This window comes from Saccoglossus kowalevskii, chromosome 7 (assembly GCF_978046115.1).
Source record: "Saccoglossus kowalevskii chromosome 7, keSacKowa6.1, whole genome shotgun sequence".
NCBI classification, from domain to species: Eukaryota; Metazoa; Hemichordata; class Enteropneusta; family Harrimaniidae; genus Saccoglossus; species Saccoglossus kowalevskii.
In genome coordinates, this window is record NC_140647.1 from 35,175,473 (window position 1) to 35,300,368 (window position 124,896).

The window sequence follows — 124,896 nt, forward strand, 5'->3', positions numbered from 1 at the left end:
TATCTCACCGAGTCCTAATAAAATGGCGTCTGTTTTAACCTGAAGTCAACTCATCAGATAACTGACACCAATACCACTCAAGATCACCCACAAAAAACCTTTTAGACGAAAGAAGTCAATTTCTTTTATGAAAGGTCGGCATATGTACACAGCGCATGAGTTGGGAAATACATACCCTGTAGGTAGGAGAGAGTGGTGTATTGCCGAAAAATAGAGTGGACAATTGATGATAATAAAATTAGAATCATCTCTCTTGCCGCGTATTCTACTAAAAAGTATGAAACAAAATAAGCAGAATTTGTAGGCTTTAATCTCAAGTTCAACTTGATATATCATTGGATAATCATCACTAAATCACATCCTCATTTAATCCGAATGTGAGATTAAAGTAAAACGTAAAACGTGTTAATGAGAATCCATATCGAGGCAGACAGAGTCACTTATACAAATAGACAGGTGTATCCGCCGGAGGTGAAGTCGACTATTGCGCATCCGTCAAATGAGCGACCAACATTAAACTGAAGGCCTATTAATTACACTTTATTCATTCGAGAGCGATGCGTGGCTTTCCGTCCTAGTCGCTTCTATAAGATGGCGTACTCATACGATTCAACAGAGGGTCTAAACTTCTCCTACTATTATTATATCACTCATAACATAACATGGAATCGCATGAACGTAGCAGCGGCAGCAGTTACCAGCTCGTTGGCCATCATCGGTATAGTTGGTAATGCCTTGGTAGTCTACATAGTGTTTAAATACCGCGACATGCACACAGTTACCAACATGTATATTATGAATCTGGCGAAGACGGATATCTGTTTTTTGGTAGTATGCGCACTTCCTACTGCATCGCAACTGGTCAATGGTGGTGTCTGGAATTTCGGTGAATTTATGTGTCGTTTTACTGCCTATATCCAAAGTGTGAGTAACATTTGCTATGGTGTATTTTGCCACAAAAAAGTGATCGAGGAATTTGTGTATACTTTTAGAGAAAAATTCCCCGCGTCACTCGGCCTAGAGGTCGGTGACCATTGTGCGTTGCAATCAACAGGATGTTTATTTCTGTCAAAATCACGCAACGTACTTTAAGTATCCTTGCTATGACGCACACAACTGTACCATGCATTCCTAAGAGCTCTGTGCGCGCTGCTGTGGAACGCCGGTCGAGCCGGTAAAAATTCGAGAAAACAACACAAACTTAACTTAGAAGTAATCCCGAACAACCAAATTTATATATGTTACACGTGCAGGGCTAATCTTGTTACACTGTTCAGGGGAGTCTCAACAACCATCCCATCCCATTGTTTTCGCCGCGATGGTTGCCAGGCGGTGAAAATGCCCGGATGTCCGCCCCCAAGGATTCAAGAAAAAAAATATTTTCAGAAAACATGAATTTAATATTATATTGGACAAGGAATCAAATATGCGATTCCTGGTGATCGATCTGTAACAGTTCGTTTTGTCTCATCGACATATTCATGGCAAAGCATTTGCACGACACAAACATGCAAACACGTGACCAATCTGGTCGTTGCTATCACTATGTCAAAATGCCTAAAGTTATGGAGAGTATGTATGAAATATTAACAACCTGATTGTAGTACTATAAAGATATACTAAGTGTAGAACTAATGTTGACTGATTTTACTACAAACGAATTTTGTGCAATCGAAAATGTTCGTTTCTCTTACTCGAAAAAGAAGATACACGATTACATCGGAAATCAATCTCAGTGTAGCTACAGTAAATTTAATACGTTATAAACAATGAAATTCTGAAAAAAAATAATTTTGATTAACCTTAAGTTAACGAGGAACACAATTGTTTGAATAAAAAAATAATACATAATTGCCCAATACACGCCGTGTATACTAGTATATACCATTTATTTGTAGTATATTAGATAACAACTTACGAAGCTATCAGGATAATTTCTACGGTAACGCAAAAGTTATATCACTGATAAAAAAAATACATATTCTAATATCATATCAATCTGATAATAAATAAATTTAAATCTTACGTGAAACCCTTTGCTGGCAAATTGGCCAATAAAGAAGAACCTGCATATTAACAATGTTGTTTTGTTGTCATTTGCGTGTGTTTTAGGGCACAATTGGACGTCAGCCAATGTATTATATACAGAGTAGGGGTCTACACGTAATGTGTTTGTATTTAAAGGGCGATAGTCGTCGCGCCGGCCACGCGCGATAGTATGGGTCTCATATAAACAAAGATGGCGACTTTGACTGTTGCGCAAATCAACGAGTACAAGCTGAGACATTACCAAGCTTTAATTAGGTATTTTCAGGTGATTGGAAGGTGTCGAAGGAGTCACCGGTGGTAATCAGTGCAAGTCGCGTCCAGCTCAAAGCTCATACTAGTACTGTGATTTCAATTCGAAGAGCGCATTGGATTGTGGGAAAATCAATATTTATCAACACAAATGTCACACATGCGCAGCACGACGACCACCGCCCTTAAATCACCAAAAAAAATCGCAGATTCTACTGGGCATCCACAGCCACGCGGCTATATCTGATAACTGCTGCCATTCAAAACAAAACAACCTGCATCCTCAACCCACTGTCAAACGTTCAGTTTTAGCGTAACTTGACGTGAACTTCGGGTCCTGTTCATCCATTCATGTGCATGTATCCACAGTCACTCTACTAGGAGAGTGACTGTGGTGTATCGTAGAGTGATATTATATTAAAATGTTGAACCTAATTGACTATTTTATTTCCAGGTTACTGTACAAGCCACATGTGCGACTTTAACAATGATGGCACTTGATCGTTATTTCGTAATTTATAATCCACTGAAGGCTCGGGCTCGAAGAACAAAGAAAGCTGCATTGACCATAATAGCAATCATATGGCTCGGTTAGTACTGTGGAATACTTTATTTCCGCTGGAATTAATTTTCACTGAAAGGGCTTTTTGGGCGTTTTGTATGGAATTTATTTTCACTGATTTTTGATGAGTTTAATGTGAAATATAGAAAAAAAAGTATATTCGCTGGATTTTATTTTCACGGAATCATCCCTTCAGCGAAAATAGCGAAAATAAATTCCAAGCGAAAATAAAGTATTCTACAGTAATTGAATTAATTGTATTCATTAATATACTCTTTAGTATTAAATACATATTGTGTTTCGTAAACAGATATCGTCAAAGTAATGTTTGCTTACATTTCAGCCATGTGCGGTATGGGTTTCATGTGGTGTATACAACGTGTTTGTAACACTTTAAACTATGTTTGTTCTTTTTTCAGCTTCGTTTCTGATGCACATACCGATGGCCGTGTACACCGAAGTCATGATAGATCCGTACTTTTTAACACCAGCCTGCGTTCCCACAATGGCGATGCACGTCCCGATATTTGCAAAGTGCTATGATGTGTATGCAGTATTGGTCATGTACGCGATTCCACTTTACGTCATCACTATTTGTACAACGTGTATCATCAACAAAATCTGTAATGCGAAATTACCCGCTAAGCTTCAGAAATCGCGGAACGTTCGGCAGCGGGTAGAGAGCGATGCATCTGGCGAGTATTCGACACGCCGCGTTGTCACCGTCAAAACTGAAGACTCCATCGAGCAGAAATGGCGCATTACACTAATGGTCCTTATCGTTGTCATATTCTTCGTGGTGTGCTGGGGTCCTGTCCACGCTGTCACGCTTTATTACACTTTCGTCAGTCCTGAGTTGTACGACATGCAAACTATGATGCCACTCTCCGCTGTGGCATTGTGTCTGTCTTATTTGAATTCATGCGTCAACCCCTTCGTGTACGCGTTTGTTGGGAACAATTACCGAAGACACCTAGCTGAAATTGTCCGCTGTGCTGCATGTAAGAAGCGACACGCCAGAAAAAATCAGCGAAGCGCATTCGTTTTGACATCTCGCAGTTTGACTAAGACAATATTAATATAACAAACCATGCATGGCACAGTCCCCGTTAGTTATCATATTTAAGATATATAGTTTTGTTTATAGTAATGTAGTTGGAACATAAACATGTCAGATATAGATCCAGAAGATGATGCTTGATTATGATGATTTTTTAACATTAAAATGATTGACATTCAATCATCTTGTATCTGATCATGAAACGAGTACTTGTTCATATTGAGAGATATTGCTCTGGAACAGCATTAATTAAAACAAAATGGCCACCAAATCTGTACATCTATGACATGATGTATAATGAATATATACATTTTTTACATAATCAGTCAAAGTTTGCATTGTAATTGCCAATGGTCCAGGCATGTCTAAGATATAGGTCCGGACGCACGCACATAGGTCATTCCATAAGTCACCGTTTTCGCACTGTGTCCGAACGGGGTCTAATAATACGTACGTACTAATTGTACGTCGAAGAAATAGAAAGATAGACAACACGACATTGATCACAGTTGGTGTGAAATTTCTGTACACAAATAAACCTCACTGTGATGACCTCAATACTATCCAGCACCGCCTACGGACTAGTAAGGAAGAAACCCTTGGGAGGGGTACTCCCATAGTATACTGATATTCGTTGCTGTTTTGACCCCCATTTTCACGTTAGGGTGAATCTTTTTGTCTCCCAGTTTTAAGATTTTCAGCCTTTTCAGCAAAATTTAGGCTACGCCTTCAACGTCGATATTTTTGGGTCCAGTTTTGAACTGGCTGCGTAGCATTCCCACCCAAAATCCAAGTGAGCACATCCTGGGGAAAGAAATGCCCTATGCCAAATTTGTACGCACACCTAACTTCTAGTATTTAAGTGTGATACGGTGTAATAACAATTACCGAATGAACAACTACTACCGGGTCGTATGTCATTCGCGGTTTCCTATCGTTTCAGTGGCGGTATTATGTCGAGGTATCACCATCCCGTGATATATTGTTTTACCCTGTGTCAAAAATAACAAAATAACTCCAAATCTTTAAATACTTGCAAGTTTTAGTAGTATATTTCTTAGTGGTTTGGGGACAAAAATATCTTCTACAATACTAGGTTTGATGGTGATTATTTAGGTGAATTTTTACAGTTTTAATAAAAAAAAAGTTTAATATATGTTTTTCTAATTCATTGTTTATTTTATTTAGTTCGTTTGAAAATGACAAAATATATTTTTGAGAAAAATTTACTACTAAATTTCAAATAATAGTCGGACCTTTTAAAATTGACACTACGTTAATAGAAAATCATGTTTAAACTTATCTTGAAGTTTGTATCAGTGTTGGAAGCCCCTCAAAGATTAATTTATATTTGTGAATAATTATAAAAACATTAAAACAAAGCATCAAAAACAACATATTTGGTTAACGATATGAATTAGCTCAAATGATATACTAACAATAATGTAACTAACAATGTGATTAAAACCGTACACTTGCCGTATTTGCTACCACATCAGTTGTATACACAATATTGCGTCACTATAAACACATCCTCCAAGACTATGATAACATCACAGAGACTCTTTAAGTGATATTTATAATGTAAGTTTAGTAGACTTAGGTTGTCTAACTTTATACAATTATTTGGTTTACAGTACACAGGAAAATATAACACGACTTGTTTTTTTTTTCAGCTTCATCGATCAAATACCGGGCGATGTCTAGAAATTTGGCTTGACTAATTTAGCTGTTCATCATAACTTGCCTTCCGGCTAGAGAATTGTTCAACTTTCTTCCATTTTTTTGTCCTCAGCACATCGTTCGGGAGGTATTCCCCTCCCCTCCCCTCCCCTCTCACATACTTTTGGATTTTTTCTGCCGTGTAATTATTTCAGTGAATTTTACCTCCTTGCCCAGAAATTTCTATAGTGTTGCATTATATTAAATGCAGACATTCCCTCTCTCTCTCCTCCATTAATGCTGTAATTGTCCAGCAGTTTTAACCTTTGACCAATCTCTCATAAATTTAACAAATTAAAACACCATGACCTTCCTCTCAAAAATTCTTCCCCATACCATCATGAATTGCAAAAGTAAAAATGCCCCTCCGCCTCGAAAAATATACATTCTTTGAAACACCATCAGTATAATTACTACAGTTGATATAATAACCACACCTTTACACCTTTCAGTTTTTCTGCTAATTTAAATCTCTTTCTACTAGTATTCCATATATTCTTTCACTTATGTATCTATATATTTATCTATTTTAACTACTACATTGTACATATCCAGCCATTTAATTGGAATCTTTTCATGTCAATTTCCAATAGAGTAGTATGATTATCATTCGTTGCAGCTAAAGAGACGCACTTTACAAATTCAGCTTGATTCTAGATTTATGTGTTTTTGTTTTGTTTCTAACACATGACAGCAACTTATAGGTTTTATACTGTAGTTTAAGTTTTTCTTTTCTCTTACTTTCAAAACTGTTTAATACCTGGAACAGCTGCAATACTTACAGAAAAAAACAGGTAAAGCAGATATCAATACTAGCACTGCTGTACTTGTTATGACACATGTAATGATTAAACTTGTTTTATTCAATCCAGAAATTGATTGATAGGGTGTTCTGTATGTACTACAAACTCTTTCCATGTAAGCAATTAATGCGTCAATTGAAACAATTGTTTGATTGATTTATTATATATAAGTATATGCTTTAAAGCTTAGAAAGAATAATCAATGTGTTGAATTCCGTGAATTGATCGCTTTCTCTAGAATGAAAAATATCTGTTTTTCTTTGATTATAACAGAATGGTTTACAGAGAAAGCAGGACTTTGAATAAGAGAAGTACGAGTCAATGTTTCTTCACGATCTCTATAATAAAGTGTGCACTATTAGACACTGTGTCACTATATCCATATATAGCTTGGCAATTGAGTTGTAAAAGGAAGACTTCAGACTCATTCAAAAACTATTCCAAGTCTTTGATTGTCACATCTGCGGTTGTGTAGATATGCGTTCACACACAAAGATTAGTTGTATCGTCAATTATGTTTTTCTTCCAAAGATAATTCTACTATATATGATGTTTTATGATTATCTATGTTCTGCTCTGTCAATGTGGTTTATAGATATATTTCGACCTTTCATTAAAGCGGGAGTGTCGTCACCTGCGCACGCGTGGGAATTGAGTCCCAAGCGACGATAACAACACACGCTAAAACGCAAAAGTTATGGGTAGACGATTGTTTATAAACAATGACACGCTATGGTCATCTGACGCATGCGCAGGAGACGACTCCCCCGCTTTAATATGACGGTGTTGAAAAAACACTTATCATTCAGAGAGCTATACAGAAATGTAACATCAAGATCTAAAGGTATATTTTGTCAATATTTCACTGTAACATACCTCAATGATTGTACCAACTTCTTCTCTTAGATTAAAACCATCAGAATCATCCTTTTCAACAGGGAGACAAATGCCTCATTTCTTGAGTATTTCAAATGTTTTTCATGATAGTTTTCAGTTTATGAGTTTTATTTTTAGAAACATTAATGAATAATCCACCTGATATAAAGCTAAAATTAATAACTACTGGACATTTTTACTGAATTTGATGAAACACAACTGCCAGTTACGACAAGCATATATCAGAAGAATATTATCAACATGCTTTGAGTGTGTGGGAAACATTTTAATTTTAAAATGTGGGAGTATATGATCACGATTTGTGTAAAAAGAAAATGTATTCGAAGATGCAATTGTGCAGTTTCGTTAGATGCGCAAAAATCCATGCCATTATTTCACGTATTCTAGTGTGTCGTGGGATACTATGCTATGGTACACATCTAGTGTTGATACGTTTCAATAGTTGACCAAGCTGGGATCGAACCACGACTTTTGTATTGGCAGTCAGTCACGCGATACGCACGACACGACAATGCACCTGATGCACTGAATATCTCTACAACTGACAGCAATGCGGCGAAGTAGTGTGTGCATTATATTTCGCGTCATTTTGTCGAGTCATTAATCGCACCTCCTAGACGTGTTGTTTCAAGTATAACATCCCAGGGGCGTCGATCCATTCTGAAAAGTGAGGGGGACACTTTTGTGTCCGCGTAAGCGGCCAATGTCCGCGCTTGCGCGAACAGGGAGGTGTCTGAGAAGGGGGGACTGCCCTATGTTCCGACATCTCTATGTTCCGACACCCTTATGTTCCGACACACAGTATACTTGTGTCAAACTTAATCTGACTAGCCGTGCGTGACCTTTTACTACTATTCTATTCTATTCTTCGTTGTTCCATTGCATTGTTCTGATATTCCTCTTTATTCTGAAAATATTCCCATATGTTACACTCATAAATTACAGTTGGTATAATACACAATTTAAATACTTATCCTTATATCTGCCAAAACATGTATATCCCGTATTTATACTTTACTTTACAGATGTATTTGAAACTGCCTATTCGCTCCATTGTGCAATCGTCGATTTTGTATTTTACGTTTGTGTAAATTACCCAAACTTCTTTGCTACATATGTTTAATTTACTTATGTAAATCTTAGGTCAGGCAACGTCTCGCCATCTATTTGAATTCCATTTTTATGATCTATATGTAATTTCTTGGCAGTGTAATAGCGTTCTCTTAAATAAATAAATAAATAAATAAATAAATAAATAAATAAATAAATAAATAAATAAATAAATAAATAAATAAATAAATAAATAAATAAATAAATAAATAAATAAATAAATAAATAAATCAATAAATCAATAAATCAATAAATCAAATATTGAGAAAGCATAAAAAGACTTATTTTCAAATACATGAATATGTCATGACTAATTCATTTTATCATAGACAGGATTTGCCCAGGAAATGCCATTTGATGATTTTGAATAACGTATAATAAAGTTAATGAATTCATAATGTCAATAAGTAATGGATTATACAATGTGATATTCAACGTAATACTTGTACGCTACACCAATATAGCTTTAATTTGATATATAACATGATGGTGTTTGTCTGAGGTATTCCTATTTAATATGTGACAGGCTATTACATAATTATATCATTGTATAAGGTGATTCTATAAAATTCCCTTTTTATTTGACGCTGTGTATAATTTTTTAAAGCTAACATATTTACCCTGATTTTCGAGGGCAAAACGGCTCAGATTCCACAGCCAAAATTGACCAAATAAATTCCCATGTTTCTGTCTATTTTATGGCATGTAAATTTGACAGCCTTGTCTTATTTTTAATTTTACAGTCAGTATTCTGTAACTAGACTGATCGCGCTGAACAGAGAAAAAACCATGTTGCTTTGTTCTACCATGGGAAGGGGTATTTGTCCAATTTGACTTCTGACCACTAGCGTACATATTTCCATTGAAAATATGGCACATTCTGGCCGGCTCAGAATTTATTGGATGATCGTCAAACATAAAAGTACTAAACAATGTAATTTAGGTCTCCCCGAGTACAAGTTGTCAGGGGCCCACATGAAGACTGTCAGGTACATAGATTATTGTTGATCTGAACGTTTGGCAATAATTAAAAAAAAAATATTTTGCGTCTGAAGCTTGATAGGATACATTGCGTCTGAGAATATTGCCGACGATGATCACAAAAACACCTCCATGAAAGTCCATGGCCAGAAGAGTGGCAAGTATTATAATCCGGCATAGTTATTTTTTAATGTAAAGAAATGTAACATTATGTCAGAAAAGGTGAGCGTAGAATAATATTTGAAAAATAATGATATTTTTTCTTATAGCAAGAAGATAAAAACGCAGTGAAATGTCAAAAACGTTTCTAAAATTTCGTAGGTGTCAGAACCTATTAGCATCTTAACATAGGGTTGTCGGAATATAGGAATGTCGGAACATAGGGGTGTCGGAATATAGGAATGTCGGAACATAGGGGTGTCGGAATATAGGGATGTCGGAACATAGGGGTGTCGGAATATAGGTGTGTAACCCCGAGGAGGGATGTGTCCCCCTCAGAAGGTTGAAATTTTTGAAAAATGTAACCAAAGTCATGAAGTCATTTGGTGCATACTTGGGGATTTTCATTCTTGATCATTAAGAATACAGTATATTTTTACAGAACCAAAGGCCTTACACAAACGCAGGCTTTGATATAAGCCTATTATTGATATTTGGATAAGTCAGGAAAGTGGAGGGGACAGTTGATATTGTGTCCCCGCCCTTAAGAAAGTGGGGGGACGTGTCCCCCCATGATCGACGCCCCTGTAACATCCACACTTGCGGTCAGCATTTTGGACTTGTGCGATTAAATATACAAATTACCAATTGATTTTAATGAATTTGTATAAACAAATAATTCGGTCCAGAATTCATTACAAGATACATGTGGAACCAAATTGTAGTTTAATCCAGCCAGCCAGCCAGCCAGTGATTCTCACAAAATACTTCATAATACATCGCTACTTATAATATAAACTGAATTAACATTTGCAACAGTGTGGCGCCCTCTTTCAATAGAAAAAACTGTTCCTTTGTTTACAGATCCCTGTTGGTTGAAGAGTTAAGATCATTAGATGAGCCTAAACTAAACAAGAATTTTGTCAGCTATAATTTCTTTACAGCATTTTAGTTGATTATAATAAATATAGAAACAATCTAATAAACGAGCTGAGCTGGCAAATCATGATTGAATACAACATGTACTGTCAAATCTGTAATAGAAGCTGCGACTTCTATCAAAATGGTACAATACAAGAGAGGGAATGCGGCTTCTATTAGAGCATCTATACATATTAGAAATGGTGAATTTTTGGTTCTCAATTGTTTAAAAAAGAATGAGTGTGACATCTAATACAGACTTTACAGTAGTTCACTGTTTGTACACAAATCAAGCACCATTTCTGCAGATCATTGGTCCATTGTCCTATACATAATGAGTTACATGACACACATACACTTGTGACATGCAGAAAAAAACATAGTTGAACTCTGGTGACCTTGCCCTTTGTTATATAATATACCGGTAATTCCCTTTATCATAGTTTGTTTCAATATAAATATGCATTGTCATAATTAATTTTGAATACAAACAAGTTTTGGGGTTGAACCAACAGTGGGGAATCAGTCTACCGAATGTCCTTAAAAGATGTAAATATCTTACAAAAACATTGGTGCCTTATTTGTTTAATTATTTTAAGGGACATAATTTCCAGCTTTCTTCAAAGTAATTCAGATATTTTAGTATAAAAACAAATGTCTCATTGAAAAAAAAAAAGTGATGATTTAGATGTGAATAGATTCATAAAACATGCAAGATAACAGAAAATTTTAGCTGGCTTTAGTCCAAGTATTTTGTACAGGTGTCTGTCAAAAATTAATGATTCACTGAGACAAATATGAACTGCCTCATTGTGTGACTACTGTATTATATGAAAAGTAAAAAAAAAACACCCTTTATGAATAGCTATCATGTTGCAAGCTCTGCTTTGTATGCAAATCAATTTAAATAGTTAGTTGGTGTCCAGTGGAGGGAGAAGTCAACAGTACTGTTGCCTCCTGAGAATCTACATCTTCAAACAGTGCAATCTTTGAAGTGCGTTTTTAAACTAGTATTATAAAAACTCTATCATTCTGTTCTAATAGCTGAAACATATTCCTGCGAGTTTTCATTTGTCGAATGAACTGTTTGTCAAATACAGAATACATATATTTTAGAATAATTTTCTTTTTAAAATGTGGATGAAATGTTTTGCTTTTAATGTATTTTTTATGTATTGTTTTTGATTTGATAACTTTGAACTAAACAGATTTTCTATTAGCTTCAGATCTTGATCAAAGTTAGGCACCCAGTTCATAGGAGTGCTTATATTGATTTTCTGACATCTTGTTTTCTGTAAAGATTTTATTGGTAGGTTTGCAAATGTGCATCAGACTGTGCAATCTCTCCATGAGTTGGTTTTGAAACCCAGTATGGGATTCTGAGATACATTACCAAGGATATTATTACAAGATAAATCATTTGCTTCATTGAACACATACAACAATGCATATTTCCACTGAGATCAGTGACCTTTGATGTGTATCACCAGTGATCAGTCAAGTAGAAACAGTCAAAATATTTTATCAGATTTTCTCAATTTTTGCATGATATTTTCATACAGGACATCTGTTGTTCAAACTCATGGAAGACTTTATACTGATGAATAAGGTGACCAAGTTTGATAAAGTTTGGAATAGAATTAGTAAAGTTATTATGCACACAATAACAATTATTAACGACGACGACAACAACGACGACAACGCCGGACAAAATTATTCCCTTAATATACCTTTCCCTTCCATCTTTGATGGTACGGGCAAGGTAATAACCATCTAAAACACACCAAATTTACAGAATTACTTTAATGCTAATGGTCGGTTTGGGGTCTCTGATCTTAACTTATCAATATACATCAATATAAACTCAAAGTTGATGAGTGGCAAGAATTGCCTCAGAGCAGCAAATGAAAAGTTACAGTGAAATCTATTGAGATAACAATGAGAATTGCTAATCAGTATATGCCAATGAGATACACAATATGTAAAGATTTCAACTAAAACTAATCAAGTCAATAGACAACCATGCAAATTTTCATGGGTTTAACACATTAGCAGAACAGGAAAAAATTGGCTAATTATCATCCACTGATTTCCACTAAAAAAATAATCAGATCACATTATCCCAGAGTATGCATGTACAAAGTTTCATTGAAACCAAAAGAGTGGTTCTTGAGATACCAGTGGAAAACGGACACAGACATACAGATAGGGTGGCAGCTTTGCAGGCGAAAGTCAACCAGTTATTATGCAAAGTTCCTAATTAATATGCACACATTTGGATCAAATCTAATATACAAGGGCCATCGGTACAACAAATTTCATTTGATTTGGCGTGAATATTTTCGGGATATCAGTGTCACAAGCTTAGAACATACACACACACACATATACAAAGAAGCAAACATGCATGCACTCTCTTCCTTCCACTTTCGTGCTCTGCAATGTGTAAAATAAAAAGGGAAAAGCAATGCTTTCAAACAAATGATCAATTTAATAAAAATGTTCACAAGAAAATAACGCAACCCAAATGTAGTAGTTAAATAACATCAGTCATTTCCTCAAGACTGTTGAGCTGAATAAAATAAAAGTGAAATGTTTCTCATTAGTTTGAAACATTTGATGAACAATGATTATATGCAATGAAACAAAGCTCCTTAAGCTAGTATATAAGGTCATTAGGTTACCTAAGCTGGTAGATTTTATCAGGGTCCATTCAGCTATATGAAGTAATTCCATTTGATGGTTGGCAATAATAGATTGGTACATAGTAATGAAGCTCCTTAAGCTAGTATATAGAGTCATTAGGTTACCTAAGCTGGTAGATTTTATCAGGGTCCATTCAGCTATATGAAGTAATTCCATTTGATGTTTGGCAATAATAGATTGGTACATAGTAATGAAGCTCCTTAAGCTAGTATATGTATTGTAATAGGGCTCCCTCCCACCCACAAAAAGGCAGCTGTAATTCCATTTGATGGTTGTCAAAAATATTATACATTCTAACAAGGCCCCCTAAGCTAATTTAGACTGTGCCATAGCCTATTTTGCTGTAAAAACTCCAGTTTCGACCATCTGAAAATCCAACCACATTATTTACTTGACAGATTTCTGTAATTTATTGGTTTATATATTCCCAGAACTTTGTCTTAGATTTATTTCGTAGAACCTTAGGTTTTAATAAAAGCAAAAACTATTGAGTGACAGAATGTGGTGTTATGGACAGTAAAAAAAAAAATCAAAACACATAATATTAACTTAATTTATCTGTGTTTTACCAGCATTGCTAAATTATTCAGTCATTCAGTCAATATTTTCTTAGGCATGAGTTGACCTGCCGCTGTGCCCTTTGACCTGCCACTGTGCCCTTTGACCTGCCACTGTGCCCTTTGACCTGCTCTTGTATTTAAGTATGAGTATCATCCTAAGATAAAATTAGCATTGAAAAAGTTCTTACACAATAAACTGCAAGTCTTTTCCACATAACTAACTCACTTGTAATCTTTTTTGGGTTGAACTCGCAAGAGACTTTGTTTTGATGTTGCTTTTCTGACAACAAATGAAGCAATCTGTATATCACCCAACGTTTTTATAATCACTGATTTTTTTTTCAACCAAGATATCGATGTAATTTTGTATTTTAAAAACCCTGACTAAAAACATTCCTGAAATTGTGGAGTTGTTATGCTAATTACATTCAATTGTTGCCAATGACCATATAGATTGGAACAAGGTTCCTTAAGCATGTAGATATTATAATATGACCCCTCAAGCTTGTACACATTTTAACATGGCTGCTTATACATGAGAAATACATAAAACGAATTTCTCATGCTTAAAATCGACAGAAAGATGATTATTATATACTACGACCAGAGAGGAGAAATTCATATTGAAAATGTTTTCAGCACTGTATACATAAATACAACAGGGTTTTTATTGTGTTTGCACCATTTGTATGGGCGACGTTGAAACACACCAGCACATGTCAACAATCTCCTGAAAATTGTTTCTGTTCTGTCACAAATTTGCCAGCACACGAGGAATCCCTCTACTCAACAAACTTCCCTAAATGTCCAAGATGAAGAATTTTCAACTGTACATCACTGCCAACAGCTTGGTCCATTTTGACGATTCCATCCTGGCCGTCAATATTTATAAGAGTTCCGGTGGACTCTCTATCTTCTCCGAGTATAACTTTCACTTTGTCTTGTTTCGACGGCATGACTGGTTCTAAATGATCGCTGTGTACGTTTACAACTCGTCCTTCATCAGGAATGAAAACAGAACACATTCCACCCTATAACAAAGAATAAAAATAACTTATAACATTGACTTGGGTACATTTACTGTGTGGGTGCTATTAGACACATCTGAGGAAAATGCAATTATTTTTTCTGGATTGTAAAAATTTGACTCAAGTTTGGTCATAGACACATCCATTACTTACATGCATATGCGCTACTATCCAAGAAAATAAAGTCATCACTTAAATTAAATTATAATGAGGTGATAAAAATCATACCATCTTACTCATTGAACTAGTCCCAAGCAGTATACTTACAGAAATTCCTCTAATTACACCAATTTTATAAATGAGTGCGGAGTCTTCGTGTGTGGCCTTCACTTTGACTTCAATATGTATCGTTTGCCACTCTGACGAACCAGAATCTAGACTGGCACCCGGTGTTAAAGGATTGAAACCACCGGGTGAAGGTGCACCTGGTGTCATAGGATAACCACCTGGACTTGGTGTCAATTGATAACCGCCCGGTGATGGAGACTGTTGGTACGCTGGTGACGGCGTCGGCTGATATCCACCCGGACTGGGAGCTGGTTGATAGTTTGCCGGACTTGGTGTACCTGTATTAGAAGAAGTCAAGCATTGCTTTATGAACTCAGCTGTATGTGATAACTATATCAACCAATGAGACCACATATTATATACAAGTATTATGGTGGATATTGTTACAGAATGAAGATGGGGTAGTAAAATTAAAATCAGAAAAGTTGAGGTAACCAGGTATTCAATCTACAAGATACATATGCTTGCAGATATTGTACAAGTAAACTACATTTTACAAATGTTTTAGCAAATAGTGCATATTTAATTTAGTCTGTTTAACCTCACTGCATTCATGTCTACTAATTAATTTACAAATACTATTTCATTCATTGTGATTATAAACTTCCATCAAAAAATAACAACTCCAACTTTTGAAAAAAAAAATGAAAAGGCCATGAATACACTATATACTGTAAAACCATTTATTTTCACTGTCATTTAATTTCACTATTTTGATGTTTTGAGCATATTTACAGCGTTTTAATTTCACAAATTTGTCATGAGATTTAATTCAGCAGAATTTACTGAACAGCGAAAAAAAACAAAATTAAAACGCAGTGAATAATTAATGCATTTACAGTGATGAAAGGATGAAAGATTTAAATAAATGATACCTTGGTAACCGCCTGGTGATGGAGTACTACTGTGTTGATACGGAGAGTATGTATGATCACTACTACTGTACATTGTAGAACTACCTGGTGTGGCTGGAGTGTATGGACCATTACTAGGAGGCGTGTCTGCTGAGTAACCTGGAGTTGCAGGATTAGGCGTTCCACCATAAGCTGGTGATGGTGTAGGTTCATCAAATCGATAATCAAACTCATCAGTTCTAAATATAAAAGGTAGATAAGAGGTAACAAAATGAAGAGATTATTCTATTCCAGGCGTTGTTCACATACTTAAAAAACCAACTGTGTCACTGGAAGATGCTATATATTAAACTAAGCATTATTTATTGTTCAATATGGTTTTAATGCATGCATGTATGTAACATGTGAAATTACACAACGCTGACTTCTAGACTGATTTAAACAATGCTTTGTATGTAACATGTGAAATTACACAACGCTGACTTCTAGACTGATTTAAACAATGCTTTGTATGTAACATGTGAAATTACACAACGCTGACTTCTAGACTGATTTAAACAATGCTTTGTGAGAATTACACACAACTACCAAAAAGGTTTTTCAGTTGAATCATAGCAATACCTCCCCCAACATCTTTCATAACAGTCCAATCCAAGAGGGCGATTTTGTGTTAAACCCCCCCTTTTTAACCCATAATTTAAAAAAACATGCGCATGAGAATTACCGGTATAAATTTGAAAGAAATAGATAAAATATCCAAAGCCAAAATAAATAGTGATAATTTTCTGTGTGATTAAATATTTCTCCTTACATATATTTTTATCATCTTGTGTTTTATGTAATGCTATGTAATGATAAAATACAGTACTGACTTTATACACTAAGTATCCTACCTGGCAGGTGTATTTCGATTGGTAGGGTCCCACGCCCCAGTCTGTCCTGGAGTACGACTACCATCATGTAAGGGAGTCTGTGAACCGTAGTGAGGTGTTCGGCTACCTATAAAAGATATGATATTAGCAACCATTAGAAACCTATACATTCACAGCGTGTTGATAAAGTACACATATGAGTTGAACAGCAAAGCTTTATATTACCCCTGATAGAATCTGTGCTTTAATATCAAATAACTGATGAGTGCAAAGTACACAAATCTTAATATCAGTACTGAAGAGATGTGGTCTTTAAGGTTATTTTATTGGTCGCAAAGTTCATATTTATTTCATTGTGCTGTGATGCCATGTATGAATACCTTCACTGACTACTACATACCTCACATAGTAAATGCATTTACAGTGATTGACAGACACTAGAGTTAAAATTGGTACATTATGATCGGTTTACAAACTATATTCATGGTTGGAGACGTACAGACAGGTTGGTACAGATGTATACTCACCATCATGTAATGGCGTTTGTGATCCATACATGGGTGTACGTGAACCATACATGGGCGTCTGTCCTGGATGTAATGGTGTATGTCTATACGAGGTGGTACTACCTCGGCTAGTAGGTTGACTGCAAACATAAACACACACAGCTGGTTTATTAGTATGTTAAATCAGGTGTAATAATATTCGCTTCAACTATTTATGTGGAAATAAACCTGATAATATATATTCTAGGTGTATAATATCATAATGATGTCAGACAGCTGAATGAAGTAGCATGGTGGATACCTATTTGAATCACATGGGGTAGTACTGATTTTGGTTCTAATTTCACTGGAAACAGAGCAGCACTGATTTGTACTTACTTGACTGGATTTAACCTGTTTTTGTCAACAGAGATAGTCTTACAATTGGTATGTAGTTCAACACGGGCGGTAGACTCGGTGGCATCTTTTACAATGCCGATGTACCCTGTAAAATACAGTCAAATAAAGTTGAGAGGAATTGGAGAAAAAGATCAAATACAGAATAAAATAGATACAGGAAATATTTAATTTAATTAAGTTACAGTTTAAACAAGATTTAAAGGTTTAAAAAACTTGCCTTTGAAAGGACCTTCACGAATACGCACAGTTTGTCCAATAAGTTCCATGTCCCTCCTTCCTCTCCCTCGACCGCCGCCGCCTTGACCCCCTCCGCGACCACCTCCCCTTACACCACCGCTACCAGGATGTGCAGGACTGCCAATATGCGGAGACATGTATCCACTGACAGGGTCTATTTGTGCAGGCTGTAAAGTGTGAAAGTGAAAGTGAAAGTGCAAAAAGTCAGATCAAAATAGAGTAAGTAACTGATAAATCAGTAACCATGCAATGTGTCACCAGGTTAGTTCTCACCCTGGATCCTCCTGCGAGTACAATATGTCTAGTTCTGCATACAAAAATACCACCATTCTCAGTCATCAGCCTTGAATGTAGGAAAGCAAAGCTACGGTAGATGTGTTTCACTTCTCCCTGACGACCCTATATTTGGAATGAATTCATAAAAACACAAGTTATTGTCAATGACACAGTCCTCATTAAATTTAGCTGAACTAACATTTACGGCAAAAAAATTGTCTTTATAACGACTCTGATCAAAGTATGTCGAAACATGTCTGAGAAATGGATAAGAGCACAAGAAAATAACACCAGTTGGACATTTTGAATCAAATCATAAAGCAAAATATCATACCAAATTTCAAAGAAACTAGCCCAGGCATGCCTGAAAAATATCATATCATAACAATAAACTACCCTCAGTACCGTATAGGATTCTGTATTTGAGTCTATGCTTGATAGTGCGACATTTCAATTTGGTGCTATGGGTCATTCATTATTGTTATTTTGAAAGTGCACATAGTTTAGAGAAATCACGGACTTACAGAATGTGGTCCATCAATAACTTTCACAATATCTTTGACTTGTATATTGTTTTGTTCTGCATCTAATGCAACTGCATTCCTGGATTCTTTCTTCTGAGATACTGCTTGGTGTTTTACATTGTTTAACTGTATGAAATATACATAAGTGTCATTCATTAAACAAATATTACCAGTAGTTGTACTCAGAAATCTCACTGCATTCATTGGATAACACTACTGAATGCTAAAATTACTGCTAACACATTAATGAAACAGGAAATTCCTGCAATTTTGAAAAATTACTTCATCAGACTTAGATAGCCTGGAGGGACTACTCTGCAACCTAGTTTTTGGGTACTCCTCAATCGTATTTTGACCCAAATTCAAAATGACTGTCTGAGAAAGGCGTAACACTACAGGGAAATCACAGTCATCACTGCCAGAGTTGGGTGTAACACTACAGGGAAATCACAGTCATCACTGCCAGAGTTGGGTGTAACACTACAGGGAAATCACAGTCATCACTGCCAGAGTTGGGTGTAACACTACAGGGAAATCACAGTCATCACTGCCAGAGTTGGGTGTAACACTACAGGGAAATCACAGTCATCACTGCCAGAGTTGGGTGTAACACTACAGGGAAATCACAGTCATCACTGCCAGAGTTGGGTGTAACACTACAGGGAAATCACAGTCATCACTGCCAGAGTTGGGTGTAACACTACAGGGAAATCACAGTCATCACTGCCAGAGTTGGGTGTAACACTTCACGTTTAGACATGGACATCAACAATCCATCTAAGGTATGTTTAATAATAAAGTTTAATATATTGAAAATGCAATAATGATTCACTGGGTTTTAATTTCACTATTTTCGCTGATGAGTAAAAATCAACTAAATTAAATCTACATGAAAATGACAAATAACATTAAAACTTATTGTGTCCTTGACAAACTTGTGTAACTAAAATATGCTCAAAAAATCAAAATAGTAAAAATAAATGTCAGTGAAAATAAATGTACCGGTAGTAGTTGAGTTATAAATAGTGGAGAATACACATACCTTGCCGTGCATGTTTAGCACTTGGAATGATTCTCTTTCTAATCTAACTATAACACCCACTGTCTGTGGACTGCAAACAATATAACAAATATTAGAAATATTCAATTTGCATTACAAAACAATATCTTCTTTGTATTTGCATTTCTGAACTTGTTTAAAACTCTGTCACCTGATGACAAATGTACATGTTGACTGGTGGATTAAATGTTTTTGTGATCATACATTAAAACTCTGCTGCATACAGATATGTAACCAAAACTAATCAGTAAATTGTTTGCCTGCACTGATGAGAATCTTCTTTGTACAGTGTATCTCTTCATTTGTAAACATTCCATATACATGTACAAGCAATAGAATACCACTAATACGTAACATTCTAGAAGCCTTGTAACATACAGAACAAATCACTCATAGAATGATGTAAGCTTTTGATACCCTTAGTTTGGTTGAATGGAAAGTTTGCAATGGGTGTTTCCACCGTAGTATTGCATGAAAATTACTGCTCTTGGTTTAACCTAGTCCCATTTATAGTCGGCACTTTCCTCAAAAGATTGGGACACAAACAGCCAAATTTTTTTAGTGAAAACTGAAAATTCTCTCAAATTAAAGAATATATGAAAAAAGTGCAAACAAAATTGGTTGAGAAAATCTAGTGGTGAAAAGATTAAAGGTTGATGGTGGTCACATACAGCTGATGCTATCACCATCCTGTACAGTGATAAAATGTAAAACTATAAGACAGTTGTAAATATCTACTTACTCAAGTTGAACAAGGTCTCCCCATTCAAACTGTCCCAGTGAGTCTACACCAGAGGACATCTCAGTACACAACTGTAAATCCCTTGGTAGTACTTTAAGCTAAAAACATAATACATACATAAAACACATCTTTAACCTAAACAAACTAATTTGTAAACTCAGTATTGACCGATACCATGTGGTTAACATACATCACAGTTTAGTTAAGTAATATCAACCACCCACACTGGATAGAGGTGATTTGTACATATCTGGTGGCTGAAAATAAATATGAAATGACAGAGGAGTATTTGTTGTCAAAATAGATCCTATTTGAATTATCTAGTGTACAATTAGTACAATATTTGATTTTTATTCTAATGGAGCAGATACAGTAAATTGCTACAAGCAGGCAAAAAAGCTGGCAATGTCTTATTTTTAGTACAAGAAGAAAATGCACATAAACCAAAACTAGCATCTGGATCAAAACAGGATTTGACAATGGTGCATAGTGTTCAATATAAGTCCTATGTGATGTATACAACACATTTAAAATACATTAGTCGTTTACATAAAATATTAACACTGCCTGCGTAGTCTTATAAAATACATGTTTGACCATGTGCATTTCTCAGCCATTTATGGAAGCATATGCGCTACTAACAGAGCTAATAGAGTAAGTACATAATAGGGTGGAGAAAAGGAGAAAGTTACATACCTCATGCATTGTCAAATCAGAAAACAATATCACCATGTTATCTTCAACTCTGACAATCAAACCTGTGTCACCTTCATATCTTCCACCAATCACTTTCACATGGTCACCCATACGGAAATGTTTGCGTAATTCACGTGCCGGGAAATCGAGCGGCTCCTGTAATAGATACAAGATCATTCACCACATTGAACTAAACTTGATTGCCATTATTCGCACATAGATGAACAATCCATGTCTCAGACATTCAAAATTTCTTAATTCCTGTATGGTTGCTATGGACATGGTTGTGGTTGCTAGGGACCCCCTCCTAAAATAACATTTATGAATAATGAATGACATTACCTTAAATTATATGTTTTGGGTTGGGTTGGGTTAACAACATTACCGGTACTTGTACCATACTTGTATCATTCCCATGGATTTTTAAAGATCTGCTATCATTGTTATGGGTAGAATTTTGTAATACACCCAAAGACTCAATAACTGTAGGCTTCACAACTAGAAACTAAGCATGTATTCCCCAAGACAGGTATTTCCTTGGATTTCCAGGTCCATAATCTCAAGACTTCTTTCTAGGAATGTATTCTCTCAAACTTCCAGGCCTATATACCCTAAAACTTCTAGACAGGTATTCCCTCAGACTTCCAGGCCTGTATTCCCCCCTGATGTTAAGGCCTGTATTTTTCCTGAGGTTACGAGTGGTATTCCCCCTGAGGTTACGAGTGGTATTCCCCCTGAGGTTACGAGTGGTATTCCCCCTGAGGTTACGGGTGGTATTCCCCCTGATGTTAAGGCAGAAAAGAATAAATAGACAAGTTATCAAATCAGTCACCCTATATAGTAGTATAAACTCACCTTAAGATCTTCATGTTTTGGCATTATTGTTATTTTATCTCCGTCTACACCAATAATTTTACCCTGTAGATGTACCAACTCTCCTTCTATGACCTCTACGCTGTCACCAGGGGCCAAGTTGTGTAGTTGTTTCTCACTTTTTTTTGACTCAGGCACCACTATGATAAGCAGTCAAGGCATTAACAATCAAACACTGTTCTAACAACCCATGCCATTGGTCCATGCCAACAACCCATGCCATTGGTCCATGCCAACAACCCATGCCATTGGTCCATGCCAACAACCCATGCCATTGGTCCCACAAAACAACCCATGCCATTGGTCCATGCCAACAACCCATGCCATTGGTCCAACAAAACAGAGAAACTCTTTGTTATCTGTGACACCATCACATGTTACTGAACAATGTCATTCCTTTACATCAGTATTGAGAAATGTAGTCTTAAAGAGCGAGATTTGGTTTTCATCTACAATGAGATCATATTCTTTTATAAAAGTTTTCAGAAATGCAATCTCAGTTTTCACTTAGCAGGGGATAATAGACCTACAATGGGAGCAGCATTTACTAATAACGCATATTCATGAATTGAGTTGATAGAGGGCGCTGTAACCTTCCTGAGATCAACTCGCACAATGAATGGCTTTGATGCACCAGATAACACATAAAAGGATACATTCAACATCTAAATTTTCTGGCTGATCTTCAAATTTTTCCAATTCGGAAAGCGTTGGCTTAATGCCCTCGGCGATCTAATAAAGTAAAAATGGATAGTCGCACTATGAAAAAACATGGCTACAAAAATTATAGACACACATGACAATATCAGTAGATATATATATGTGGCGGCTCAGCTTTATTATATAGTACGCAAGGTAAAAGCACTCCTAGTAATGTGTAGCATATGTCAATTGTTTACTTTGAGACTATCAAGTGAACATCTTACAGTGTGCATGATAGCAGTATGGAGATCAGATTGACAATGCCTAGTAAAAGTCAATGTGATTAACATCATTGTTATATATTTTTTCTTTGTTTGTTGTAATAATTTAAAACAGCTAAAACGTCAATGAAAAACATTTTGCACTATGTGCATGTTTGCAGCCAGTGACGGGATCCTTTTTGTCATGATGCGGTCTGCGCCCAATGTAAACAAAGAATGGTGCTTGAATGTGACATCAATAACCTTGAATACATGCAATGTTGGTGAGCCTGTATAAGTGTAAACTTAAACTTTGAACTAGTGTAGATGCATTTTAGAATAAATTGATAAATTCTATTGTTTTTGATGCAAGATGTACAATACAAGATGACAGTTTACTCACTATTGCACTCATGGCAAATGTCTTGTAGAGAAATCCTCTCCTGCTGTATCTATTGCCTTCAAATATAAGGAAGTCACCATCGGTGGACACTTCACCACCAATTGCCCTGAAATACAACACATATGTAGGATTGCTCTTTAAAAGAGATCAACTTCATGACTTTTTGTTATTATCTTATTGTTAACCTATACATTCAGTGTAATTTTTCAAACTGATTCAAAAAAGAGGAGAAAAAGTGAGGGGATTCCAATATACAACTTCAACTGGAATATCTGAATATCCCTGTGAGCAGGATTTATACTACCAAAACCTCTATTCTGTGGCATATTTATATTTAATACAGTAAGGCTATATGCAGTACATATTAAAGTACCAGCCATACATGAATCAACACCACTGCATGCATCGATTGCTAACTAAATTCCATTTAGTACTGGTATGATTTCCCTTAGGAAAGCAGAGGAAATTCGTAGACTCTGAGCTTCAACAACAAGAACTCAATTAAGTGTGTTACCTTATGGCATCCACATCGAATAATTTCTGAGTTGGTTTTTTGTTTCTTTTTCTCTTTTCTTGGTTATCTGTAGCAGTTCTTGCAATGCCTCGCGGACGGCTGTAATCTACACGGGGTACAAGTTTTAGGGTCACTTGGTTCTGAGCAGGCTCGACATAGTCCACCTATAACGATACAGAAAAGCAGTGTTACATGATCTAACTCAAATAACTATTTCAACTTTGTGAATTTTTGGATTCAAACACAGAAAACTATTACAGCATTTTCCACAGCACCAACACTCACCAGCCAAATGCATAAATTACCATAATACTTTGTTTAGGAAACAACTCATGAATGATTCTTGCAAACATTAAGGAAAATTTATATATTACACAGTAATCCATGGCAACAAGCCATGGAAACAGAACAGGAAATCACCAGTAACAAAAAGAACAACTCCCATGTACATTTTAACTGCAAATAATGTTAATTATATCAATGTTAATTAGATACAAGAGTTTTAGACTGGGTCCATGTGTGCCATCAAACAGAACTGAATAAGTCGGGATCTGGCATAAGAATAAAAGTCCAAAAATCGTATCACCAAATTTCATAACTATATACAGTATAAGGTTTTTGAAGAACACTGTAACAAATAATAATTTCCTGTTGATGCACCAGAAATATCTATAGTTGCATCCTCACATACTGTATAATACCTCATATAAGCGCCACCCTAGATTAGGCGCCAGTACAATAGAAAAGGTGATAATTTTCACACCAATTAGGCGCCAGTCAAAGTTGAATGTTTGTGTAAAACCCATAATCCTTTAATTCACATTAATGCGTTTACATATAACCATAAATAAAATTCCCCATCTGGCCGACGTCCGCCTAACACTTTTTTCCCACAACACATGCACAAAACTAACAATACACCGTACAATCTCTTGAATAGGCGTCAGAGAAGAGTGAAATGCCTTACTTTGGTTCTAAAATAGGCGTTACAAAATGTTGAAAAATTACGGTCAATCAAAAAAAAACTGTTCACATGATAAAAAAAATACTCAGTATATTTAATGTAATATGCATTTATTTTTTTAATTTTCTTGGTAGCGAAAGTATATTCTAAAAGAAGTTTCAAATAAAAAAACACACGAATGCACTGCTTAGTAGCAAATGATCACGGTACGGTAGCGCAATCCGACCATGCTGCGGTTCACAAGTGAATAACTTACTTGTTTTCAAATTCAAGTGTTGAAATTGGTGATTATTATTCAGAGGTGATTATAGTAACGCACAAAAAATAAATCCGTTGAAATTTTATGAAATGCAAGTAAAATTCAACTTAGTTTCACCGTAAGCGAATGATTTCAGCCACATGTAAACGGCCGATACGATACGATATCCGCCATGTCTTTGTATGCACACGAGACTTGTTTATTAACCGGATAGATCAAGTCGCTAATTAACCAATCAAAATGCTGGATGGTGCCTACGTGTCTGAATTACCATAGCTCATTTAATATGTTAATGACAGTTCAGCGACCTCATGGTAAACGCAACGCGGAAGAGATTTACCGATAATGTAGTGCGATCTTTTGGCTTTGGTTTCCATGGGAAAACGGCATGATTTTTTTTTAAATTAAGAAATTATTTGTTTTGGAAAGATAAACTGAGCATTTGAAGAATAATTTAACATTGTTTACAATGATAACAGCTCATTGTCGAAACGAAGCTTACCCATTCACGTTACTCACGATAAAAATCATTCTCTTGAATAGGTGTCCAGAATTATTTAAATGTCCGAAAAAAGAAGCCGAAATATTTAAAAAAAAAAAACGCGATTTCTTGGTCTCATTTTATTTTAAAAACCAAACTGCCGTTTAACGGCCAAGGGCGAATTTACGGCAGAATCCGGTACATTGTATAGACAGGATTCCTCTGATTGTAAGGTAACGTTACCGTAGTTCTGAGTGTGTGAAAAAATTACTGACCTCAATTAAGCGCCATTTGCAACAAAGTTGCCAAAATGTGACCTCAAATTAGCGCCAGATAGAAATGAAAATCTATCAAAGTGGCGCTTATATGAGGTATTTTACGGTAGTTTGATTTTTTTGACCATACACGATTAAACACATACAGGAATAGTAATGCAACCTACCTGCGCCAGATCATCCTTAAATACGCCCCTCTTTAATCGAACCCAAGACTTTGGTTTTAAAGTTACAACTTCTTTCACAACTTTGAGAACATCTGGCATTTCTTTGATTGGTACCATCTGCTGGGTCCAGAGTCCAAGACGGAGATTACCGATTCCTTCGATAGCATGTTTCACATGGGTCTGCTTATATGATTCAACATAGATGTACCCTTTCAGTCCTTCAACAGCAATGACCGATTTAATCTGTAGCGGCTGCAAAACAAGCATAATAATTTTACAATAAATACAAAGACTAGCGGTTTAGATTAACTTTTCCAGCAAATTCACCAATCTATCATGGTTAAATACAGTTCAAAATGTTTTCAAAAAACAAGTCAACTTTCACAAAATAAATCTGCATCATTTTTTCCATATTTTTACAAAACTTTCGGTCATAACATGCAGCAAACGGCTGGGTAATTATGTTCATTTGGTCTAAGTCAACTGACAAGTTAAAAATGGATAAACATTTACAAACTATTGCATTTTTTATTTATCATCACACAGTTGACAAGAGAAGTCCATTTGCCTGAAAACTGTGGAAATGTTTTTGAATGGAAAAATCATTCCCAGATATTACAAATGCAGTTGGTGTTTCAAAATCCAGCGCATACACTTTTGCCAGAAGCTGATGTCGACTGACAGTTTAGACAGTTGAACAGGCAGTTCCAGAGTGTCTAAAGTCAAGTCATCACAGCATTGAGTGAATTGTACAAGAAAACTGGGCCAAGAAGATATTTGAAAAAAATCAAACTAAGCTTATTGACAAAAATGCCAGAAATAAAAACAGTATTCCAAATATTACCGTCCAAACATCACGATATTAACATAGATTTTGGGTTTGACATTACCGGTACTGCGGAATTGATGTGCAACCAAAACAGAGAATGAACACTAGGATGTTGGAACTGTCGCACCCATAGTTTTCTCTTGTAAACTTTGGGGCAACAGTCGCTTCCTGTCCCTTGTTGTGAGATTGTGTAAGTTTTTTAAAACTAGCGCCGAAGGCGCATATTAGTTTTTATGTTTATATAAGAGATTGCATACTTACCTTTGGTTAATGAAATTTTAATTTCATAAACAAATGGGATAATTGCCAATTATCATATATACTGGTTAAATAAAATCGAAATAACAGTGGATAGCTCCCGTAGGGGGCGTCCTTCCCCTGTCATCTGATTTGCATACTTCCAGATCTTTTTGACCACGATATTGATTCGTAGCTATTTATCTGGGGTGGTTTTGGGTGGGAAGGTAAGTATGCAATCTCTTATATAAACATAAAAACTAATATGCGCCTTCGGCGCTAGTTTTAAAAGTTTATTACAGAGTATTGCATACTAACCCCTTTGGTTAATGAAATTTTAATTTCATAAACAAATGGGACAGATTACCAGAGAATATCTCTTGGCAGATAAATACTACCCCACCTGATTATGGAATTGAAAAAATTCCATCCCCCTAACTGTATAACTCCCGCTAACTGAATAATTCTTGCAGTTGCGGGAAGTTACATGCCCTATTGTTTCGTTACAACTTGGCCTGTCACTAGGTAGCCTAACGAGTGTAGGCCCTGTGACTCGGCCGCTAGGTCTTTCAGGTAATAAGAGAGAAAAGTGTTGCTAGTTTTCCAGGACCCGGCTGCTAGCACCTGGGCTAAAGAAGCTCCGCTAGCAAATGCCAATGTATTACCTATGCCTCTTAAGTCATGCATCTTGGCAGTGACTTTGCCTGCCTCTGTGCTCAAATACTTATCACTATAAGCGTGGTAAACTGTCTCTTTTACCCATCTCGCTAACGTGAATTTCGACGCTGCTGAGCTTTGTTTACCTTTTTGGTAACAAACGAACATCGACCTTTGACCCCTTCTGACCCCGGAAGTACGTTTCTTATAATAAGCTAGCGCACGTACCGGACAAAGAATTCTGTCTTGTTTTTCATTGGAAATATTGCTCAGTGCCGGGATAACGATCGGAGTCGCCGTCTCGTGCAGTTTCTGATTTTTTCCTCTGAATTTTACTGATGTCATTAAAATCGCTTTATCGGGATAAAACACCGTAAAATTGTCTTCAAATGACAGAGCGTGTATTTCGCTAACTCGCCTCCCTGAAGCGAGTGCTAGCAGAAAAACAGTCTTTTTCGTCCAGTCCTGTAGTGACGCCAATTCCTTCGGTTCGTATGGGAATTGTCGTAGCGCTTCAAGGACTACTGACAAGCTCCATGCAGGTGCTTTGTACCTCTCAATGGGGCCCGCCTGTGTAATAAAGCCCTTGAACAGATCGGAGATTGTCGGGTCATCCGAAATGCTTTTGCCTAGGCTTAGTTTGAGTACAGAGTTGATCGCCGATTTATAGTTTTCTACTGTCCCCGGTTTCAACTTTTTTTCGTTGATCAAATAAGAAAAAAACTCCGCTACTTGGGGCAAAGAGGGATAGAGTGGATGTATATCCCCTGCAAGACACCAATTACGAAATTTTTCCCAGTGGTATTGATACAATCCATTTGAGGAATCCCTAAGCCCGGCCGTCGTTGTTTGCGACACTTGGCTTGAAAACCCTTGCGCAATTCTAAATTGCTGGATAGTTTCCACACGTGAAGTTGGTACAGCTCCGGGTTGGTTGGTGTATAACCGCCGGGTTGTGTCAACGTGATTTCTTGTGGCAGGCTTCTTGGATGGTCCGTTAGCAGAGACAGCAGTAACGGAAGCCAAGTCTGAGACGGCCAGTTCGGTGCCACTAGAATCATGTGCGAGTTCTCCGATTGTTCCAGTTTTTGTAACGTTCGGTGGATCAATGGAAATGGTGGGAATGCGTAACTGAACATTCCGCCCCACTCCATCTGAAGTGCGTCCCACGTCAGTGACTGTTTGTCTGGATAACGCGTCACAAAAACGGGACGTTTTTTGTTTTCCGGTGTTGCAAACAGATCTACCTGGGGTTCCCCCCACATGTCGAACACTAGGTTTACTGCCGTCTGTGACAGCTCCCATTCTGTGTCGTCGTAGGGTTTCCCCCGGGATAGCGAGTCCGCTACACCGTTTTGGACTCCCGGTATATGTTTGCACATCAGCTCGACTTTGTTTTGTGCACACCACTTTAGCACTGCTACAGCATGGTCGTTTAACGACTGTGATTTCGTTTCCCCTTCCTTGTTGAGGTAAGCTACTACAGTCTGAGTGTCGGATCTTATTAACACGGCCCGGTTTTTTACCGCTTTTTTGAAGGATTGCAGGGAGAACTGCACCGCTAGCATTTCCAGCCGGTTTATGTGAAATTTCCTTTGTTTTTCGTTCCACTGACCGTGTGCAATCCCGTCCATGCAGTGCCCTCCCCAGCCCGTCATGGATGCGTCCGTCACCAACGTTACTGTCGGTTTCGCCTTGTCCATGGGAATCCCCGCCGTGAGGTTCTTGAGGTTGCCCCACCAAGGAAGTGATTCCAGAAAGGCCGGTGTGAACAGTACCGGTTTTTCGTATTTTATCCAGTCCTTTGATAGTCGCATTTTTAACTGTGCGTCTAACACTAGGCGTTGGATCGGTCTGGACTGTAGTGCCGCTCTCGGTACTAAGCCCCTCATCGAAGTTAACATCCCCACTAGTCGCATTACCTGGCGTAGTGTGGCTTGTTTTTGTTTTAGAAATGATTGTATCATTTTTTGTACATTGTCGATTCTGTGCTGGGCTGGTCGGATCATGCCTTTCTCCGCATCCAGTTCCATGCCCAGAAAGACTATTTTTTGCGTCGGTATTAATTCTGATTTTTCCATATTTATCAGAAAACCTAGCTTTAGCAGTAGACTGACAGTCCGCTCGGTTGATTGACAAATCAGGTTCCGATTTTGACTTTTTATCAGCCAGTCGTCTAAGTAGGGGTTGACGTCTGCTGCGTTCTTGTGCAGTAACGCCACCACTGTGCGTAGAACTTTTGTAAACAGAAGTGGGGCTGACGTCAGGCCGAAAGGTAGGACGGTGTACTGATACGTTACACCGTTCACCACGAATCGTAACAAGCGCCTGCTTTCTGTGTGTATTGGTATGTGCAGGTAAGCGTCGGTCAAGTCGAGGGACGTCATCCAGTCCCCTTTTTGAATTGACGCTCTCACTAGTGCCGGAGTTAACATTTTGAACGTTTCTTTCTTCACAATTTTGTTCAACTCCTTTAAATCCAGCACCAGCCTGTACCCACCGTTGGATTTCTTGACGGGAAATAACCTCGAGATGAAAGAATTTTTCGGGTTTTGTACCCGCTGAATTACCTTTTTTTCGAGTAGTATTTCCACGCTTTCTTTCAGTATTGTTGACTGAGTAGAGCCCGGTTTCCCCGAAATACATGTTCTTTTTTCGCATTTCGGTTCTTTTATCAACGGTATTCGATACCCGTGTGTTATTATCGATATCACATACGGATCGTTTATCGTTTCTTTCCACCGGGGAATACATTTCTGCAGACGCAGTGCCACCGGCGTCGAGGGACTCACCAACCCTCGGTCGCGACTCACCAACCCTCGGTCGCTTGTGGCGGTATACATTGACATCGCCGATTTCTCCATTTCCCCCTGGAGTGAATGCGGCGTTATATCCCCGTTTAACGTCCTTCCCCCCCTTTTTTTCCAACCTGGAGGGGAGTAGGGACTCTGCCTTACGGGTTTCTGTTTTTTCACCGGTCGATGCGCCATTCGGCCGGTTGTTTGTTTATACGATCGCCCACCGACCTGAGGTGCGGCCGACCGTGTTTTTGTTGTGCACGATTGAGTTCCCGCCATCCTGGGCACTGAACAAAAACGCTTAATGCACGATGTTTTGCACGACTTGGTTCCCGCCGACCTGGGCACTGAACCGAATCGTTTAATGCAAGTGGTATATGTGTAAGGGGATCTGTGGTTTGATTTGTTTGACAAAAATACTCGGAGACTTGAGTAATATTTGACATGTTTAATCGCACCTTGTTTTGATACATTACCATATTTGCTGACGTATAGTCAGGAAGATTTTTTAGTGTTACCAGTCTGTTTCGAGAATTGTTTATTCTGTCGCTGCTGGTCTCCACTTTTTCCTTTTGCCTGATGCGGGTTTGCCTTTGCGTTTCCCTTGGGCTGACCCGTAGTAGCTTGGCTAACTGGCTTCGCCTTGGTCGCGATGCTCTGCTTGTTATTAGCGGCTTGCTTGGCTTTAAAGGCGCCTTCGATCATCACACGGTTAACTTTTGCCGCTGCTTTCTCATTCAACTTAGAATTCACAGCGCTGAGTTTTCCGTCGAATAATTTGGTCCCTCTGAAATCGATCGTCGCCAATTCGTTCTTGATTTCAGCGTTGGCGGCTGTCTTTAGCATAGCGGACCAAACTGCTGCACGGCGAGAGTGTTGAATAGTCGCTCGTAACTGGAGATGACTCTGTATTATGTCAGCGTCGACGACGTTAGTAGCGACCAACAGCGGCTGTAATGTGCTAAACAGTTCATCCTTGGTGATGTTGCCTGTTTTGAATTTCGCTAACTGAATTTGTGTAGTAGTAGTGAAAAATTCTCTATGGCTTAATGCAAGAGAAGTGTCCCAAACGTTGTTTTCCAATCTACATAGCGTTGACTGGGACAGGCAATACGGGATGTAAACTTGTGGTTTGCCGAGTGGATGTTTCGTTATACTTCCTTCGGCGACCATTTCCCGGACGCATGGCTCCAGTTCTGGTGGTTGTACGCCGAGAGGTCGTTCGTGCAGGCTGGGGTCGGTACCGACCGGTGTTTTCCACTCATCAACGGGCGGTATAACCTTTTGGTAGCGTCTGCTCCAATCGTCCCGGTTAGTCCCCAAGAAGTCGTCCTTGGTGGCTGTAGCGGTTTTCTCGGTAACTTCACGATCCCATTTGCCTCCTCCGATCACGCGTTGTGTTATAGCAGCGCCCTGTGTCAGTCGGGGAGACCATGGTAGCATTGCTGAAGTCGCAAAAGTGTCCTTTTTCGGCAGTGTAGACAAACCGATCGAGAAACGTGGGGCGTCCGCCATCGGTGGAATCGGTAGAGGTAAGATTTTCTTGACCATAACCGCACCTTTCGTGATAGCATCGGAGCGGATTTTGAATTCGGGGTCCTCCTTGTCGGTACCACTCGCTGTTGTGGTTTTCGACGAGCCGGCCTCCCCCGCGTTGCTTGTAGCATCTTCAGTAGAAAAAATCACGCCTGCCTCAGCCAGTGCGTCTTCAACATTTTCTCGCACCACTGTTGTGTAGGATTTTTTCTTTTCCGCCTGGAGAGCGCTGACACTCCATGCTTTTGGTGGTACCTCTTCGTCTACTGGGTTTTCCAAAACTGTAATTTTTCTGGTCAGTAGATCCACCTTGTTCTGTAAATGAGCTATAACACTTTGCTCATTGTCAGTCTCCTTTGGACGTTTTTGGCTGGGTTCGTCTGCCAATAGTTCGTCCTCAGCATTGGTAGGTACCGATGAAACCGAAGACTCCTCCAAATGACGTTTTTTGGATTTCATCTTTCCTGATTTTCCCGTTGACTTGCGTAGGCGGGAATCCCAGTTCCAAGTTTCTATCGGCCAGGAGAAGCAAACACCGCAGTTGATGTGCCCATTACATTTTCTTCCACATGGAATGCAAATACGGTGATCATCGTAAGTGAGCATCGATATATGGCACTCTTCACACTTTCGTCCGAAAGTGTTTGAATCCGAAGTGCTGGGATGAACGGTGTTCAACTCTCCGGTATCCATATTTTCCGCCATCTTGAAACTGAAGGCGGGCTTTTGAGTTTCGTTACTAAAACTACAATTTTTTACTCAAGGTGACTAAGTACGAAGTTCTTGATGTCCACAAGAGCTTCCTGACACACTAATAGTTCGGTGGCTGTGTTGATGGGTGGTAACAATGTATTTCCACCGCAAAAACAATGATATTTTGGCAAGCCCAAATTTCAACCGTGAATCAATCTCGTGGTTAAAAATGGAAGAATGCAAATCAGATGACAGGGGAAGGACGCCCCCTACGGGAGCTATCCACTGTTATTTCGATTTTATTTAACCAGTATATATGATAATTGGCAATTATCCCATTTGTTTATGAAATTAAAATTTCATTAACCAAAGGTAAGTATGCAATACTCTGCAATAAACGTTGCCACATTTTTTGTAAGTTTGTATGCTGTGCTCAACCTTGTGTGATAGTGACATCCCCCGTTTTCATGAATGGTCTCACCCATCATCGGTTGTTTACTTTTTGAACACTGTCATGTGATCATGGCGAACCTCGTAGAAAACAGTGCATGTAGAATCTGTACAAAGTTGTTATGAATGTGACTCGCGTGCAGCAATGGGCTGAGTATGCTTCAATGACCCCTAGATCAGAACTTAACGAGAGGGATGAACAGCGCAAGAATGGAGGAACGAACATCGCGAGGAGGAAGAAGCAGAAGAAACAGGGCGAGGAAGGAGGGACTTCAACAACACGAAGGACGGGAAGCAATGGAAACGCCGTGGGTAATAGTACATGATTTGTATTGTTTGCGACAAGTGCTTGTAAGAATTGAGTCGGACTTGGTTGTAATACAGCGCAACGTATGTAAAGTACGTGTGTAGGAAGTCTAGTGTGTGAAATCTTGCTGTTCTTGTGGTGCCGCATATTGTTGTTTTGCCTCGGAGTGATAGAAATCCCCCAGGAAATCGCAGTTTATGTGATCTGACGTGGAAAAGCAGCTAAAGACCGAACAGTGAACAGTGACTTGTGAGTTTATTATCTGTGTATCTGTGTATGCGCGCGAGAGATGTTAGTGTCTTGTTAGCTCAAATGTCAGTTTGTTGTTTCTTATTGCTTGCATTTAGACGTTGTACTAATATTTGGGATCACTTGTGTATGGTGGCAACAGTATTTGGGGAAATTTTACCCATTTGTGTTTGGTTGGATTTCTCCTAATATATTTCTGTGCCGCGCAGATTTCCTTATGCGTTTATCTATTCCACTTTTAGCCAGCTGACATTATACGTAGCAAGACTATGCGTTTGTGTGAGTGAGTGGCAACAGGTTGCACGCTATTCTAAATAGTGTGATTTTCTTTATTTATTCTGCAGAAGTTCATTCGAGTGTGGCAAGTTTACCAGTCTGAACATAGCCTATTTATGTGTACCTTGCCTACATTGATATTATTGAATATAGCCAATTTATTGTGTGTCTTTAGTGTGTATTTCCTATTATATTGTCACCTGTGTTGTGTACTCATAGCAGTGCAAGGCTTGTTGAAGTGCATTTATGGTGATATTGAACTTGGATAGTTCTTATATTGTTACATTATATTGCCAACATAGTTATTATTGACTGCTGCTATTATCTAGCTATGAGCTGAGTTTTGCTGTGCATTGTATACGTTTGTGTACTATTGTGTATGAAATTTTACACATTTTGTTGATATTTTGCCTTATTTATTAAATGCTCATGTTGACTTGTAACTGAGATTTTGTTGTTAGCCTATTGCTTCCTGTGCTGTCCTGTATCTGTTTTGTGTCATCACCTCAACCCATCAAAGCATTTTTGAATACCGACTCATGACACCACGAATCGCCCCTGAAAATAAAATTCTATCGTATACTCTCACCAGTGGAGTCCCAGAGCTAGCTGGCCCTACACCAACAGCAGAGGAAAGAAACAAGAGGTGTGACAGAACCATACAGAGTATATGTAAACTATAGAGAATGGCAAGAATTTGGAAATGGAAGGGACTGGTGGACATGGTGAAATGATTCACTTCAATACTTACTTCATCTTGAACTTGGTATGCAATAAACTTTCTCATTAATGTTACTGCTGTGGCTTTTTCCTCACCCATTTTACACTTCACCATCCACAAGTTAGGATCTCTGATATGAAAAACAGTATACCAATATATAAATTAAATACCAAATGACCACAGCATTATATTTCACACTGGTCATGGACAGAAAACACAAGTTTCTGTATCATTAGACTGAAGACATAGTAACAACTCCACAATATACAACACCTTTATGTTCCAAAACAATCACAGCACTGAAATGACTTAAGTTACATGTGTATGCTGGGACATATCTTGTCGCCTTTATGTCAGTTGAATAGTTGGTATTCTGATAAACATGATAACATTGTTGCATCTCCTGACTTTTTTTATGTGCAGGTGACAGGAATACAGTAGCTGACAGTAGATATAGTTTTACCGCATAAACTGTATTTCAAGCCTAGATGAAATGGCTATGTGACCAGTTTAGTACCATAACTGCATTATTTCAATTTTATGCACTATCCAAGTGGCAATCAGGAAAGTACAGCCAAACACTGTACAGTGCTTAACCATCATATACATTAGTGAAGAAATCTTAGTTTGTGGCTTTAGTATTTTCATTGAGTCTGTAGTACATCTACCCTGAGGTAGGATTGACAAGGAATCTCAGTTTGTGGCTTTGGTCTTTTCATTGAGTGTGTAGTACATCTACCCTGGGGTAGGATTGACAAGGAATCTCAGTTTGTGGCTTTGGTCTTTTCATTGAGTGTGTAGTACATCCACCCTGGGGTAGGATTGACAAGGAATCTCAGTTTGTGGCTTTGGTCTTTTCATTGAGTGTGTAGTACATCTACCCTGGGGTAGGATTGACAAGGAATCTCAGTTTGTGGCTTTGGTCTTTTCATTGAGTGTGTAGTACATGTAACCTGGGGTAGGATTAACGAAGCTACAATGACTATACTTACTTAACACCTGGTAAGAGTCCCTGTTGAGTGATGTCATCAGACATTTCATAGTTACTATCATAACGTCCACCAGAAGTTGTGTCAGCATATTTTCTCTTGTAGTATTCTTCAATTTCATCTTCTTTCTGTTCTCTGTTATAGATGAGGATTGGACGTAAAGAATGACAAGTAAAAAAGGTGCCTCTCAAATACAGAAACATCACTTAATATCACGCCTGTCAAATACGTCAATATAAATATAAACACAAAATGACTTGTATGAAATAGTAGTATCTTATTATTTCAATAAATTAATTACCGGTAAGCAAGTGGAGACGTATACATGTATAATAAGCAAATCAGTGAAAAAAATGACTGAGGTTTCATTAACTAGTCAACCAGCAACACTAGAGTATGTTTATATAAGAAAAGCAAGTGGAAGATCTAAGTAATGTCCATTACAAAGCATATAGTGTAAATGCATCACATAATAAAATGTTTTATTGAATAACAATGGCGTAATAGTACTATAACAAAGGATGATATATTTGGATATCTTACCGCCACATCTGATGTAATCGTCGAGCGCCATGACTATCACCTTCAACATCACCGGTTGTAGCATTTCTATCAATTAAATCTTGAAATCCTTCTTCAACTTCTTCTTCCTCAACAGCATCATCATAATCATCATCAACATCTGTAATGAAGAAAATTACTTATTTATATCTGCTCCATCCATCAACAAGACTGACTGAATGAATAGGTGAACCTGAAACACAGCCTAATTCTTATACAATGGAAAGATCCAGCTATGCTGTGATCATTTTTGAACAAATGCATATTCCAGTTCTATACTGCACTAAAAACTGCAAAACATGTGTGAAACTATGTCATAATAATGTTGAAAATATAAAGAACCAGTCTGTCGGCTGTGATAGCTCCACTGTTAGCAATGCACATTTGAATTAGAGAATTGAAAATATCATCCTGCGTTCTCCCCAGACTTCATCATGGCTAATTTGCATAATAATGCTTCTAATTTGCATAATTTTATTTATTTTACAATAACTGTGTTTGCCAACTTATCTGCAATTAATTAAAGATGAGATAGTATGATATATTTTATATCACTTAATCCATTGTATTTTATGTATGTATCAAGTGAAATAAAGTTTGAAATAGAACAGCAAAAAAAAAGCAATGGAAATATTTATGTCATAGTCAGTAAATATATTGTTATCCATAGAGGTAACTGGTTCGTCATTATTTTGTGTACAACAAGTCATAAACAAACAAGTACAGACAGTTTTAGTGCCCTTGTCACTGTCAGTTCATATGACATGGGGATAAACATTTTTTGGTTAAATTTGTAAAGTCTGCCAGATTGTGGGTTATCAAAATATGACTTAGAAATTAATAAATCAATGATTTTTTTTCTACAATGGCATTTCAAAACTAAATTTAGCATTTTTTCATTGGTCTATCTATACCACATACGTAACGCTACAATCACCCTAACATTGTCAGCTGACGGCATTGCGTTGAACGGGTATTCACCTCTGCTGTTGCTATCATTGGTCCCTGAAATTTTTTTTAGAATGTTTTGTTAATTAAAATGATTCATTGACGATTATCTTAGACATTACATCAAAATCGCCAACGAGGTATTTACAAGGTTTTTAAACATCACGGAAAAACATGCACTGGGGAACCTCAATCAAAATCCCCCTTGTAACGCAGCATGCATCAGTCGCGATGTCACAACATGCATGATACACTATGAATGAGGTACTTTGGTTTATTCTTTGTTTCTTCTCGCCTGCAGGTGAATAATTTTTACATTTTCTTTCCAATGAGACTTAATTTCACTTGTTTTTTTAAATTTTTGGCGATTAGTGTCACCGGCTATTGAGTAGTAAAAACTGCAAATAACTGCAGTGCAGCAAATCGATATAGATCTTCCTGGCGTACGGTGCGTTTGTGATTTGTGAAACTTGTTTTATCACATCGTTGGCGTTATGTGCAATGGGCAAATTATTACTACTCTATCTCGAGTATTGGTATTTGTTTTTGGATTGAGAGGTGCCGCACCCGTGAATGACTTGGTAACTTCTTGCAGACTTCCCTGTTTTTGTGTGGCTAACCTTTTGATCAATACATGTAATATGTTATCATTTTAAATTTGTGCCAGACGAGACTGACACTTGTAAACAAAGCAATAAGCATCGAGTGTACAAGCGTGACAGTACCATGACGCTTCAAAGGCCTAGGAAGAACACTGTCATCACAAAATGAACAAATCTAAGATTGGTCCATCTGAGTTAAGGTAGCGAGACTATTATTTGTGTTGAAAATTACGATTTCCACATTTATTTATTAATTGATGAAATGCACTATAAACTTTCATCTGACAAAGTCAACGTAACCTAGAATGCCATGTAAGTTAGTTAAAATGTAGATTTTCTGAAAGGAAGCAAGGCAGCTTCAGTAGTGTTTTCTAAAATCAACAACACAGGTTTAATTTGTGTGCCTATAAGTTTCAAAGATTAACTCAAGACAAAGCAATGTTAGGATGTGTTATTAGTAGCTATCTGACACACAATAGTTGTGTTCACGTTACATGAAGTACGGGCTAAGATTTAAGCTGATTTAGGCTTATCTAGCATATTTGCATTTCGGCTAGACCCAATTGCGTCCACACACAGGGAGGGCCAGTCGTTAGCACGGGCTAAGGGCTGCCATTAGTTGGTGACCTTTGGTAAGCCGCTATTTATGAACGAAAAATGGATGACACGCGCGAGGTTCTATTTCTGCTGCTGGCATGTTTCGTTCTAATTTTGAAGCGACGTGCACAGGAACGCGAGAGAAGACGGACCACTTATTTGGATGCACATAAACAGTATACAACGGGCGTAACAGAATACAGCGTTTTATTAATGCATGTCGTAGACAGCGAACCAAATTTATTTTGTCTACGATTGGAGCTGCTGTACGCTCTACTACTACAGTGACCCGATTAGTGTGGAAGTGAGCGCGGAGTAATGACTGGTGGAATAGTGTCGTTATACGAACATGGGACAATTTTCACACCCAAAGGTCGCCGCAAAGGGCGCTTAGCCCTGGGCTAAGCGTTCGCGCATACTTCGTTAGCCCGTGCTAAGGTCTAGACCGCGTCTTAAATTCGGTTCAGATTTAACCCGTACTTAGCATTCCTTAGCCCGTGCTAAGCGTTCACGCACGTTTTCTTAGCACGGGCTAAGGAATTTGACCTCTTAGCCCGTGCTAAGGAGCTGTGCGTGAACGCAACTAATGAGTGTTTCCAAACATTTGAGTGGTTTGTCTCCGCCCCTGTTTATTTCACAGATTAGTCATTTGCATATGAATGTGTCAGACACAAGGTCACACAGCCACTGAAAAAAATCATTGATTTTAGTGTTTTCATTTGCCGATTTTATCGAACTATAGCTATCCCATTCCATTATTTTTTTGGTTTCCAATAGCCTTACACATTTGGATGCCCCTACACATGTTAAAACAGACCTTGATCGGAAAAAAAATCGCTTCTGCAGATAAACAAGCTTGAAAATCTTTGCTGTGACTTCATCGACGTTTTCTAGGAGTTTATGTTTTTCAAAATACAAGGTCTTTAACAAAAAATAACGTATATTTATTGTCGTCGGATTAACACCAAATTTTCACAGCTTTAAGGTAACAATGAGAGGAACTTGAATGTGTCCAGACAAACTATTTCATGGATTATTTACCAATGTGTTGTGGTTTGAGTTAAGGTCAATGCGACTAAAACAGAAATTAAAATTCAGGACACTACTTTTCAAAACGCGTTGCTTGAATAAAACTGCCCAGACACATTCAATTTACCAGACTATTGAACAACTAGGAAAAGTGAAAACAAAACTTCTTATCACCAGCATAAATGCATAATTATTTTTTTTACAAAAAAAGTAATTTTTCACTTTTGATTGAGTAACGCAACGTAGAATGCCGATATGGGCATGGCAAACACACCTTTGAAAAGCTTGAAGTCTGGCGATTCTAAAAATATATACTTTTCTGGGTCTATTTGTAGTCGTTTGGTCCCAATTAGACGATGAAAACAAGTATGCAAATAATAGTCCCGCTACCTTAACTACATGTATAATAATATCAAAGCAATCAAACCTTTTCAACAAGTCAAAAATTTCACTGAAAATGACAAAAATATTCATCAAAATCAGAGATTTGAAGATATCATCACAAAATGAACAAATCTAAGTGAGCTCTACAGGAGGTACATATACAGCAAGTATCAAAGCATACAGAATTGTAGTTTTCAAGAAGGAGTTGAAAGAGTGGAAATTTGAAGTGGACAATGGACAATCATTCATACGATAAGCTCTGCTCTACAAAGTCAACAGCGAAGCTAAAAAAAATAGTAGTTTTTTAATGATTCAGTGTACAACGAATGGAAATTTTGGTTTATATACACTTCTTCCAATAGAGTGAATACAGTATGTGAATTTGGGATACAAGCAGAATGACTGCCAGTCAAGCATCTTGTATTGACTCATGAAAAAAGATCTATTTTCATTGATGTGCTACAATTGCCTGTGTAATAAATTGGACAGTGTAAATTCAAGACATAAGCAGAATAATGCAAAAAATGGCTGCCAGTGGGTCATCGTGGGTAGGATAGCAGTAAAAATTAACTCGCATTTTTGTGAAGCAAAACCAAGATTCAACTGTACTAACTTAGTAGTTACATTCTCAAGTTACAATCAAAATGGCAAAAAATAAGTATTCTTAACAGACAAAATGGCAGAAAAAACAGAATTGGTCATTTTCAGATCATATATGGCTGCCAGTTGGCCATTTTGAATCTGATAAAAAAATCAGGAGCAAATCTATACCATTATCAGGGATCTGCCCACGCTGGTCGGCACTCAGAATTTCCGACCAGGACAAAAAGTTGGCGACCAGCATTATTCTATTTGTTTATGATACACACAGGATGTCGGCCACTGGACCATCATTCTATTGTCCTTGTTGGTTTTAACACAATGCAAAAAATTAATGCACAACAAAACTTGAAAGAAGATACCGCTGTTCAAAATCAACGTACACGTGTGACATCAGCCTAATGTGTTTTTATTTTAACCTCCGATTGACATTCTGTTAGTTTTAACAAACGAACCAGATCGGAATAAGTCGTACATCAAGATAATGGAAGGGGAGACAATGATAAATAAACAGAAGGAATGATTACGATTGCAAGTTTAGTTGCGTGTAGGATTTGCCGAGTTGAATAATAACTTGCTCACTTCACCGGCAGCGATGCGTCAAGCTGTCGTTTGTTTAATCTGCACTTGCACTCGAGTGTAGTAACCGTGATTGATGTTTTTGGCTTCATGACTTGTTCATAAAAATAAATTCATAAGCTATATTCAGTCAGCGATACAAGGAATACTAATTTCTCACTATTAATGTGATTTACCAGCGTTCCATCGGAAAAGAAAATAATTAAATTCTTGTTGCCACTTTGGCCGTAACAAACGGACAACACGCTTTGAAAAAAAAATGGCTGCCAGGTCAGAGGTCAATGTCTAAAAATACGTATTTTAGACGCGATTTCAAAAATAAAGTATATATATTTTTTCACTTTTATTAAAGCAGATTAATTTTACATTGAAATATTTGAAATAAATATAAGTTAAAATAATTAAAGTAGTTAATTCGTAGCTCGTAGAATGGAAAATGAATATTAATTAGCTCATATCTGAGAAAATGTCATGGACCAATGAACAAACTGACAGAACCCAATCCATAAGCCCCAGACTGTATTCGGTAAGGGGGTATGACTAAAAAATGTAATTACCTGCTTCATCTAAAATAAAACCACCATATCTGGATTTTTTACGGCGGTGGTTATTTTCCTCATCTTCTTCAGAATCATATTCATCTTCCTCTGCCATCAACTCATCGCCTTCATCATCATCCCCTTGGTTACTATGACTACCAGAATCACTGCCTACATCATCATCACCATCACCATCATCAGGCTGGTTACCACCATCGCTTTCATTACCACTGTTTTCTGCTTCCTAGAAAGAGATTTACTAGCTTGTTACAAAATCAGGCGATTGCCCCATGGTAGAAACAACACATTAGTTCAGGGCTTTCATTTACAGCCAGCAACCGACCAAACTGTCTGCCTACTTGCGACAGATTTGCCGGCTACTTTATAATTAAATATTTTATTAAAATCAAAACAAAAAGTTTGTTGACATTGAAAATAAAACCATAAAACCAAGTCTCATAGCACCTAAACATGCGTTCTGGGGCTTACTATGTACGCAATGCGACGTTTAAATTTTTGTAGTTTGACCATTGATGCATGTTTTAACAAGCATTGTTCAAAATGAGCAGTCCTATTGGTTCTTTCCTTCATAATACAAGTATAAGTCAATCAAAACACGTGTACTATTATTTACAAAGCACTACCATGGTAAATCAAAATAACTGACAAACGCAAAAGCATGTTTCCTCACATCAGATCAGAAGTCCTTTATGGATTCGGGATTTAAGCGGATCAAGTTTAAGAAATTACATTACTGTAAAGTCATAGTCGGAAAATAATAGGAAGCCACTTGTATTTTTATTGTTTGAAGTCAATTAGTACACAGCGCATTACTGTTTTACCGTAGCTCCATTCATTCATAATTTTTGTGATCGGCTTTGATCAGTCGTGCAATGCTGACAAAAAATTAACTTTCATCTCATGTCCGCCTACTATATTACATTTACCTTCTGCTCTTAAGGTAGAGATGCAGTTTATTTGGCTTGCTTTTTAATTGAGTAATTAGACAATGAAAATGGTATTATATATCCAGCATGTTATATATTTTCTGAAAGCTTATTATACAAACTTTGTAAAACTTGTCTTAATTTTAAATATCCAGAATGCGTTTTTGATTTTGGGTCAAAAATATGCTTTTTTGGACAAAAGTGGTTTAAAAAAAATTAGCTCAAAAACTTCAAGTCCGTTTGTGGGTAAAATTACATCACTGGATACCTTGGTATACTACTAATTCAAATGCGTCCACTCATCTCTCTAACGGCTTTCAAAGTCGCACAGCATGACCTCAAAGTTCACTCTTTGCTATTTTTGCATAATTTATATATCCATGTTAATTGCGGACTTGTTATTTTTGTTCCACTCGTCGTAATAAACTGTCCGGACGCATTTTGAAGGGGGAACACCTTGTCAATAAAGTGTGAAAATTTCGAGGCAAATGGCCAAAGCGTCTATCAGCTATTTTAATTTAAAACCCAAGAATTCACCAAAAATAGAAGATGAGAAAAAGGCTAATTTGCATATTTGCGCGTTAAACGGGGAATTACTGCTTTGTCATACTTTGTCATACTTTCTAGACTATTGAAATTGAAAGTTAACGTATAGACATAGACATTTTATGTAAAATTGTTGGACCAGAACAACTGCTCTTGAATATATAAATCAGAAACACGTCATTCATACCAGTGTTTTGATGGGGTCGGTAAAAACACGTGTCAATGCCCAGTAAACATGACGTCATCTCATGAATTATTAAACAGGGGGCGGTCCTAGGAAGGTGACTTTTTATCACGATCAAAACATCATGGCTTCTCTTCGATGTATTTTCAAAAAAAAATCTACGAGTATTTCAGAGCCTATGGTTTACCGTGAAGAGTACAAAGTGGGATATTAAATTAATTATCCTTGATGATTTTTATGTAGTATTTAGAACCAACTCCAGGAAGCGAACGCACAATAATGAATAATCGCGTAATCCTAGAATCGAAACGCGAGGCACAGAAGTTTTGTTCAGCGTTTCCAATCCCATTTTCCCACTGCAACATATTTGTTAAAAAAAAATATTTGAATTCTGTTCGTTTTTTAAGGAGGCAATTTTTTATTTTTTCCGATTTTGGTAACGCCTTATTCAGGGATTTTCTAAGAAGTCGCAGACAATCAGCGCACGGATGTACGTACTAGTACAAAACATGCTGTTGTACTACCGGCGACGGTCGCTGCAAGGAGAGAGCTCCAGCTCCTAACGTAAAAGTTTTAAAATTTCGACCGGTTTTAAATAATTTGTGTTGGAAATCTGACATGACATGAGTGCAAAATTAAGGTGCATTTTCGAGCGGTCGAATTTTTCTGAATAGAAATCAGTAAATGAAAAAATAGGAGTGCTAAACAGTGTGCTCGTTAGTTTAAAAAAAATGGAATGTCCGTCAAATTGACGTAAACTTCCCCATTTTTCATGGAAAAAGCAAAGGTCGTGGCCGAGTTGCAGGCTAAAAAACTCAAAAATCAAAACAAAATCATCAATCAGTAAGTATTATGACAAGGAAAACAAAACATCAGACGCGGAGAAGCGGTCAGCGCGTCAAAAGAGTTGTTAATGTATCAAGTTACCTCTCTCTGTGATTTATTTTTCATTGAAATTATTTGCTTGTTTTCAATTAATTTTAGCGTACCTCTGCAATTTATTTTAGCATTGTCAGTTGTTTGCTTCATTGAATTAAACGGAGTTCGTCCGGTTACAAACAAAGCTGTCTCGCACCACCTAGCACCTAGCATTGGGCAAAAGATACACTAAAGTTTGTATCTCCCCGACCCAGTGCAATATATCCGGTTAGAATCAAAGCTCACGTATCCCTTATTTGAGGGACCAGATTCTGCCGTAAATTCGGGATGGGATTTAGAAAAAAATAAAATAGGACTTTTAAGGTGTATTTTGGCGTCATTTTCGGACATTTCAATCATTCCTGCGGATGCCTAATATACCGTAGTCATTGACGGCTATTCAAGAGTATGATGTTTATTGTGACTAGTGTGAATGGGTAAGCTTCGTTTCGACAATGAGCTGTTATCACTGTAAACAATGTTAAATTAATCTTCACATGCTCAGTTTATTTTTTGAGAACAATTATTTAAAAATAAAATCTCTCAGTCAATCAGAAACTCGGATTCACGCCTTCAGGGAAAGTCACGTTTGGACGCTCACATCGATTTTGTTTTTCGTTCGGCGGGCTGATGCCTTCAGTGTAGCTTTTGCCTCTTCCGACATAGAAATCATCTGAATCTTCTTTCTACCTCTCTTTCTTTTCACACCACGCATAATGTAATGATAAAAATTAGGAAAAAACGCTGAGGAAATATAATGTTTGGTTTGCTAGCGAGCGATAACTGATTCAAGAATAATTGCACATGCGCGTGAATTGAATGAACTATGCCCCGTACAATCTCGATATGCATATTGTCAATCAAAGGTCCTGTTATTTGCTTACTCATGCAAATTAGGCAATTGGACATAAACATTGCCACGTGTGAGTGTTTTTTATTTTTAACCAGAAAATAAACAGCAATTTTAATGGTGTTCCAATAACAATTCATTGGTCAAATTTTCACAGAATGTTCTTTAGATAAAAATCTATATAAAAAACGAAAAAAACTATTTTTGATTGAAATTCACAAATAAACTGTATCTCTACCTTAAACATAATGTTTATATATTAGGTGAATCATGACACGTTTTTAAAAATGTTATTCCAGAATATTTTTAAAGTTGTTTCACCTAACATATACATGTACGCCTCATAATGAAATACATGTGCTAATATATTAAAATTAATACACAATCAACACCTCGTAGAGAACATGATAAGTTGACATGTATTACAGTATCACAACTAGAAGTTGGACCAAGATTATGATCTTTGTAACAATATTACACAAAATACCTCTGCTTCACTGTTTGCACCATAGCTTTGGTCACTCTCAGCGTCAGAAGATAAACTGCCTTCACTATCAGACATCTTGGCTTATTACTTGATGAAAAAAAAAGAAACAAAAATAACATTTCGTAAGTATTAATGTCTTCAAATTGTCATTCACTTCTGACGTATACCAGCCATTATTGGTACATGGCTACTCATGGAGTCAATATGGTACCATGTGGTCATAGGCAATCTAAGAACTGTGTACTGATAGACCATCTAATGTATTAGGAGTGTTAAGCTAAGTCAACTATCTGTGGTCACAGGCCATCTGTGAAGCATGTAGTTCTTCTAACCTTTTCACTGCCAGACTTTCTCGCCCAAATTTTTCTTATAATATTCCTCAATGTTTCTGAAAATAAACCTTATTTTGCAGCCAACAGATAAAATTTTAGTCAATTTTCAGTTTTTACTCAACAAATTTAACTATTTTTGTCCCAATCTTTTGAAGGCAAATGCAGACTATAAACAGGACTATTTTGTGAATTTGTGATGAAAAAAGGAAACTGGTGGTGAAAGGGCTAATGTACTAGGAGTGTCTAACACAGTCAATTATGTATGGTCACAAGCTATCTGGGGATTATGTAGTCATGCCTGCAATACATGTATAAATTATTCCCGAATCATATTACGCGTAACAAGTTAGAGAGTTATTAGGATATCATTTTTAAGTTTTTTTTGAACATTTCAAATTAACATTTGATACATAGTTTTGAAAGTTAACTAATGGGTGTAAAAATTAATAGAGATTATGAAATAATGAAGTTTTTTACAGTTTATGTCGAATATTTCACAGTCTCTATGTTCTTGACTTGTACCAAAGAGAGAATATCAATTCACAACTAATCACAGCAAAGTAATGCAGTTAGGGTTGGAACTGTCTTTATCACCTGCATACATTGTTATCATTGGACTTATTTCATACACTGTACCGCTTTCTATGGTATTTAAATACAAATAAAAAATGCAAATTAAAATTATACAATGATTACACAATATTTCCAAAATCAAGATGTTCATAGTGAGAATGTTTCACTAATTTTCACCATCTTGCTCAGTTTGGGGCTTCATGCACCAACTGGTTAGATTGGGAAGACACATAATAAGGTAATTACAAAGACATATACCACAAAGTATGAAATTAATACAGCACAGGGTCGCTTTGACCTTCACCATGTCGGACTTTATGCACACTCTGCAGTATCCCCTCATAATAACCTCATATTACACTATTTCTATTTTTGATATTTAGTTAACTAACAAGCTTCATGAAAACTCTGTTGTATTGAAGAGTAGTTTTCATTGTTACTGACAAACTGAATAGGGAAAGTCAACCAACACTTCAGACACACTAGCGAAACAATATGGACCAACAACCTACACCCCCCCCCCCCCTGTCCCACAAATTTAGGACATGGCGGCATCAAGTTACGACCCATAGCAGTGAGATTTCTACGGTCCGAATCTTCATTCCGTTGTGTTCGTGTGCTAGTGACAAGTTACAGGAACAAGAGAGCCGAATGATCAACACTTCCATCAAGACATTCTGACGACATATTGTTTCATTCGAGCCCAAGGATTATCACATAATTTATGTTGACCGTTACATAACTATGGACACAATTTTTTATTAAAAAGCAACATATTGTGTTTTATTATGCAGAAACAACACAGTAATCCCACTGTATCAAACCTGCGTAACGCCTGTCAACAACAGCCCACGTGTGATTCGCCCTCTATAGGCCCCTGAATGGCATTGAAAATTGTGGATTTTTCATGTTCCTAAATATATAACGTGAATTTTACTAAGATAATTCGCGTCTACAGTACGACGATCACCACAGACAAAGGATGGGCATGGGAAACAGTCCTTACCTGTGTTCAACAGCAGCATAACCAACACAATGGCGTCAAGAAATGCTAATTTACAAAACTGCTGACCTAATATCCTGGTGCCCCTCTGGTTAACATGTCATACGGTGTCCCAATAGTACAGTGTAGCTGAATGGCATCTATTTGCGTATTTTTTCATTATTCTATACATTTTATGCAATTTATTTTTTATATACAGTTTATTTTAAACTGTTTGAGCATTGTTTTTATTAGAAATCATATTCAAACATTCTAATTATTGTTTTTATCCTTCAATATTTTCTATCTGATTTGTAACTATGAGCCACCGTTGCCGTGACGTCACGAGTACGCAAGCGCAGTGATTTTTTTCGTTTTCACAACTTGCATTGTAGTCGCCATATTTGATACCAAGGGGGAAGTATGTGCAAATACTGCGTGGGAAATTGCAGATTTCTTCGCGTGAAAAGGAGCAACAAAGCAGCATAAATACTACGAGTATACACCTAACGATCTCTAGAACACACCAGTACCGTTTGTATATGCGGTCAGAACTTTTAACTAGGCGAAATGGCTCTTGAAAGCCTGTTTGAAAATCCCCCACCCCTAGTGAACGGTGATGTAAACAAAGAAACAGAACAGGGCGAGAAAGAAAGGTCAAGTAACGCTTTGTGGATTCAATTCACGATATTTTTCTGTTTTTCGATGGATTTTTGTCTTCAGATAGGTAAACGGGCGGGGATTTTCCCCGAAAAGGGTCATTTGCTGGTAAGGCTGCATAAATTATGTTAATCAGGTAGAACATAATTTATGCTAATGAGCGAAACAGCTGGTTGGGCTTCTGCTTCAAAATATCAGCGTTGGCAAAGGTGCCAACATTGTCATAGGTACAAATCTGGCTTATACATTTCTTTCTGCATGCATTCACTTTTAAGTATGTTGTCATAACAACTGCTTGTAGTTTCCGATTAACATATTTTTCCACTAACTTCTCAGTTTATTCTTACCAGTCTATACTTAGGATTTACAGGATACTGTATTAGTACTTATGCTGTATTATCTATCAGTTGCATTTTTTTTGTTGAAATGCCCATTATTAAAAGGACTTCATCACCATTCATTTTTCCGGTTGATTGAAACTCGGAATATCAAACCAACTAGCCATAAAAAATAGCAATTTGGCGACATACAAATTTCAAAAAAATAATTAAAAAAAATGTATTGGTATTCATATATACATACAAGGTGTAAAAATGAAAAATATTTTTTTGTTCATTATTGTTGGCAGAAAATGGCTGAAACAGAAATGCATTGTCTTAAGCCACTGTTCTTAGAAAAGTTACTGTTCTGATTGTATAACAGGTGTTCCATGTTGTAATCCTTCAGTGATCCTACCATTGGCAGTACAGGTGCTCATCTAATTTGCATATTGTGTTGTGGCAGGTGTACCAATCGGTTTGTCACTTTCCATGTGTCCTTGCCAGTTGTGTTCTGTCATGTGTGTTTGTTTGTTAGTTACTAATTTCTTTGAAGTGCTGTTTCCTAAATGGTGTTTTATTATCCAGTCTCTGCTGACAGCTGATTGATTCACTTAGATTAGAAATATTATGAAAATCAGTCTGGTTGTAGTTATGGTGCCCACTGATGATTTAACCAGACTATCTTGAGTCGTACTAAATTATTTGAATTTTGAAATTTATGAATAATGTTCTTTGAACATATTTCTGGAAATAATAAAAAAGTAGTGCTTGCCTGTGATTTGATAATTTTTTTTCTCAGGATCCTGTTTTCGCCAGGACTTCCAAGCATACAATATCAACTTTTTATGTTGAAAGTTTTTCCTCCAAAATTTTGATACATTTGTGCTCAGTTTTTATGAATTTTTCTATAATTTCTGTATTAATTTTGGATCATATGGATGTAACTTCCTATTAATTACAGAACTTGAAGTGTTTTTACAAATTTGGAAATATATTAGTTTATTCTAGGAAAGGTAATACAATACAAGGGTTGTTAAAAAAAATTTAAAATGAATCTTAGTAGAATTTGACAGTTGGTGGTTGCCTGGATGGAAGATGATTGTTGTACTATTACACATGGGTACCTTAGTAAGAGAACTATTTCACTGGTTTGTGAAGGAAACAATAAATTCTATGGTCAATTTTGCATATTCACTGGGTTTTACTATAGTGCATTTAGTTATTGGTGAAATAAGAAAATAAAACCAGATAATAAATGCCAGTAATTAAGCTTAATGCAGTACATGCGTATTGTTGCACATTTTGTATCTGAAAAGAATTTGAACTGAAACGCTGAAGTAACCTCTATTTATTCATCCCTGATCCATTTTTAATGACACAGTGCCTATAAACTGTCATTGACAGGAAGTAAAAATGAGAGGTTAAAGGTTATAGAACACTGACCTTTGTACAGGAAGTGTTACTCGAAAAGCCACACCCTGTCTTACCACAGGGTTTCAGATCACATGTTATTTATTAACAGCTGTTATTTATAGGATTTTGTTTTGGCATAATGTTATATACTCCTGAACTCAGCCCAATATATGCTGTTTGCATGCATTTCCAGATAATAGCAGCAAAGTTGGGAATACAAATACAAAAATGTAGAGGAAATTGACTTTATTTATGATTCTCAATACAATCATGATCCCTAAGCATTTACTCAAATTACCGCTCTCTCTATATATATATATCATATTTTTATTTATGGCTACTCTTATCTCTATAATACAGTATTAAACAATACAGATGACCTAAAACTGTGTACAAGTCACTAGTTATTCTATAACCTATACTTAAACTATTAATATAGCATTATCTCTGCCTACAAAATAAAAAAATAAAAAAACTTCCATGGAAAGTATTCACTTTTTCTTCTTAAAATATCACTACATTGTAAACAATTTACAAAAACCTATTTTTTAATAAAACATTGGGCAAATTTATTATAACTTGAGCACTCCCCTTCCCAACTATACCTTTGCTAGATGACTAATAAATATTTGTATATGCCTTTCTAATTAGAATGATTTCTATTTACATAATAATTGAAGCATGGCTCTACTTTTAAATGGTCCCTACTAACTAGGTGGAATACCTTGTCATAAAAGGGAATTGGTTCAGGGCAATGTGTTTTTGAGTCTCCCTACTGCTAAGAATTATGGAAGGTAATCGGATTGGTGGTCAGATAACCAGGATGTAAGATAATTAGTAAATGTATTCGCATTAAATTTGGGAGTCTAAAATAGTGAAGCTTATGAAATGGACAAAATTCACAAAGAACATTACCTTGATGCCCCACCTGAATATCTTGGTGGCCTTACTAAATAGTCAAATATCAATAAATAAATAATAATGTCAATCAGTATGGTGCATTATCAAAGTTTTTGTCTTGAAATTGAGTAACTTAACTTACTGCAGTACAAAAATACATTTGTACCTGTTCAAGGTATTGTTAGAAACAGGTAACCTGCTTAATTGCCCGGCTACTTCAACCTTTTTTTATTGACTACTTTGAAAATTTGAAATTAATAATTCAATTGACACCTATCCACTGCTTAGAATCTCAATGACAATCCTAGACCTTAGAATTGTAATTCCAACTAGCTTTGTATACAATTGCATTTGAACACTATATAATTTAAACCACGAAAATCAAGTTGTTAATCCAGTGAAAATATATTCATTGCAATTTTATTTGAATAAATACTCCACGTCCACATTCAAAAAAAAAATCATTGGTGTGTTGAAATTGGTTAAACTATCTTGTCATAGCTTGTTAAAATTCCTAATTGTAGTAATTTGCTTCATCTACATCTGGTCAAATACTATTGATTTGGGTTTGTGTAGCTTGTATTGTTTGAAGCTAAAGTAGAAAATAGAAATGTACCAAGCTGACAACCTAGTGAAGACATTGGCTCATTAAGTTGGTAAAATTGGTAATTGGTTTCTTGTCATAACTTGTTTATCCAGTCATTATTTCTGGGATTGTAACTTGTAGTGTGTATGTCTACTGAAAACTCTGTGGATTTCTGTAGCACATGTTTACATGTAAGAGAAGCTAATGTAAAAATGGAAATGTACTGGTAGCATTTCTCTACACAATAGTAATAGAATTGTCACTAACTAGTACACTATGTTTAAGCCTGTGCTGTTAACCCTTTAAATGACATAACATTTAGTGCAAGGTTTTGTACATTTTTTTTACAAGAATTTGTGTTAAATTTAAATTTTGCATTCACCCACATACCGTGATCAGCTTTTTTGAATAAATGTAAAGAACATTCTGCTGGTTTAAAGGGTTAATGGGCTTTAAATAACATTAGTGATTTGTTTGAACACGTTTTGACAAAGGTGTGTTCACAGTATGCAAAGTTAAGTTAAAGATGGGCAGTACCGATTAAACATTTTTCAAAAATTAAGAACTACCCACCCTCTCACAGCATGACTAGCTACTCGTATGTGAAGTACGTCATTGGGGTCTACATAACACTGGCAGGTGCATCAATCATGATTAGTAACGCTGTCATTCACCAATAATTCTGTTAATCATCAATGTACAAAGCTTCATCAAATGTTGCTAATAAGATACACAACTGGTAGAGATTTTTCTTATAGTGTTGTAATCCAGGTTTACATTTGTACATCATATTTTATTCAGTCTACACTTGGTTCATTAGAATAAAAAACTTCAAATAGATAGTGTATATTTCAAATGATGACACTTATAGCACTATGAAATGTAACTATGCATGTAAACATTTCATTTTGACAAACGAGTAAACAAAAACCAGTGACAAACATTTATAACTGCCATTAAAGTAAATTCACAAAGACTTTGGTATGCTGATCCTACACAAGGTTATTATTACATAGAATGCAATGTGAAAACTAAGGTTCAAGTAGTCGCCATTTCCTTGAAATCGGTCACTTGATGGAGACCGTAAAAAAATTATGACACACAATACACACTATTATTATAATCGGAGGCTGTTAGAGCGGCTTAGCCTCTCAAGATATCAACATATTTGGCATTTTGCCCAGGGCACCCAGTAAGTTGTCTTGTACCCTAATCTTTGAAGTTCACTTAACAAAATTGGATTTTAATAGATGACCGCTATGGAGATCTGGACACAACCCCATGGCCATCTTTTTTGACTAGCAAGTGATTTAATGTGCAACGTCAGTTTATAGCATATAGGCTATTCTCTCAATGTTCAAATAGTAGTGATACAGGAGATGTTTTGATGTAAATAAAAATCTGAGAAAAAGGTCTCCTAATCACAATTACTCTAATAGACAACAAACATGATTGAAATGTTAGTATATGATGAGGAAAATTATTTTGTAGGCTTTTTTAATTTGAAATGAAATGATAAATATGACACTGATTTAAAAACTAATAAAAAAACTGGAATGCAAGCTATTTTGTAAAAACTTGAAAAACAATTATATTTGTTATTGGAAACAGATGCTACCAAACAGAAGCGACTGGATTGTTAATCCATCTAAATCTGAATCTATCAAAATCTCATTCGCAGCTTATCTTATTGCATTTTCCGCCATGTGTGCTTGTTGACACGGAATTGTCTCAGAGCTCTGGTATTTGCAGTTATTGTCTGCTGTATGTAGTTAGATAGTTGACATCAAATTTGAAATTATTATTAATTTTTGCTAATATGTAACTTTTGATGTGTTTGGAACATGCATTTTGTTTTGCAGTCGTGTCTCTGCCATTCAAACTTTACACGTACATAAAACATCAAGAGATAAGCAAAGGCATTATTTCATTTTCTGATGGCAGACTATTGACAAATCAGCTGCATGTATATGTGGATGTATGGTTTATATTCAAACTACAGATTGAGATCTTGATTCACTATATTTTGTCATACAAATATGATTCAATATAGTTCAATATAACTAGTTGCTTTATTGATGTTTCCGAGCCATGTTTCAGCATGCCTAGACAATTTAAGTTTACACATCAATGTGCACACGTATCATGGTTTGAAATATTTTATTTTTATATTTTTGCAAAAGATCACAGACGTACATGGTGAAATTTGTTCAAATTTGGTATATGCAAAATATATACGTACATAATAAATAAATTTTAATATCCGTGGAAAATGTGGTTACTGACAATTTTATTATTCAAAATGATTTGGTACCAGGCACTAACAGTCTTCTTTCCAATGTTTATCCAAGTATGTGCTCATCTATCGACAGTAGACTAATTTAGGGCTGTGGTCATGTTTTTGTTTTTAACCTTTTCACCTCCGGGACTATTTTGTAAATTTGTGATGAAAAGAGAGAACTGGTGGTTAGAAGGTTATTGTGAACACGCGTGATAATCTTTGTTTTACTGATTTACAGGCATGAGGCTGTAGCTGGAGAACTAACAAGTACAGAAGTTGAAGACGGAGAAGAAAATGATGGGGATGATGAAGAGGATAAAGAAGAAGGTGAACTTGAGGATGGTGAACTTGAAGATTCTGGCGGGGAAAAAGAGGAGGTGAATGGAGATGAAACTGGGCAGGAACAGGAAGAAGAGAAAGTATGCGAGGGAGAACCAATGGCGGAGGAGAAAGCAAAAGTATTCGATGAAAAAGAAGACATGGAGGAAAATGAAGTCATCAAAGGAAACGATGAAGATACGGATGACGAGGAAGACTTGGAAGATAAGGAAAGAAGAGCAAGACTAAAAGAGAAAGAAGAAAGGCATAGGAGAAAAAAGAAAAAGCGAAGACGAGAAAAGGAAAAAGAAAGAGATGCTAGAAGGAAGCGAAAGAAGAGGAGGCGGCATCGGAGTGAGGTACTGTGGCATTAAAAACCAGCATCTATTTGAGTTGTAAACATGCATTTCCACCTTTCTGGAACCAAATTCATCAGTAGTACAAATTTGATTATTGACGTGTAATTGCATAGATTTGGTGGGAAAAATACTTCAATTTAAGCTCCAGATGGCGCTGTTACTGTATTGTGTTCAGCAATCATAATATTATATGAAAACCATCTGATAGTTAAACATTAAATGTATGTTCCCTGGACTTGTTGATTTCATTTTAAGTAGGGAAATAACTAATAAAACAATAGAGAACCATATATCCTAGAAAGTGCGATATGCAAATGTACCCAGTTGGATCTGATCTGATCTGAACTGTGACATTGTTGAAATTTGTTAACTCTCATCTAATTAATTATTATGTATCATTTGTCAACAGTCTCCACCATCAAGAAGTCCTTCATATTCAGACTATAGTGATTCATTTGATGAAAGCGACCCTTATGACAGACCCTTTGATAGATCTTACTCGCATGGTGGCTACAATATGTATCATCAATCTAATTACGCTGTTCCACCTGGAGCACAATATAACAATGATTGGGAGAACAACTCTAATAATGGAGAAATGGAGCATGATGGTGAACACCATAGTCCAAGACATGTAGGTCATATCGTTACTTATTACACATTTATGTACAAATGACATATGCTGCAGTAATATACACTTTTAATGCCATTGTTTTTCTCATCATAATGTATTTTTCTATAACTTTTTTGTTAATTTGAAACCAAATTGGCGAAAGGTCTTGACAGAAAAAATTCCCAGCTCTTGTTGCGTCTTGTTACATTTAAATAGCTTTGTGTAAATACGGCTAGAGCAAAAAAACAAACAAACTGATATTAAATTAGTATATGAAATAAATAGCGAAAATCATCATGGTGGCTCAAATAATGTTCAGTAAACAACCAAACCTTTTGTTTTCAGTTCATCAGAGGAAGGGGTAGGGGGTTCCATGGGCGTGGTAGAGGTAGAGGTCGTGGTGGAATTGGACAACTACCAAGAAGTAAAGTTCCATGCAAGTTTTACATGGATGGAAAGTGTTCCAAGGTAAGATACGCCCATCATGATTTCTTGTTTAACTTTTTCCTATATATAAATTTGTTAGTGTTTGCATTTAACATATTCTTTGTTTTTTTTAACAGGGTGAACACTGTCCATTCTCCCATGCTGGAGCACAAAACAAGAAAAATGAATTATGTAAATTTTATTTAAACAGTAACTGTGTGAAGGGCGATCAGTGTTTGTTTCTGCATGATATCCTTTTCAATATGTTAAATGAATGTAAGATTTGTTAACACCATAGACATACGTACTAAATCCACATGAGGTATACATGTATGACACTTTGCCCATCTACATGCTGGCACAATAGTCTTAGAGCATTAACACTTGAATTGTGCCCAATTTGTGACTTACTGTCTTCATGGAAGGAAGACTGGGATTAACCTTAAACCAATTTGTTTAAGATCACCACGAGTATCTGATTAGTTTTGGGTTGAAATTCATGTGTATTAAACATCTAATTTGCATAATTAATAGCAAATTTTATTCTTCGTCACTGATATCACTTGAATGATTTAAGTGAAAGTTGATGCATAGGTGTTCTATGATAAACTACAGATATACATTCAAATGTTGTTTTAATATTATCTTTGTAGTGTTTTCTGTTAGTATTTATAAACGGGTCAGATTGCTTTTACATCATAATAAGCAGAGCTATCTTAGTCAACAGACTTACATTTTTAGTTAATTTTAAAGGATGGTGGTTGTTATGTAGCACATGTTTGAATTTCATGTATTTTAAAATATATTTACTTGTGTACATTGCTATGATTACCATGTCGTGTCGACCACCATCTTTTAAGTTCTTTGCCTCCAATACCCTTAGCACACATTTATTCTAAGCTTGCATTTGTTTTGTATTGTGATCTCATTTTACACGCCTGAATGGTGACTATCATTCAAATACTTTTACAATGACTTGTTAAGGTTGTGATTGGTAAATCTCTTCTCAGTTAATACTTTAACTTTTCTCACCTAATTATCCATGCAAGTTTTTCCATACGGGGGCAGAATGTTATCAAGGTGAAAACTGTAAATTTTCACACGATCCGTTAACCGATGAGACAAGGCCATTACTGGAAAAGGTAAGGTAGTTCTTAAAGTTTAAGAAATCATGAACTTTGGTGTATAGTTGATCATCTTGCAAAGCAAAGTTCAAAATCTTGTTTAGAAGGACTTTTTTCAAGAGGACGGGTCAGTAATGGACAAGAAGACGAATTAAAGTGTTTTAAACTCCTAACTCCGGAGTCTTTTGTTTCCAGGTTTTGAATCACGGACGAGAAAAGAGGTTTGATAAAAACGATCTACAAATGCCCTATAATGAAGAGTTTGAGGAAATGCCACAAGGTGCACAGGATCAACCACGGCGCACTCTATTGCCCACTCCAGGTACACCAGGAGGACAGACAGCTAATACTAGTATTCCATCATTATTTGATATACATGTTGCTCCTACAGGTCATCAAGGGCAGAAAATATTAGCAAAAGAGACTCAAAAGTAAGGACTGTTCAGTATTTCAGCTCAGATACAGATTTGGGACATGTAATATTGGAAATATTTTATTCAATAAGCTCAACATCTCTGCTTCAGGTTTTACCAATTCATACGAGTTCAAGAGAAGAGGGTATTGTGACATGATTGTTTGTTCTTAATTGTTAATCTGTCTCTGTTCAAATGCAGTCTGAGATAGGGGACCGGGCATATTGTTTTAACCTTTTCACCACCAGTCTTCCTTGCTAAAATTTATCTGCACTTATTTCTTGTATTCTTCAATATTTCTGGAAATGAACCCCAAGTTTGGAGCCAACAGACAAAAAGTTTTTACTTCTTCTGAGAGTATAACAGGACTATTTTGTGAATTTGTGATGAAAAGAGGGAACTGGTTGTGAAAAGGTTAATGCTGTTTTCCAGCTATATTTCTGACATGCCCAGACCGCTCATGTTTAAATTTTATAATTATATTTCTTAAACTTGATAATTCACAGTGACTATGTGATGCAAATGTGTGTATACAGCTATATTATTGTCAACTTAGACTAATTTGATTGACTGGATGCTATATTTGTTCCACATTTTAACACATCATAATTCGTTTTCCATGCCTGGATGTATTCATTCAAACTTGGTATTGACGTCATTCATGGTTTGTTTTGTTGTTTAATTCAATGTGGCTGTTCGATATTATATTTATGTTTTTATCATTTCTCAAACATGCCTTACAGATTTTGTTCAAAGTAAGTGCAAAGATGACATAAATGTTGTGGTCTCAAATGTTGATTCTGCCAAATATCCACATAGATTATTGAGTTGAGTTGTTTATGGTTTATATATATATCAGGTTTCAGTTTTACAACGCAGAAGAATCACCTGAAGTGGAAGGGAGTGTTTCCGAATCTGATAGTCAAAGAATGATGGAAGACGATCAACCTCCTTCACAGTCTGCTTTACTGGTGCGAGGAATGACAACAACCAGTCCTATGAAAACACCTTCTACATTCTATGACAACTTTTACCCTAGTCAACCAGGTTAGTATTTTGTCTATGGCACATGTATAAATTCTCAGGTTGGCTTCCAAAATTTTCATTGTAAGCTTACACTAGAATTATTGGCTCCTGTTTGAACAAAGTCCGAAAACATGGACTTGTGATTTTACCCCTGTGTGTATATTTCCACCTGTATCTTTGACATGCTTGAACTGATTACATTCAAAGTTCACACATATATCATACATACTAAGATTACTTGCACACGTTCATTCAGTTTGGGATCTGATTCCAGATGGCTGAATAACGGCTATTTCTGTGCTAAAAAATGATCATCAAAGTCATTTTTGTGATACTGCGACTGGATACCCAGTCATGTATGTCATTATGGAACTTGCATGTTCCTTTGGATTGGATTCAAAATGGCCGTTTTGTTTTAGTGAAATTCTGAAACCATGTTTAGACACAGTCCCTCTATCACCGGTCTCGAAACGGCCGCTGTCCTATTGTCCTATTGCGCGTAGCGGGTAAATAAACCATTGACACCTATACGTAATCTGCAGTTGATGCAACTTGTCAGGGGTCATCTTCAAGTTGACCCGCATATCATTACCATTAATGATTTACCCGACATGCTTTGCGAAAAAAAATTGTGCGGTTGCGCAGAAGTTTTCAGAACCAGAATCAAAACATTGGAAGTCGATTTTTGAGCAGCATGTCGTGGAAGTACGGAAATGATTTTGTTGGCTTCGAGGACGAAGATATCGAATGGGATTTTGTGATGGGACAGGAAGACTTTTTCCCCTCTAATGCTGCCGATGTTCCAGACGATATGAAAGTACATGTACGCGAATCTGCTAAACGGAGAAATTTCGTCTACGTCTGCCCGACTTGCGACAAGCAGTACAAGAGTTTAAGTGGCTTCAAGGGGCACATGAAAAATGTTCATGATACAAACGTCAAAGGTATGTCCGTTACTATTGCTGTATGATCGAGGGGAATTAGTAAATGTTTGGTCTAAATGTTGTTCGAATTTTTTTTTCATATTTTTAGCACAGTTGCATCAGGCAGCTGGTTGCATCTCCAACGATTATTAGTCTGAGATTGCATGTACTTCCGTTTCACGGCGCTCCTGTGACAATATCTTGGGCAAGGAGGAGGCAATAAATTTGAGTACAATAATTATACGAAAAAGAGCCTATTGCTTTTTATTTGGGTCGGCAGACTCGCCGTGTATGAATCAAACTGGGCAGACACGATAACATGAAGTCGACATCACTACCAACTTGTCGCCTCTTGTGAAAGTGTGAATGAGTATTGTTGACCGAAAATCCTCATGATGTCTTGACGAATATGAAAATATGAATGATTTATTATGAATATATTTATTTATAAGTTTTAGTTTCTATCTATGGTAATCTGTATACTTCATGGTTATATTACATTGTTTTCAGTTCCTGAACACTAGCAAACTGGCAATATACAATCTGTGAAAAGAAGGTCCAGTGAAGAACACAGCAGATCAGGTAGACATTTTTTTTATTACAGGTTTAATCTCCATAGAGCCACATTATAATTTTTTTTAAGATAGGCTCAAAGAATTTTTTTGTGGGCCTGATTATTTTTTTTAGATAAGCTTAATAAATATTTTTTTCAACTCAAATGTACTGAATATGAATTATTACTAGCCATCTAGTATCCATGAAGGAAGAGCATTGTAATATCCTAAAATAAAAATATAGTAATTTAAAAAATGCAATTACCATGTGCAATAATTAAGTTTTTCCGTTTCAGGTTTTACCAGACCCAGCAGTGTATAACAAATTGTTGTTGCAAAGGCCTTACACCACAAGATGGTTTGGCATGCTTTTTTTAATATGTGGGTAGACAGAAAAACCACAGATGACATAATTAATGTATTTATGGATTTTCGGCCCAGTGACACAGATATAGATGAACTGTTCAGAACATGCATTTTTAACTTTGCAGTGTTGGCAAGAACCCGAAGGGACACCATGGACTACCAGTCTGAAACAGTTGAAGCAGCAAGCACAAGTGAACTAAGTATTGAGGAAGAGCAGGCACTCAGATATTTTGCTGATTACATTCCCTACAACTTAAAGAAAATGGCAATGAAAGCACAAAAGCAAAATTAATTAAAATTTGTATTTATTTATTTATAACTTATTTACATCTAACAATAAATACAAAAAACAGCAATATATTAGTATATCTTGTTTTTTTACTATTTTACATTGTTTTCAAAAACAGAAATACTAACACTTCTGTTTGGAAAGAGAAGAGGAGGAGTATCATCTACTATATGCTGTAAGGGCCTTCTCTTGTGTCTCCCTGTATTGCCTGTGATGCACTGCATGTGATAAGATTTTTGAAGTCTGATGACATTCTCTTGATACCCAAAAGCCATAACTGTTGGGTGGTTATTTGCTCCTCCTCCTCTGTGCCGATGCTTACTGAAGTGGGCTTGTAGTGGGTCTTGACGGAACCTCTCACTCAATATAAAATCCACTCCATGGTTTAGTAGTTATTTAGATACTTCTACAAAAGAATGCACTGGGAAAAACAAAACAAAAATAACTCGTAAGATAAATTTTAAATTACTAGCATATTACCAATTTCTGGAAAACTTTACAGTGAATAACAATTTCACATAAAATAAAAATAAGTGCGACTCAACTCACCAGTCATTTTCAATTCATCAACCGTTTGTTTACTAAGACACATAGCATTTCCAGCACTTTGAGAATATAATAACTTCCACATTTAATTCTTACATGTTGCATTGTAGCATCATTAGCAATGGTAACATGCGATTGTGAAAAGTCATCACATTCACTGGACTTTTTTTTCAAATTGCTTGTAGTAACTCTTGGGCCTCCGAAAACTGTTCTTCTTACGAGGCATGGTTGTTAAGAGCTTGTATGGCTTCAACAGCTGCACGTTCTCGTCTGACAATATAAAAATAAAATAAAAATGTAAACAAAGATATTTTACCGAATATAACGAAACAGCAGATACCCAAATATACCTTAACCCCACAACTCATTTGTTAATCTTCATAACAACCAGTATTGGGTATTATTATCTACACCGGATTTGTATTATTCTCAAAAAAGGAACCGAAACGAGAAACTCTCGTTGATGTATTTACGCACAGTTCTGTATCTAAAATGGCGTCGAGTTGAACCACGAGTTTCGAAAAACACACACAGAAAATCTATTTTTCGGGACACAAAAAAAATGTTGGCAGCACAGAACATCTTTTACCGTGAATGGCACCTTCAACAGCACATAAAATAGTGAATTTAGTGATCATAACGTAAGAATATCTGATTTAAAAAACACGACCCATTATCGCAACAATCGACTATTCTCAAGATGTTTGGTCGTATGTGAATAACCAAGATCACACAGTTTTCAAGAATTCGACAAAAAATAATACGATATAAACACTCCCACTCGAAGCAAATACACTTCCACCCGCCAAAACGATGCGAGTTGAAGATTTTGCTAGCATATCAAGCGAGAAAAGGGAACCGAAAAACTACCGACATGTTTTGAGCGATGAACTTTTTGACAAAATGGAGGTCAGAAAATCGAGGTCAAATTTTCAAGATCGAAAAAACTACGAAATATTCGAAATGAAAGAATGGATAATAACTCACCTGTTAACTAATGGTATTTCGCTTCGGTAATAACAAAAAGTTGTTAAATATATGAAATTTTACAGCTAAGAGCAAGGAATAAAATACGGAGCCCTCGATCATACGTTGTCCAAAATGGAAAGCGACGCTATACTGTCACGTGACTATGCGACGCCAACAACCGCTACACGCACTCACTGGATGTTTATTGCTAATCCCCCCTAAGACAATAGGCGTTTCGAGACCGGTGATAGAGGGACTGTGGTTTAGATTTAGATTTATACACTTTAGTATGACATAGTATGGCCCTGGTCAGTGAGGGTTTTAAGAAATTGCTGTAAGGCAAAAGACTTGACATGTACTTACCAGTGCTCAGCAGAGAAAAGTATTGTGGAACTAATGGCGCTCTACTTGGGTTTATTTTAGATTCTGTTGGTGACAGTGACAATCAGCAAGGTCTAAAAATAGAAGATGAAAACAGAGACAGTGATTCAGCTACCAGTAGTGTAGCTGCTGTTGGTAGTGATGGTGAAATAAGGAGAGCCAATATACAACCACCTAAAGTTCCAATGTTTCTAGCACCCAAACAAAGAGAACTGTTCATGAGAATTCAACAAAAACAACAGGAGGATGAGTTAACAACATCTGAAGAACAGAAACAAGATGAGAAAGATGCAGGTAAGACCGTATATTTATTATTCGCAGTAACATGATAAGTTGACTCAGGAATGCATAAAACATACCAGGGAGCATTCAGAACTAATTTATTGTTTATTATGCTGAGCTGCTTCTACTAAGCTATTTGCTACATACCAATACATACAGATGATGTGACACCATAAAAATTATGTATTATATCATCCAGAAATAAAGTCACCAAATCATCTGCTGCATGTCTTCTTTCAAGGATACTCCGATATTTAAAAATCTCTAATTTAATATCTTATCTTTGTATGTTTTAGCTGGGGATGACGATGATTGGTACTCGAGTGATGATGAAGATGGTGCTATGCCTTTGTCTCTCCCAGCTGGGGCATCTAGTAATAGCCAACCACTAGCAGCAGTTCTTCATACAATCAGACAACAAGTCTCACAGTCGCAAGCGAACACAGCTGCTACTGCTCAAGCTAATGCCCAAATGAATATTATAGATCAACTTTTACTGAGTGCTAGAGGTAGTGGACAAGATGCAACTCAGCCGAAGATTGATCCAACAACAAGAACACTGCACGCAGACCCTAGAGTACAGAAACAAATTACTGAGGAACCTCCTCCATTGGTTCAAACTGAAAAATCTGAACAATTAAGCACAACCAATGATGGAGTAAGAATAACTGAATTGAAATCGCCAACCAACCAACAGCAGACAATTCCATTAGATCCTGTTACTAAGACAATGCCCAGTGTCAGTGACACCCATAGGCTTCCACATGAAGATCCTAGACTGCACAAGCAGCCAAAAGATTTCCAGAATCCTGATTTACAGTTACTGCATTGGAAGGATATTGAAGAGAGTTTTGAAGTTGAAAAATTTAAAGCCAATGCTCCCAAACCACCACCCACGAAAAGACCTAGTGATCCCAGGCGAAGAAGACAATCTGATCGGCCTGCTGACCCGAGAAAGGCTGCCATTCCCCAACTACTTCCTTTGAATCCAAGTACTTCAACTCCATCACTAGGACCACAATCATCTTTTGATCCAAGGAATTCAGCACCACCACCACTAGGACCGCAGTCATCTTTTGATCCAAGGAATTCAGCACCACCACCACTAGGGCCGCAGTCATCTTTTGATCCAAGGAATTCAGCACCACCACCACTAGGGCCGCAGTCATCTCTTGATCCAAGGAATTCAGCACTGCCACCCCTAGGGCCACAATCATCTTTTGATCCAAGGAATTCAGCACCACCACCTCTAAGGCCGCAGTCATCTTTTGATCCAAGGATTTCAGCACCACCACCTTTAGGGTCGCAGTCATCTTTTGATCCAAGGATTTCAGCACCACCACCTTTAGGGTCGCAGTCATCTTTTGATCCAAGGAATTTGCCACCACCTCTAAGACCACAATCATCTTTTGATCCAAGGAATTCTGCACCACCACCACTTATGCCACAGTCATCATTTGATCCAAGGACTTTGCCACCACAACTAAGACCATCTTTTGATCCAAGGAATTCAGGACCGCCACTTATGCCTACATCCTCTTTCGATCCGAGGAATTCAGCACCACCACTGAAGGCGGATTCTTCTTTATTCCATACTGCACCACCTCCAGTTGGCCAGTCATCTTTCGGTCCAAGGAATTCCACACCGCCACTAAGACCACAATTATCTTTTGATCCAAGAAATTCAGCACCGCCACTTATGTCAACAACATCTTTTGATCCAAGACAATCTGCACCACCACAATTGGCTCAGGGTCAGTCACCTTTTGACCCAAGACATTCTGCATCACCACCAAGGAGCCATACATTAACAGGAAGCTTTCAAGGGGAACGGTCTGTGGATCCAAGATTAGCACGGAGTATCAGTCAGGATTCTAAAATTGCCACACAAAATATTTTGGTAGAAGAACCTAATGCAAGCTCAGGTGTTAGTTACACTCCTGTGAACTTGACTCAAGATCCTAGGATACAGAGATCTATTTCAGAACCCAGTAACAGAACAGGTCAACAAAACACACAAGTGCAGCCCAATCCAAAAGCACAAAAACCTGGGGGAAGACTTTCAAATTATTCAATCCCAAAACTGCCAAAGGGTGAGCGTAAAACACAACCTCCAGAGGCAAACACACGCCTTAGGACAGATTCTAAATCACAAATAATAAACGAGTCACAATCACCAAAAAATTCTCCAGACATTGGTGATCAGTCTGACAATAGTCAAGGACTGCAGACAAATGCTTTGATTAGTCATCCTGTTCGTGCTTATCACAGACTACCACAGGTAAGCTCATTTACACAAGGTTCAAAGATAAGGCCGAAAAGTCGACATCAGCAAGGTCAAGTGTTGAACCAAGATCCTAGAAATAGAAATCCAGCTGGAAATCCTAATCAGCAACATTTTCAAGATTCACAAAATAAGAATCAATTTGATCGTGGTGAAGGAAGCCCTAGCCAACCACAGTTTCCAAATCAAAGAAATAGAAATCAATTTGATCATGGTGGAGGAAGCCCTGGCCAGCAGCAGTTTCAAGGTACCCAAAGTCTGAATCCTGTTAATCGTAGAGGGGCTAGCCAATCATCGATTACCAACCAAGATCCACGGAAGAGGTTTGTAGCAGGTAATCAACAATTACAACAAAATACTAACAGTCCAACTGAAACAAATGATCCTTCTGATCCTGATGCAACATTAAAGGATGTTTTCAAAACTATTGATCCAACTGCTTCCCCATTCTGTTAAAAATAACATTCTCCAACACTTAAAGTTTGTTGGACAGTGAACGAATAACTGCCATTAGCAACTCAATACATACTTCATGAAAGTGAGATTGATATTATACATGTGTGGTATATCATCATTGATGGTCAAAGCCTGTAATAGTTATTTTAATTGGTACATTGTATTAATATTATTGTAAGTTAATTTTGTGATTACATTAGAGCTGTGTACATAGCTATTTATTATATTACTTTAGGCTTTATATATATATGTTCAATGTACAATGTATTACATATTTAAATTATTATATTTTGAATACCTTTATGTATGCTTGAATATTTCCGTCCCCTTAACAGCTCTATATTCTGATTTGGGGGAAATCCGCTCACTCAACACACTGTACATCAGTATATGAATCCAGAGTGGCTAGACCCTGAGAAACTATTTCAATTGTAGGTTTATCACAGTTTATTCTACATGTTGGCCTTAATTTTGATATTGTGTTCCCAATGTGGTCAATTAATTTAACTATAATGCACAATGTGCGTACAGGATATGAAAGAGAATTCTGAATGATCGGCTGAAATCTTTGATTCTAAATCATTTTGTTTCAAAATTCCTAAATATTGAATTTGTAAAATTCATAGAAAAAGTCTAGATGTTAGACTCTGTAAGGTTGTGGGCTAATCAGAAATACAAATAGATTTTTGCTGTGGTGATACTATATACAATGAACTTTGTTCTCTGCAACTATTACAACTAAGTTTGTGATGCAGAAATTTCTAAACTCATTAAAATGTATATTTTGTATATTTCTATATGTGCTTATTAACCATAATGTTTTTTTAATTTCAAAATATACTGTTCCCACATTGTCAGTTAGTGCTGAATTTGTGCAGAGGTTATAGATATTTCTATAGCTGTTCAAACAAAAATGTCTTGAATGTCAATACACTTTACTTTGCAAACCTACAAATGTGATTGTGAGATTAGCAGCATTGTATATTTATTATTGACTTAGAAACAGAACATTCCAACCACTCTAGTCATAATTTTAGTTTATATATCAGTTCAGATGATGTCATATATCAGCTGAATTAGAGTTGACATTCATATTGTAAAATGTGTTGGGGCAACACAAAATCAATGTTTTTGTGAAATCAGTGACAACTTCTACCAGACATTATAGTTTTTAGAAGTGCATTTGTTTAAATCAATATTATTGACCACAAGGGACATAAATTCACAGGATTCTGAGACATCTGGCTTTTTAATACCTGATTTGGTCAGCTGTGTCCAACATACTTTGCTTGCAAACCTGCTAACAAAATTTACTCAAAATTAATGTAAATATTCTAACATATATTGTGTGCATGTGTGTGTGTTTTGTGCCTGTATTTTCTGTTGTATATAAGTATTTTAGGCTGAACAATAAATACATGTGCCAATTTACTATATTTGCTGTTATGTTTATTTGCCAAATGATAGGTTGTGATATAGTTGATTCTACATAAACCTCTGAAGTTTTAAAAACTCTTGTACATACTATTTCAATATCCCCATAATAAACATAAGGTTGATATCAGAAATATCTAACTTTGATTTGGTTGCCAAATTGACCACTACAGGGTTAAATAAAAGTTAAATTGTAAGTGCATCCTTACTATGGTGCATCAACAATGCATAATTTCAGGGGGCGACTGCTCAAGATTATCAAGAATCTCTGCCTGTTTGACTTGTGAAGCATACATATTGCCAGCATCATTGTCAATTCACCTTCAGAGAGTTTTACTTTTTTTGGACATGTTGTGTCAGCTAAAAAAAATGTACTGTGACCTCCTACTGTAGTTCCTGTGTTATACTATGTCTTTTTCTGGAACTGATATCCCAGCTGGTCTCTGGATTTATCGTGCAATGATAATTGGGCCTGTTAGTACCAGTCAGTATTTAACAAATTGCTGCCAGCATCTCTGTGTTGGGGGTTTATGCTTGCACCACCAAAGGATAGCATACATCTTCTATGCTACAATGGTAAGTGCATCTGTTATGTTGTATGCTTGTGCTGAATAGGGCAATCCACATGCCCACCTCTACATAGTACTGATAAGAAACATTTGCCAAGCTCTCGCATTGAGGTGGGGGATCTGAACTAATTAGATTCTGATCTAGTTTATTCACCATGTTGTATGCTTCCTTCACTGCAAGATGCCCCATCTAAGCAGAATAACATTTCAGAATTCTAAATTCCTGATATGTTTTCTGTTGACTTCTTAATTTTGGCACATGCTCCAACTTGTATTGTGAGAATGAATCATGTCAGGACACTTGTTGATTTTCTCTTCTAGGGTACTTGGCTCCGACCCCAACCCCCAATTGCAAATGTTCCATTTTTAGCTCCACTGTTGACTTTATCAAGCAGAGCTTATATGAGTGATTGTCTGCGTTCGTGTCCGTGTTTACTTTTTTGACTCCTTCTTGAAAACTACAATTCTTATTGCTTTGATATTGGAGTACCTTGGGCAGACCATTCTTAGATTTGTTCATTTCATGGGGATATCTAAGTTTCTAATTTTGGTGAATATTTTTGGTAAAAAGTGATATTTTCGACTTCTTGCTGTAAACCTCAAGAACGATTGCTTTGATATTATATACTAGTATATGGGTACTACATGTGGACCTCGGTCAGATTTGTTTATTCTGTGATATATTTTTGGTAAAAAGTGATATTTTTGACTTCTATTTGGAAACAGCAACTCTGATTGCTTTTATATTATACATATAGGTACTACAGGTAAACCTCTCTCAGATTTGTTCATTTTGTGATATCTAATTTTGATGAATATTTTTTGTTAAAAAGTGATATTTTCAATTTCAATTGCTTTGATACTATACATATAGGTACTACGTACTAAACATATTGTTTATTTTCTAATAACTTCAGTTCTTTAATTGAAATGTGTATTGCTAACAACGGGGCTATCTCAGCTTGTTGTAATATCCTGTATTGTTTTCATCCATGTTTAGTGGTGGCTTAGTTATTACCGACTATCTGAAACGTACTCTCGCAATCAGAGATGGGACCATTTCTGTTGAGACTGACATGTAATAACTGTTTTATCTGTGGTTCTTTCTGGAAATTCTACCTACAAACTAACAATTCTAGCTAATCACAAAACTAGATATATCACTGGATTTCTCAAATGCTCAACCAAGAAGTTGTCTAAACATTACCATCCATTCAGAAATAGTGTGATGTCGTCGTATGTTCTAGAAGTTGTGTAAATGAAATATGAATATTACAAATTGTGAACCTCGCGCTAAACTGTTATGCATTAAGAACATAAAAATTGTAGTTATCTTTTGTCAAACAATGGAAGAGTGCTCTTATCAAGTAGGAAGTTTAACACTGACAGTCGGCTATACAAAACATTTGCCCGTTTATATAAACAATTGCGGTCAACCGGTTTGTCTTTTCAGAGTGTTTATAGTTATGGCTTTAGCAATGCATGAGAACAAGTGTACATCTGCAAGAAAGTAAAATATTCGATAGGCAAAACGCCATTACTACATGGGATCGTCTGCCACTGGACCCTTTTTTGATATGAAACGAGGTCACTGCACTTCTAGAATAATGGGCCATCCATCCAATATCAAGAGATGTGTTGAGGCCTTCATTAGAGTTGTCATATCTAAATCAAGGCTCGCTTCAAATAATCACACCAGGTTTAGGGAACAGTGTGTGCAACCAGATGACTTGCTGTCTTCTCTAGATCTGAATAAATCAATCTAGCATTTTTCCAGTTTGCTTGAACATCGTCTGTCACTGTTTACAGCTATGCCAACAAAAGTAAAAAGACAGAAACACTATTCCACTTAAACGGATGTCATGCTGAAGAGAAGAGATGAATGTCGGGTGATATATTCCGCTGTGATTTTGCACTAAACAGGTTAGGAGGAAGCCTTCACTCACTCAATCAAGTGATGAATGGTGATTTTGAGTTGCAACAAGACCAGCGGTAGTCCTATCTAAATAAGGAGGGGTTCCTGAAATGACAACGTGGCGATGTTACACCCAATACCGATGTAGTGTCGAAAATACATCTACTGATTGTTATTATGTGCTGTTCAGTCTTTGGGTGGAACTGTTGATACATCTATTTGTGATCCATTAGAACTTTTACTTAAATTTACATTTGCAGTTCTCATTTGTATTACCTTCTTTTTGATTAAATCTGTATACTAATTATTAGATTCTTTTCATTCCATCATACTAAATAGTATCTGTCCTCTCCTGATAATTAACACTCAGTTTTTTTATACCTGTTTCAATTAAAAGGAATTGTGTAACCTGTTAATACTTATGCCAGTGGATTTGCTTTCTCGTAACAACACACTTACTATGCTCGACAATATTTTACATTAAGCAAAACGACATGTATCATGCCTGTGTCTGTGTGGCCACATTAGTTACGTATATGACTCTGAGGCCGTTTTAGTCAAATGGTCAACATGGATACATGCTACCTCACATCTATTTGAAAAGCATTATTAATAAATGCATATTTTTAAACGTATGTAACTTCACTTCAATGGTGTGACTGATCGACCAGATCACAACAGGTGCCAGAAGTTCCCCCAAATGCAGCGCCCTCTACAATATCAACATGGATTTGAATAGCTTGGCTACAAGTATGCAGTACGCAGTTATGCGAGGTGAACACTCAAATCACTTCACCATTGATAACGTTGACATAAAAGTTTCTTTCTATTTGGCTTCATACGTATTAACAATTGGTAACCGTTTATTATTACACGTATACATGTTTTGAATTCAGGCATTGCGTCAATATTCAAGTATGTGAATTACGTGTCAGTTTGAGGTAATTTGTAGAATCTTAGATGTATATTCTCATATCTCATAACACAACCCTGAAACATAACGATGGTGGAATTAGTGGTAGTAGCAGTGATGTTAAAGGGCGGCAGTCGTCGCGCCGCGTCCTGTTTGATATGGGACTCATAGCGACGTATACAACGCGTGTAAAATAGATTGTTTATTTACATGAAATTCGAACACGTGCTGCGCGACGACCACCGCGCTTTAATGAACTGATGATGCTGTCTTGCTGACTATTTGGAAACTGATCAGTCTCAAATAACACCAAGTTAATTCTTCTGAAGTTTCTGGTGTTTGAAATTATAAGATACGGTCCATAATGCCGCACTTTGCAAAGAAGATAAAAATGATCATCTGTTTTGAAACATGCTAATACTGATGGTCTCACAGAGACATTAGGATAGAGAACTAAATGATTTTCGAATAAATCCGGGAGAACAGTAAGCGCCGACTGTTTTTTGAAGTCATGAAATGAACACTCGAATACTTTCGGCATGATGCAAAGACTGGAGGTTTTCAGAGACAGGGTATAATGTTTTCGCTAAAATTATAGGAAGACAAAATACATTTAAGAGGATCGAATAACATCTGCACAGGGTCTGGGTTGACAGGGTTGTCACTATGCAAATGAGTTATCTGTAAGACCGAGTGTCAGTAATGGCAGTGGTTAGTTCAAAATAAATATACACGACCCTCTTCTTCTCACAAAATTGTGACCAACCTAACCTTGCAATAGAATGGGTTCATCTTCGACAATTTACGTACAGTCTCTAAAATGCCTGATATAAATCGCTGTAATAATAAATTTAGGCACAAACAGTGCAGAACTGCGTCTTGACGCACACGCAATTACATAACATATTTATGCAGCAATGTACATGTCAGACAATAACTAAACATAAGCAACCCACAAATCATAGTTTTCCTATAGGCGTAATCCATGCCTATCAATTACCATTTGCACTTTACCTCTTATCTTGTCAGTCCCATGTACTTTTAAATTAACTTAACTACACAAGGGTTAAAGTCCCGAGGCAGCTTTCTTATAGGAGTAACCCCTATCTATCCTAATCAATTTTCATGTTATGTTGTACACAGCTCCCATAGCTTTTCTATGTGGAGAGTAAACCCCTGTGACGTGGCCGTTTTAATTTACGATTGACAGTCGTGTAGTAGCTATATGGTGAAATCACCTAAATAAACCACGCAGTTGCTCTGGCGATTAATGTCGTAAACTTATAGCTATGTTACAAGGAATTAATTGTTGCTAAGCAACCGAGTGTAAAGGAGAATCATGACGTTCGTCCTACTCATTGGACATCCCGAGCTGCTATCACGAACAAGCCGAGTGATGCAAGTCAATATTAACATAGACAATCACACAATGTGCATTTCTGAAGATGTATATATTTTAATACTGAATATACAATACATAATTACTGAGTTACAGAATTTCAAACATATGGTATCAATGGATACATTCGGACACAATTGTGTGCATTGCGTCACGCCCGTGTGGTCATGCCATTTTTGTCACTCGTATCCAGGGTCGACCACACGTAACAGTCAGGGATCGGACGTTTCCGTGACCTTTATCTGCATTTGGCCAATTGTAATATCTTATCATGAACAAAATGATGAATCAAGACAAATATTGGAAGGAAGTTAAGCTTAGTCGTGATATCTCTAAGGGCATTCACATGAATATGTACATTATAGGTTACGTCATATTGTATGACTGTATGTACAAGAAACGTACAAATATTTCAAAATAACAGGAAGTAAAATATTGCCAACGTCAGGGTTAATATAATTATTCCATTATACCATCAACAAAAAAATGCACTGCCTAAATAACACACACATAATTCCAGCCGTTTTTAAGGTTGAGAAAATATAATTTGCAGTATCTACGAGATGATAAATCCCCTCTAAAACAACGTAACAAGTAGGACATCACTGAAGTATATAGAACGTCCCAAACACGAATCCACATTGATACTACCAAAAACTGTTTTCGCCAAAATTACATCCATAAATCCACGGCTTGGTTACTGTAAAATACTTTATATTAGCTGGAATTAATTTTCACTGTACCATCTCTTCGGCGAAAATGAAGTCTAAGTGGAAATAAAAGTATTTTACTGTATTCTGGTACATAATTCCATAGGACAATCTGAAATACATGAATGGTATTCGCTGCAAGCATTTGTTTCAAAATAAAGGGATGACATCTAAATATATGTACGTATATGTGAAAGCCCATAAACACGTCTGTGAATAGCTAATTGTGACATTTTATTATCTATGTTCTATTTACAACATTTTTTGAAGACAGTTTACAATTGTTAGCCTAGCATATTTAACATATCTGTAACAATACAACCAGAGTTGGTCCCCGTGACAAGTAGTGTACTCTGTTTCGAGACCCATCAGGACATGGAGCTAGAACACGGTGAACAGTTCACAAGTGAAATTTAGCTTCATAATGTCCGTCACTAGGTCGCTTGTTGTTAGCTGTACGTAGTTTTTCACAAACAAATACGTGTCCCACTCCAATCAGTTCTTCTTTGTATACCTTCGCTTGGGAGCCGGAGAGCGTGTGTCAATGGAGCGCATAGCAACTTTTTTTCTCATTATAATGTCATTAACCTAATAAAAACGATGGTTAGCAAAGAAAGTGAATTGTCATAATTAAGTGATGTACGATTGCCAAAGATATAGCGTCTTTATTCTCTTTTCTTCAAGGCTTGTTTAATGGAATACGTACCCTTGCCAAAGTATGTATGGTAGAAAAAGTTAGCGAAGAGAATAAAATAACTGAGGTACATGAGACCGCCGTAGGTAAGGTTAAAGTCGCTCACGTCGCATCCGTAACCCTTGGTTTTCATCGCGTAAGCGTAGATGAGAACGCCGCAACCAACCACCATTTGGGTAATCTGCAAGCTGGTGATCACGATATTCACCTTAAGTGGAACGCGGTATCCTGTTGCCCTGATTGCATAATACAAGTACATAAAAGCATGGACTGTGAAATTCATGGTTAAAAACCAGTACGCTGGAGCGGCATACTCACTGTGACACAGGCAACAGTACACGAGCACGGTAGCGTGGTGATACCAGTGTAAGAATATTAACTTCTGTTTTCGCAGTACAATGAAGAAAGTGTCTATCAGTTCCGGATATTTGGAAAGTACGAACAGCACACCCCAGAATGAAATAGCGGATCCTGCCGATGGAGTGAAATACTTGGAATCACACACGGATGCATAAAACCCATCTTCCTTGATAATGATGAACAGATCCAGACTGGTGCGGACAGATCCCCACATACTAAAGATGGCCAATACAAGATTCCAGGCGACAAGTGGGCCACGGAGGTGAAATTTAGGTCGATCTCTCATATAACGTTGAATGCTGAATATTAGTATAATGTAGACTACACTGGTATAGATTGAATAATGCCAATAATGTTTCATGTGGATATGCCAGCTAGGGGTATCCACGAGGTTCCTCTCAAAATCGTACTGACGTCTGAAGACACCTCCATTATGAGTGAGTTTACTTAATAGTAGTGCTTCATTAGCATATTCTCCTGCAGTCACCATGGCTATTGTAATGTTCACAAGTAACGTTTTTTTCTTGCAATAGAATCGAAACAGAAATATAAAGACGTGTCGGTTGTCTCTTAGCTGTGGTATAGACTGGCTAGTCAGTGGCGCGGAGTTTGGGTCGTCTAATATTAACTGGGTGCTGATAGCAGCGTGTACCGGCACCTGTTAATGAGTGACCACAACCTCGTGTTCTGACGTGTCCAACTATTGCACGTTGTGCTGCGGATTCAAAAAGGCGTCGCTTTCAAATGTAAATTATCTGTATTTGCATATGAGTAGTCTCGGCAAGTGGTCCGACGTCGTCATGACAGTCATACCAACAAATTAAATGCTTTGTCAAAACACTGCAGAACAAACAAACGCAGGGCGTGCCATTGATAACCAGCGTTGATAATACTATAATAAAAATGTACAGTACTTCTCACGGTACACTGGGGACAGCTGTACACTGGGGACAGCTCGGGTGGCGGGATGTGGTCAAGGGAAACATTTCTATTTTAACGGCCAAACTTCAAAATAGGGTTTCTTTTAAATTTTATTAGCAACGTCATTCGATTCAAACAGAGAATACAGAGTATAACAAAACTTAATGAGATGAGGTCAGTTATCAATCTGAACTCGTTCACAACATATATTATTGATTCAGTATTATGTAAATATTTGCATATTTTTATGAATTAAATATATTACCAGTATATTAGTACTTTAGTATTTTGTTAACGTTGTGTTAGATTAGCTGTATTCGATAATTGTGGATATTAATTTAGCATTATATTAGTTTATTATCACACCAATTATACAGTTATGTACCGGATTTAGATTCTTAAATTTGTCTATCCTTGTACACATATATCCCACAATGCAATTCGGCAATGACATCATTGTGAAGGTGTGCACTCCTTCATATACAACATTTAGCCTTGCTAAATATATATCACATATTTCCCGGCTTATATTATTTAAATTGAAAAATGGACATAATTATATTTAATTATATCAGTTTATCATCACACAAATTACTGTATACAGCACCAAATTTAGATTCTTAAATCCTTGTACACATATATCCCTTAATGCAATTCAGCAATGTAGAAGTCCATAATTCTTCATGGAGATACTGCATTTTATATATCAGGCATTTCCAGGTTTATATTATTTAGGGAATAAAGACACAATAAACTACGGCCAGGGCGGGTATACTACTCGATTTTGCACAATTCACGACATATAAACAAGAGCACCAGTGATGCACTGTACTTGCACATAGTAAAACAAAAATGGCCCTGGAACTGGTATACTACTATTATAGATAAAACGAGCAGTGGAGCAAATTCGCGCACACATCTCGGCGTTGTGAGGTTTATTCGAGTAGTTCCTAGCTAGTAGTAAATTCCAATCTACATAATCTAAAAGAATATATTTTTGCCGCACACTCGATTACGTTTTGAGGATCGACAACATGTCTGGGATCGAACCGCTCCAGATGACAATAAAGGGTAAAATGTTAGAAATCGTGGGGGGTGACCAATGTAATTTTTGTTCGCGGTGTCTTGTCTGAAAATTCTTTTTATATTTCTTGAATGTGCCAAAACACTTTGTATACATTTTTCTCTCAGTGTCAAGCTTGTAAAAGTTCTATAAACAAATCTTTCCCGTCGTTTACAAGCAAACGACATGCAAAAACATGCAAATATTTAAATTTGCAGATGACATTGAAAAGCATTTATAGCGGGTTTGTCGTTTCAACGATTTATTAATGTGGGGGGGGGGGGGTCTGGGTTTAAGGTATATTGCTTTTCTCACCATTATTTCGTATTATAATACAGAAACACAAGAGTGGGAAGTGATTAAATAAACTTTCAGAATTTGTAGATGTCCTAACAGATTGCTCAAATAGATTAAAGCGAGAGGTTCGTCACCCGCGCATGCACAAAAAAACGCAAAGGCTCGTGGGTAGACGCTTGTTTGTAAACAATGACACGCTATGGCCATCTGACGCATGCGTAGGTGACGACTCCGCCGCTTTAAACTTTGGTACACGCATACTGTTTTTGCAGTTGGATGTCCAAAACTACTTTGTAATTAATCTGCATTAACTAAGCATGTTTGATATTTTTAAACTAGTTAGAGCACTTTCTAGCTTCTTTAGTATACCCCCTCCCTCCCCTCCCCCGTTTTCCTTTTCGAGCGTTGGTTTGAGAAGATCTTTTTATGCTAATAGGGGATAATATATACTACTCATCATACTTTCGAAATTGTGATTGGTCCACTGGCTCGGTAGCCATATTGGATTGAAATTTAACCACAAGTGGCTTTTTGACCACCTTCTAAGGTTCAAGGTGAACTGATTTTTTTATAGCACATAATACTACTCGTGTGCAATAGATATCAGCAATAACAAACTTTAGCGGTCAGTCATGTGACTCTCATGTCATGGATTTTCTCGGAAAAATGGTAAAAAATGCTTGAAAATATTTCTTATCAGACACATCGAACACATTGGTCTGATATTTGTCTTTAACATCTATATGTGATTTTGAAATTTGCCACGTTCTATCTTCTAATGGAAATCACAAATATAAGGTTTGACCTGGGCACGACTTGCAATAATTACCGCTGGTGACTCCTTTGATACCTTTCAATCACCTAAAAATATCTAATTAAAGCTTGGTAATGTCCCAGTTTGTTCTCGTTGATCTGCGCAACATTCAAAGTCGCCATCTTTGTTTATATAACACTCATATATCCAGTGCACGGCGCGACGACTACAGAAAAGTGTATATTTTGACCACAGAATAAACTTCATCGTTCAAGTGATTTAAGAAAGAACATTCCCTCACAGCAGATACATTCACAAGTAATACCGGTACTCACGTTTTCCTAAAACGAGTATGAAACACTAATTTTGAATCAAATAATGAAAATAACTTATGTGCATCAGTTATGCTCAGCGCATCCGAGAAACAGGTCGGCTATTTAGAATTGGATTGCTGATTGTTGTTTTTTTGCGCAAAACTGATCATTAGATGGTCAAAGGTCATCGAATAAAAAACAAAGCGATAAATATATGTATCATTCCACTGAGATTTATCTTTGTACCAACTTTGAACAAAATCAGTTCAGACATGTCCGAGAAATGACGTTGGACAAAACCCAAAACTTAAGTCCCTGTTTCAACAGAAATTAAAACAGGGTTTAGAACACATGTTTCTCGTATCATTGAATGAGACATTTTTTATTGATTTTTTTTACATGGTAGGGAGACAGAGTGGATACAACTAACTCCAGACGAACACAAAGGAATTTGCACTGCAGAATCTTACACTTAATTTTGTATTTTTACTTAAAATGTGTCCCAGTCGCAGGTGTTTTGGGCAGACGATAAACATAAATTTGTTTTTCTGACCTAAAAGGGTGGAACAGCATATAAAACGATACCCCTAAAATACTTTTGTAGAGTGCCATCTTGCGACGCACTGGGGGAGATTTGCATCATAGCAATACCTATTTTGACATGTTCTCTTTTAACCCTTCAATAATAATGTCAATGATTCACACTAGCCGTAACATTAGCCAATCACAAATCCATAATTCACACTATCGATAACATTAGCCAATCAGATGCTAGTGAGTCACACTAGCCGTGACATTAGCCAATCACAAGTTCATAATTCACACTATCGATAACACTAGCCAATCACATGCCAATGATTCACGTTAGCCGCGACATTAGCCAATCACAAGTCCATAATTCACACTATCAATAACGTTAGCTTAGCCAATCACAATGATTCACGTTAGCCGTGACATTAGCCAATCACAAATCCATAATTCACACCATCGATAACATGAGCCAATCACATGCCAATGAGTCACACTAGCCATGATATTAGCCAATCACAAGTTCATAATTTACACTATTGATAACATTAGCCAATCACATGCCAATGATTCACACTAGCCGTGACATTAGCCAATCACAAGTTCATAATTCACAAATTCACACTATCAATAACGTTAGCCAATCACATGCCAATGATTCACACTAGCCGTGACATTAGCCAATCACAAGTTCATAATTGACACTATCAATAACGTTAGCCAATCACATGCCAATGATTCACACTAGCCGTGACATTAGCCAATCACAAGTTCATAATTCACACTATCGATAACATTAGCCAATCACATGCCAATGAGTCACACTAGCCGTGACATTAGCCAATCACAAGTTCATAATTCACACTATTGATAACATTAGCCAATCACATGCCAATGATTCACACTAGCCGTGACATTAGCCAATCACAAGTCCATAATTCACACTATCGATAACATTAGCCAATCACATGCCAATGAGTCACACAAGCTGTGACATTAGCCAATCACAAGTCCATAATTCACACTATCGATAACATTAGCCAATCGCATGCCAATGAGTCACACAAGCTGTGACATTAGCCAATCATACGGCCATAATTCACACTATTGATAACATTAGCCAATCACATGCCAATGATTCACACTAGCCGTGACGTTAGCCAATCACAAGTCCATAATTCACACTATCAATAACATTAGCCAATCACATGCCAATGATTCACAATAGCCGTGACATTAGCCAATCACAAGTTCATAATTGACACTATCAATAACGTTAGCCAATCACATGCCAATGAGTCACACTAGCTGTGACATTAGCCAATCACAAGTTCATAATTCACACTATTGATAACATTAGCCAATCACATGCCAATGATTCACACTAGCCGTGACATTAGCCAATCACAAGTCCATAATTCACACTATCGATAACATTAGCCAATCACATGCCAATGAGTCACACAAGCTGTGACATTAGCCAATCACAAGTCCATAATTCACACTATCGATAACATTAGCCAATCGCATGCCAATGAGTCACACAAGCTGTGACGTTAGCCAATCACAAGTTCATAATTCACACTATCAATAACGTTTCCCAACCACATGCCAATGAGTCACACTAGCCGTGACATTAGTCAATCACAAGTTCATAATTCACACTATTGATAACATTAGCCAATCACATGCCAATGATTCACACTAGCCGTGACATTAGCCAATCACAAGTTCATAATTCACACTATCAATAACGTTAGCCAATCACATGCCAATGATTCACACTAGCCGTGACATTAGCCAATCACAAGTTCATAATTCACACTATCAATAACGTTAGCCAATCACATGCCAATGATTCACACTAGCTGTGACGTTAGCCAATCACAAGTTCATAATTCACACTATCAATAACGTTTCCCAACCACATGCCAATGATTCCATGAGATTTCTAGAAATATCTCCAAGTGGGTCGGGCCTTAGTTGGCGATAATTTTGCCCAGATAACTATTGCACAATACAATAGTGTGACGTCATGATCATGCTTTGAGAGCCATTATACATCTATAGATTAATGTTGGATTGCAGTGCTTCACAGAACATAAAGTTGTCAACACTATTGTTGGATTGCAGTGCTTCACCAAACATAAAGTTGTCAACACTATTGTTGGATTGTAGTGCTTCACCAAACATAATGTTGTCAACACTATTGTTGGATTGCAGTGCTTCACAGAACATAATGTTGTCAACACTATTGTTGGATTGTGTTGATTCACTAAACATAATGTTGTCAACACTATTGTTGGATTGCAGTGCTTCACAGAACATTATGTTGTCAACACTATTGTTGGATTGTGTTGATTCACCAAACATAATGTTGTCAACACTATTGTTGGATTGCAGTGCTTCACCAAACATAATGTTGTCAACACTATTGTTGGATTGCAGTGCTTCACCAAACATAATGTTGTCAACACTATTGTTGGATTGCAGTGCTTCACCAAACATAATGTTGTCAACACTATTGTTGGATTGCAGTGCTTCACAGAACATTATGTTGTCAACACTATTGTTGGATTGTGTTGATTCACCAAACATAATGTTGTCAACACTATTGTTGGATTGCAGTGCTTCACCAAACATAATGTTGTCAACACTATTGTTGGATTGCAGTGCTTCACCAAACATAATGTTGTCAACACTATTGTTGGATTGCAGTGCTTCACAGAACATAATGTTGTCAACACTATTGTTGGATTGTGTTGATTCACCAAACATAATGTTGTCAACACTATTGTTGGATTGCAGTGCTTCACAGAACATAATGTTGTCAACACTATTGTTGGATTGTGTTGATTCACCAAACATAATGTTGTCAACACTATTGTTGGATTGCAGTGCTTCACCAAACAAAGTTGTTAACACTATTGTTGGATTGTAGTGCTTCACCAAACATAAAGTTGTCATCACTATTGTTGGATTGATTGCAGTGCTTAACAGAACATAATGTTGTCATCACTATTGTTGGATTGCAGTGCTTCACCAAACAAAGTTGTCAACACTATTGTTGGATTGTGTTGATTCACCAAACATAATGTTGTCAACACTATTGTTGGATTGCAGTGCTTCACAGAACATAATGTTGTCAACACTATTGTTGGATTGCAGTGCTTCACAGAACATTATGTTGTCAACACTATTGTTGGATTGTGTTGATTCACCAAACATAATGTTGTCAGCACTATTGTTGGATTGCAGTGCTTCACAGAACATTATGTTGTCAACACTATTGTTGGATTGTGTTGATTCACCAAACATAATTTTGACAACACTATTGTTGGATTGCAGTGCTTCACCAAACAAAGTTGTTAACACTATTGTTGGATTGCAGTGCTTCACAGAACATAATGTTGTCAACACTATTGTTGGATTGCTGTGCTTCACAGAACATAATGTTGTCAACACTATTGTTGCATTGCAGTGCTTCACCAAACATAATGTTGTCAACACTATTGTTGGATTGCAGTGCTTCACCAAACATAATGTTGTCAACACTATTGTTGCATTGCAGTGCTTCACCAAACATAATGTTGTCAACACTATTGTTGGATTGCAGTGCTTCACCAAACATAATGTTGTCAACACTATTGTTGGATTGCAGTGCTTCACAGAACATTATGTTGTCAACACTATTGTTGGATTGTGTTGATTCACCAAACATAATGTTGTCAGCACTATTGTTGGATTGCAGTGCTTCACAGAACATTATGTTGTCAACACTATTGTTGGATTGTGTTGATTCACCAAACATAATTTTGACAACACTATTGTTGGATTGCAGTGCTTCACCAAACAAAGTTGTTAACACTATTGTTGGATTGCAGTGCTTCACCAAACATAATGTTGTCAACACTATTGTTGGATTGCAGTGCTTCACAGAACATTATGTTGTCAACACTATTGTTGGATTGTGTTGATTCACCAAACATAATTTTGACAACACTATTGTTGGATTGCAGTGCTTCACCAAACAAAGTTGTCAACACTATTGTTGGATTGCAGTGCTTCACCAAACATAATGTTGTCAACACTATTGTTGGATTGCAGTGCTTCACCAAACATAATGTTGTCAACACTATTGTTGGATTGCAGTGCTTCACAGAACATTATGTTGTCAACACTATTGTTGGATTGTGTTGATTCACCAAACATAATGTTGTCAACACTATTGTTGGATTGCAGTGCTTCACCAAACATAATGTTGTCAACACTATTGTTGGATTGCAGTGCTTCACAGAACATAATGTTGTCAACACTATTGTTGGATTGTGTTGATTCACCAAACATAATGTTGTCAACACTATTGTTGGATTGCAGTGCTTCACCAAACATAATGTTGTCAACACTATTGTTGGATTGCAGTGCTTCACCAAACATAATGTTGTCAACACTATTGTTGGATTGCAGTGCTTCGCCAAACAAAGTTGTTAACACTATTGTTGGATTGTAGTGTTCCACCAAACAAAGTTGTCAACACTATTGTTGGATTGTGTTGATTCACTAAACATAATGTTGTCAACACTATTGTTGGATTGCAGTGCTTCACAGAACATAATGTTGTCAACACTATTGTTGGATTGTAGTGTTCCACCAAACAAAGTTGTCAACACTATTGTTGGATTGTGTTGATTCACTAAACATAATGTTGTCAACACTATTGTTGGATTGCAGTGCTTCACCAAACATAATGTTGTCAACACTATTGTTGGATTGCAGTGCTTCACAGAACATAATGTTGTCAACACTATTGTTGGATTGCAGTGCTTCACAGAACATAATGTTGTCAACACTATTGTTGGATTGTGTTGCTCCACCAAACATGATTTTAAGATACTTGGCCAGAAAACCAAAGAAAATTGAAGACAATCACAACAAGAGAAGGGAAAGTCTCATCACAACTCGTGCTAAAACAAGAGACATAATGTTGTCAACACTATTGTTGGATTGCAGTGCTTCACAGAACATAATGTTGTCAACACTATTGTTGGATTGCAGTGCTTCACAGAACATAATGTTGTCAACACTATTGTTGGATTGTGTTGCTCCACCAAACATGATTTTAAGATACTTGGCCAGAAAACCAAAGAAAATTGAAGACAATCACAACAAGAGAAGGGAAAGTCTCATCACAACTCGTGCTAAAACAAGAGACATGGATGAAGTCCAACAATACATTGTACTAAGGTAGTGAATCAGGCAGCTACTAGCTACATGTAGTAGCTCTAAATTCAGGTGTCAGGTGGCAATTATATTCCCCTTTTATTTTATTTTATAAGTCATGCTTCATCTATAGATGAAGTGCTAGTAGACTATTCAAACCATTAATATTTTTATCTGTAGTCATCCATATCCAGATTCTGTTTGAGAGATTTAACTATATTCTAGACATTTCTAAACACAATTTGTTATGCTGGTAATCAATCCATAAATCAATAAATGTTGTAGATTCAGTAAGGAAGAAACTTAAGCAGATCCAATGATGGCCACTTATCAGTCAGAGAATTACAAACACATGAACAACGTCTACAGAATGTATTTGCATACAATGGCTGAAAGTTTACATTAACAATTTACAAATTTTACATTACAGAGTTCAAAGTACAGAATGAACAAAAATAGCGTATATATGCAAGATTACACAAAAATCAACTGAACTTGGGACAGATTCTATCTAGATTGGCTTCAGAGTGGGGATTTCTAAACAAATTTTCTGAACAAATTAACAATTTCATTTTCAACAAATTTGGCAACTTGGTTGCAAAATGGTGTTTACCTGGAAAATTGTGTGTACATCACCATTTTGCAATTATGGCTTGATTCAGTAAAACAAAAATCAACTGTAGCCAGACTAGATCTTATACTGGTGCATAAAATGTCCCAGTCCCATTTATTCTTATGTCTCATCATACTAGTATCTTTAATTTTTTACAGTATAGTGAAAAAAATAGTTATAATTATAGTACAAATAATTAGGAAATTCTGATAATATTTTATATGACATAATGCTTTAATATTTATTTCTATGGAAAATGCTTTGAAAATGCCCATTTTAGCATGGGTAAAAAAATTAATGATGTGAAACAACACATTGTGATAAATTGAATGGATGGTTCTAATTGTAAAAATTGTGTACACATGTACAGTTTGTCAGGGAGTGAACATGCATGTGTGCGTGTGTGTGCATGGGGGGGGGGGGGTATTGCATTTGATTGCTTCTTTACCAGGGGTTGGATCCTGTGCATGCCTTTTGTAGAAGTCAGATTGGCCAAAATATACAAAAAAAACATTTTCAAAATTAGAATGGCGTGACATACTTCAGTCTTGGAGGGTACTTGCTATGAAAAAATAGATTTGTCTTGATTGTTATATCTAGTACTATACAAACAATGTACATATTGGAGCAAATAAAGCTCATTTTGAAAATCAATACACAATTTACCGGTATGTCTCATTGGTAAAACTTTACTCTCTAAATACTAACAGCTGCATTGTGAAGGAAGTTTTTTTTTTTTTGGATGATATACAAGAATGAAACCACACCCCTATTTTAGAGTAAGGATCACAATCATTTGTGCACCTCAGTAGAAATGAATACTTACATGCCTTGACATGCAACTGCATTCACATCGTTATGGTGACAATTGTTACCCCTCCCCACTACCCGGTCATTGTCCTGGAGTGACTTGAAACCCTGCAATTTGTATGCCTATATATTACACTCATTTCAAATTACCCAATGCAGTGGTATGCAGTTAATTTATAAATATTTAAAATAACATCTAAAAACCCAAAATGGCAGTTGTAAATTGTTTGACCAATTGCAGCAACTGTGATTCTGACATCACTAGTCTTAGAGGGCAGTACAAAAAAGCTTCCAAATACCAAATCACAACCTCTCAGTTGAATCTGAATCGAAATTTACAAGCATGGGTAAATCAAAATGAGTGTAAACTAAATGTTTTAGCAACTGTTATAGAAATAATATACTGAGATTAATCTATTAGAAGTTCTTAGAATGCTAAATGCATTACACTACATTTCATAAAGGTATGAACAGTTTATGGAAAATTATGAAACATTTACCCTAGGGCGCCCTCATGCTACATTTGAATCAGCAGATTTGAAGATTGGCTACAGAGAATACATTTATACATATTGCTGAATACCCGCAAGTTGCAGCTCATTTACCTCAATCATGGCTACATATTCATTCACTAAGGCATGTGATTGGCCAATGATTTTCAACTGAAATTTACAGATTGTCATAAATGTTTTATATAAAAATATTTCATGTCTTGACAGTGCTTTCAGAAAAGCTGTTTACAAAATTTACGGGTTTTTAAACAAATGCTGTTTGACCAATCAGAGGTTTGAATGATTACATGCTCTTGAAGGGGGCAACTCATTCTGTGCATAATGCATAGGCATAATGCAGAGGTGTAAATTTGTTTTATATAAAATATTTATAAATTTTAAGCAGCAATTCGAAAAACAACTTGAATAAAAGCCGTCCATATGTAACCTCAATGGTGCCAGTTAATATTTACCCCCCCCCCCCCACCGACACTGGCTCGCTTTCACAATCTATCGTATTGTGCCACATGGTGGTGTTACTTGGACTTGCATTTTTAAACAAACAAAAAATCAGTAAAAGAATCACTGTAAGTTCAAGCATTTTAAACAAATTGCGTTCATTGCAATAAATAAGGCAATGACTAATGAAACCCTGCAAAGACTCATAGGTAATGGGTGCTACCAAACAGTTCCTAGCGCCAATAAAAGCATCTTTTTAGATTTGAAAGAAGAGTGAGGATCCTTCATGACAAATGTTTTATAAATGTCCATAAAACTAATTCAAGTAAATTGACTAGACATATAATGTGCAATCACTGCACAACGATACATACATTTCTAGACTTAAACAAGACATATACAGTGAAAGGCATAAAGCTGGGGATGTTATAAATATTTTACAAATACAAGTTTCTATAAATCAAAATAACTGATGGAATCCAAATTGACCAGAAAAAATATGGTAATGTTGTCATCACAAGTTCTAATTAATATTAATGAGTAAGTTCTACATCATCCAATCAACAAGCCCTTCATTTTGTTATTTTCGCTGATGATATATTTTTACGAATTGTTATAAATATGTTTTTAAAATAAAGTACAGTTTTCTGCCTTTCACTGTATATTAGCGTAAAGTTATAAACGAGTACTGCTCTTGGTGAAACCATGCAGGCGACCCACAGTTACGCAACCCGAATAATAAATATTACGAATGCCCAATGTCCAAGTAGCTAAACAATGTAGTTTCTGTTTTATTCTTCTTTAAGTTGTCGTTTGGTCGAGAGTGGTTTGGGAGCGGTTGTTAAGTAAGCCTTGTAAAAGAACTGTGCGAACAACAGCAGGTAAGACCCATACATTAAGCTTCCCAAAAAGTTGTTTCGTGAAGTTACTTGGCAATCGTATCCATGGTTTAGAGAGTAGTTGACGTGGTGCTGCACGGCACAGCCTCCGATCATTTGCAATAGTTGCATAGCGGTGATGCTCATGGGAATGATTTTAGGGAGGCGAATCCTCGCAGCACGGAACGCGTAATAGGAATACATGACCGAGTGAACCATAAAGTTGAGCAACATGAACCAGTATCCGGTCGAAGTGCGGTCGGTGGCGGAGTAACATACGTAAATCAGCACGGTCACATGGTGGTACCAGTGTAGAAATATCAAATTGCCCTTTCGAAGTACGATGAAAAGGGTATCTCCAAATTCTACAACTTTAGAAATTTCGAAGTACATAGCCCATACACCGGTTATCTCGTTGTTCGAATATATATCGCCCGGGGTACATATCGATTCGTGAAGTCCACGGCTGGTTAACGTAATGTACATGGCTTTCAGAGATCGACAAGCACCGAAGATACTGAACGCAGCTAAGGCGACGTTCCATACTATAAGTAGGCCTCTGAGTTCCAAACGATGTCTATGTTTCATGAAACGTTGAATGGAGAATATAGTGAAGATATACATCACAGATGCAACTATTGACAGCCACCAATAATTTTCCAACCATACCTGCCATGCCGTGTCGTCGAAATTCTTCTCAAAATCGAGCCGAACATCTGATATATTTTTCTTGACATGCTCCGAGTTCCCCATAGTTGACAACCTACGCAGGGCCTCGATGTCTGCTGCAGATTCGGAAAGGATGCCGTCGTTGGCCATATTCGGTTGAATTTTAAGTGAAAACAATTGAATACAGCTATAAACAGATCAGGCGTGAACACGAACACGAAGTCACAGTCGGAGTCGGGGTCGAACAACTAAAATTCACCGGTGTTTAGATTGTGACCTCTAACTCACCGGCTGAATGTCATATATTTACATCAGTAGCTGTCACATGTCACGCCGTCCCTCCCGCACTTGTATCTGTCGATCGATGTAGTTTTTACGCATGCTAATCCGCCCAGACGAGGAATGTATATTAAAAATAAATAAAAATAAAAATAATTCAATAAAATCATAAAGAAGAATTATAGCCGGAAAAACGTACCAGTAAAGCATATATTGCAGGGTACAATATATCACGGGTGTAATTTATAAATAGCAACGCCGCTTTAGCAAATTGACCTCTAATTACATTCAAGCGTTCTGATGTCGTACGATAAGAGGGTGTGTACATCATCCCGTTTACACATAAAGTGCATGCCAAGGAAGCTGCGATCGACAGAATACTGTAGACCGCTTTGATTTCGAGTTAAATGAATTTCGCGGGTCTGTGAAAATCGTGAAAATTTGTGAAATTTTCTCTTGAATCATAATACGTTGAGTCTCAGCGATTTTCGCAAACAATTTTCTTTACGAATGCCGTATAGTCCTGAAATCGTGAAAATGTCTTGCATTGAAAATTAAACGGTTACAGTAATACTAACGTTTACCATTTACGGATTCCTATCACAATGAATTGGTTATTCACAGACTATTTGGCTGTTACATTGTCTGGTTGTATTCATGTTTCAAGTCGTGCCCCCCCCCCCCCAGTCGGTTATCCCGACTGTTAGTCTGTTGGGTTTGTAACACGAATTCAAACACATAAATAAACTACATAAATGTGTTCGTTTTTTTTTTTAAATCCGTGATGATTATATTAAGTTACCTATTATATTCACATTCCGTACGCGAGTGGAACAAATATGAATCGTTGGAGAGGTTTCCAGGGTGATATGAACAGATACGGGAATTGAATTAGACCATGGAGGTAGAAAAGAGATACTAGTATACCATCCTGTCTCAAATTGGAAATGAACTTGCATCTACTGCATATTTGTTAACCGGTAGATGTATGGATAACAGGTTTATTGACAGGCATAATTGCTAAGACGTATACATATCACAACAGGCTGGCTTTTTGATGCTCACCCAATGCCGGTCCTCTCCACCACAACCCCGGCGATATTTAAAAAATAACAGTGTTCTAGGCGGATTTAGGATACAATCTGGACAAGAACTTGACAAAGGGCGCGAGGGGATAGCGTGTCTGTAATTTGTATAAAGCTGTGAACTGAGTCGTATTTGTAATGGGTCCCACATGCGACGTATATGACGTTTGTAAAATATTAATCGTAATATTAATTAAATGTGACGACTGTCCGTTCTTTTTAGTTTTGCAATAATACGGAAAAAATCATAAGCGTTCACAATTGACAACTTGGATTATATCGCTATATGTTTGTATTATTACGTCGGACCCAAAGCCCAAAGTATAACTCGTTATGTGTTGACTGAACAAAGACAAATACATTAGTTATAAGTGCTGAAAGTGCATCGACCTACCACTATTGAAAAAAATGGCGTTAATAATACAAAAAAATATAAATAATTAAAACATGGAAAAGGAATTAAAAAAGGTATTAAAGGGGAAAAATCTATTTCCCGGAAAGTTTCGTGTTATTTTTTAATTAATTGGGCAACTGGTATTTGTACATTCAGGTTTGTATCACCCATTAATTTTAAAAATGTGTTGTAGTCACTCATATCCACGAAGTTTATATTGTGTCTATTAGCCTCTTCAAATATTATTATTTAAACACAATTCGCAAATTCTTTTTCCTATTTAGGTTTTTGGTTTGGTATACCTCCCTGTTCCAATTTTTAGTTTATGGTTGCTCAGACATACATTCACGCAGTTCGGCATTCTTTATTTTGATTACGTAATTTTGTAAAAAAAAAATTGAAATGTTTGTACGTTCTGAGTTTATTCCTTCTGTTATCATTAACCCCACCGGGAGAGGGCTTGCAGTTTCGCCTTCGTCAGTCCGTCAATCCGTCAGTCCCGGGCCGTCTGGAGTGATTTCTCGGAGATGGCTGGACCGATTTGTTTGAAACTTGGTACAAAGACATAGTGGTCAACCATACATCATGTAGTACTAGGTATATTTATTTCCCGAAACTGTCTAATATGACCGACTGGTGGCCATTTTAATGCCAAAATTCAGGCAAATTCGGTCCTTGTGTGTCCATCGTCATTCTCGGAGATGGCTTGACCGATTTTGTTAAGACTAGTACAAAGACAAAGGAACCACCCACGCAGATGTACTTTTTTGAAATGATCAAATATGGCCGACTGGCAGCCATTTTGATTGTTAATCATGGCTTTTGTCTGTCCATTCAAATTTCTAAGTGATGCCTTGACTGATTTCAATGATACTAGATACAAAGACACAGTGAGGAGGGTTACATATTCACACGGATTTGACCAAATATGACTGCGGCCATTTTGAATTTCAAAATCCTGGAAAATCCAGTTTCAACCTCATTAATTATCAGTCAGCTTCCAATGTTTTGTGTAAGTGGAGAGATTATTTGTAATCCATGTTTTGTTTCTGAAAGGATGACAATGTCGTCTGCAAAGAGGAAGCACCCAACTTTACTGTTTCCCAGCGTGGGTGGGTTACATGTGGCAATATCAAAAAATTCTGGTAAGTCAATAATAAACAAATTGAAAAGAGTAGGGCTTAAGTTACACTCTTGTTTAACCCCAGTATGTGATGTGAATTCAGTTGTTAATCCATCAATAACATTGACTTTATAGTTTACTTTACTGTACATGTCTTTTATAATTTTATAAATATTGCCTGTTATGCCAGATTTTAATAATTTTAAAAACATTCATTCATGCCACATACTATCAAATGCCTTTTAAGGTCTATGAAACAAGCATATAGTGTTTTGGGGTTTTTCCTGTCAGATCATTTAGATTATTGTTATATTGTAATTAATGTCTGACGTGCGACAACATCTCCCAAATCCAAATGCTTTTTGGAACTGATATTATTTTTTTCTGGGTATGATGTTATTCTTTTGTTAATTAAACTTTTAATTTCCTCAGACAGCTTGATAAAGCTATGCCTCTACAGTTTGAAGGATTTGATTTTTTTCTGATTTAAAAAATGGTACATGTACTATCAAACACGAGCGTCATGATTTGGGGAAGTTTTTGCTGTTATAAACGATATTAAAAGTGTGTGCAGTGCAGTGCATTGGTGAGGTGTGGTTGACCGTATTTTAGAATTTCATTTGAAATGATATCTTCTGCAGTTGCTTTGTTATATTTTAATAACTTTATTGCTTTTATGATTTCACTTTGCAGGATTGGTCCATTAATATCTTGATTATCATCCATGTCTCTCTCCATGGCATTTAGTTCAGAATTGTCTTCCGTTGATGGATTTGGCTATTTATTAAAACAATTTAACCACTCACTTGGAGTTATTGAATTATATATTTCATTACTGTTTCTATCATCATCCAAATCTCGTAATAATTTCCAGAATGAATCTCCCCTTAAACTCATTTTTATTTACTTGCGAAATTTTCAATTAAATTTTCTTTTCTTTTTCGGTGTTTTTATATTCACTTTTAATACAGAACAATCTGCCCCTAATATATGGATCTCTGGGATATTTCGAAATATTCCTGAACTTTTTTTTAAGTGACCAACAGTCTTGGCCAAACTATAATTAACTAGTTTAACCACGTGCACTCGTACTGTCCAACAAAACGAATGAATATCAGCGAACAGGTTACAGAATTTGACAAGTAGATGAGGAGTGTGCTAGCACTCCAATCTCCAAATCATACTAGGATCTTATTATAATCACATTGATATCTGTGTCATCGTGCCGGAATCATTGGGATCTTTTGCCAAAAGTTCAATGTGACGTCATAACGCATGATGATAGTTTGTAAATCATAAGGTTTTGTAAGTAACATAATGTAAGTGACCACATGCTCAGATACTCATGACATTTCACGTTGTTTTTTTTTTTAAAAACAACAACATTTTATTGAGTCATTTTATAAGGTTTACAAGTGTAAATGACATTCCACGTTTTTATTTTATGCTGCAGCTCGAGAACCCAAGATAAAAATATACGGCCACCGAACTACTTTTCACACAAAGCAAATATGTTAGTTATAAATGCTGTAAGTGCACTGACCTTTTGATTTAAGGAGTTTGTCCACGTACAAACGTAGCTAATAACGGACCAAAGTCCCGCATCACTCAAATATCACGTGATTAAGAGGCTGTGGGTGGACTAAAAAACAAAGACAGAACACAGTCCCTGGACAGAATAGCCATTTGCTACATGACAAATATTGAAATGATTCGACAACTGGATGTGTGGGGGTGGGTGGTTGGGGTGGTATTTTGATATTTTGAGTGGGATAATAGAAAACAGTTTTTATTTTCAATGAAATACTGAAAAATGTCATAATCATTTTATTTTCGCAATCACCGACACTTAAATGATCAATACCAGCAGTTAAAGTAATAAGGAATTAGAATAAAATATATGAAGGAAAACAAATCCAAACTAGGATGGGGCGGCAATCATTTGGATCTCTGCCCATAAGTTCCACATCCTTTTAATGACGTCACAAAACATGGTACGCGTAGAATGTAAAATCAGGTACCGTTAAACATAATTCACATATTCATGAAATGTGCAGCATGACTTTATTTTAATCGATGTTTGGTGTTTTGCTTCAATAAAATAAAATATAGGAGTGTATAAATGTTGAAAGCCGGGTGACCGCGAAATAAACAAGACTTTCCAGTATTTAGTGACAGTATCTTGTCTCCATAATCTCACGAAGTGTAGTTGTGTTCGTTCACGTTTTATCATAGCTAGCAATTTTTACAATTTTCAGGTTGCAGTCTAAATAAAATCACCATAAAATCAATGGAGTATAATCGTAGAATGTGTACACACAATATTGTATTTTCGGGGGTGAACATCCTGACATTATCCCCGCGTGGCAACCACAACCGGGGTTTTGACTTTCATCATGATGTAAACAATGTATTTTACACACGTCCTTGAGAGTCCCATATCGAACAGGACGCGATGCAACAACCAGTGCAACAACCACCGTTCTTAAAGCGCGGTGGTCGTCGCGCAGTGCGTGTTCGAATTTCATGTAAATAAACAATGTGTTTTACACGCGTTGTATACGTCGCTATGAGTCCCATTTCGAACAGGACTGCCGCCCTTTAATAATAATACTTGGCTTTGGTCTGTTGTCAATGATTCGTTTCATAGTTTGTAATGAGAGCAGTCAGAATGGTTAGGAACTTTATTGTTAACGCCCCTCCATTTTAAAGCATGAATAATAAAATATGCAAATGAGGCAGGGCAAAGACTGCTTCTTTCTCCAAACATCGATTAAACCACAGTCCCTTTAAATATTTCTATCTCTATCTATCACAGATAGAGGGACTGTGATTAAACCATAGGCAGTATAGTATACTATCTATGATTAAACTCCGGACTCTCAACTGCGTCACCAACGACAGAAATTAGTAAAGTCTTGGAGAATGAGACTTCAGCAATTCAACAGCATCCATTACATTGCCACAGAGGGCAGCATACTCATACACTTTACACTAAATTAATTATTGTGTTTTTAATTGTTTTTTATTTATAATATTTTTTCATATATTTACATATATTTATTTTGTAATGGAAAATAAAACGGGCTAATTATAAAAAAAAATGTTGTGTTCCCACTGTGCATGGTATATGTATATCTACCATCCAAATGTAACATATACCCCCACACACTCTGATTAAACTCAATGAGAGTAGATGGGATAGGAGGCATCTACCCTCCACACACACATACTACTATCAGCTCAATGAGTGTAGATGGGATAGAAGGCATCTACCCTCCATTCACACATACTGCTATCCGCTCAATGAGAGTAGATTGGATAGGAGGCAGTTACCCTCCATACATACATACATACATACTGCTATCAGCTCAATGAGAGTAGACGGGATAGAAGGCATCTACCCTTCATACACACATACTACAACCAGCTCAATGAGAGCAGATGGGATAGGAGGCATCTACCCTGCATACATACATACTGCTATCAGCTCAATGAGAGTAGACGGGATACAAGGCATCTACCCTTCATACACACATACTACTATCAGCTCAATGAGAGTAGATGGGATAGGAGGTATCTACCATCCATACACACATACTACTATCAGCTCAAAGCGAGTAGATGGTATAGGAGGCATCTACCCTTCATACACACATACTACTATCAGCTCAATGAGAGTAGATGGGATAGGAGGCATCTACCCTCCATACACACATACATACATACCACTATCAGCTCAAAAAGAGTAGATGGGATAAGAGGCATCCACCCTCCATACACACATACTGCTATCAGCTCAAAGCGAGTAGATGGTATAGTAGGCATCTACCCTTCATACACACAAACTACTATCAGCTCAATGAGAGCAGATGGGATAGGAGGCATCTACACTCCATACACACATACTACTATCAGCTCAACGAGAGGAGATGGTACACGAGGCATCTACCCTTCATACACACATACTACTATCAGCTCAATGAGAGCAGATGGGATAGGAGGCTTCTACCCTCCACACACACATACTACTATCAGCTCAAAGAGAGTAGATGGGATAGGAGGCATCTAACCTCCATGCACACATACCACTATCAGCTCAAAGAAAGTAGATGGGATAAGAGGCATCTAGTCTTCGTACACACATACAACTATCTGCTCAATGAGAGTAGATGGGATAGGAGGCATCTACCCTTCATACACGCATACTGCTATCAGCTCAATGAGAGTAGATGGTATATGAGACATATACCCTTCATACACACATACTACTATCAGCTCAATGAGAGCAGATGGGATAGGAGGCATCTACTTTTCGTACACACATACTACTATCAGCTCAATGAGAGTAGATGGGATAGGAGGCATCTACCCTTCATACACACACATACTACTATCAGCTCAAAGAGAGTAGATGGGATAGGAGGCATCTACTCTTCGTACATACATACTACTATCAGCTTAATGAGAGTAGATGGGATAGGAGGCATCTACCCACCATACAAACATTATACTATCAGCTCAATGAGAGGAGATGGGATAGAAGGCATCTACCCTCCACACACACACATACTACTATCAGCTCAATGAGAGGAGATGGGATAGGAGGCAGCTACCCTTCATACACACATACACTGCTATCAGCTCAATGAGAGCAGATGGGATAGGAGGCATCTACCATCAATACACACATACTACTATCAGGTCAAAGCGAGTAGATTGTATAGGAGGCATCTACCCTTCATACACACATACTACTATCAGCTCAATGAGAACAGATGGGATACGAGGCATCTACCCTCCATACACACATACTTCTATCAGCTCAATGAGAGTAGATGGTATACGAGGTATCTACCCTTCATACACACATACTACTATCAGCTCAATGAGAGCAGATGGGATAGGAGGCATCTACCCTCCATACACACATACTACTATCAGCTCAAAGAGAGTAGATGGGATAGGAGGCATCTACCCTTCATACACACATACTACTATCAGCTCGATGAGAGCAGATGGGATAGGAGGCATCTACTTTTCGTACACACACACTACTATCAGCTCAATTAGAGTAGATGGGATAGGAGGCATCTACCCACCATACAAACATGATACTGTCAGCTCAATGAGAGGAGATGGGATAGGAGGCATCTATCCTCCACACACACACACATACTACTATCAGCTCAAAGAGAGTAGATGGGATAGGACGCATCTACCCTTCATATACACACATACAACTATCAGCTCAAAGAGATTAGATGGGATAGGAGGCATCTACCCACCATACAAACATAATACTGTCAGCTCATTGAGAGTAGATGGGATAGGAGGCATTAACCCTCAATACTCACATACACTGCTATCAGCTCAATGAGAGTAGATGGGATAGGAGGCATTTACCCTCCATACATACATACATACTGCTATCAGCTCAATGAGAGTAGACGGGATAGAAGGCATCTACCCTTCATACACACATACAACTATCAGCTCAATGAGAGCAGATGGGATAGGAGGCATCTACCCTCCATACACACATACTACTATCACCTCAAAGCGAGTAGATGGTATAGGAGGCATCTACTCTTCATACACACATACTACTATCAGCTCAATGAGAGCAGATGGGATATGAGGCATCTAATCTCCATACACACATACTTCTATCAGCTCAATGAGAGTACATGGTATACAAGGTATCTACCCTTCATACACACATACTACTATCAGCTCAATGAGAGCAGATGGGATAGGAGGCATCTACCCTCCATACACACGGACTACTATCAGCTCAAAGAGAGTAGATGGGACAGGAGGCATCTAACCTCCATACACACATACCACTGTCAGCTCAAAGAGAGTAGATGGGATAGGAGGCATCTACTCCTCGTACACACATACTACTATCAGCTCAATGAGAGTAGATGGGATAGGAGGCATCTACCCACCATACAAACATGATACTATCAGCTCAATGAGAGGAGATGGGATAGGAGGCATCTATCCTCCACACACACACATGCTACTATCAGCGCAAAGAGAGTAGATGGGATAGGAGGCATCTACCCTTCATACACACACATACTACTATCAGCTCAAAGAGAGTAGATGGGATAGGAGGCAATTACCCACCATACAAACATAATACTGTCAGCTCAATGAGAGTAGATGGGATAGGAGACATTAACCCTCCATACACACATACACTGCTATCAGCTCAATGAGAGTAGATGGTATAGGAGGCATCTACCCTTCATACACACATTCTACTATCAGCTCAATGAGAGCAGATGGATTAGGAGGCATCTACCCTCCATACACGCATACTACTATCAGCTCAATGAGAGTAGATGGTATAGGAGGCATCTACCTTTCATATACACATACTACTATCAGCTCAATGAGAGCAGATGGGATAGGAGGCATCTAGTTTTCGTACACGCATACTACTATCAGCTCAATGAGGGTAGATGGGATAGGAGGCATCTACCCTTCATACACACACATACTACTATCAGCTCAAAGAGAGTAGATGGGATAAGAGGCATCTACCCTTCATACACACATACTACTATCAGCTCAAAGAGAGTAGATGGGATAAGAGGCATCTACTCCTCGTACACACATACTTCTATCTGCTCAATGAGAGTAGATGGGATAGGAGGCATCTACCCTTCATACATACATACATACATACATACATACATACATACCACTATCAGCTCAAAAAGAGTAGATGGGATAAGAGGCATCCACCCTCCATACACACATACTGCTATCAGCTCAAAGCGAGTAGATGGTATAGTAGGCATCTACCCTTCATACACACAAACTACTATCAGCTCAATGAGAGCAGATGGGATAGGAGGCATCTACACTCCATACACACATACTACTATCAGCTCAACGAGAGGAGATGGTACACGAGGCATCTACCCTTCATACACACATACTACTATCAGCTCAATGAGAGCAGATGGGATAGGAGGCTTCTACCCTCCACACACACATACTTCTATCAGCTCAAAGAGAGTAGATGGGATAGGAGGCATCTAACCTCCATACACACATACCACTATCAGCTCAAAGAAAGTAGATGGGATAAGAGGCATCTACTCTTCGTACACACATACAACTATCTGCTCAATGAGAGTAGATGGGATAGGAGGCATCTACCCTTCATACACGCATACTGCTATCAGCTCAATGAGAGTAGATGGTATATGAGGCATATACCCTTCATACACACATACTACTATCAGCTCAATGAGAGCAGATGGGATAGGAGGCATCTACTTTTCGTACACACATACTACTATCAGCTCAATGAGAGTAGATGGGATAGGAGGCATCTACCCACCATAAAAACATTATACTATCAGCTCAATGAGAGGAGATGGGATAGAAGGCATCTACCCTCCACACACACACATACTACTATCAGCTCAATGAGAGGAGATGTGATAGGAGGCAGCTACCCTTCATACACACATACACTGCTATCAGCTCAATGAGAGCAGATGGGATAGGAGGCATCTACCATCAATACACACATACTACTATCAGGTCAAAGCGAGTAGATTGTATAGGAGGCATCTACCCTTCATACACACATACTACTATCAGCTCAATGAGAACAGATGGGATACGAGGCATCTACCCTCCATACACACATACTTCTATCAGCTCAATGAGAGTAGATGGTATACGAGGTATCTACCCTTCATACACACATACTACTATCAGCTCAATGAGAGCAGATGGGATAGGAGGCATCTACCCTCCATACACACATACTACTATCAGCTCAAAGAGAGTAGATGGGATAGGAGGCATCTACCCTTCATACACACATACTACTATCAGCTCGATGAGAGCAGATGGGATAGGAGGCATCTACTTTTCGTACACACACTACTAACAGCTCAATTAGAGTAGATGGGATAGGAGGCATCTACTTTTCGTACACACACACTACTATTAGCTCAATGAGAGTAGATGGGATAGGAGGCATCTACCCACCATACAAACATGATACTGTCAGCTCAATGAGAGGAGATGGGATAGGACGCATCTACCCTTCATATACACACATACAACTATCAGCTCAAAGAGATTAGATGGGATAGGAGGCATCTACCCACCATACAAACATAATACTGTCAGCTCATTGAGAGTAGATGGGATAGGAGGCATTAACCCTCAATACTCACATACACTGCTATCAGCTCAATGAGAGTAGATGGGATAGGAGGCATTTACCCTCCATACATACATACATACTGCTATCAGCTCAATGAGAGTAGACGGGATAGAAGGCATCTACCCTTCATACACACATACAACTATCAGCTCAATGAGAGCAGATGGGATAGGAGGCATCTACCCTCCATACACACATACTACTATCACCTCAAAGCGAGTAGATGGTATAGGAGGCATCTACTCTTCATACACACATACTACTATCAGCTCAATGAGAGCAGATGGGATATGAGGCATCTAATCTCCATACACACATACTTCTATCAGCTCAATGAGAGTACATGGTATACAAGGTATCTACCCTTCATACACACATACTACTATCAGCTCAATGAGAGCAGATGGGATAGGAGGCATCTACCCTCCATACACACGGACTACTATCAGCTCAAAGAGAGTAGATGGGACAGGAGGCATCTAACCTCCATACACACATACCACTGTCAGCTCAAAGAGAGTAGATGGGATAAGAGGCATCTACTCTTCGTACACACATACTACTATCAGCTCAATGAGAGTAGATGGGATAGGAGGCATCTACCCACCATACAAACATGATACTATCAGCTCAATGAGAGGAGATGGGATAGGAGGCATCTATCCTCCACACACACACATGCTACTATCAGCGCAAAGAGAGTAGATGGGATAGGAGGCATCTACCCTTCATACACACACATACTACTATCAGCTCAAAGAGAGTAGATGGGATAGGAGGCAATTACCCACCATACAAACATAATACTGTCAGCTCAATGAGAGTAGATGGGATAGGAGACATTAACCCTCCATACACACATACACTGCTATCAGCTCAATGAGAGTAGATGGTATAGGAGGCATCTACCCTTCATACACACATTCTACTATCAGCTCAATGAGAGCAGATGGATTAGGAGGCATCTACCCTCCATACACGCATACTACTATCAGCTCAATGAGAGTAGATGGTATAGGAGGCATCTACCTTTCATACACACATACTACTATCAGCTCAATGAGAGCAGATGGGATAGGAGGCATCTAGTTTTCGTACACACATACTACTATCAGCTCAATGAGGGTAGATGGGATAGGAGGCATCTACCCTTCATACACACACATACTACTATCAGCTCAAAGAGAGTAGATGGGATAAGAGGCATCTACCCTTCATACACACATACTACTATCAGCTCAAAGAGAGTAGATGGGATAGGAGGCATCTACCCTTCATGCATACATACATACATACCACTATCACCTCAAAGAGAGTAGATGGGATAGGAGGCATCTAACCTCCATACACACATACCACTATCAGCTCAAAGAGAGTAGATGGGATAAGAGGCATCTACTCCTCGTACACACATACTACTATCTGCTCAATGAGAGTAGATGGGATAGGAGGCATCTACCCTTCATACATACATACATACATACATACATACATTTCTAATTTTTATTCGCAGGTATAAAAAAGATATTTACATTTCTGTTATTACATAACTAAAAAAGATAAAAATATAGGTTTACATGAAAACCAAGATATCAAATTCGAATAAATACGACGAGTAAGTATTGTTCAGGTAGGTAGTAAAGATACTATTTAAGTATTAATCGTTATAAATAATACAGCTCTCATTGTTATTAACAAATACGATGATGATAATGTTCATAAGGGTGTTATTTCAAATAATCCGCGTAGACGAGTATATCTTCTGCAATGGATGCCAGCGCATTGTTGTTACACCACCGATACTTGAACTGGTCAACGGTATGGTTGAGATAGTGGTAGTTGTACTCTGTGTTAATTCTCCATTTTAGTCTCGCCTTAAAGGCTTGAGTGACGTCCGTTTTCGGTAGTCCTTTCATTTTCTTTACCCGTGTCACGTGGATAGCTGCTTTCAATGAGACGAGTATGTAGCATAGTAATCTATGGTTCTGTGTTATGCTCTTGCCTCTAGTGGCGCCTAGTAGATACTGTGATAGTGGTATTCTTTCTCCGTCAAATAGATTTTGTATGATGCTGTTGAACAATTTGAAGAGTGGTTCAAGTCTTGTACACTCTACAAAAATATGGACGAGATCGTCTTTATCCTGGCAAAATGGACAGTTATCTGTTTGTTGTAAACCAGACTTAACCAGAAAACCTCCAGTAGGGTATGCCCCATGAAGAAGTCGCCACTGTAAATCTCCATCTTTTTTCGTTAGCGGTGCAATGTAGCAATCTTGAAATATTGGTTTGTCGGGGTCAAGAGATAACAGATCACACCAAAGTGTGCCTGGGTGGGTGGGATCTTTTATCAGTTTTCGGGTATAGATTAGAAATTTATAAATTGTGCCCTTTTCTAATTTATACAGTGGACAGTTTATTAATATGTCATTATCGTCATCTCTATAGATTAATTCAAGAGAATATGTGGTAGTCGTGACATTCGTATTTGGCGCATTGTTAGTTTTTTGTAATATTTCTTTAAATTGAGCTGGGATTGCTTTGTGTATTACATTCAATGCGATATTAAGAACACGTTTGGAGTACATATTAATATGAGGATGGAGCAGTTCAGCTGAGCGCCATTCATTACCATCGATGAGATCACCAATTTTTGTGAAGCCGGCCTCGATAAAGTGTGTGAGATTCAATGGCGTTTTATGTAGATGGTGTAGGATTAGTTTATTGTGAAACAACGGTTCTTGACATAGATTATGCATATTAGATGGCGTATCTTTACGAATATATGTGACTGACCGCCAGGTTTTTAGTAAGTTACGATAGAAATCAGGCATATTATACGAATGTTGTGGGAATTCAGTAATAAACAATTGTTTGTCATATTTCAGGTGTTGGAACTTTCTAAGAAAGAAGTCAGTAAACATGAAACAAGGGTGACCTGGACTGAAGTAAAGATATCGCTGTATAAATTGCAGACGGTATGAAGTAATGCGCGTTGGTAGATGCGTCAGTCCTTGTCCACCCTCATTTATTGGTAAGTAGACAACTTCTGCATTTACCCAGTGTTTACCTTGCCAAAAAAAGTCAAGGAGCTTTCGTTGGACAGACTCAACAATATGTGTGGGCGGGGACAGACATATCAACCCATGAAGCAATTTGGATACTACAAGGTTATTAATTACAATAGCACGCCCTCTATAGGACATGACAGGTGCATATTTGCTCCACTGACCTAGCTTTACCTCAACTTTTTCTAAGATACCGGACCAGTTTTTATCCACGAACGTGGGATTATTTCCGATATAGATACCAAGGATTTTCAACCCGTTATTGTTCCAACCTATATTAAGTGGTTTGTCAGTTCTAGTTTTCCATGCACCAACCCATAAGCCCTGCGATTTACCATAGTTGATGCGCGAGTTGCTAGCTTTCTCGTAAATTGAAAGCCACTCCTGCAGTTTGGCAAAATCGGAGTTTTCGGTGATGAAAAAACTGATATCATCAGCATATGCAGTTTGGTTTACTTTTTGTTCAGGCATGTTATCAATTATGATACCGCGAATGCCGCTTTGGGTACGAATTTTGTGCAGGAGCGGCTCGATAGCAATACTGTACAATTGTCCTGACAGTGAACATCCCTGTCGGATACCACGCATAAACTGCACGGGACTGGTCAAAGAGTCATTTATGCGAACAAGACTTTGTGTGTCGGTGTATAAAAGTCGTATATACTTAATCAGCTCTGGGCCAAACCCAAATGCTTTTAAGGTTTCTAAAAGGTATCCGTGGTGCACCCGATCAAAAGCTTTTTCTTGATCGAGGGATACAATACCCAATGTTATATTTAGTTCATTACCATATGTAACGACGTCTCTGACGAGGTGTATATTGTCGTATATCTGTCGACCAGGAATGGAATAACTTTGATCAGAATGAATAATATCACCTAAGACGGTTTTTAAACGGAGGGATAGTGCCTTTGTTAAGATCTTATAATCAGCGCACATCAAGCTCACTGGTCGCCAATTTTTTAAAAGATTGGTGTTCCCTTTCTTTGGTAGAAGCGTTATGACCGCTCGCCTACAAGAAATAGGAAGCTGATTAACCTCGATCGAAGCTTCAAATACCTGGTGAAGATCAGTGCCCAAAATGGGCCAAAAGTGTTTGTAATATTCAACGGGCAGACCATCTATTCCCGGAGTTTTGTTGCTAGAGATTAATTTCATTGCATTTGTCAGTTCCTCGTGAGTGATAGGTGCGTCACAATTTTCACGCTTGATACTGTTCAGTTGGGGTAGATCCGCCAAGATTACATTTTGGCACTCTGGTGAGACATTGTCTGGAGAGAAAAGATCGCTGTAGAAGTCCCATGCTAGTTTTCGCATTCCACTTTGTAGTTCAGTAACTTCGCCGTTCGGTTGTTTTAGCTGCGACATCATTTTCCTATTTCCTTTGTATTTCTCAAGATCAAAGAAAAACGATGTTGGGGCGTCGTTTTCATTTAACATTTTATAGCGTGATCTAATAGCGGCTCCTTTAGATTCTGTCATCATTAATTTTTCAAGAAGTGACTTTGTTTCGTCCAGCTTGTTGCTAAGTGCAGGATTGTTAGCTATTTCCTGTTCAATAGATTTAATTTCATCATTTAATTTGATTTTATTCTGTTTGTATGTATTTGCAAGTCTAGCAGAGTATTGTTTAGTCAGCTGTTGAATTTTAAGTTTACCAATGTCCCACCATACAGATAGAGACTCAAAGCGAGCTTTTTCTCGACGCCATTTTAACCAGTACTCATTTATTATATTACAGTATTCTTGATCCTGGAGGAGGCTGAGATTGAGATGCCATACAGGATTCCGAGTACTCGTGTGATTAAAAGATACAAGTATTTTAACAGGGCAGTGATCAGACATATTACAGTGTGGTTGAATTGATGATGATTTGACTCTTGATACAATAGATTTCGAGATATAAAATGTATCAATCCGCGATTTACTCTCATGCCTTGACCACGTGAATTGTTTAGCGGTAGCATGAAGAGTACGCCATGCGTCTGCGAGCTTGAAACGACGGATAATGTGTTGCAAAGATGTTGAAGAGTGAGCATGTGGTTCAGAGCTGTCAGCTCTGTCTACATTAGCATTGAGAGTACAGTTAAAGTCCCCTCCCATTATAATGGGGTCATTATTCAATCTATTAATGAGACTTTTTACGTGTTGAAAAAATTCTACACGTTCTGGGCCATTGGTGGGTGCATAAACATTTATTAAATGAACCGGGAGACCGTTGATATCAACATGAACATGCAATAGTCGTCCTGTGATCACATTGTCAACATTTAAAATAGTGAAATTTCTGTTTGGGTTTAATAATATTGCCACCCCAGCTGAGTGTGTGTTTTCGTGACTAAAAATAATCGGTCCTCTCCAGACAACTTGCCAAGTAGATTCATCGGATTGGATGGTGTGTGTTTCTTGTAGAAAATAAAATGAACTAGGATGATTAATTTTGAGAAACTCGAAAAGTTGGTATCGTTTAAATGCGTCACGACATCCATGGACGTTCCATGTCAGCGCAGATACATCAGCCATGTACGAAACAGAGAACAAGACCAGGAAAAACCAATTCAATATCTTGTACACTTGTTACACACTCAGGCATAACATAGAATAGTTGAAACCCAACTATGAGAACCAGTTTCAAGTTTGATTTTAAAATATTAAACAATGCCTGATATAGGAAAAACACAGATAACGACGTTGTTGTCATGGTGACAATAGCTTGTACACTTGTTACACATTCAGGTGTAACATGGAATGGTTGAAACCCAACTATGAGAACCAGTTTCAAGTTTGATTTTAAAATATTAAAAGATACGTTATATAGACATAGCCCAGATAACGACGTTGTTGCCATGGTGAACATGGTTTGTACACTTGTTACACATTCAGGTGTAACATGGAATAGTTGAAACCCAACTATGAGAACCAGTTTCAAGTTTGATTTTAAAATATTAAACAGTGCCTGATATAGGAAAAACACAGATAACGACGTTGTTGTCATGGTGACAATAGCTTGTACACTTGTTACACATTCAGGTGTAACATGGAATAGTTGAAACCCAACTATGAGAACCAGTTTCAAGTTTGATTTTAAAATATTAAAAAATACGTTATATAGACACAGCCCAGATAACGACGTTGTTGCCATGGTGAACATGGTTTGTACACTTGTTACACACTCAGGTGTAACATAGAATAGTTGAAACCCAACTATGAGAACCAGTTTCAATTTTGATTTTAAAATATTAAAAGATGCGTGAGATAGACACAGCCCAGATAACGACGTTGTTGCCATGGTGAACATGGTTTGTACACTTGTTACACACTCGGGTGTAACATAGGAGAGTTGAAATTCAACTATGAGAACCAGTTTCAATTTTGATTTTAAAATATTAAACGATGCGTGATATAGACACAGCCCAGATAACGACGTTGCTGTCATGGTGACAATAGCTTGTACACTCGTTACACACTCAGGTGTAACATAGAATAGTTGAAAGTCAGCTGTGAAACCAAAAACTGTGTATATAGTATTAAGCAATGAGCAATGTAAAAAATTGCCACAGAGTACAAACATTGCTGCTACGGTGATAGTTGACACACCAGTTACAATCTTTGATGTAACATAAAAGAGTTGAACATCAACTCCGGAATTAATTTCCAGGCATGGTTTTACATTATTAAACCATGAACAGAGTAGACAATACCCGAAGAGCTCGGACGTTGTTGCTATGGTGAACATAGCTGGCAAAATTATCATACAAATAACGGAGGATAGTTGAATATCGACTGCAAGAGCAATCTGCATGTTTGATTTTATAATATCAACGACTGAGCAGTACAAATTATACCCAAGAAGCATTGTTGCCATAGTGACCATACCTGAAAGACTAGTAGCAGAGCAGAGTTTCATTTCAACTGTGAAAACACTCCCCAAAATCGATTTGATGATTGTGACAAATAAGGATATTAAATAGCACAATGTAGGCAAGAAGACAGATGTTAAAATCTGACAAGCAATGACTATGAAGAACATATATCCAGTTATTGGAACAATAAATAATATAATAAAACTAAGACTCATATATGGATGAATATGAGAACAACAAATAGACCATTGATACGTCACAAGTGGAGAATCCATTATTATAGTTGATACAATTACTGTTTATCTCTTTTTGACCTTCTACTACAGGTAGTAGAAATACCACGCTTTTTATCGAGGATTTCATTGCTCCGTTTGTTTTCAACTGGTGTTCTTGTGATCCCAATATTTTTAGCGATTCTGCAGGATAGTCGTTGGATGCGGACCTTTTCCTTGGAAGGCAGGTCATTGTTTTTGCGGAAATCAGTTAGCGATCTTATTAGTAAGCGGAGGTCAGGACAAAACTGGCTTGCTTGTTCCATAAGATGTTTTGAGTTGTAGGACTCGTCTAGAAATTTCTGCAAAGAGTCATGTGGAAGTAGAGAAACTTCTAAATCAGCTGCACTCTCCTCCTGGAGAAATTGGGACACATCTGACACGTCAGAAGCGACAGACTCCACATCGTCCATGTCGTGAAAGGGAAAGGATGATGAGGTCTGCTTCCTGTCAAAGACATCAATGGGCGTTGCAGTGACAGCAGCGTAAGAGAGAGGAGAAGCGGAGAGGGTTTGTACCTCTGCCGCACCAGTGGTAGTTGTTGAGCCGTTTGGTTCAGATTCAGTTGAGCGAGTGGTTGTGTCAATTGTTTCAGTGGAATGCGGGTCTGTTTGAATGAGTGACGGTGTGGGTGTATTGTCATTGACACACTCATTTTGAGAGGCATCATTTGCATTAGAAAGGACTGAACGCGTGGCAGATTGTTTGTTTTGAGCTGGTTCAGATGACGTTGTGTCGATCGCTTCGTTCATATTTGTGTCTTTATTTATATTAACGTTTTGTATGGTATCGATTGTGTTGTTTTCACTATCTGTAACATTATCGATTTGCATATCATTTGGGGGAGTGCTATCGTCATGGTTTGGGTTTTGATTTACGTTATTATCGTTTTGAATACCAGTTTGTGGGTTTGTATTGTTAGTGACTGCGGGTGTAGGTACAGGTGTTATAGTCTGAATACAGTTACGTTGAGTGTGGCCTTTTTTGTGGCATTTATAACAAATAATTTCGTCCGTTGACAAATAAATACGATAAGTACGCTCCTCAAAAACGATATTAAGAACACCTTCTAGTTTATCCTGATCGCACAGCATGTATACTTGTCTGCGAAAACTTTTAACATGTCTCAAATTGGGACTTTTGCAGCCTAGTGGGATTGTATTTATTTTGCTCACTACTTTACCATACCGTAAAAGTTGTTCTTGTAGTAGGTAATCGGGTATAAACGGGGGTACACCAGATAGCACGACTTTCGTTGCGGGTTTCACGAGTGGTTGTACAGTAATAAATGTGTGCTCAATTCCACACCCAGATGCACACACAGATTCGGCAGACTCAAGTGAATTAAAGAAAACAATTACGCTGCCATTAGCACGAGAAGCTGCAACAATTTTTTCCGGACCACAAAGCTGTGAGAAAGCCTCAACATATTTTTCAATTTTAACGCCATCCAGTGACATGCATTTAACTCCATGTTTTCGTGTCAACCCGGCAAAGGGGTTGACACGTGTACTCGTCATGGAGGCGGCCATCTTGGCAGGCCTCTTGACGAGTAACACAAACAGAGAAAACTAAAACAACTGAGAACAAGGCAGATTTTTGCCAAAACAACCAAGAGAAGCACCAACCAAAAACGGGAAGGTTACAAAAAAGGTGCAGTGAAATAAAGTGTAATAACTGACCTATAAAAGGATGAAAAATCGATTTACCAGGAGAGCGACGTGAAGGCGTGTGTATGCTCATTTACATACATACATACATACATACCACTATCAGCTCAAAAAGAGTAGATGGGATAAGAGGCATCCACCCTCCATACACACATACTGCTATCAGCTCGATGAGAGCAGATGTGATAGGAGGCATCTACTTTTCGTACACACACACTACTATCAGCTCAATTAGAGTAGATGGGATTGGAGGCATCCACCCACCATACAAACATGATACTGTCAGCTCAATGAGAGGAGATGGGATAGGAGGCATCTATCCTCCACACACACACACATACTACTATCAGCTCAAAGAGAGTAGATGGGATAGGACGCATCTACCCTTCATACACACACATACTACTATCAGCTCAAAGAGATTAGATGGGATAGGAGGCATCTACCCACCATACAAACATAATACTGTCAGCTCATTGAGAGTAGATGGGATAGGAGGCATTAACCCTCAATACTCACATACACTGCTATCAGCTCAATGAGAGTAGATGGGATAGGAGGCATTTACCCTCCATACATACATACATACTGCTATCAGCTCAATGAGAGTAGACGGGATAGAAGGCATCTACCCTTCATACACACATACAACTATCAGCTCAATGAGAGCAGATGGGATAGGAGGCATCTACCCTCCATACACACATACTACTATCACCTCAAAGCGAGTAGATGGTATAGGAGGCATCTACTCTTCATACACACATACTACTATCAGCTCAATGAGAGCAGATGGGATATGAGGCATCTAATCTCCATACACACATACTTCTATCAGCTCAATGAGAGTACATGGTATACAAGGTATCTACCCTTCATACACACATACTACTATCAGCTCAATGAGAGCAGATGGGATAGGAGGCATCTACCCTCCATACACACGGACTACTATCAGCTCAAAGAGAGTAGATGGGACAGGAGGCATCTAACCTCCATACACACATACCACTGTCAGCTCAAAGAGAGTAGATGGGATAAGAGGCATCTACTCTTCGTACACACATACTACTATCAGCTCAATGAGAGTAGATGGGATAGGAGGCATCTACCCACCATACAAACATGATACTATCAGCTCTATGAGAGGAGATGGGATAGGAGGCATCTATCCTCCACACACACACATGCTACTATCAGCGCAAAGAGAGTAGATGGGATAGGAGGCATCTACCCTTCATACACACACATACTACTACCAGCTCAAAGAGAGTAGATGGGATAGGAGGCAATTACCCACCATACAAACATAATACTGTCAGCTCAATGAGAGTAGATGGGATAGGAGACATTAACCCTCCATACACACATACACTGCTATCAGCTCAATGAGAGTAGATGGTATAGGAGGCATCTACCCTCCATACACACATACTACTATCAGCTCAATGAGAGTAGATGGTATAGGAGGCATCTACCCTTCATACACACATACTACTATCAGCTCAATGAGAGCAGATGGATTAGGAGGCATCTACCCTCCATACACGCATACTACTATCAGCTCAATGAGAGTAGATGGTATAGGAGGCATCTACCTTTCATACACACATACTACTATCAGCTCAATGAGAGCAGATGGGATAGGAGGCATCTAGTTTTCGTACACACATACTACTATCAGCTCAATGAGGGTAGATGGGATAGGAGGCATCTACCCTCCATACTAACATGATACTATCAACTCAATGAGAGGAGATGGGATATGAGGCATCTACCCTTCATACACACCTACTACTATCAGCTCAATGAGAGCAGATGGGATAGGAGGCATCTACCCTCCATACACACATACTACTATCAGCTCAAAGAGAGTAGATGGGATAGGAGGCATCTACTCTTTGTACACACATGCTACTATCAGCTCAATGAGAGTAGATGGGATAGGAGGCATCTACCCTTCATGCATACATACATACATACCACTATCACCTCAAAGAGAGTAGATGGGATAGGAGGCATCTACCCTCCATACACACATACCACTATCAGCTCAAAGAAAGTAGATGGGATAAGAGGCATCTACTCTTCGTACACACATACAACTATCTGCTCAATGAGAGTAGATGGGATAGGAGACATCTACCCTTCATACACGCATACTGCTATCAGCTCAATGAGAGTAGATGGTATATGAGGCATATACCCTTCATACACACATACTACTATCAGCTCAATGAGAGCAGATGGGATAGGAGGCATCTACTTTTCGTACACACATACTACTATCAGCTCAATGAGAGTAGATGGGATAGGAGGCATCTACCCTTCATACAAACATGATACTATCAGCTCAATGAGAGGAGATGGGATAGGAGGCATCTACCCTTCATACACACTACTATCAGCTCAAAGAGAGTAGATGGGATAGGAGGCATCTATCCACCATAGAAACATGATATTATCAACTCAATGAGAGGAGATGGGATATGAGGCATCTACCCTTCATACACACATACTACTATCAGCTCAATGAGAGCAGATGGGATAGGAGGCATCTACCCTCCATACACACATACTACTATCAGCTCAAAGAGAGTAGATGGGATAGGAGGCATCTACTCTTTGTACACACATGCTACTATCAGCTCAATGAGAGTAGATGGGATAGGAGGCATCTACCCTTCATGCATACATACATACTTACCACTATCACCTCAAAGAGAGTAGATGGGATAGGAGGCATCTAACCTCCATACACACATACTACTATCAGCTCAAAGAAAGTAGATGGGATAAGAGGCATCTACTCTTCGTACACACATACAACTATCTGCTCAATGAGAGTAGATGGGATAGGAGGCATCTACCCTTCATACACGCATACTGCTATCAGCTCAATGAGAGTAGATGGTATATGAGGCATATACCCTTCATACACACATACTACTATCAGCTCAATGAGAGCAGATGGGATAGGAGGCATCTACTTTTCGTACACACATACTACTATCAGCTCAATGAGAGTAGATGGGATAGGAGGCATCTACCCTTCATACACACACATACTACTATCAGCTCAAAGAGAGTAGATGGGATAGGAGGCATCTACTCTTCGTACATACATACTACTATCAGCTTAATGAGAGTAGATGGGATAGGAGGCATCTACCCACCATACAAACATTATACTATCAGCTCAATGAGAGGAGATGGGATAGAAGGCATCTACCCTCCACACACACACATACTACTATCAGCTCAATGAGAGGAGATGGGATAGGAGGCAGCTACCCTTCATACACACATACACTGCTATCAGCTCAATGAGAGCAGATGGGATAGGAGGCATCTACCATCAATACACACATACTACTATCAGGTCAAAGCGAGTAGATTGTATAGGAGGCATCTACCCTTCATACACACATACTACTATCAGCTCAATGAGAACAGACGGGATACGAGGCATCTACCCTCCATACACACATACTTCTATCACCTCAATGAGAGTAGATGGTATACGAGGTATCTACCCTTCATACACACATACTACTATCAGCTCAATGAGAGCAGATGGGATAGGAGGCATCTACTTTTCGTACACACATACTACTATCAGCTCAATGAGAGTAGATGGGATAGGAGGCATCTACCCTTCATACACACACATACTACTATCAGCTCAAAGAGAGTAGATGGGATAGGAGGCATCTACTCTTCGTACATACATACTACTATCAGCTTAATGAGAGTAGATGGGATAGGAGGCATCTACCCACCATACAAACATTATACTATCAGCTCAATGAGAGGAGATGGGATAGAAGGCATCTACCCTCCACACACACACATACTACTATCAGCTCAATGAGAGGAGATGGGATAGGAGGCAGCTACCCTTCATACACACATACACTGCTATCAGCTCAATGAGAGCAGATGGGATAGGAGGCATCTACCATCAATACACACATACTACTATCAGGTCAAAGCGAGTAGATTGTATAGGAGGCATCTACCCTTCATACACACATACTACTATCAGCTCAATGAGAACAGACGGGATACGAGGCATCTACCCTCCATACACACATACTTCTATCACCTCAATGAGAGTAGATGGGATAAGAGGCATCTACTCTTCGTACACACATACTACTATCAGCTCAATGAGAGTAGATGGGATAGGAGGCATCTACCCACCATACAAACATGATACTATCAGCTCAATGAGAGGAGATGGGATAGGAGGCATCTATCCTCCACACACACACATGCTACTATCAGCGCAAAGAGAGTAGATGGGATAGGAGGCATCTACCCTTCATACACACACATACTACTATCAGCTCAAAGAGAGTAGATGGGATAGGAGGCAATTACCCACCATACAAACATAATACTGTCAGCTCAATGAGAGTAGATGGGATAGGAGACATTAACCCTCCATACACACATACACTGCTATCAGCTCAATGAGAGTAGATGGTATAGGAGGCATCTACCCTTCATACACACATACTACTATCAGCTCAATGAGAGCAGATGGATTAGGAGGCATCTACCCTCCATACACGCATACTACTATCAGCTCAATGAGAGTAGATGGTATAGGAGGCATCTACCTTTCATACACACTACTATCAGCTCAATGAGAGCAGATGGGATAGGAGGCATCTAGTTTTCGTACACACATACTACTATCAGCTCAATGAGGGTAGATGGGATAGGAGGCATCTACCCTCCATACAAACATGATACTATCAGCTCAATGAGAGGAGATGGGATAGGAGGCATCTACCCTTCATACACACTACTATCAGCTCAAAGAGAGTAGATGGGATAGGAGGCATCTATCCACCATAGAAACATGATATTATCAACTCAATGAGAGGAGATGGGATATGAGGCATCTACCCTTCATACACACATACTACTATCAGCTCAATGAGAGCAGAGGGGATAGGAGGCATCTACCCTCCATACACACATACTACTATCAGCTCAAAGAGAGTAGATGGGATAGGAGGCATCTACTCTTTGTACACACATACTACTATCAGCTCAATGAGAGTAGATGGGATAGGAGGCATCTACCCTTCATGCATACATACATACATACCACTATCACCTCAAAAAGAGTAGATGGGATAAGAGGCATCTGCCCTCCATACACACATACTGCTATCAGCTCAAAGCGAGTAGATGGTATAAGAGGCATCTACCCTTCATACACACATACTACTATCAGCTCAATGAGAGCAGATGTAATAGGAGGCATCTACTCTTCATACACACATACTACTATCAGCTGGATGAGAGCAGATAGGATAGGAGGCATCTACCCACCATACAAACATGATACTATCAGCTCAATGAGAGCAGATGGGATAGGAGGCATCTACCCTCCATACACACATACTGCTATCAGCTCAATGAGAGTAGATGGTATACGAGGCATCTACCCTTCATACACACATACTACTATTAGCTCAATGAGAGCAGATGGGATAGGAGGCATCTACCCACCATACAAACATAATACTGTCAGCGCAATGAGAGTAGATGGGATAGGAGGCATTAACAATCCATACACACATACACTGCTATCCGCTCAATGAGAGTAGATGGGACAGGACGCATCTACTTTTCGTACACACATACTACTATCAGCTCAATGAGAGGAGATGGGATAATAGGCATCTATCCTTCACACACACACATACTACTATCAGCTCAAAGACAGTAGATGGGATAGGAGGCATCTACCCTTCATACACACACATACTACTATCAGCTCAAAGAAAGTAGATGAAATAGGAGTCATCTACCATTCATACACACATACCACTATCAGCTCAAAGAGAGTAGATGGGATAAGAGGCATCTACTCTTCGTACACACATACTACTATCAGCTCAAATAGAGTAGATGGGATAGGAGGCATCTACCCACCATACAAACATAATACTATCACCTCAATGAGAGGAGATGGGATATGAGGCATCTACCCTTCATACACACATACTACTATCAGCTCAATGAGAGGAGATGGGATATGAGGCATCTACCCTTCGTACACACATACTACTATCAGCTCAAATAGAGTAGATGGTATAGGAGGCATCTACCCACCATACAAACATAATACTGTAAGCTCAATGAGAGTAGATGGGATAGGAGGCATTAACCCTCCATACACACATACACTGCTATCAGCTCAATGAGAGTAGATGGTATAGGAGGCATCTACCCTTCATACACACACATACTACTATCAGCTCAATGAGAGCAGATGGGATAGGAGGCATCTACCCTCCATACACACATACTACTATCAGCACAAAGCGAGTAGATGGTATAGGAGGCATCTACCCTTCATACACACATACTACTGTCAGCTCAATGAGAACAGATGGGATAGGAGGCATCTACCCTTCATACACACATACTTCTATCAGCTCAATGAGAGTAGATGGTATACGAGGCATCTACCCTTCATACACACATACTACTATCAGCTCAAAGCGAGTAGATGGGATAAGAGGCATCCACCCTCCATACACACATACTGCTATCAGCTCAAAGCGAGTAGATGGTATAGGAGGCATCTACCCTTCATACACACATACTACTATCAGCTCAATGAGAGCAGATGGGATAGGAGGCATCTACACACCATACAAACATAATACTGTCAGCTCAATGAGAGTAGATGGGATAGGAGGCATTAACCCGCCTTACACACTTACACTGCCAGCAGCTCAATGAGAGTAGATGGTATAGGAGGCATCTACCCTTCATAGACACATACTACTATCAGCTCAATGAGAGCAGATGGAATAGGAGGCATCTACCCTCCATACACGCATACTACTAACAGCTCAATGAGAGTAGATGGGATAGGAGGCATCTACCCACCATACAAACATGATACTATCAGCTCAATGAGAGGAGATGGGATAGGAGGCATCTATCCTCCACACACACACACATACTACTATCAGCTCAAAGAGAGTAGATGGGATAGGACGCATCTACCCTTCATACACACACATACTACTATCAGCTCAAAGAGATTAGATGGGATAGGAGGCATCTACCCACCATACAAACATAATACTGTCAGCTCAATGAGAGTAGATGGGATAGGAGGCATTAACCCTCAATACTCACATACACTGCTATCAGCTCAAAATGTGTAGATGGGATAGGAGGCATTTACCCTCCATACATACATACATACATACTGCTATCAGCTCAATGAGAGTAGACGGGATAGAAGGCATCTACCCTTCATACACACATACAACTATCAGCTCAATGAGAGCAGATGGGATAGGAGGCATCTACCCTCCATACACACATACTACTATCACCTCAAAGCGAGTAGATGGTATAGGAGGCATCTACTCTTCATACACACATACTACTATCAGCTCAATGAGAGCAGATGGGATATGAGGCATCTAATCTCCATACACACATACTTCTATCAGCTCAATGAGAGTACATGGTATACAAGGTATCTACCCTTCATACACACATACTACTATCAGCTCAATGAGAGCAGATGGGATAGGAGGCATCTACCCTCCATACACACGGACTACTATCAGCTCAAAGAGAGTAGATGGGACAGGAGGCATCTAACCTCCATACACACATACCACTGTCAGCTCAAAGAGAGTAGATGGGATAAGAGGCATCTACTCTTCGTACACACATACTACTATCAGCTCAATGAGAGTAGATGGGATAGGAGGCATCTACCCACCATACAAACATGATACTATCAGCTCAATGAGAGGAGATGGGATAGGAGGCATCTATCCTCCACACACACACATGCTACTATCAGCGCAAAGAGAGTAGATGGGATAGGAGGCATCTACCCTTCATACACACACATACTACTATCAGCTCAAAGAGAGTAGATGGGATAGGAGGCAATTACCCACCATACAAACATAATACTGTCAGCTCAATGAGAGTAGATGGGATAGGAGACATTAACCCTCCATACACACATACTCTGCTATCAGCTCAATGAGAGTAGATGGTATAGGAGGCATCTACCCTTCATACACACATACTACTATCAGCTCAATGAGAGCAGATGGATTAGGAGGCATCTACCCTCCATACACGCATACTACTATCAGCTCAATGAGAGTAGATGGTATAGGAGGCATCTACACTCCATACACACATACTACTATCAGCTCAACGAGAGGAGATGGTACACGAGGCATCTAGTTTTCGTACACACATACTACTATCAGCTCAATGAGGGTAGATGGAATAGGAGGCATCTACCCTCCATACAAACATGATACTATCAGCTCAATGAGAGGAGATGGGATAGGAGGCATCTACCCTTCATACACACTACTATCAGCTCAAAGAGAGTAGATGGGATAGGAGGCATCTATCCACCATAGAAACATGATATTATCAGCTCAATGAGAGGAGATGGGATATGAGGCATCTACCCTCCATACACACATACTACTATCAGCTCAAAGAGAGTAGATGGGATAGGAGGCATCTACTCTTTGTACACACATGCTACTATCAGCTCAATGAGAGTAGATGGGATAGGAGGCATCTATCCTTCATGCATACATACATACATACCACTATCACCTCAAAAAGAGTAGATGGGATAAGAGGCATCTACCCTCCATACACACATACTGCTATCAGCTCAAAGCGAGTAGATGGTATAAGAGGCATCTACCCTTCATTCACACATACTACTATCAGCTCAATGAGAGCAGATGTAATAGGAGGCATCTACTCTTCATACACACATACTACTATCAGCTCGATGAGAGCAGATGGGATAGGAGGCATCTACTTTTCGTACACACATACTACTATCAGCTCAATGAGAGTAGATAGGATAGGAGGCATCTACCCACCATACAAACATGATACTATCAGCTCAATGAGAGCAGATGGGATAGGAGGCATCTACCCTCCATACACACATACTGCTATCAGCTCAATGAGAGTAGATGGTATACAAGGCATCTACCCTTCATACACACATACTACTATTAGCTCAATGAGAGCAGATGGGATAGGAGGCATCTACCCACCATACAAACATAATACTGTCAGCGCAATGAGAGTAGATGGGATAGGAGGCATTAACAATCCATACACACATACACTGCTATCCGCTCAATGAGAGTAGATGGGACAGGACGCATCTACTTTTCGTACACACATACTACTATCAGCTCAATGAGAGGAGATGGGATAATAGGCATCTATCCTTCACACACACACATACTACTATCAGCTCAAAGACAGTAGATGGGATAGGAGGCATCTACCCTTCATACACACACATACTACTATCAGCTCAAAGAAAGTAGATGAAATAGGAGTCATCTACCATTCATACACACATACCACTATCAGCTCAAAGAGAGTAGATGGGATAAGAGGCATCTACTCTTCGTACACACATACTACACTCAGCTCAAATAGAGTAGATGGGATAGGGGGCATCTACCCACCATACAAACATAATACTATCACCTCAATGAGAGGAGATGGGATATGAGGCATCTACCCTTCATACACACATACTACTATCAGCTCAATGAGAGGAGATGGGATATGAGGCATCTACCCTTCGTACACACATACTACTATCAGCTCAAATAGAGTAGATGGTATAGGAGGCATCTACCCACCATACAAACATAATACTGTAAGCTCAATGAGAGTAGATGGGTTAGGAGGCATTAACCCTCCATACACACATACACTGCTATCAGCTCAATGAGAGTAGATGGTATAGGAGGCATCTACCCTCCACACACACACACACACATACTACTATCAGCTCAATGAGAGTAGATGGTATAGGAGGCATCTACCCTTCATACACACATACTATTATCAGCTCAATGAGAGCAGATGGGATAGGCGGCATCTACCCTCCATACACACATAATTCTATCAGCTCAAAGCGAGTAGATGGTATAGGAGGCATCTACCCTTCATACACACATACTACTGTCAGCTCAATGAGAACAGATGGGATAGGAGGCATCTACCCTTCATACAGACATACTTCTATCAGCTCAATGAGAGTAGATGGTATACGAGGCATCTACCCTTCATACACACATACTACTATCAGCTCAAAGCGAGTAGATGGGATAAGAGGCATCCACCCTCCATACACACATACTGCTATCAGCTCAAAGCGAGTAGATGGTATAGGAGGCATCTACCCTTCATACACACATACTACTATCAGCTCAATGAGAGCAGATGGGATAGGAGGCATCTACACACCATACAAACATAATACTGTCAGCTCAATGAGAGTAGATGGGATAGGAGGCATTAACCCTCCTTACACACTTACACTGCCAGCAGCTCAATGAGAGTAGATGGTATAGGAGGCATCTACCCTTCATACACACATACTACTATCAGCTCAATGAGAGCAGATGGGATAGGAGGCATCTACACACCATACAAACATAATACTGTCAGCTCAATGAGAGTAGATGGGATAGGAGGCATTAACCCTCCTTACACACTTACACTGCCAGCAGCTCAATGAGAGCAGATGGAATAGGAGGCATCTACCCTCCATACACGCATACTACTAACAGCTCAATGAGAGTAGATGGGATAGGAGGTACCTACTTATCGTACACACATACTACTATCAGGTCAATTAGAGTAGATGGGATAGGAGGCATCTACCCACCATACAAACATGATACTATCAGCTCAATGAGAGGAGATGGGATAGGAGGCATCTATCCTCCACACACACACATACTACTATCAGCTCAAAGAGAGTAGATGGGATAGGACGCATCTACCCTTCATACACACACATACTACTATCAGCTCAAAGAGATTAGATGGGATAGGAGGCATCTACCCACCATACAAACATAATACTGTCAGCTCAATGAGAGTAGATGGGATAGGAGGCATTAACCCTCAATACTCACATACACTGCTATCAGCTCAATGAGAGTAGATGGGATAGGAGGCATTTACCCTCCATACATACATACATACATACATACTGCTATCAGCTCAATGAGAGTAGACGGGATAGAAGGCATCTACCCTTCATACACACATACAACTATCAGCTCAATGAGAGCAGATGGGATAGGAGGCATCTACCCTCCATACACACATACTACTATCACCTCAAAGCGAGTAGATGGTATAGGAGACATCTACTCTTCATACACACATACTACTATCAGCTCAATGAGAGCAGATGGGATAAGAGGCATCTAATCTCCATACACACATACTTCTATCAGCTCAATGAGAGTACATTGTATACAAGGTATCTACCCTTCATACACACATACTACTATCAGCTCAATGAGAGCAGATGGGATAGGAGGCATCTACCCTCCATACACACGGACTACTATCAGCTCAAAGAGAGTAGATGGGACAGGAGGCATCTAACCTCCATACACACATACCACTGTCAGCTCAAAGAGAGTAGATGGGATAAGAGGCATCTACTCTTCGTACACACATACTACTATCAGCTCAATGAGAGTAGATGGGATAGGAGGCATCTACCCACCATACAAACATGATACTATCAGCTCAATGAGAGGAGATGGGATAGGAGGCATCTATCCTCCACACACACACATGCTACTATCAGCGCAAAGAGAGTAGATGGGATAGGAGGCATCTACCCTTCATACACACACATACTACTATCAGCTCAAACAGAGTAGATGGGATAGGAGGCAATTACCCACCATACAAACATAATACTGTCAGCTCAATGAGAGTAGATGGGATAGGAGACATTAACCCTCCATACACACATACACTGCTATCAGCTCAATGAGAGTAGATGGTATAGGAGGCATCTACCCTCTATACATACATACTACTATCAGCTCAATGAGAGTAGATGGTATAGGAGGCATCTACCCTTCATACACACATACTACTATCAGCTCAATGAGAGCAGATGGATTAGGAGGCATCTACCCTCCATACACGCATACTACTATCAGCTCAATGAGAGTAGATGGTATAGGAGGCATCTACCTTTCATACACACATACTACTATCAGCTCAATGAGAGCAGATGGGATAGGAGGCATCTAGTTTTCGTACACACATACTACTATCAGCTCAATGAGGGTAGATGGGATAGGAGGCATCTACCCTCCATACAAACATGATACTATCAGCTCAATGAGAGGAGATGGGATAGGAGGCATCTACCCTTCATACACACTACTATCAGCTCAAAGAGAGTAGATGGGATAGGAGGCATCTATCCACCATAGAAACATGATATTATCAGCTCAATGAGAGGAGATGGGATATGAGGCATCTACCCTTCATACACACATACTACTATCAGCTCAATGAGAGCAGATGGGATAGGAGGCATCTACCCTCCATACACACATACTACTATCAGCTCAAAGAGAGTAGATGGGATAGGAGGCATCTACTCTTTGTACACACATGCTACTATCAGCTCAATGAGAGTAGATGGGATAGGAGGCATCTACCCTTCATGCATACATACATACATACCACTATCACCTCAAAAAGAGTAGACGGGATAAGAGGCATCTACCCTCCATACACACATACTGCTATCAGCTCAAAGCGAGTAGATGGTATAAGAGGCATCTACCCTTCATACACACATACCACTATCAGCTCAAAGAGAGTAGATGGGATAAGAGGCATCTACTCTTCGTACACACATACTACACTCAGCTCAAATAGAGTAGATGGGATAGGGGGCATCTACCCACCATACAAACATAATACTATCACCTCAATGAGAGGAGATGGGATATGAGGCATCTACCCTTCATACACACATACTACTATCAGCTCAATGAGAGGAGATGGGATATGAGGCATCTACCCTTCGTACACACATACTACTATCAGCTCAAATAGAGTAGATGGTATAGGAGGCATCTACCCACCATACAAACATAATACTGTAAGCTCAATGAGAGTAGATGGGATAGGAGGCATTAACCCTCCATACACACATACACTGCTATCAGCTCAATGAGAGTAGATGGTATAGGAGGCATCTACCCTCCACACACACACACACATACTACTATCAGCTCAATGAGAGTAGATGGTATAGGAGGCATCTACCCTTCATACACACATACTATTATCAGCTCAATGAGAGCAGATGGGATAGGCGGCATCTACCCTTCATACACACATACTACTATCAGCTCAATAAGAGCAGATGGGATATGAGGCATCTACACTCCATACACACATACTACTATCAGCTCAAAGAGAGTAGATCGGATAGGAGGCATCTAACCTCCATACACACATACCACTATTAGCTCAATGAGAGTAGATGGGATAGGAGGCATCTACCCACCATACAAACATGATACTATCAGCTCAATGAGAGTAGATGGGATAAGAGGCATCTACTCTTCGTACACACATACCACTATCACCTCAAAAAGAGTAGATGGGATAAGAGGCATCTATCCTTCACACACACACATACTACTATCAGCTCAAAGACAGTAGATGGGATAGGAGGCATCTACCCTTCATACACACACATACTACTATCAGCTCAAAGAGAGTAGATGGGATAGGAGGCATCTACCCTTCATACACACACATACTACTATCAGCTCAAAGAAAGTAGATGAAATAGGAGTCATCTACCATTCATACACACATACCACTATCAGCTCAAAGAGTGTAGATGGGATAAGAGGCATCTACTCTTCGTACACACATACTACTATCAGCTCAAATGGAGTAGATGGGATAGGAGGCATCTACCCACCATACAAACATAATACTATCACCTCAATGAGAGGAGATGGGATATGAGGCATCTACCCTTCATACACACATACTACTATCAGCTCAATGAGAGGAGATGGGATATGAGGCATCTACCCTTCGTACACACATACTACTATCAGCTCAAATAGAGTAGATGGTATAGGAGGCATCTACCCACCATACAAACATAATACTGTAAGCTCAATGAGAGTAGATGGGATAGGAGGCATTAACCCTCCATACACACATACACTGCTATCAGCTCAATGAGAGTAGATGGTATAGGAGGCATCTACCCTCCACACACACACACACACACACACACACACACACACACACACACATACTACTATCAGCTCAATGAGAGTAGATGGTATAGGAGGCATCTACCCTTCATACACACATACTATTATCAGCTCAATGAGAGCAGATGGGATAGGCGGCATCTACCCTCCATACACACATACTTCTATCAGCTCAAAGCGAGTAGATGGTATAGGAGGCATCTACCCTTCATACACACATACTACTATCAGCTCAATGAGAGCAGATGGGATAGGAGGCATCTACCCTTCATAAACACATACTACTATCAGCTCAATGAGAGCAGATGGGATATGAGGCATCTACACTCCATACACACATACTACTATCAGCTCAAAGAGAGTAGATCGGATAGGAGGCATCTAACCTCCATACACACATACCACTATTAGCTCAATGAGAGTAGATGGGATAGGAGGCATCTACCCACCATACAAACATGATACTATCAGCTCAATGAGAGTAGATGGGATAAGAGGCATCTACTCTTCGTACACACATACTACTATCAGCTCAATGAGAGTAGATGGGATAGGAGGCATCTACCCTTCATACAAACATGATTCTATTAGCTCAATGAGAGGAGATGGGATAGGAGGCATTAACCCTCCATACACACATACACTGCTATCAGCTCAATGAGAGTAGATGGGATAGGAGGCATCTACCCTCCATACACACATACTGCTATCAGCTAAATGAGAGCAGATGGGATAGGAGGCATCTACCCTCCATACACACATACTACTATCAGCACAAAGCGAGTAGATGGGATAGGAGGCATCTACCCTCCACACACACACATACTACTATCAGCTCAAAGAGAGTATATGGGATTGGAGGCATCTACCCTCCATTCACACATACTGCTATCCGCTCAATGAGTGTAGATTGGATAGAAGGCATCTACCCTCCATACATACATACTGCTATCAGCTCAATGAGAGTAGATGGGATAGGAGGCATCTATCCTCCATACATACATACTGCTATGAGCTCAATGAGAGTAGACGGGATAGAAGGCATCTACCCTTCAAACACACTTACTACTATCAGCTAAATGAGAGCAGATGGGATAGGAGGCATCTACCCTCCACACACACACACTACTATCAGCACAAAGCGAGTAGATGGTATAGGAGGCATCTACCCTTCATACACACATACTACTGTCAGCTCAATGAGAACAGATGGGATAGGAGGCATCTACCCTTCATACACACATACTTCTATCAGCTCAATGAGAGTAGATGGGATAAGAGGCATCCACCCTCCATACACACATACTACTATCAGCTCAAAGCGAGTAGATGGGATAAGAGGTATCCACCCTCCATACACACATACTGCTATCAGCTCAAAGCGAGTAGATGGTATAGTAGGCATCTACCCTTCATACACACATACTACTATCAGCTCAAAGCGAGTAGATGGGATAAGAGGCATCCACCCTCCATACACACATACTGCTATCAGCTCAAAGCGAGTAGATGGTATAGGAGGCATCTACCCTTCATACACACATACTACTATCAGCTCAATGAGAGCAGATGGGATAGGAGGCATCTACCCACCATACAAACATAATACTGTCAGCTCAATGAGAGTAGATGGGATAGGAGGCATTAACCCTCCATACACACTTACACTGCCAGCAGCTCAATGAGAGTAGATGGTATAGGAGGCATCTACCCTTCATACACACATACTACTATCAGCTCAATGAGAGCAGATGGGATAGGAGGTACCTACTTATCGTACACACATACTACTATCAGCTCAATGAGAGTAGATGGGATAGGAGGCATCTACCCTCCATACAAACATGATACTATCAGCTCAATGAGAGAAGATGGGATAGGAGGCACCTATCCTCCACACACACACACACACACACACACACACACACACACACACATACTACTATCAGCTCAAAGCGAGTAGATGGGATAGGAGGCATCTACCCTCCATACACACATACTGCTATCAGCTCAAAGAGAGTAGATTGGATTAGAGGCATCTACTATTCGTACATACATACTACTATCAGCTAAATGAGATTAGATGGGATAGGAGGCATCTACCCTCCATACACACATACCTCTATCAGCTAAATGAGATTAGATTGGATAGGAGGCATCTACCCTCTATACATACATATTGCTTTCAGCTCAATGAGAGTAGATTGGATAGAAGGCATCTACCCTCCATACACACATACTACTATAAGCTCAATGAGAGCAGATGGGGCAGGAGGCATCTACCCTCCATACACACATACTTCTATCAGCTCAATGAGAGTAGATGGTATAGGAGACACCTACCCTTTATACACACATACTACTATCACCTCAATGAGAGCAGATAGGATAGGAGGCATCTACCCTCTATACACACATACTACTATTAGCTCCAAGCGAGTAGATTGGATAGAAGGCATCTACTCTCCATACACACATACTGCTATCAGCTCAATGAGATTAGATTGGATAGAAGGCATCTACCCTCCATACACACATACCACTATCAGCTCAATGAGTTTAGATTGGATTGGAGGCATCTACCCTCTATACACACATACTGCTATCAGCTCAATGAGATTAGATTGGACAGGAGGCATCTACCCTCCATACAAACATACTGCTATCAGCTCAATGAGATTAGATTGGAGGCATCTACCCTCCATACACACATACTGCTATCAGCTCAGTGAGACTAGATTGGATTGGAGGCATCTACCCTCTATACACACATACTGCTATCAGCTCAATGAGAGTAGATGGGACAGGAGGCATCTACCCTCCATACACACATATTGCTATCAGCTGAATGAGAGTAAATTGGATAGAAGGCATCTACTCTCCATACACACATACTACTATAAGCTCAATGAGAGCAGATGGGACAGGAGGCATCTACCCTCCATACACACATACTTCTATCAGCTCAATGAGAGTAGATGGTATAGGAGGCACCTACCCTTTATACACACATACTACTATCACCTCAATGAGAGCAGATAGGAGGCATCTACCCTCTATACACACATACTACTATTAGCTCCAAGCCAGTAGATTGGATAGAAGGCATCTACCCTCCATACACACATACTGCTATCAGCTCAATGAGATTAGATTGGATAGAAGGCATCTACCCTCCATACACACATACCACTATCAGCTCAATGAGTTTAGATTGGATTGGAGGCATCTACCCTCTATACACACATACTGCTATCAGCTCAATGAGATTAGATTGGACAGGAGGCATCTACCCTCCATACAAACATACTGCTATCAGCTCAATGAGATTAGATTGGAGGCATCTACCCTCCATACACACATACTGCTATCAGCTCAGTGAGACTAGATTGGATTGGAGGCATCTACCCTCTATACACACATACTGCTATCAGCTGAATGAGAGTAAATTGGATAGAAGGCATCTACTCTCCATACACACATACTGCTATCAGCTCAATGAGAGTAGAATGGATAGAAGGCATCTACTCTCCATACACACATACTGCTATCAGCTCAAAGAGAGTAGATGGGATAAGAGGCATCTACTATTCGTACACACATACTACTATCAGCTCAATGAGTAGATGGGATAGGAGGCATCTACCCTCCATGCACACATACTGCTATCAGCTCACTGAGAGTAGATGGGATAGGAGGCATCTATCCTCCATACACACACATACTACTATCAGCTCAAAGAGAGTAGATGGGATAGGAGGCATCTACCCTTCATACACACACATACTACTATCAGCTCAAAGAAAGCAGATGCGATAGGAGGCATCTACTCTTCGTACACACACATACTACTATCAGCTTAATGAGAGTAGATGGGATAGGAGGCATCTACCCACCATACAAACAGTATACTATCAGCTCAATGAGAGGAGATTGGATAGGAGGCATCTATCCACCATACACACATACTATCAGCTCATTGAGAGTAGATGGGATAGAAGGCATCTACCCTCCATACACACATACTACTATCAGCTCAATGAGAGTAGATTGGATAGAAGGCATCTACCCTCCATACACACATACTACTATCAGCTCAATGAGTGTAGATGGGATAGGAGGCATCTACCCTCCATACACATATACTGCTATCAGCTCAATGAGAGTAGATTGGATAGGAGGCATCTTCCCTCCATACATACATACTGCTATCAGCTCAATGAGTTTAGATTGGATTGGAGGCATCTACCCTCTATACACACATACTGATATCAGCTCAATGAGATTAGATTGGACAGGAGGCATCTACCCTCCATACAAACATACTGCTATCAGCTCAATGAGATTAGATTGGAGGCATCTACCATCCATACACACATACTGCTATCAGCTCAATGAGACTAGATTGGATAGGAGGCATCTACCCTCTATACACACATACTGCTATCAGCTCAATGAGAGTAGATGGGATAGGAGGCATCTACCCTCCATACACACATATTGCTATCAGCTCAATGAGAGTAAATTGGATAGAAGGCATCTACTCTCCATACACACATACTGCTATCAGCTCAATGAGAGTAGAATGGATAGAAGGCATCTACTCTCCATACACACATACTGCTATCAGCTCAAAGAGAGTAGATGGGATAAGAGGCATCTACTATTCGTACACACATACTACTATCAGCTCAATGAGTAGATGGGATAGGAGGCATCAACCCTCCATGCACACATACTGCTATCAGCTCACTGAGAGTAGATGGGATAGGAGGCAT

At 38.2% G+C, this 124,896-nt stretch overlaps 3 protein-coding genes, 1 long non-coding RNA gene and 2 pseudogenes across 5 annotated transcripts; 2 read left to right on the forward strand and 4 right to left on the reverse strand.

Annotated features, from left to right (window-relative positions):
- Positions 1-591: 591 nt before the first annotated feature.
- Positions 592-4,115, forward strand: LOC102808979 (G protein-coupled receptor 54-like). The gene is made up of 3 exons (XM_006823943.2): positions 592-924; positions 2,753-2,888; positions 3,280-4,115. Exons 1-3 carry the CDS (start codon positions 592-594, stop codon positions 3,942-3,944), a joined length of 1,134 nt encoding a protein of 377 aa, XP_006824006.1. The 3' UTR covers positions 3,945-4,115.
- Positions 4,116-12,981: 8,866 nt separating this feature from the next.
- On the reverse strand, positions 12,982-47,628 carry LOC100375150 (transcription elongation factor SPT5). The gene is made up of 23 exons (XM_002740675.4): positions 47,524-47,628; positions 45,613-45,699; positions 41,699-41,924; positions 36,385-36,523; positions 35,845-35,976; positions 34,883-34,982; positions 26,100-26,351; positions 23,954-24,117; positions 23,440-23,545; positions 22,791-22,866; positions 22,117-22,274; positions 21,262-21,417; positions 20,566-20,663; positions 19,806-19,875; positions 18,764-18,889; positions 18,237-18,362; positions 17,944-18,130; positions 17,706-17,811; positions 17,349-17,467; positions 16,843-16,948; positions 15,971-16,188; positions 15,075-15,373; positions 12,982-14,810 (listed from the first exon to the last, which is right to left on the reverse strand). Exons 2-23 carry the CDS (start codon positions 45,685-45,687, stop codon positions 14,562-14,564), a joined length of 3,288 nt encoding a protein of 1,095 aa, XP_002740721.1. The 5' UTR covers positions 45,688-45,699; positions 47,524-47,628; the 3' UTR covers positions 12,982-14,561.
- A 243-nt stretch (positions 47,629-47,871) lies between these two features.
- Positions 47,872-66,424, forward strand: LOC100375742 (uncharacterized). Its single transcript, XM_006823940.3, has 10 exons — positions 47,872-48,155; positions 53,898-54,336; positions 54,746-54,970; positions 55,295-55,417; positions 55,513-55,624; positions 56,408-56,517; positions 56,695-56,930; positions 57,772-57,959; positions 62,009-62,260; positions 62,545-66,424. Exons 1-10 carry the CDS (start codon positions 48,070-48,072, stop codon positions 64,986-64,988), a joined length of 4,215 nt encoding a protein of 1,404 aa, XP_006824003.2. The 5' UTR covers positions 47,872-48,069; the 3' UTR covers positions 64,989-66,424.
- LOC146740957 (uncharacterized) lies at positions 60,142-61,817 on the reverse strand. Its single transcript, XR_014929936.1, has 3 exons — positions 61,604-61,817; positions 60,620-60,886; positions 60,142-60,491 (listed from the first exon to the last, which is right to left on the reverse strand). It is a non-coding gene; the product is annotated as an uncharacterized LOC146740957 (long non-coding RNA).
- A 4,827-nt stretch (positions 66,425-71,251) lies between the features above and the next one.
- LOC100375598 (very long chain fatty acid elongase 6 pseudogene) lies at positions 71,252-73,700 on the reverse strand (annotated as a pseudogene). The gene has a single exon (XR_013422816.2). The product of XR_013422816.2 is annotated as a very long chain fatty acid elongase 6 pseudogene (transcript).
- An 8,737-nt stretch (positions 73,701-82,437) lies between these two features.
- LOC100375448 (very long chain fatty acid elongase 6 pseudogene) lies at positions 82,438-86,308 on the reverse strand (annotated as a pseudogene).
- Positions 86,309-124,896: the final 38,588 nt, after the last annotated feature.

Excerpts from the sequence above, each read along its gene's own strand:
- LOC100375150 (XM_002740675.4), bottom strand. The coding sequence starts at position 45,687 with ATGTCTGATAGTGAAGGCAGTTTATCTTCTGACGCTGAGAGTGACCAA. Across the intron at positions 22,275-22,790 it reads AGAAAATTTAGATGTTGAAT|TGGTGCCTGAGTCAAAAAAA; the intron begins GTATCCTTTTAT and ends TGCTTATCATAG. Across the intron at positions 16,949-17,348 it reads ACAAACGCCATTACATGATG|GTAGCCGAACACCTCACTAC; the intron begins GTGAGTATACAT and ends TATCTTTTATAG.
- LOC100375742 (XM_006823940.3), top strand. The coding sequence starts at position 48,070 with ATGGCTCTTGAAAGCCTGTTTGAAAATCCCCCACCCCTAGTGAACGGT. Across the intron at positions 55,418-55,512 it reads TGGATGGAAAGTGTTCCAAG|GGTGAACACTGTCCATTCTC; the intron begins GTAAGATACGCC and ends TTTTTTTAACAG. Across the intron at positions 62,261-62,544 it reads ACAAGATGAGAAAGATGCAG|CTGGGGATGACGATGATTGG; the intron begins GTAAGACCGTAT and ends TGTATGTTTTAG.
- LOC102808979 (XM_006823943.2), top strand. The coding sequence starts at position 592 with ATGGCGTACTCATACGATTCAACAGAGGGTCTAAACTTCTCCTACTAT. Across the intron at positions 925-2,752 it reads TTACTGCCTATATCCAAAGT|GTTACTGTACAAGCCACATG; the intron begins GTGAGTAACATT and ends TTTTATTTCCAG. Across the intron at positions 2,889-3,279 it reads AATAGCAATCATATGGCTCG|CTTCGTTTCTGATGCACATA; the intron begins GTTAGTACTGTG and ends TTCTTTTTTCAG.